Raw genomic sequence first — 122,332 nt, forward strand, 5'->3', positions numbered from 1 at the left:
GTGTTTTTGTAATAAATATCGTCAAATGTCTCATCAGCATTTAAGATGGCTTGAAGGTCATCATCGATGAACTCGTCAATGTTACCCCAACTCGGGTCTTGTTGACGCAGGCCTTCTAGGTGAATTAGAAGATGTCCACCCAAATATTCCTAAGGGCCGAGACACAATGTTTTATCTCGTATTTCTTCTGCTTTTCCCTTTCTGAATTAGGGCTTTGATATTTACTTTTGTTGTTGTCCCAAATCCTGTTGCAAATAGTCACCTCAAGATGCACACACAGGCTCTTGTCCCTCTTGTTGAATTCTATACTGTACTGTTTACATTTTTCACATGTCTGGAATAGATAATGTAACTAATTTACAAATAGTAAAACCACCTTATTTCGTGCGTTATTCAAGCTTTGTTTGGCTCTGGTGTTATGATTGAACTTACCTGGTCAGGTATGCTAATCTATTTAAGTAAATACTGATTCACAAGGCAAGGCATAATAAAATCCGAATGTTTTGCAGGAAGACAAAGCAAAATCCGTAAGTGAATACAAACTTTAGATCTTTGATTATTTCACAGATATCTGATGTACACAATGATGAAAAATAGCAATGTATCACTGAGAGGAAATATAGGTAACACATCTTCCTACTCCTATGTGGTTTAATACTATGTGAAATAACCCAGCTTTGGACGTTCTAAATAATGTTATGAGGATGTGTTTTTGTTAATTATAATGTCACGTTATTTAATGTTTAGTTATTATGGGTCACAAAAGTTTAAAGCACGGAATGTGGATTTGAACTTGTTGATCTTGGGCTATATGTGTTCACCTGTTCAGAATATGCTGAGGAATTACTTCCCTTTGTGATTTGCTTCTGGCGTCTTCGGTTGTATTCAGGAAGCTCTGAGGAGACGGTGGTGTGGCATAGCTTTTGTTAGAACAATCTAATGTTTCATAAGAGATGGCAGCTCATATGCTTAGTGTTCCCAGAAATGCCAGCGTTGCTTGGTAACCAAAAGACGACGATATCGTATTGGACAGTAGCAAGATCATTATATAATTCAATAATTTCAATTAAAAGAGGATGTTTGCAAGAAAGATTTTTTAATAGCCTGGAGGCAAGAAAGAAAGTATGAAAAGATGAATTATTGTTTGTATTTAGGGTGTGTTTGAATATATTTTAATGCTGTTAATGTGGCGTTTGCTTCGGCTGTGAAAATTGAGTTGTGATCTAATAATCCAGAAGATTTTGTTCTAGGTCCAATGACAGTGGCACAAGCCACTGCACCAGCATCCTTTGTCCCATCTGTACACATGGATTTGTATATGTGTCATATTTACTTTCAAATTGATTAAATTCATGTTTATAATGTAATTTATTAGTTTCTGATTTTCTATTAGCGCATGGTCAGAGTGCTTCAGCCAATCAGATGGCTAGTTTTCGCCAACACCAAATGCCATGGTGTGATTTGTTTCATGGCAAACTACGTGATTGGTATTGGGTGAACTAGCCATCTGATTGGCCGAATCATTCTGACGCAGTTTGTTTACACTGAGAAGTTACCACGTGGTTAAAGAAACACACAAACCATGCTATAAATTAACATGTGTTATTCAGCAATTTTACAGTGACAGCTGGATTGTCTGCCCAGTTTTTTCAATAACAACGACATTTACAGAACTAGGAACTAAGTGAATATTCTCACCTCTGTTCTGCAAAGAGTCTGTTTCTTTTTCTTTCTCACTGTCGGTCGGTGAAGTTGTTAGGGAGGGGCACGATTTCCCACAGTTCGGGGGTTGCAGAGCATTAGAGATATCCTGCAGTTGCCGCTCAGACGGTCGCTTATAATCTCTCACTGCGGTGCTGTGATGGCCGCTTCTGGCCATGACTTGCTGCCCCTCAAATCCCTGCTGATACATTGATAAACAAGAGAACACCCTGGCGGAATGATTCGTGACCTGTCTGTCCCATATATCCATGCCTTGAAGGTAAATACTTAGCAAAAGTGTTCACACCGATCGGTTTATGAGAATATTTCGGCGGTAGAGAGCGCCTGCAGTAGGAATAAATTTAAAGTAGGTTTCAAACAGGTTAACAACATCACGAAAGTTAAAAGCGTCACTATACTGCACTACACGTGTCGGCTCTACATTTCGACAGAAAGGTTCAGGAAGCCCACATTCTTCGCTAGATAGGGCTGAATACCCATCACAATGGTGTACAGTGTTCGAGGCGGGTAATCACTCCCATCCTTGCGACGAACTTCCATAACAAAACGTGTCAGCCAGTAGCAGATATATTTTTCCTTAGTTTTCGCCAAATCAGTTGCAACAGGATAATATTCCCGGAAAAAGATTTGCGCCTTTTGATTCCGGTAGTTTGCCCCCACGCCAAAAGTGTTCATTGCAAATTTGTTGTTGGCGCGTTTTCTTAGGTATCCGATCGTTTTGGCGTTCTGTCAATTCGTCGCTCAAAATTGCTGGACCGAAAAGATCACTATTATCTTTGTCATAGAGCAGATCTTCTCTCTTAAACACCAAAGCTTGAGTAGGGATATCCAAAATATCTGTGGCATCAAGATCATAGGTTATTATTTTTCTCAGATCGTCTTGAGCGGCTTCTATTTCAGCTGCGAACTGTCAACACGTCGTCACGCTAGTAAAGCTCCGATTTGAATGAAATTTACATCACGTCACAGTATGACGGTAGGATTTCATAATGCGCATGCGCTAAATTAGATGGTTCACAGGTTCTCGCTTCCTGTCTCGAACCCGTGAACCATCCATTACAACTTTATCAATGTTAAGTCAATTTGTGGCCTCACTATTTGTCAATGTGGAGGAGAAAGAAGGCGGGAGGGAGCAATATTTTGTAGCTCAATGAAAGCATGAGAAAGGAAAGGTTTTATTCTTATTTCCTAGAGGCGGAATAAGAGAAGACTTCTTGCTGTAAAGATCCTCATAAAGAGGATTAAAAACACAGTTAATTGCAAGGTTAGACTTGTTAAAGTATAGTTTTGTAATATACTATAACGGTAATTTTATACGCCGTTTGTTAAAAGAAGATTCATCGGCCTCGACATAGAGACTGTCAAAAGGATACGTTCTGAAAGATCTAAGACAAAGTCTTAGGCCTTGGTGGTGCACGAATCAAGTAGTCTTAAGTTGCTTTTGCAGGCTCCACCATAACCGATGGAGCCATAATCAAGTTTCGATCGCATCAATGATCTACATAAGTGAAGGAGGGTAGTTTGATCCCCTCCCCACTTCGGATTTAGCTTTAGGGGATTTAATATGTAGCAGAATGTGTAGAATGGTTAAATGAGAATCAAAAATAAGACCCAAGAACATTACCCCCTTGAAAACTTTTATGGGGGTGTTATTTACATATGTGCTAAGCAGCAAAAGAAACGTCAGTGTGGAATTATCCTTTGCAGAAACGGATAACTGTAAACTCATTTAATGTTTTGATTGTATATTCTTGACAACATGTTCAACTTTACCTGAGCAAAGACATTCTTTCCCAAACTCAGAATTGAACCCAGGAAATAGTCTCAAAAACGCAACCTGATCTCGGAGATGGTACGGTGTTCTCCATATTTTTCATGCAACCCATGCAGCACGTGCTGTTTACAAGGACTAGCCTTATATAATGCACCCCCAAACCTGGTTGAAACATTCACATTACAACGTCAGCAGGATGTCGCGAGTCACGACAGCTCAGAGGAACCAGGCGCTAGGAAGACTTGAAGCTGACCACACTGCACAAGCCGTTGCCAGTCACTTCCAGGTCAACGTTCGGACCATCTACATGCCGCAGCAACGTTTCCGGGCCACCAACACCACAAAAGATCACCCCCGTACTGGCAGACCAAGGGTGACGACAAGACTGCCATGTTGTGCGACAGCATGTACAGAATCCTTTCATGCAGGCATCCGAAACAGCACGCCAGACAGTGGGAACACATGGAAGACCAATCAGTACTGACACTGTACACCGACGTCTTAACAGCGGAAACCTTCAAATTCAAATCATTTTCAAATTATTGGAACATTAAGTTACATTTTGATCAATCTTGCTACCAACTATTACAGTACGTTTTATCATCATTCCTTCAAAACTACGTAGCAGTTGACAGATCGGGATATATCACACGCTTACTCACAAAATGGTATTTTTATACAAGAAACACATTATCATTTTCAAAGTATTGGAACATTGTAGATAACAGAATTTTTATCCTTCCTTTAAAAATACGTACCATCATTTATAGATCAGGATAGAAATGCATCTCACATTGACTTTATGCATCTAAAATACTCCAAATGATGGATACACATAGTATGTTTGTTTCAATGAGATCTTTGCAAGCAAAAACCTAATTGTTGTAGATTGTAAATCTGAACATATTTTCAATCAATAGATACACACCTTTAACACATCAACAGTAATTGGAGAATAATTGAATACAAAAAACAACTGGATATTATTGAGTGATAAACAAATTGGGAAAGAAAACAGAACAGACATTAGCCTGTAAACACATGATAACCTTTTGTCAGTTTGATGTTTGAATTTCAGTGACCTACCTCATGGTCAAGGTTCATCTTCCACCATACTGCATGTATACCATTGCTAAGGTCATACCACTAGAGTCGGTTTCCTTCAGGCGGGTATTGACACAATGTGGTGCTATTATTACTGCAGAACTAACATAGGGCGTACATGTGTGGAGCAAATATGATGGTATCTTTCTTTGTGGCTATTTCAGTAATGGTAGGGACTGTAATCGTTTAAAGTAGTACAGTGCACCATCCACTACAGTCCGTTTGAGTCAGAAACGGACCGATGAATTGCAAAATTTATCATTGTACAAAATTGCCACATGAATATTAATAGTACACATGTTTCTCATTTACTAATTCCTAACAGCTTTCTTATATTTGAATTTTTTCGGACTCCGCCAAAAAGGTTCTTTAAGAAACTATCATTAAAATTTTGACACAGTTCACTATTTGTTTACGAGGGAGGAGTGCCGAGAAAGGGACAGCCAGGTGTGCGGGAAAGGGTGGAGACGGCACAGCACAGGCTAATGAAGCAATAACTTGGTGGGCACTTGTGCACGTGCTTCTCTAACACCTGGCTGTCCCTTTCTCTGCACTCCTCCCCTTCTCTAGTAATCTCTACCAAAATGTCTTGTGACTGTGAGCTGTGGTATGAGCTTGCTACCCAGGTAATGGCTGCTTTTTGCTCACAAAATGCCTGATATGAAGGATCGAAATACGTATCATGACCTCAGTATAGAGATATGCATCGTATCCTGACCCCAGTATCGAGATACGCATCGCATCGTGACCCCAGTATAGAGATACGTATCGCATCGTGACCCCAGTATCGAGATACGTATCGTATCGTGACCTCAGTATCGACATATATATTCTGCCGTGACCTCAGTATCGAGATATCTATCGTATCGTGACCTCAGTGTCGAGATACTATCGTATCGTGACCCCAGTATCAAGATACGTATCGTATCGTGATCCCAGTGTCGAGATACGTATCGTATCGTGACCTCAGTATCGACATATGTATTCTGCCGTGACCTCAGTATTGACTTATGTATTCTGCCATGACCTCAGCATCGAGATATCTATCGTATCGTGACCCAAGTATCAAAATACGTATCGTGTCGTGACCCCAGTATCAAGATACGTATCGTATCGTGATCCCAGTGTCGAGATACGTATCGTATCGTGACCCCTGTATAGAGATATGTATCGTATCCTAGCCTCAGTATCGAGATATGTATCGTATCGTGACCTCAGTACCGAGATATGTATCGTATCGTGACCCCAGTATCGAGATATGTATCGTATCGTTACTTCAGTATCGAGATATGTATCGTATCGCGATCCCAGTATCGAGATACGGATCCTATCGTGACCGCAATATCGATATATGTAACTTCTCCTGACCCCAGTATCGAAATAGGTATCGTATAGTGACCTCAATATCGAGATACGTATTGCATCGTTACCTCAGTATCAAGATAGTGATGGAATTACTTCGTTTTCATGTTAAAAGATTACAGGCACCATGTGATATTTCAATGGATACAGAATCTATTTTTCCATTATCGTCTATTTTAGCCGTATTATCCGGGTAGGCTAATACAATAAAATGGAATTATTCGGAGTAACACTTAAACATAGATTTGGGCTTTAATATTTAATGTGCCAAAATGTGACTAACAATGACATCCATGCAAGGCCAGTATGACAAATAACACAGCACCCAATCCGATCATGGGTAGAATCACAGCACTCTTCGTCACTTGCACCAAATATGGGGAAATGCGTTTCAGGAATAGCAAAATATAAACAATTCAATACGATGTGGAAATACCCTAACATAGAATAAAGCATGCATCGTTGTTTTCACAGACGAATATTGATCTATTGCATACAGCGCTTAAGCTTATAACCCCAGCACTTAATCTCAGTTCTACAACGCACCACCGTGTGTGAACACATGTACAACAATGCAGTTGGTGGAAGATGAGTCTGGACACTGAGGTACGTTATAAAACGGTTAAATGATAAAGATTTATTTTTCAGAAATTCAAACTCTCCACTGTTTTAGTCTATGTTCGAGTATTATTGTTTTGGTTTTAGTTTGTTGTTAAATATTCAGCAGTGGTCCCTTATATGACGGCGGAAAATTCTGAAAATAATGAGGTGAGGTGGGGTGAAATTGGGTTTTACGTCGTGCTTGAGAATCTTTCGCTCATATGACGACGTGCATGCGTGTGTATGTGTGGCTGCTTGTACTAGCCGACGACAACGAAATTAAATGTTTAACGGCGGCTTCTGACGTAAGCCAATTTCGCCGACGGGGTAGGTGGGAGCTAATGTAATAAGTAATAAATGTTAATAAGTGATAAACCACCTTACCCAAAAAAATATAAATGCTTGGGTGTTAAACCTAAGTTGAATTTGGAATAAAAAACGTTTATAAACATAAATAGAGATAAAAATAATAAAAAGACAAGTTAAAAAAAGGAGAAAGGAGGGATAAATAGGAGTAGTGATTGGTAATAAGTAAGAGATAGAGTTGAAATAAACGATAGATGACATAGAAGGGGGAGCAAGGGAGGTGCAATGAGGCAAAGGCCGGGTTGAGGGACAAGCGGTGGTAATGAGCTGGCTTGCGAGTGACCTTGACCTTGGCAGTATGGGCTTGTGACGGGTTGTTTACATTAGCGAGAGGGGAGAGCGAGCGTGGCGTGTGCAGAGTATGGACAATTGAAATTGAGAGCCGTGTCTAAAGTTGTAGGGGGGCAGAATGGATAACTGAGGTTTGAACGGCTGGGCTGAATGTTGCAGTGAGTGGGAGGTGAGAGAGGTGGCTGTAGCTTATTTAATGAGTTCTAGATTCTTTTTAGAAGGTTTGAGTTTTGTAGAAATAATGTTAGGGCGTTGAAGATACTTGTTGGGTTGTATGAGTTGAGGAGTAGTGGGATGTTTTGTGATATTTAGAGGGAATGCTTTTGTTAGTTGCTGTAATGTTTGTCTTTTGTAGCTGGCAGTGTATGAGTATGTGATTTATGTCTTCTTGGGCATTACAGTGTGTGTAGTATAGTCCATCTGCATGTCTATTTTGTTTGTAAAAGTGTGTCGTTGAGGGTTTGTGATGCCTGTGATGAGTCTGTTTATGGCCGTGTCAATATTTTTAATGTTTGAGAATGTAGGGATTTTCCTTAAGGGTGATTTTATAATGGAAGTAACCCATGTTGATTTGTTGTTGTTTATGTTGTGTTGAAAGTCAGTATGAAGAATATTTGATTTAATGAGTTGTTTAGTTTCTGTTTTGGATGTATGAAAGTTTATATTTGGTGATTTGTGTGTTGTTGCTAATTTGGCTGCTGTATCTGCTGTGTCGCTTCCTAATATGTTCGAATGGCCTGGTATCCTGGTATGTTGGACATGTATGCCTGTACCAGTTGTTTTGTTTGGGTTGATTGAGGCGTCTGTATATATATGGGTGTGTGTTGGGTAGCTATTGTTGATATAGTTGTTAGTGATGTTTGTTATGGTGGGTTTGTTGGTGTTTTTTGGTAACTGCTGGAGAATGTTGTCTAGGGTGGTGTCTGTGGTGGGTGGGGGTATGTCGTGAATGTAGCTTATAATGGGAGGTGTATGTTGTATGTCTTTTAGCTGTTGTGCCTGTAGTAGTTTATGGAGGTGGGTGAGGCATGGAGCTTTTAGGGGATTTTATTTGAATTTCTTGAGTGTTGATTTTTTTATGTTGCTGTATTTAGGTGTGACGAGTTTAAATAGTGGGTTATGTTGGGCCCCAGCCCAGTAAGTGAGTGTTGTTTGGTTGATTCTTTGTGTGAATGAAGTGGTGCCTGAGAGTAGAAAATGTGTTTAGGGAGGCACCAGTCCTCGTGCCTAGGGCTAGTTTTAGGGCTTTATATTGGATGGAGTTTAATTTTTGGAGGTTACAGGAGGAGAGGGAGTGGAGAATCGGGGTGGCATAGTCCAGTTTAGGCAGTAAGAGCGTTTTGTATATGTTAATAAGTGTGTTTGTTGGCGCCCCAGTTTGTGCCGCTGATGACTCTCATTAAGTTGAAATCTTTTTGACAAGAATTGACCAGGTTATGAAAGTGGGGTGTCCATGAGGTTACTCCTAGGAATTTTGCTTCCTTTTTTAATTCAATTTTTTGGTTATTTAGGTGCAGTTTGGGTGTAAAATTTTGCATTCTTTGTGTTTTGAAGAGTATGCCCACGGTTTTTTTAACATTAATGAGGAACCCCCACAGTTAGGCCCAAGTTTGAATATGGTTAAGCATTTTTTGGCATTTTGTAGAGACTTGTTTGCCAGAAGTGGAAGAAGTCCAGAAGGAAATATCGTCGGCAAATTTGGCTTTTGAAATTTCAGGCCATTTATCTGGGAATATGTCGTTGATCATGAAATTAAAAAGTGTTGGTGATAATATGCTGCCCTGGGGGGTCCCATGTTCTAGGGGGATGGGGGTCCGAGAAGGTGTTGTGAGATTTGAGGATTATCTGTCTAATAAAGGAAAGAGTGGATAAAATTTAGAATTCTGCGGTTAATGGCATATTTTTGTAGTTTTTGTATGAGGCCGTTTTGCCAAACCATATCAAATGCTTTACTGAAGTCGATGAAAATGGCCATTATGTATTGTTTTTGTGCATGGGCTACCTTGATGTCTTGTTCTAAATGTAAACTATGGTCTAAAGTTTGCCTGTTTGGAGTAAAGCCGCTCTGGTGCTCCTTAATTAGATTTTTTGTGTATATGAGGTGTTTGAGCCTGTTGTTAATAATGCTTTCTAAAGTTTTACATAGATGAGAGGTGAGGGAGATAGGGTGATAAGAATCAGGCTCATTTCTAGGTTTCCCTGGTTAACTTAAAGGTGGAACAGAATTGTTTCCAGTGGTCATTTTTTGCTGCCTCGATTAATTTCTTAGTTGTTTTGCCAAGTGTAATTTCGAATGGTCCCTCTTGGATTGATTTAGGGCCTTTTTTCTTGCCTTTCTGGCTTTGATGATTTCTGTGCTCCACCAGGGGACTGTTTTTTGTGCAGGGTTATATCGAAAAGTTGGAATGCATTTTTCTGAGATGTCTAGTATGGTATTAGTCAGATTTGTGTTGAAAGTGTTTATGTTTGTGTTGAAAATGGCTGTGGTGTCTATTTGTTTACAAAGTGTTGAGAATTTGTTCCAATTTGCTTTTTTAATGTTGAACCTTAGTTCAGTGGGTGGTTTTGATGGGGTGGTGGTGGGTGTGGTGTAGGTGGGTATGTGTGATGTGATTGTGATTTTGATGGGGCAGTGGTCACTGCCCCAGGTGACATCGTGGACCTCCCATATACAGGCTTGTGTAATTTTGGGTGTGGTGAGAGTGATTTCGATGGCTGTGGGTGAGTGTAGATGGGAGAGGGGGTAGCGGGTGGGTTGATTGTCGTTGAGTGAGTTAAGGTTGTGTGTGCTTAGACAGTCGGTAAGGCAGGTGCCATTTGAATCAGTATAGGGTCTTGTGCCCCACAGTGGGTGGTGTGCATTAAAGTCACCGAGGATAATGGTTTGGGGACTTATAAATTTTGCCAGAATGTCCAAATCTTGGGTGGTAATTTTGAAATTTGGTCTTTATTGACATTAATGATGGTTAAGTCTTTGTTATTCGTTTTAGTTGATATTGCCAGGACTTCGAGATCTTGTACAGGAATTTGCGATATGTTATAGTTTAGTTCCTCTGCAATGAAAATCCCCAGTCCCCCTGCAGGGGGGCCGGGACAGTTAGTTGGCCGTGGTCTGTCTTTACAAATAAAATTGTAGCCTGGTAATTTGAAGGCGGTTTTGGGGGATAATTTTGCTTCTTGCAGAGCTATGATGTCGGGTGAAATTTTGTTATGGGCAATGAGTGCCTTGAGCTCATGCCCATGAGCTCGGAGACTGTTGCAGTTCCACTGTATAAGTGCCATGATTACTGCAATTAGGAATATGGGTTTTATAAATGTCATGGCGTGGGGCATGAATTTTGAAAAATGAAGATTTGGTGCTAGAGTAACTTAGAGGTTTGTTGTTTAGAAGGGTTTTTTGAGGGCGATGAGTAGACTGGCCAAGCTTTTGTGGAAGAGTTTGGATTTATGTGCAAGGGTGTATAGTTTTTTGACTGTTGGTTTTTCCAATGTTGTGGCTGCCATGATGAGTTCTACTATTTTGTTAAGGTTTTGGTTTAATTTATGAGGTGTGAGGGTTAGTGAGGGTTTGAGGGCAGGTGCTGGGTGTTTTTTAGGTGGGAGGGCTTGAGTTTTAATTGTGGGTAGGGGGGTTTGTGGTTTGTGTTGGGAGTGTTGGAGGTGGGGTGGGGTTTACGGGTTTGGAGGGGGTTGCCGTTTTGGGACGTGATTGTTTAGGTGGTGCAGTTTGGGGTGGGTGTGGGGAGGAGGGGTTGTTTAGGGGTGCCGGTTTGTGGCGGTTTTAGGAGTATGGTGGGGGTTATGTTTGGGTGGGTGGGTCGGGCAGGTAGGTTTGGTGGTTGGTTGGGGTGGCCGTTGTTTTGTGGGTTTTGGTGGTGGTGGGGGCGAGCAGAGTAATGAGTTGGGGGGTGAGGAAATATAGGGGGAGGATGAGCTGGTTGAGAGGATGGAGTGATATGAAAGTAGTGTGCGTGCTGGTTTTGGCAGGTCTTTTTGGCAGGTGTTTTTGATGTGTTTGTTTAGCCTGAGGATGTGTTTTTGCTTGATGGGGCATGTATTTTGTGTAGCGGTGTGGCTGGATGTGTTGCAGTGAATGCAGTATAGTAGTATATAGAATGGGGATTCTGTGACAGGCCGACTAAGAGCGTCATTATATACCAATTCCGCTTCCAGTCCCCAGTATAAATTAACGATTTCGAGCAGAGACACCATTCGATGCACATCCCAGACCCCTATAGGAGCCTTAAAATCTGTAGGGTACCATGAGTTTCGGCAACCCCGGGCGGGAACGAGGACTACAATACGTCCCAGCAGACGGCGCCAGATGCTAAGCAGCCACCAGTTCCCCGGTCATAGAATGGGGATTCTGTGACAGGCCGACTAAGAGCGTCATTATATACCAATCCCCCTCACAAGTATAAATCAACGATTTCGAGCAGAGACATTCGATGCACAGCCCAGGCCCCCGACATGCACCTCTACGATTTCAAGCGGAGACACCATTCGATGTTCAACCCAGACCCCCGGCATGCACCTCTACTATTTCGAGCAGAGACATGATTCGGTGTACAGCCCATACACCTCTACGATTTCGAGCAGAGACATCGTTCAATGTACACCACACGAGCCAACATCACCGCAGTTTTCTCCACACAAGCCTCCCCAAGCAGTCGTAGAAGTCCTGGACGGGGAGCACAGTCAGCTCTGCAGCAGGCAATACGCTCTCGCTAGGGGGCAATACGCTGCCGGCAGACGCCTCTCTAGTGGCTGCGTCTGTGCTGGGGTCGACGCTTTCTCTCCAGGGGCTGTATTCCATATTTTACACAGTTGATTGGAACCGATGCCGTATCGTTGTCTCGTTTCTTGTGCTGGGACTTTTCCACGCATCTTGCGAATCTCCTCCACTTGGTCTTGCGATAGTTGTCGTTTTGGAGGCATTTGGTTGTACTATATATCTACAGTCACAAAAAATTGTCTATATGGGAAACTAGCGCACACTAGGTGCAGACTAGGCAAACTAGGTCACACTAGACAAACTGGGGCACACAAGACAGAACCTAGAGGTTTGCTAAGCATTGCTAAGCATTTGCTAAGCATTGCTAGGAGTTTCCTGGGAGAGGATTGGGATTCCTGGGAGAGGATTGGGATTTCCATATAGGCATATAGGAAGTATGGGTATATATATGCCTAGGAAAAAACAACCATGCCACCAAAAAGAGATTTACCTTCAGATAAGATCCAAGAAATACGCTCCCTTCGAGGGGTGCTCCCAGCAAATGAGGTTAAAAAGTGCTTCGGTATTGGGTCCACAAGACTCTATGACATATGGAGAGATCGGATTGAGGAAACCATACCACCAATCGAAGAACCAGAAGTATCGTTGCCAGTCGACGACCCAAAAGTATCGTTGCCGGTCGACGAACCACAAAAGGTGACTCGGGATAGATTGAAAGTAACAATACCTGGTAGTACGTTACCAACCATCCAGGACTTCTACGATCGCCTGGGGAGTCTCGAGACTCGTGTGGAGCAAACCGCGAATACATCGTCGACTACCACGAATTTGTTGGTTGACATCCTGTCGAGGTTGGACGAGGATGATGACAATGACGAAGTCCTGGAGTAAATAGATGAGGAACAAGAACACACCCGTATGGGTATCCAGAAGGTGCGGGAGATAGTAGAATCAGCCCAAATGTTAACCTATGTTTCGATAGCTGCCGTATTACTCTGGAAGGTCATCCACAAGACCTGGAAGCATAGCAAACCAGTTTCCCCAGCCGACAAGCCAGCAACACCCAAGCCCCAAACCACGGACACCTTTCACATGTAGTAACATTCATTTAGACATTTGATTTCGCATAAGGTATACAACATGTGGCCCGTGGGAACTCATTATTGCAAATGGGTATTGCTCGGCAAGCCAGCAACCTGCGGCAAACGCTGTATGACTGAATATTGCCACTCACATGCCCACTGTGTGAGAAAGGGTCATGTCAATTACGTATGCAAAGTATGCGGTATAGGGGTCAAAGGACATTATGGGCTGTGCAAAGACCATGGGAGGGACGTAGTTCAAAACCAACTTATTTATGATAAGAAGAAAGACTACCTCAACGAACGTAACCGGCTGCTCAGGAGGAAAGTTTAGGGGGCGCTTCATTTTTTGAAGGCTGACAGGTTTATCTGCACATTGAAAACACCCTATTAAACATTTGGCTCCGCATAAGGTATACACCATGACTACCGTCAGTGAACTCAAAGCTCTGGCCAAAAGTCGTGGACTGAGGGGTTATTCCCGCCTTAGGAAACCCCAACTGCTCACCTTGCTCTATATTAAATATACCAAACCCCCTACCGTGCGAGACCTCAAACTCCGAGCTAAAGAACGGGGATTGAACGGTTATTCCCGCATGAGAAGAGCCGTGCTGATCACCTTGCTGGAAGACACCAGGCCAGTCGAGTTGAGATTCGTGCACGCCATGGGTAAGTATCTCCGGGGTTGGATAATGACGGTTGATTCCAACATCGATACTGGTACAGTCAAACCCCCCATCGCTAGTAAACTCCGCGAAGAACTAGGCGACTTGAAAAGCATCAAGTATCAACTATGAACGATGAAAATGGAGCTCCAAAAACAGAATACTGACGGATGGCAGTACTGATTACGTTGTACCTTATTTCAGAGGCAAACAGGAAGCCCTAACCCAACCAGAATTGATTGAATCCTCCATCGACGCATCGTTGCAGAAAATACAAGAGTCGTTGGAGAGATATACCCATATGGGCTCTGGATGGGTGGTAGACAAAATCAACACCGTTTATCTCAACATAGCGAACTACATGCCGCTCAAAGGTGGTCGCACATACCCGGTCTTAAGCATTTCAAGGCCAAAAGGCCCTCGTTAACCCCAAAACCCAAGGCGACGATGTTAGCGATTACTGTGCGGTGGTGGCGGTCATGGCTACTACGCATGAACCATCGAGGGTAATCTGGGCAGGCGTTCAGCTATCCATTGATCGAAGAATCCGGGTTGGACTTCACGGGTGTAGAGCGGCAACACCACCATCTCCTACTGAAGCAATTGAAAAGTAGAACAAGGTGGCCGTCAGACGCGTTGTTAGGCCCGAAGGCGACAAAACCATCGTGCATAGGATAAGCCTGTTAGTGAGAACCAATATATTCCTCATCGAAAAGGCGGCCGTAAGTATCACTACTGCGGCAATAAAAATCTGAGCTGGCTGTTGCCACGATCAATCGATGCACAGAGAAAAGAAACACGCTGCGAGCGATGTCTGCGGTTTTATGCGAGCCGATCTGCTGCAAGCACACCAGGATTGCCTAAGTGTAGGAGAAGGCGGCGATCCGAATTGACCATACCTAAGGAAGGCGACAACATCTTGAAATTCACCAACCACAAACATCAGATGCCTGTGCCTTACATGATCTCGCGAGACTTCGAAGCCCTCATCAAACGGGTCGACCATGACGTGCCCAACACTGAGCAAAGTTCACGTGCAAGACCCAAGAACACACCAAGCCTGGGGTTCGAGTGCGTGGTCGTCCGATCGTTGGACAGACGAACGCTCCAGTCATCTACCGAGGTCCTAGCGCGGCCAAACGATTCCTGATGTGTTTGCAACAGGAAGAGAAAATCATTAGGAAAAGGCTGTACACCGCTGCCCCCATGCGCATGATGCCGAAGGACCAAGTCGCCCACAAGCGTGCTGAGAATTGCCACATATGTTGTGAGAGATCACTGCCACATCACCGGCCGGTACCGAGGTGCCGGCCATAACACGTGCAATCTCCAGCTTAGAATCAACCCTAAAACAATCAACATCCCCGTGGTCTTCCACAATCTGAGAGGGTACGATGCCCACCTGATCCTGCAGGCCATCTCGAAGGTTGACGGTGATATCAAGTGCATCCTCAACAACATGGAAAAATACATCTCGTTCTCGCTCAACGGTCTGAAATTCATTGACAGTGCTCAGTTCCTCCTGTCATCGCTCGATAGTTTGGTCAAAGCCAGTGACACCTTCCCCATCACCGATCGATACACCAACGCTGAGACTCGGCCCCTGATGATGAGGAAGGGTGTGTACCCAAACGAGTACATGGATGATTGGTCTAAGTTCAACGAGACCCGATTACCTCCCATCGGTCGATTTTACAGCAGCCTGACCGAATCCCATATCTCCCAAGACGATTACGACCACGCGCAGAACATTTGGGAGAAGCTGGGATGTAAGAATCTGGGTGACTACCACGACCTGTACTTGAGAACGGACGTGCTGCTGCTAGCCAATGTGTTCGAGATGTTTAGGAGGACGTGTTTGAAACAGTATCAACTCGACCCTGCATGGTACTACACCAGCCCAGGTCTATCGTGGGATGCGCTGCTGAAGAAAACCGGAGTTAAGCTGGAATTGCTCACGGATTACGACATGCACCTGTTCATCGAGAAAGGCTTACGAGGTGGGATTTCCATGGCCGCCAAACAGTACGCAAGAGCCAACAAGAAGTACGTGGAAGGCTACGACTCTAGCAAGCCCACCAATCATCTCCTCTATCTCGATGCCAACAACCTGTACGGCTGGGCTATGAGTCAGTCTCGGCCTTAGGGTGGGTTTGAGTGGTTGGACGATGAGATCGATATCATGAGCATCGCGCCAGATTTGGGGAAGGGTTACATTCTCGAAGTGGATCTGGAGTATCCCGAGGCATTGCACACTGCTCACAACAGCTACCCGCTGGTCCCCGAACAGTTGATGGTCTGCCGAGACTGGATGTCCGACTATCAGCGGGACTTGTTGGGTGAGAACACCCTGGCTCGGGTGGAAAAACTCGTCCCGAACTTGATGAACAAGACCAAGTATGTGGTGCACTATCGCAACCTGCAGCTGTACCTATCGTTGGGAATGAAACTGACCAAAATTTTATAGGGTGCTGAAGTTTGACCAAAGTCCTTGGATGGAGCCCTACATCAGAATGAACACGGACCTACGAAAGCTGGCCACCAGTGACTTCGAGAAGAACTTGTATAAGCTCATGAACAACTCAGTGTTTGGTAAGACGATGGAGAACCTGAGAAAACGGGTGATGGTCAAACTCGTGCGATCACACCAGGAGGAAAAACTCAGGAAACTGATCGCTAGCCCGGCCTTCAACTGAAGCAAGCTATTCGATAACGACTTGGCGGCGCTGCACATGAACAAAAGTCACATCAAGCTCAACCGACCCGTCTACGTGGGGATGAGCATTCTCGACCTGTCCAAACATCTCATGTATGATTTCTACTACAACCGGCTCAAGAAGCAATACGGTGATCGATGTGGGCTGCTGTACACGGACACAGATTCCTTGTTGCTAGATATACACACCGAGGACGTGTACGAGGACATGGCAAAACACATACACCTGTATGACACCAGCGATTACCCCAAGGACCATGCCCTACACAACACGATCAACAAAAAGGTCCTTGGCAAGATGAAGGACGAATGCGCGGGCACACCCATCGCCGAACACGTCGGCTTGAGGCCTAAGATGTACTCCATCTTGAAAGCTGACAAGGGTGAGATCCGAAAGGCAAAAGGGGTCAAGAAATACGTGGTGAAACAACACATCAAGCACGTCCTCTTCAAACAAGCTCTGTTCAAGAATAAGACGTTCAAACACCGAATGAATGTGTTGAGAAGCGACAAACACAACATCTACGGCATCACCCTCAACAAGACGTCACTGTCGCCCATGGACACCAAACGGTGGATCGCCGCCGACGGCGTCACGACTTACGCGTACGGGTACACGCTCATAAACCACTGAGTGGTGAAATTAGTGCTCTTAGTTGGCCTGGGCTGTGCATCGAATGGTGTCTCTGCTCGAAGCGGAATTGGTATATAATGACACTCTTAGTCGGCCTGTCACAGAATCCCCATTCTATGACCGGGGAACTGGTGGCTGCTTAGCATCCAGCACCGTCTGCGGCTTGGGGACGTATTGCAGTCCTCGTTCCCGCCCGGGGTTGCCGAAACTCATGGTACCCTACAGATTTTAAGGCTCCTATAGGGGTCTGGGATGTGCATCGAATGGTGTCTCTGCTCGAAATACTGGGGACTGGAAGCGGAATTGGTATATAATGACGCTCTTAGTCGGCCTGTCACAGAATCCCCATTCTATATACTACTCAGTATTTCTGTTGGCGACATTCATCGAGAGTGTGTGTATCCGACCCGCATTTTGGGAATAACATTGAGAGCTTGCATGAATCTGAGATGTTTGAGTATGAAAAACAGTATTTGCGTTGTTGTGGGTTTTGCGTGTTGGATGTACTTTGTAGGTAAGGGCGCCAAATGTAATGTGGGTGGGGGGAGTAGTGGTGTCAAATGTGAGGAAGGTTGTTTGTGTCTTGGGGTTGTAGGTAGTGGGTTGTCTGTTGTTGATAGTTCTATAGTTGGGGATTTTTGGTTGGTTGGGGATGGTGTTTGCGATGCTGATGTAGTGTTTGATATCTGATTCAGTTTCTCTTGTGTCTATGTATATAACGCCTTGGATGGATGTCTGCCAATGTGGATACTGCCAACTTATCTGTTTGCTGTCGATGAGCGAGGTTTTTTTTAAGGTGTTGTTTAGTGCTTGTTGGTCTGTGAATGTGATTTTGAAGCCTCGTCCGCAATTATTTATGTATTTGTATTGTATGTTGTGTTGTTTGAGGCAAAGGGCAAATTTGTTTATTGAGTAAGTGTGGTTGAGTGGCGTGTGGGTGTTTGTAGCAAAGACAAGGAGGATAAGTTTGTTTTCTTGGGGTTGAGGTGGGGTAGCTTTGTCACATTGTTTTTTGCTAGATTGGTTTTCGGTGGGTGAAATGTGTGGGCGTTTGGTGGATTTAGTTTTGTTGCTTGGGGGTTGTGAGGGAAGGGGTGGTTGTTTGGTTGTTTGTTGGGGTGGGCCCAGACTTAAGCTGGTTTTATAGTGCTAGCCCACTGAGACACCATGCCGCAGTGAAGCATGAATACCCCACTCAGACACATTATACTGACTCCGAGCCGACCAGTCCTTGTTGTACCCATTAATGCCGAGCGCCAGGCAGGGACCAACAAGTACCATATTATAACGTCTTTTGGTATGACGCGGTCGGGGATCGAACCCGCGACCTTCCGCTCTGTGGGCAGACGCTCTAACCACTACACCACGGAGGCGGTCCTGAAAATAATGAACCAGACAAAGCAAGTAGTCAACATTATGAGCATCGATCAGTGACACTAACCTATAGCATCGTAGTGTGCCAGAATTGAAAAAACAGTTTTGTGTAGTTGCCATTTTGTGTACTCAACTGGTCCAACTCATTGAAATGGGATTATATACCTTTGTAGCTTATACAATTGTCGCTCATAGGTAAAACATTTCATAGTACAGTAGAACATCCAACCATATCTTACCTGCTAATAATCTAACAATACGCAGGGTAAAATACAATTTAAAATGATGTTTATAGAATTGTATAAACATAATAAGCATCTATAAATAATTGTCGCCTAAAATCATGTTCCTTATCATAAGGGCACTACCTTTGATGCACCTGCAATTCTTTTCAGATGACGGTTTAATGAATATATCTTTATACTATGAAGAATTGTAATAAGTTAAAACAATGTTGAATCTGAGGTCCTAATATGAATTCTACAATGAATCAAGAAAATACTAGATTCTGATTGGTTGTTCAGAAAAATCAATTGTGGATTGACACTCATCTGATTGTAAGGCCGCTTCACCGCGCATTGACAAATCTTATTGTGAGAACTACTTCCGTTTGACCACAATGATGGCGGATCATAACAACAACTCCATGGATTTTGACGCTGACTTTCGAATATTCCACATAGGCAATTGGAAGTTTTTGGATTAAAAATGCGTTTGATTTCCCCCCACACACACACACACACACACAATTATGAGGGAACCTCACTATCATATTACCTTCTATTATAAAAATATTCAAACTCAGTTACAATACACAGCCCCAAACATAAACAAAACAATATCTAACATATAAATCAGAAAGCCTTGTAAAAATACATCCGTAAAATATGCAGCAAAACATTAGTAAACATTTACCTACCTGGTAAATGGTATATTTAATTTCGTTTAGAATGGGAAATTTGCAAGTTAGATCTAACGGTCTGGTGAAACACCACATTTATGCCACTCACAGTCATACTCCATCATATCCCGTTGCATCGTTCACAAATAATTCTGCTCTCTGCCAGCAAGGTTGTCACTGATATGTTCATCTACTTTGAACAAATTATTATTTGTGGGATTAAAAGTCACAAGTCACAAGTCACATGATTGTTTGTTTAACTAGCTTTGAGCTTGACGATATCACACCGATTAATGAACTCATGGGATTATCAGTTAATGCTTTTACTCAAATGGCTTCCTTCTAGCAGCTAATATAAGACACGCTGGCAGTAAGAATGTGATCCAAACTCTTCACGACACTGGCTGGAACATTCAGTTAAATAAAATGTGCTAGGACAACTGACTGATGTAGTGCTGTTGCAGATGAAAGTGTTATGATGATAGTGCATTTTCTGATGTCATGTATTTTACTTGAATGATTACATTAATTTTATAAGTTAGGTTCAAATGTGGTAGTGCTGTTGATGATAATATTGTTATGACTTGTTAAATAAATACATTATCAATACTGACCTTTTTTGAGTTTATGACTTTTTTCCTAAGACTTTTTTAGTACCCAAATCTATGACATTTTTCCATGACTTTTTTTCTACAACCGAACAAATTACAATGTATGCCGGGTGCACGGTTGTGCACTGCTTGGGTGGTGTTGTACAAATCATCAGGCAGAATAAATCATTTATATCCCGCCCCATGGAAAAAAACCGGTAGCTTCCCATAAGATAGGTCCCAAAAGACAGACCGCTTTAAACAGCACATTTTATGGTTGGTTGCATAAGGCTTAATGAAGCTGTACCCTTGATAATATGCATCCACAGCAGTCACTGAACCGTGAAGCAGCGGTTCAAATCGACTAGTCAGTACTATTAAGAAAGTAAGAAAGTTTATGGATAACAACTTCTTTATTATATGGGAACTGATGACCAAGTCAGCGAGCCTGACCACCCGATCCCGTTAGTCGCCTCTTACGATAAGCATGGGCTACTGAAGGCCAATTCTAACCCGGACCTTCACGGGTTTCACAGTTTTGTCTTCTTAAGAGGGTACGTAAGACTCAAAACATTTGAAGTAAATTTAGATATACCAGGATTATAATAGTAGGATACTTCTGCTTTTAAGTGATGGCTAAATTTGTGCACAATCGCCAACCTATGAAGGGACCATGTAAGTCCTCCTAGGGTGAGTGGGCTGAAGGGGTGGTATGGGAGCATTGAGGGGGGCAAGGCAGGCTGAGCGAGTGTAGTAACTGAGGGGCTATGGGCGGCCTTGACCGTGGAGTTTGTTATGGTTGGTGCTTGAGAGGCGGCGGGGGTCGGTGGTGGCTGGAGGCGCGCGGACCTCGGAGGAGACAGTAGTTGTTGGGAGGTAGAGTTGGCGTGATATAATGAAGGAATAGAGAGGCGCGTGGACCTCTGAGAAGACAGGTGGTTGGAGCGAGAGGTGAAGTTATAGATGGCTTGATAGTGAGCAGAAAGTGGATGAAGATTGCTAGGTTGAGAGGTGGGCGCGGACGTCGGAGAGGACAGTCGCGCACATATGGTGAATTTGGAGTGACTACATAACTATCCGTGAAACAATTAAGTAAAGAAACAATAAGCGAGAGGTTTCAATACAACTGATAGCTGATAGGTAATTAATGACAGATGGTCGGATTGGGGTGTGCTGACATTTATAGCCCGGGAAAGCCACTTTTAAGAGAACGAGTTGGAAATGGTTTGGCTCAACCGGCAATGGGTATGGTTGAGTGATCGTGTGAATGTGGGTCTCCCGGCAGTGCGCTATTAGCTAATCCATGTTACCGTAAATAATGCAGATTTTTTAATATCGCTCTAAATTAGCCCAATTAAGTCAAAATGAATTGAAATTTGTTTCATGATGTTTATAAACATACGCTGATTCATTTACAACCTTCAAAACATGGAAAAACATGTATTTTGAGTAAAAGTAAATATTCTCGCCCATGGGCCAACATATTTTTCGCCCATGGGCGAGATTTTTTAAAATCGCTCTAAGTTAGTGGAATTAAGTCCAAATGAGTTGAAATTTGTGTCATGATGCTTATAGACATACACTCTTTCATTTACAACCTCCAAGACATGAATTCTGATCGCAATTAAACATTCTCGCCCATGGGCCAACATATTTTTCGCCCATGGGCGAGATTTTTTAATATCCCCCTTTGTTAGTCGAATTAAGTCTAAATGAGTTGAATTTGTTTCACGATACCTATAAGTATATACTCATTCATTTACAACCTCCAAAACATGGAAAAAACATGTATTTTGAGTAAAAGTAAATATTCTCGCCCATGGGCCAACAATCAAATTCGAATATTTCACGAAGTCATGGTAGAATAGTAATTTGGAGTTATTGTAATTTCCTTATATACCTCTGATTTCCCAACATAGTACGTCTATCTCCATTCTACCATAACCGCGTTATTAAAATTCTAAAAACGAACTATTTCCCTTTGCGACGGTGCGGCTGTGCTAATCGGTTCCGAGATATATAACGTGATTATATACCTCAGAATGATTTTAATTAACCAATCCCAATACAGTATTTACTGGAGTAGAACTACCACATCTATACAATTGCCCCAAAAAACCTGACACACAAGCATGATAGATAGCAATCCGTCTAAAGTGGCAACTTTCCTTTTTAAGTGCCTGGGCAAAATTTCTAGTGCCTATGGTGGCGCTGTCGAGATATTACCCCGCATTTTGCTTAAAAGAAAAACATACAATGACAATGTCCCTTTGCTTATTAGGCCAAATCAAGACCAACCAAAATTAGTTTACTCAGGTCATAATTCAACGTCTTGACACTAATAATGAAGAGCCAGAGAGTTTGTCAAAATATTTTCGTGGAGTCGAATTGTCTTTTCTACTGATCATGCAGCAAGTGTCTTTTAATTTCCCCGGATTATGCTATCGCCGACTGAGTATTCAATATCAAGTTGTCATTTTTATTTATCAAAGTCTATATTTCATTTCTCTAGTCACAATCCGGCCACTGCTGGTTTCCGCTATTGAGACGAATGACACGGACAGACCACAAGACGTATGGTTTGTAATAAGGTGTCCCACAGAAGTCCATGTCTGCGTGTAATTCATATTAAGACCTCAGATTCAACATTGTTTTAACTTATTACAATTCTTCATAGTATAAAGATATATTCATTAAATCGTCATCTGAAAAGAATTGCAGGTGCATCAAAAGGTAGTGCCCTTATGATAAGGAACATGATTTTAGGCGACAATTATTTATAGATGCTTATTATGTTTATACAATTCTATAAACATCATTTTACATTGTATTTTACCCTACGTATTGTTAGATTATTAGCAGGTAAGATATGGTTGGATGTTCTACTGTACTATGAAATGTTTTACCTATGAGTGACAATTGTATAAGCTACAAAGGTTTATAATCCCATTTCAATGAGTTGGACCAGTTGAGTACACAAAATGGCAACTACGCAAAACTGTTTTTTCAATTCTGGCACACTACGATGCTATAGGTTAGTGTCACTTTACTCTATATTGCGGGAATGTCCGTTGCCGTGAAGAGTAAATGTAAAAAGCTCTAAGTACCCCAAATGTGCAGATCGATGCTCATAATGTTGACTACTTGCTTTGTCTGGTTCATTATTTTCAGGACCGCCTCCGTGGTGTAGTGGTTAGAGCGTCTGCCCACAGAGCGGAAGGTCGCGGGTTTGATCCCCGACCGCGTCATACCAAAAGACGTTAAAATATAGTACTTGTTGGTCCCTGCCTGGCGCTCGGCATTTATGGGTACAACAAGGACTGGTCGGCTCGGAAGTCAGTATAATGTGTTTGAGTGGGGTATTCATGCTTCACTGCGGCATGGTGTCTCAGTGGGCTAGCACTATAAAACCAGCTTAAGTCTGGGCCCACCCCAACAAACAACCAAACAACCACCCCCTCCCTCACAACCCCCAAGCAACAAAACTACATCCACCAAACGCCCACACATTTCACCCACCGAAAACCAATCTAGCAAAAAACAATGTGACAAAGCTACCCCACCTCAACCCCAAGAAAACAAACTTATCCTCCTTGCCTTTGCTACAAACACCCACACGCCACTCAACCACACTTACTCAATAAACAAATTTGCCCTTTGCCTCAAACAACACAACATACAATACAAATACATAAATAATTGCGGACGAGGCTTCAAAATCACATTCACAGACCAACAAGCACTAAACAACACCTTTAAAAAATCCTCACTCATCGACGGCAAACAGATAAGTTGGCAGTATCCACGTTGGCAGACATCCATCCTAGGCGTTATATACATAGACACAAGAGATACTGAATCAGATATCAAACACTACATCAGCATCGCAAACACCATCCCCAACCAACCAAAAATCACCAACTATAGAACTATCAACAACAGACAACCCACCACCTACAACCCCAAGACACAAACAACCTTCCTCACATTTGACACCACTACACCCCCACCCACATTACATTTGGCGCCCTTACCTACAAAGTACATCCAACACGCAAAAACCCACAACAACGCAAATACTGTTTTTCATACTCACACATCTCAGATTCATGCAAGCTCCCAGTGTTATGCCCAAAATGCGGGTCGGACACACACACTCTCGATGAATGTCGCAACAGAAATACTGCATTCACTGCAACACATCCGACCACACCGCTACACAAAATACATGCCCCATCAAGCAAAAACACATCCTCAGGCTAAACAAACACATCAAAAACACTAACCTGCCAAAACCAGCACGCAAAAACAAAACAAAAAACAAAAAACAGTCCCCTGGTGGAGCACAGAAATCATCAAAGGCAGAAAGGCAAGAAAAAAGGCCCTAAATCAATCCAAGAGGGACCGTTCGAAATTACATTTGGCAAAACAACTAAGAAATAAAACTAAGAAATTAATCGAGGCAGCAAAAAATGACCACTGGAAACAATGTTGTTCCACCCTTAAGCTAACAGATCGAAACTCTAGAACTATGTGGAAAAAATTTAATGCCATTAAGGGCATTTCCAAAAAAACTATTTATCCAAACCTTCCGGACCTAGACACAAACAAAGACAGAGCTAATGCAGTTGCTGCCCACCTCTCGACCGTCAGTAGCTCCACCAACTACCCACCTTCTTTTCAAAACACCATGAAAAAGCAGCCCCCATACACCCCACAACCACCACACACAGATCTACCTATAAACAAAATAATAAATATACACGAACTCCAGTCTGCACTCAGAAACAAACAGACAGCCTCAGCCCCGGGTCCAGATACCATTACATACACTATACTCAACAAATTAACACCTAACATGCAAAACTTAACACTTACCCTCTTTAATCATATCTGGACCTCAGGTACTATCCCAAACTCATGGAAAACAGCCAAGGTGTTGCCAGTTCTCAAACCAGGGAAACCTACAAATGAGCCTGATTCTTATCACCCTATCTCCCTCACCTCTCATCTATGTAAAACTTTAGAAAGCATTATTAACAACAGGCTCAAACACCTCATATACACAAAAAATCTAATTAAGGAGCACCAGAGCGGCTTTACTCCAAACAGGCAAACTTTAGACCATAGTTTACATTTGGAACAAGACATCAAGGTAACCCATGCTCAAAAACAATACACTATGGCCATTTTCATCGACTTCAGTAAAGCATTTGATATGGTTTGGCAAAACGGCCTCATACAAAAACTCCAAAAATATGCCATTAACGGCAGAATTCTAAATTTCATCCACTCTTTCCTTAATAATAGACAGATGATCCTCAAATCTCACATACACAATAAGTGTGATTCACGCTTCGACACAAACATTAAGCAAGTTACAACATTCAAAGGCACGGCCACCAGCGTGACATGGGCGGGACCTACTATAAACGTCTGTCATGGATGACACAATTACATTGAAGAAGGCAAATAAGCATAACTTACCTTGAAGTCATCCTTGAAATATCACACTATATATAATTTGCAGGCCACACGTTGATAATGTTTATGCAAGACGTTCAATGTATCCGTCTATGATAAATATATATGCAGCAAACAATTTAATCATAAATTCTCGGTGAAGTGCAGAGCCCATTGGACGATTTCGATTTGGGCAAGTCAATAGCTGACTTGATCAACATCTTGAACATATGGTACAAGTCAGAGTAGGGCGTCATTAAGGTCACCAGTGTGTCAAAATCCACACTTACTCAACGTGTCTTTCATAAAACAGTGAAGGAATCTTTGAGGTTGTCAAAAGCTTGACTATATAAGTATCCTTTGAAATGTTTAACATGCGTGGGTATTTAACTTTAAAAACACCGGGGTTTGTCCTCTGAAATGATCCAACATGCGCTTCTAATATGTCACACAACACTAAATAACTCAACGTACGGGCTCCATTGTGCATTATACCTATACAATACATTAGGTCTGAAACTATTTATATTGCTTGCGTGTTGTAATATGACCCTGCAGCCGCACCTAAGTTGTATGTACTTCAATAAACTTTCCTTCAAACGAAGGGTACACAATGACGTTCAATAAAGACTGTTGATTGGTAATCGATAAATGCACGGAAAGTTATTTGTGTGCACTTAGAGTATGAATATTCATTATCTTACTGAACCAAGCGTGGTGTGCCTACCATCCAAAGTAATGAACGTCATTTATGAACGTTAACCTGCAAATAAAGGACACACTTATCATAGGGTTTTCTATCTCTCAGAGGTGATGTGAAATTGGGTTTAAAGTCGTGCTTGAGAATATTTCACTCATATGACGACGTGCATGCGTGTGTATGTGTAAGTGTGGCTGCTTGTACTAGCCCAGACTGAAGCTGGTTTTATAGTGCTAGCCCACTGAGATACCATGCCGCAGTGAAGCATGAATACTACATTCAGACACATTATATTGACTCCGAGCCGACCAGTCCTTGTTGTACCATTAATGCCGAGCGCCAGGCAGGGACCAACAAGTACCATATGTTAACGTCTTTTGGTATGACGCGGTCGGGGATCGAACCCGCGACCTTCCGCACTCCGGGCGGACGCTCTAACCACTACACCACGAAGGCGGTCATTATCTCAGAAGGATAAGGGGAAATATATACAACGAAACTTCCCTCACTGCAGGGGCCATTGCATATACGTGGAGATATCGAACTAGAATTTCTCCCTCTATTCAGACTCTTTATTCCTTCCATATTTACCTTATCATAAATACGACCTCTTTAAAAGCAGGCTAAGGTCAATGTTTTAAAATAACTATGGATATTGGAGAACAAATGAGCAGGAAACGAATGAGGTTAGGTGAAATGTGATTTAAAATAGAGTTCAATACTTGTTCGATTTTAAAGTGACGTCCGTCATGCGACACGGTTGCATTTTTTTTAAATGGCTGATAAAAATTTATGGATGAACAACTTTTTTATTACAATGAGAGCACTGTTCATCCAGGTATTGCCATCCTCCCCTTACTGCTCCAACTTCTAAATAACTCTCAAAAGAATTGCTTGTTTTTATGGCTGTGCATGCGTGTGTATGTGTGTGCGTGCGTGCGAACATCTGTGTGTCTACTGATACTTCGTCTGTTATGTAGTACCAGTGAAGATCTGGTATAGAATTGGTCTCCAGCAACCGATGCTTGTCGTAAAAGGCGACTAACGGGATCGGGTGGACAGGCTCACTGACTAAACTGACCCATGTCATCGCATCCCGGTTGCGTAGGTGGATGGTCAGGCTGTTGATCACTGGATTGTCTGGTTCAGAGCCGATTATTTACAGACATACACCAGGCTAAATTGTCTATATAGCTGGAAGAATTATTAATAAGACAACTTATAGTCATGTAAGAATAGCTTTGTTAAAAGATTGTATACGTAGTTGTCATCATAAAACAAATGTTTAAAGGTCACATGCAACGTAAAACACAACTTTGCAGATTCTGATACCTTTCGGTATGGACTTACCGAAACAAATCGTCAAAAATGCAAACTTATAAAGTTAAAAAATAACGCGATGAAAAAAAACGCGCGAAATCGGAGTTCAAACGTTTCACTAATTTTCCCCAGACTTTTCTGGGGAAAACGGGTTTCAACAGCTGGGCTGTGCTCATAGCACGTGCGCAGTGAAATAGGTTCGCGTAGCTTGGAAGCGGGTTGTCGGGTGAATACTCGGTGAAGGCTTTGGTGTGAGCTATTTTTCTAATGTTTTGTTGATATCTCACAGGCGCGAGCTTTTTATATGTTATGACAGTAAATTAACTGTTTATATAATTTCATTTGTCTATTTCACCACACGTTCTTCTTACCGAGTCACTTTCTCAGTTCGATACTTAAAAGCAATGTCATTATTTAGCGTTGTACAGAATTTCTAACTGTGATATAGATATGTCGTTGTCACAGACAAAACTCAATGTCTTGTTTTATTGACACCTGTGTGTCTGCCTGCCTGTCTGACAATATTCAATACACAACTGCTATCACTGACCACATGCAATTTGAACTTAACACCAATCAGGCTATACACCATAAACAAAATGCATTGATTTATGGCCCGAGTTCGGTCTCTGTCACATCATGTAATTACACAGACAGGCAGGTGTGATACTTGAACACATGACATGTTATGATGTCTGTTGATTGCAAAATGTTATACACAAAAAAATGAGCATGTATTTACAAAACCCAACATCTCTGTATGTACACACACAATGAGCCGTGAAGGCATCTGCAAATGAACCAGCCGTTACACTTGAGTGCACACCCACTCGCTCTGACTGGGTTCGGTATCCCGGCTGCTTCGTTTCTTGGGAAGTAAACCGAAGTACACAATTTTGCACTTTTGATTTGCGATTGTACGCTTATAATTTTGTTTATATGTTTTTTTCATTACCAGCAATGTATATTATATGTCATGAATAAGTGATAATTGTGTTTTATTTATGTTTGATTTTTTGGTTGCATGTGACCTTTAGGTAGCTGTAATCAAGTAATAATAATAATTATCATTAATATGAATCATTAAGTTACACTGACACTGGTTGTGTACAGGATTGATGCTTGTCGTAAGAGGCAATGCTTGCTTACTTGGTTGTAAGCAAGATGTAAACATGAGACGGATGGTCACTTTAAGTATTGCGATACATATTGCGATTGCGATACCCGTGCATCACACACGTGACACGGTGAGCCAATGAGGTCTGTGTATTGCTAGCGTGCCGTCCTTGCTGCATGTGTGCATCAGTCTCGTCTTGTGTTCTGTCCTGTCCAGTCGTCGTGAAGAAATGTTTTGTGTGCCGGCCGGCCGCCTTGATTGTTATCCCCTTACAGTTGACACATGTCCTCGTGCCCCAGTTACGTTGATCGATGCGTATAATGTTGATCACTGGATTTTCTGGTTCAGACGCAATTATTTACAGACCGCCGCCATATAGCTGGAATATTGCTGAGTGCGGCGTTAAACAAATATCAATTAATTGAAATACGAAAAAATAGATTTTATCACTAAGTGTCAACTACATGTATTTACAAAACCATACGTTTATCTGTTGCAATTCCAGGTGGCATCAGCCTTGGAGTTTAAAGATGAGGTGGAAAGCGCTTGCCTCCAGAAACTCCTGGTTAGCGACCCCGAAAGATACTGGATCGTTTTGTGTGACAGGAATCAGGATGATGCACGGATGGCACTCACATTGCCAGCCAACCTTCAGTATGAAAGTCAAGATGTAAGTGTTCGTGTTTGTATGCGTCATGCTTCACTTAGCAGAAGCATATTTCATATGCAAACTGATAGTGGCGGGTGCTGTCGGTATAGCAGGATCTGCTTCGCCTCTTTGCGAATACCTGCAGTCATCAGTGATCTTACGTTACCGATAATTAGTCTTTTATTGCGAGACCCGTGAAGGTCTAGGTTAGAATGAACCTTCAGTTACCCATGCTTGTCGTAAGGCAACTAACGGGATTGGGTTGTCAGGCTCGCTGGCTTGGTTGACACATGTAATCGGTTCCCAACAGCGCAGATCGATGCTCATGCTGTTGATCCCTAAACTGTCTGGTCCCAGACTCGTTATTTACAGACAGCAGCTATGTAGCTGAAATATTGCTGAGTGCGGCGTAAAACTAAACTAACTCACTCACTTTTATGACGAGTGGAATTAGCTGTGGCGGAGACTGAACTCTGACGTTGACATTACATATTTATATGAACTGGAGCGGTAGTGGGGTAGCCTAGTGGTTAAAGCGTTCGCTTTCACACTGAAGACCCGTGTTCGATCCCTTACCTGGACCAGTGGTTATACAATTTGAAGCCCATTCTGGTGTCCCCCGCGGTGATGTTGCTGAAATATTGCTAAGTGCGGCATAAATCTGTGGTCAGTCACCTATACTTAAAAAGGGTCATCTGCCATGGACAGTTGAAATCCACGTCCTAAAAGCAGTAACATGTACCAATTAATGCTGAGTCACCAACAAAGGAACTGTTTGGAGTGATCAAACATAAGTAAAATAAGTAAAAATTATCTCATCAAAAGAGGTTCTTTTGGAATAAAAGACAAAGAAAGGATAAATTTCAGGTAAACGGATCACTGAAAACCACTGCTTGCACCATGTATTTCTGCTGGTTGAATAAAGTCGTGTTTTGAACACTAAAAGCTCTGTAGCATTTATAAATTATGCTGAGTTAGCTGAACAAGGCTGAGCTGTAATTTATAATGCATTACGCAACAACCAACCAAAACATATGCTCCGTCTGACGTTCCTTTTAATGACAATCATCTTTTTATTCAGTTACCTAGGGATAGACAACAGATCTTCCGCATGTACATTGAGAATCGTGTGTCTTCAGGGATGAGCACCAGAACGGCATTGCACATGATAGAGGCAGCGGTGAATAGCTTCTTGAATCAGTTGTGAACATCAGGCATACAGGGAGTGTGCAATGATGAGTGGATCAAAAACATGTTAAGTAAACAGTTAGGGTCGAGTCTTGAATGAGTATGTGGATGTTGAGTTATTCAGCACAAAATTATTCTGCAAACTCACAACTGTATCTATAACAAAGAAGCGTGTATCTATCTCCAACAGACCGTTTGCAAGCCCTATCGATCACTTCGTTCTGGGACCAGTTTCTCCTCCGTAACTCTCCACATCTGGACAGTCTTCTCGTATCTCTCAGATCACCAATAGCAACAACAAACTTCAGATCAGCTGTAAAGACATCTCATCTTCAAGCATAAACAAAAACTGACTATCCTCTTGTGTTGTTGTCTTTACACCATATTCTTAACGGTATACAGAGCGAATGAGCACCTTACTGACGGATCTTAGGCGCTACAGAAATGCATGATTATTATTATAATATCTATTACTATTATCAATATGCTCCCCACTCTTTCAGTTCCCAGTGTATACTGACTGCCTCCGTGGTGTAGTGGTAAGAGCGTCCGCCCACAGAGCGGAAGGTCGCGGGTTCGATCCCCGACCGCGTCATACCAAAAGACGTTTACATATGGTACTTGTTGATTTCTGCCTGGCGCTCGGCATTAATGGTACAACAAGGACTGGTCGGCTCGGAGTCAGTATAATGTGTCTGAGTGGGGTATTCATGCTTCACTTCATGGTATCTCAGTGGGCTAGCACTATAAAACCAGCTTCAGTCTGGGCTAGTACAAGCAGCCGCACATACACGCATGCACGTCGTCATATATTCTCAAGCACGACGTTAAACCCAATTTCACCCATCCGCCAGTGTATACTCCAGTGTTCTATAATCATCGGTTTCGTCTGACATGGTCATACCGTTTATCTCATTGACTTCATCCTTACATGGCTATCTTTTTACATCCTATGTAATTTGCCTCGTCGTATGTTGTTAGCTTTGTACATTAACACACAACCTCCGCAACTCTTAGTTTTGTTACTGTAATACATTGTTATCTTTGTACCTTCTCCCACCTTGCGTTGTGTAAACATGTTTTATCTGATATATTCACTCTGTGCACTGACTCAGCATTCACATGATGAAGGAGCAAGAATGAGCTCTGAAACGTCGTACAAAGAATAAAAAGAAACGTGTCATGTCCTCATTAAAGGCATTATGTGTGTTCCTTTTAAATGTTCTTACAGGTAGTGACTTATTACAAATGCGTTGTCCCATTGACAGAAATATATCCTAAACAACTTTTGTTGTTTGACACAGTACTCGACACCATTCCAGGCACGTGACGGCGGACCAGACAATGCAGTGATTGACATCATGAGCATCGATCTACGCAGTCAGGATACAATGACATGTATCGACCAAATCAGCGAGTCTGACCACGGTATCCCGGATAGTATCTGTACAATTCATACCAGGTTGTACAAATACTTTAGGTGACAGGCATTCAAATGGTTATTGTTTGTGTCCATTACATCCTGAAGGTTAAAGATGGTTCCATCACTTGGCGAAGTTAAATAGGTATCTATACGTAGGGATCACAAGAATAGCCTTTTTAAAAGGCATCGTTGAAGGCACCTGAGTGAATTAAGAAATTTAGTAAGAAGGACGTTTGATATTTGCAGAGGTGAAGCTGATTTCAAGAGCATCACGATGACCATACCTCCGTCTAATAGAGGGCGGTTTCTATTAGAGATCAGTATTCGCATCGCATATCCTGTACTCTTATGTTCAGTATATGACATTTCATATCAAAGGTCTTTCTCATGTCTAACTATGTCTTAGCTAAGATACATAGCGCTCACATACACGAACACTGTGAAGCACCTCTATAGGCCGAAATGGAGGATATCCTTTGTCGCCCTTTCGCGCAAGAAAAACTTACATGAATGATTCTTTGTACTTATACCTACAAGTGCCCCGTATTTTCGTCATAAAAATATCTAGTGGTTAATATTTACAAGCCATCAAACATCTTAGTCGATCTTTCGCATGTCAGCGGCGTCATTTTGAATCACGAGATTGGTTAAAGCGTTCAGCTTCCCGTGAAGTTCCAGGTTAGAATATTGATCTTCAGTAACCCATGCTTGTCGTAAGAGGCGACTAACGGGAGCAGGTGGTCAGGTTCGCTGACTTGGTTGACACATGTCATCGGTACCCAATTGCGCTTATCGATGCTCATGCTGTTGATCACTGATTGTCTGGTCCAGACTCGAATATTTACAGACCGCCGCCATATAGCTGGAATATTGCTAAGTACGGCGTAAAACTAAACTCACTCACTCACTTAAAATTCAGCATTACCATAAACAAGCAACATGTTCTCTATCACGCAGGAATGTTATCACTTTATACCTGCACCGTTAGATCATACAAACAGGCATACTTACAACATTCACCCCAAACAATTCCCATTATCGCAAGTCAATTTGTCTGGAGCAGTCGGGCACTTCTTTCGTCTTCTTGTCAGGAGCGAGAAAGAATGGACTGTTCGGCATCTAGGATGGACGGTCGACACTGATAGTAATAACGCCACAACTTGTAGTCAAATGGCAACTCACAAAATCTCTGTTGTGCTGACAGCTTTTTTCTACAACCCGCCTATTCCATCAGAGCAGGTATTCATCAAGGTTTAGCGTGAAGCATGCAGTTCCGTCTTCGTACTTGACATAGCTCGAGGAACCTCCACTGAAGATGCCTTGTTTGACCTACTGGATTTTATGACAGTGACATATGCCTTTTTAAAGAAATAACACCTTCTTCATAGTAATCCACGTTCCACATTTTATAGAAAATAATTACATTGGTTGAGCAAAGTAGCTGTGGAAGCTGTAGGTGTCAAGCGTCGAAGAGAATTTAATTAAAGGTAATAAATTGCACGAATGCCTCTTGCTTTATGGAATTAAATATGCAGAGAAAGCAAGATGAACGTTATTATTACTTGATTAATAACTTAAATGATAACATTTTCAGTTATTTATGAGAGATTGTAAAGACACAGTCATAGAAAATCTCTTTTGGACAGCAACTAAAACTTTTAGTATTCTGAACATGAAACAAACATTCTTTAGAATGTATTTTTTCTTGGACAATTGGTTATCAGGTTTCGACTGTCAATCTGTATGGCTGGCATTTTAGAAGTTGATGAATGATAATTATATATAATTCTGTAAGTATATTATGATGCGACGTTTCGGTAAAGATTCTTATATCGTTCGTATGACTCTTGCGTGAGAACGGTATAAGAATCTATACCGAAACGTCGCATCAGAATATAATTAAAGAAGTTTTTGTACCTTTCTTATCATTCATCAACTTCTATAATGCCAATCAAACAGATTGACACCTTTCTTATGTTTCTGTTGTCCTTCGAATGAAACAACAAAAACCGCAAATAGAATAAATAGATAACACCATTCTCGAAAATGTTACAAGGTTACATAAGAAAGTACATACCTCCAGAGTCTTGTATTTATTTACACTTACTCTGACTATGTTTAAGAACGGGCGCTTGTTATGTACATTTTCGTTCTATTGAACGTTCCTTTAGACAAGTTGAACAAGCAATCAAGGGTGACCTTTGATTATTGCACGCAATCATTTCTACACATGACAAGAACCAGGTGTCAGTTTGCGTTGAAATTGTATTTTGTTCTTCTACTGTTGTAGATGCCAACTGAAAGGCAGAATTTCATTTCAATCATTGCAATTCGGACAATGCTTCGTATTAGCATTATCACGGAACATGGCCGTCAGGTATTGATAACCAATGTGAATCCCGTGGGTAAAGGGTAGCTCATGTTGAAACTGTTTGTTTCATGGCATGGCTTACATTGTGACTTACATTGCAAGGGGTGAACTAGAGGATATCTGGTTGTGGGTTTTCAGTTATTTCTTCCTTCATTATTTCTATGATGTTTGTAACATGGACAAGATGATCCTTCTATAATTAACGCATCGATTTAATAAAGACGCTGCACAAATAATACAACCACATAAACAAAAACATGTCGCTGATACAGCTGCATTGAAATACTACATATATAGTTTGAATAAAGAATCCTAAATTATTCAGTTAACGCGAGCCATTGTGATTCATTTGCCTTTATTCACTTAATGGTGGTATTGATTACGTAGTGGGTATTGCATTGCAACTGGTGATGAAGAAACAGGAATTGAAAGCATGTGGCAGAGCCTTGAATTTTGTCAATAAGCCTGTTTGAATCGTTGGATTATGAATATGACTGTAAACTGATATTTGTCCTGTATTAAAACAGGAATGAAAATCTAACATCAAGGTTTACAGGTGACATATCTACAGGTGACATACATGATATATGAAATCAATGTTCACACAACCGTAGAATCAGTCAATGGTTACTTGAGAGGATGTGCTTCTTCTCAAGACCAGAGAGGGGAGTTGAGTTCTCAAGTAACCACCTCACCTTCCTGATGATTGTTATATACAGTATAAATATGCAGCTCCTCCACTTCATGTATCACTCCTGCTTGACAACGGTACAAGAATCTGTATCGAAAAGTCGCACTTACGAAATAAAGAGGTTGTTATCCATAAAACTTGTTCTAAATTGAATTATTTAAGGATGATCAATTCGAATCACACACGTTCAAATCGTGTCTCTTTTTTGCAAAAGATCACGAGCTCACGATACATGCTCGCACGAAGACAGTTCTGTCCAACTGGTCTGTCCGTTTCACTTTGCACTTTGAGAGTTGTGCACAAACATTAACATCAAGTAGCATCAAAAAGCCATGGCTCAGAAGGAAATGAAATGGGGCGTTCCTTGCAGGAATATAAGGATACAACAGTATATCTTAGAATTGTTTGTTTGTTGTTTTACGCCAACTTAGCAATATTCCAGCTATATGGCGGCGGCCTGTAAGTAATCGAGTCCGGACCAGATAATCCAGTGATCGACAGCAAAAACATCAGTCTACCCAATTAGAACGCGATGATGTGTGTCAACCAAGTGAATGAGTGAATGAATCAGTTTAGTTTTACGCCGCACTCAGCAGTATTCCAACTATATGGCGGCGGTCTGTAAAAAATCGAGTCACACAACCATAGATTCTGTCAATGGTTACTTCCCTTTGACCATTTCTTTGCTTACATGAAACACATCGAGTCAGTGATCAACAGCATGAGCACCGATCTGCGCAATTGGGAACCGATGACATGTGTCAACCAAATCAGCCAGCCTGACCACCCGGTCCCTTCAGTCGCCTCTTACGACAAGCATGGGTTACTAAAGATCAAGTCTAACCCGGACCTTCACGGGTAGTGTCATCCAAGTCAACGAGCCAGCAGAATTTATCACTTCCCTTCAAAAAAAATCATTTTTGATCTATTTGGAATGACAAAAATGATAAAATAAAGAGGAGTGTATTAAATAATAACTATGAAGAAGGAGGATTGAGAATGATTGATAAAATAGATTTATAGACCTTTTGAAAGTATCTACTTTAAGACGGTATTTCAAAAGGTTTGATAACAATAACCCAAGCAATATACATTTCAAAGTTATATTTAACTTTGGAGCAAATTCTGAAAGTTACATTAACATTGAAAATCCTTTTTGGTATGGTGAGCTAGAAGCATGGTAATTATGTCACAAAAAAACACTATATTGACCAAAATAACATCATTGAAATTCTATCCAAACCGTTATGGTTTAATCGCAATTTTAAAAAATCATCAAACTATACAAAGAAGTGGGCTGATAAATGAACTATAAATATTAGGGATATTTGTGATGAAAGTGGATTATTATAAACTGGCTCGTTAAAAGATAAATTTGGCACCAAAGCCACTTCTTTAGATTATAAATATTTATAGCATGTTTTACTTAACGACTGTCATTCAGTACCAGTCAGGTATCTGGATGTTAACCAAAGCCAGATCTATTTAGTAAAAGCATCAAATGGCTGCAGGAATGTTTGTGATAAACTTATTTCCAATGATATACATCCAAACATTTGTGACAAATGGCAGCTTTTATTTTTTGAAACAGACCTTGACTAGAAAAATATACTTACAATATATGGAAAAGGATTGCAAGGTAAAAAACTCATACATTTTCAATATAGTCTTCTGCAAGATATTATTTACACGAAAAGAGAATTGGTTAGAACGAAAAACGTTGATACCAGTTTATGTTCTTTCTGCAATGATGTAAATGAGAGTGTTTGTCATGTGTGGGGCGGTGGGGTAGCCTAATGGTTAAAGCGTTGGCTCGTCACGCCGAAGACCCAGGTTCGAATCCCCCACATGGGTACAATGTGTGAAGCCCATTTCTGGTGTCCTCCGCCGTGATATTGCTGGAATATTGCTAAAAGCGGCGTAAAACCAAACTCAATCAGTCAGTCAGTTTGTCATGTGTACTGGGAATGTCAGGAGAGACATACGTTTCGCAAAAACCTGCAAATTCAGCTTAACAATTTGTACCCTCATCCGTTATACTGCTGTACGTTCTCTCCGATCAAATGACCAGTGTCTTTTGACAATTCCTGTGACTAGGACCAAAACATATGGTGACAGGTCACTTGAGATGGCTGGGCCTCATCTCTGGAACAATCTTCCATCTCACCTCAGAACACAACCAGATTTAGCTGTTTTTAAATCAAATCTGAAGACATGTCTCTTTGGTGAAGCATTTGAACTATATGTGATATCTTGACCATCTTAGAGCCAGAGCGCCTTTGAGCGGATTACGGATATTGGCGCTATATAAGTATTTGTATGTATGTATGTATGTATGTATGTATTACTATTACTAGTATCAAAACATATGGTTTGGTACTCTACATCCAAATAGATAACTAAATCATATCCTCATTGCTGCAAAAAGACATATTTACGAATAATGCAACCCAATATAACTTCATTTATAAAAAAACTATAAAATCCCTGAAAGAAATATTATTTGTGGAAAAATCATATATCCAAAAAGCAGATAAATAAATAAATACAATTTTTAAAAAATCAATGACAAATGGAGCCTTCTCTTCCCAGTACATATAAGACTTTCAAATGTACCCATATGTATCATCTTTCTCTTTTATTGATTTTAATTATGTCTTATGCTTAAATCAATATTGCATCATTTTCCTGTACTTAATGTATGTATCACAGTTTGGTATACATATGATATTGTAATCTTGGGAACCAATTAAAAAAAACAACAGAAGTCAACGAGCCTGACCCGATGACGTTAGTCGCCTCTTAAGACAAGCATGGGTTGTTGAAGACCAAATCTAACCCTGATCTTCAAGGGTCTAATATTAAACGCATTTGTTCACGATTTTGTTTACAAACAGGTGAACGAATCATGCACCACGCTGATCTGGAGGAACTTTGAGGCGTAGAATTCATGTACTTTTCTGACGATCCAGTTTCTGATTGAGTTTCATATTTACAATTGGCTTCTTTGATATTTTTAAAGCTCATTAACCTGTCATTAACCATTAACACAAGTTAACGGCAGTCAATTATTCTTATGTCGTCCACATTCAACAGTGATCATCATCATTAAAGGTCGTATTGAGTGTCCTACATGATGTATTCTAAATAACAGTGTGTAGCAATTTGATTGGGTAATAATTTTACACGTATTGCGGCAGGCACAGTGGACAGGCATTTAAAGAATGAAATAAACAAAAACAATGTAAATTTATATGTGGCACACAAAAGCAATGCTCCCCGTAAAGCACTGTTTTAATCACAAACCACCAACATTAAATCATACAGTTTCAAAGACGGCAGATCCAAATGAAATGGTTACACAAACATATTGGAGACAGAATGTTTAAAATGTAAATAATCAAAATGAGCAGGTGGAGTTATAAGGAACATCCAAAATAAAAGTAAATACCAAAACTATTTTGATAAAGCTAAGCGTTAGAGGAAATACGATTGATGTACCACGTGCATCAAATACTTAAGGTAAAGGTGACGGAGCTACTTTCATATAGAGTTATCGTTCTTGAAACTTGTCTCCCTTGCATCGTTGGCCAGATATGACGCAAACTGTAACACGATGAGTGACAACCGTTCACCTATTAATATTGATTATTTACCTGTTCTAAAGTTCGTTTATGAAGTTAGGGTGTTTTAATATATGTCTTGATCATAAGGTGTTTATGGGTGGTATTTCTTAAACTTTCGCTGTATCTCAATAGGAACAGGCCATCCACTTAGGAGACACTTGCAGCTTTCGGAAATATACCAAATATTATCTTCCAGATGTACACGGATAGAGAGTATCATTATAAAGTTACAGTTAATTGTGAATGTTTTCCAAAGTCCAGACTGGTTTAACCCGAATGCTTATGACAGACAACGGCATGTTTACCGTTGAAACTTGACCCATAGATCACTTTACATAAATCTGGCACACTGATGAAGCAAAATTCTACTTGAAAATCAAACATGAATTTGGTTTTCCTGGTTGGGAAAAGTCGTTGAATATACTGAAATGTGATAAAGCCTGCCCACTGTCTAAGCACAGATGGCGACGAGTTATGTGACTCATCTACCACTGTGATCTCCAAACCAATTAAAGTGAGGTAAAAATTATTGTATAAAAATATTGATCAGAAGAGGGAGGGTGATATGATGAACGAATTTTCTGACAAATGTGTGATAATAGATACCGCATGCTTCGATGCAGTGAGAAACTAAAATATAAAAAGGGTTTTGAAATCCATTAGGAAGAGCAATACATCCTATGGTGCTAACCTGAATACTTGAAAGACAATGTCATTTCTATGTTGTTGAAAAAAATATCTCGCACAATTATTAAACATATTCCTCAAAAGCAAAGTTCCACTTGTGCATCAAACACGAATCCGGATGATATGTCACAACCATTATTGAGATGTTGCGAAAATTATCCCTTTTTGATGGTTGGGAAATGTCGATAATTTTTTATAAATTCTGCTCATTATGTAAATTGTCAATGGCGATTATTTGTATTTTTGAATATATATCTTGTGCAAACTACAGATGTTTATTATATAGAAATACTGTAATTTATTACCCACGTGGTCAACGTATGGGTAGTTGCATACTGATCTCGTATGTCATACGAGTGTCGTATGGCGTTGACCTGTGTCGTAACGATTCTAATGATTTGATTGGATAACCGATGACCTCTCAATTACGTCACATATGCCGCCATTTTGGGTCCAGGGTGAGACAAACCGTTTCGCGTACTTGTCTAAGGTTTTATGTGGTATTACTACTTTCGTCAGCACTGAAAACACTGAACAGCGCTATGGTACGACTGAAGTCAATCCTGAGGTACTTGTAAGTGAACACTGATATATTTTAAAATGACAATGCATGCCTTGAGCCTCCACACATGTTCTGTCTGTTGTCGGTAGCACGTGTGTTCTCTACTGACCGTTACACGTGTGTCTTAATTGTACTGAACATGCTACTAGGTCATTCCTAATACAGCAAAATATAGTGGTCTGTTTCTGATTGTCTTACATATGTGATATCAGTCTATTTGTGGTCATGCAAACCACAATTTTTCCAAGGATGTCGGCAGCCATGACTGCATAGGTGACCAATGGCACAAACCGATATCACTGACAAGGAAGTTACAGTGAGAGTGGAATCTTTGTGATTTTTGCGACATAACTTTAATGATTTGTGACAGAGTCTTTGTGATTTTAGCAACTGCAAGGCGAGGGTAAGGTGCAATAAATGTCCTATAGACGTCCAAAATCATTTTTATAAGGGAATGTTTACCTCAATGCTGTGTTCCATTAGGAACGAATATAGTTTTAATACCTTAATAAAACCCTAAATAATCATGTAAAGTCATACATTGTTTAAATTTTCATATTTTTTAAATAATGAACTGATATATTTTATAAAATGATTGAATAAATTATTGTAACATAAAAAGTCAGCAGTTTAATTTGGTTTATCTCCCACAACAAAGAAGCATGTGTTGTTTTATCAGCGAAAAGAAAACACATATCTGTAACACTGAATTGGTCTAATTGATGTAACGGAAAATTCACTGGTGATCACACATAATTCACTATCACAAAAATAGAATTGACGGGACAGAATGTGTAAAATCGTGTTCATGAATCGGAATAAGACGTTTCTATTAATGTATTTGAGGTGTCTAAAAGTGAAGCTATATTCGAGGTGGTTTAAACAGAATAATAAATTTTCATTTTCATGTTCCATCTCTTAACTGTTCCAGGTTAGGACAATGTTGACTAGATCAACAAAAGTCATTCCACTATGAAGCGTGAGAATTTTGCGTGATTTACTTATAGTAGAATTGTGCAGAATCGGTCCACTCGAATCTCCAGGCATAACTATTGGTGTAAGGTGGACCTGCCCTACTTCCCCTTTTCGCATATCCTTAGATTTACTTCAGTTTTCCTGAAAGATGTAGTTCAGTAAAAACCAATCTAATTAATCTACTTATGGCATTAACATAACCATGAATCATTACTTGAAGAGGGGTGTAAAACTTCAGTCTATTCCTCAAGCCTGTAGAGTTGAGGAATACACGTTAGAGGAGACACCATTTTGATGTCTATTTATGATTGACAGATAGTCACCATTATATACAACAGTGTGTAGATCACAATCTTCATCAAAATTAAGCATTGTGAATGGAGCTTTGTACTATCTATTTGTGTGTGTTCCATTTTGAAAGGTAATGGTATTGGGACTTGCAGGTACTCATTAAAAATGTAATATAGACATGCTTTAATGATGTAAAAACTGTACACCAAATGTCCCTTGGGATAATAAAGAAAGCATTAAATCTCATGACTTGTTCATTTGGGCGACTTGAAATTGCATGATGCACACCATTATTGGCCAAAGAAATGTTTATATACAACAGAGCAATTTTATGTGGAAAGCTTGACATAATTCGTTGTGAATATTTTGTCCTTCGTGGGTCCTTCTTGATGTTATACTCATACTTATTATCAAAATAACTTTCATCGCAAAAGTATTATTTTTTATGCTATTGCTAGATTTATTAAAGTTGCAAGATGATATCATGTGGTGATAAAATTTCTGTCGCAAAAAAAGCACAAAGACTCCAGTCTCACTGTAACCAAGTTCCCTACCAGTGGATACGGAACAGGGCAGATAGGGACGAATACGACCCGTAAATAGCTAGTGTAGTCAGCCTTCGTGATTAAACAACAGTCAGTTAACACTATCTAATAGTTGTGAAACTGGGAGAGACTTAAAATCATGTAATGTAATGACAGTTTTTGAAAAGATAATGAGAACCTGTTTAATCTAGAAACGATGTGGAATGTCAATGTGAAGCTAATGCACTTCCACTTTGATTCGTATATCGGACGATTTCACTTGGATCGCAATCGTCCGGATTAACTAGGTTCTACTACAAATGCATAACAGTGATTAACCATTCAGATGTAAATGACACAAATCCCCTGCATTTGACCGTGAATAGGGAAGTAGCTTAGAGATGTGTTTTTGTAATGAAAAAAGGTTGAAATTCATATTATATTCTGTGCATGTACGAAAGAAACACAAATAAACGTAAACGTATCCTCACGTACAACGAGTATGTACATCCATTGAGAATGTCACAGATAAAGATGGTCCTAAATCCAAGGTAAAGCGTAATACACCACTTCGAAGGAAGATGATGTTTTATCACAGAAACAAATGAAAACTCTCCTGGTGAGTTGCAAATGCCAATGAAGATGATGTTTATCTCATAGAGAGAAAAGTAAAAAACTCCTTATCCTTTTTGGCGAATTGTGAATTCCAAGGAAGGTGCTGTTTTATCACAGATGGAAATGAAAACTTCTGTCCATGTCCTTTTCAATTCATTACTTGGCGTGTGGTGGTTTCTCCAGTCCAATAAAACATGTATGCACAAAAGCTAGAGAATACCTGATATTGAGTATCCGTGTTGCGCTTGGACGGGGTGGTCGACAGAAGAAGGGTAAGGTTGTACTAAGGGCAGCACCCGGCAGTCACACAATGTGCAAGAAAGTACACGAGAAAGTTAGTAAAGACTGGGCATTCTTCTGCACTGACGTTTTGTAGGTGCTTGCCTGTTTACGCTCATTATACTCCTACCTTGAGATGGCGGCCCTGGAAATATATTATTAAATATATATTTTTATAACCGGTGTTAATGTGTCCCAAACCAGTTCGGGTCTCTATCAACTATTTATATGGGAAAATACGAGTGGGACCGTTTGTAGAACGTATGTATATATACATGCGATAAAATTTACAGTCATTGGATGATATCAAACACGTTTGCCTACACACCTAAATGCATGAATATAAGTCAATACTTGAAACAGATGCTAGTTACAAAGATTTTGTTTGTTGTGTGACGCTGCACTCAGCAATATATGGTGGTGTAACAAAGGTAATATGCTGTAAGAATAAAATGCCAAGTACATTCTCCCTCAGTCACGATTTTTGCACTTTTATTTGCCACAATAGATCACAAGAGCTCTGCAGTATAAACAAAACATTGAAAGAAATGTCCTCCAAACAGCATTCTTGGAAAATGCAGAAAGAGTCAGGAATCATCTCTGCGACAGAAGTCAGCATTGTGCTCATATGGTGGAGCAAATGGGAGCTTATATTTCCCAAAATTACCAAAGTCAACATGTAAGTATCAATAATATAATACTATTTAGCGAAACTGCAGAATTTGTCGACCACTCATAAAATTAAGAAATGATAGTTATTAAAGATTTAGTCATGCTTTACTTTTGTGGTTTTGGTTATGGGGCTGGGGCTGGGCTTGGCTGGGGCTGGGGCTGGGCTTGGGGCTGGGCTTGGGCTGCTGGGCTGGGGCTGGGGCTGGGGCTGGGGCTGGGGCTGGGGCTGGGGCTGGGGCTGGGGCTGGGGGGTTGGGCTTGGGGCTGGAGCTGGGGCTGGGGCTGGGGCTGGGGCTGGAGCTGGGGCTGGGGCTGGGGCTGGGGCTGGGGCTGGGGCTGGGGCAGGGGGGCTGGAGCTGGGGCTGGGAGCTTGGGGCTTGGAGGCTGGGGAGCTGGGGCTGGGGCTGGGGCTTGGACTGGGGCTGGGGCTGGAGCTGGGGGCTTGGGCTGGGGCTGGGGCTGGAGCTTGGGGCTGGGGGGCTTGGGGGCTGGGAGCTGGGGGCTGAGCTGGGGCTGGGGCTGGAGCTTGGGCTGGGGCTGGGGCTGGGGCTGGGGCTGGGGCTGGGGCTGGGGCTGGGGCTGGGGCTGGGGCTGGGGCTGGGGCTGGGGCTGGGGCTGGGGCTGGGGCTGGGGCTGGGGCTGGGGCTGGGGCTGGGGCTGGGGCTGGGGCTGGGGTGTTAGCTGTCTGCTGAGTGAGAAAGAACCCCCAACAACAGTGGAGAACAGTAGACATTGATGAGACACCCTAGGTCACTAAATTTCACTTGGCTTGTGACAATTCCCCTTTCGTTTTTTTTCGTGGACTATAATAAGAATGGACATGAATTTTATGTGTCCCAAATGTGCAACGACTTTGAACATTCACAAAATATGATTATAGCCGTGATCATATTATGTTCACAGTGGACTTTGTTTACACGTGCTTTGCTATTTTTAGAATGTTTTGATGTTTGCCATCATGAGTAACATGTGCGATGTTGATGTATGTCTCTTTTGCTCTACATGAGATGGGTATGTTGAAATATATCAGCAGGTACGTATTGAGAGTGCTACTAAACTAGTGTCCAAAAGAAACGATACCATGTGTTTCAAGATCACTAAATTAAAACAAAACAACATAGACATTTCAAATTGATATCTTTTATTAGATAAATGATTTTACGGCATGTGTACAAAAAGTCATGGCAATCAAAGATTTACAATCATTAACACAGGGCTTTAAACGAAGTGTGGTGCCCAAAATTGAAATTTCATTTTAGCACAGTGGAGGAGGCTAGTGAGGGTAGTCTCTGAAAACAGTCTTAACGCCACTTTAGTACCGGGTATGTCCACCAGCAGCTGCGATACATGCCATGACACGCCTCCGAGCTGATGACGTCAAACGTCGGATGACGTTAGGGGTGATTCGCTGCCTCTCATCCTGGAGACAATGTTCCAATTGTTGGAGGTTGGCTGGGGGGGCAGGGCGATTTCTGATTTTCCGATTGAGGTGATCCTATATGTGCTCAATGGGATTCAAATCCTGTGAACACGCTTGCCATGGCAAAACCTGTATGTTGGCGTTGGCAAGGAAGTTCTGGGTCAATCTTGCCGTATGAGGCCTAGCGTTATCGTGTTGGAACACGATTCCTCCTGGATGCTGTTGGGCGAATGGCTGCACGACTGGTCGTAAAACCTCATCCTGGTAACGCTGTGCATTCAGGTTCCCCCGAATAATGACGAGCCTCGTTTTCACATCACCGCAGATACCCCCGCCTCCAAATGCATGGACTTGCTGGATGCAGTTCGGCGCCAAACGTTCACGAACTCTTCGGTATACGCGCTGCCGACCATCGTTCTTGTAAAGGCAAAACCGGCTTTCGTCCGAAAACAAGACACGTGCCCAGTTTCGACGTTGCCACCGCCGAACACACCTGGCCCATATCAATCGGTTGACTCTGTTTTGACGTGGCAGGTAGACTCCGCGGTAGGGGCGACGCGCACGGATACCATGTGCCTGCAGTCTCCTGTAGACGGTTTGTCGACTGATCCCGGTGTCCCAGTCCCGTCGCCGCCGTTAACGTCGCAGGAACGAAGCGGTTACGTAGGTGAAGTAACCAGATGTGGTTGTCTTGAATAGGGGTGGTCACCCGGGGTCTCCCGCTTCTCGGCCTGTCTGTTGTTCGGCCTGTTTGACGCAACCGTCGCATTAACCTGGTAACGTTTATGCGCGCGCATCCAAACGTTCTTCCTACAGCGGCCTGTGATGCTCCCTGTCGGACCATTCCAACGGCTCTTTCTCTCTCGATCACTGTCAAACGTGCCATTTCTTTTGTGTGCTTTTTTACTGCCGTGGGCACAACGTGTCGGACCAGCGGTTTTATACAGTTCATCTGCACGTGCATTTCGTGCTACACGACTTAACATCATTTTGAGTATTCGTGCGATTGCTTCTTAAGTGATAAATGTTACCGTTTTTTTCAATCGAATACGTTTGGTTAGGAACGTGGGATACACAGAAATATTTATTTTCTCCAAAATGTATCATTAATTTCAAAATATTGACAACAATATTTGGTATCGTTTCTTTTGGACATGAGTTTATGTTGCAGATGTGTATTTGCATTGCAAAGACTTTGACAGAGTGTGAACTTTATTCACTGAAGCCTGCTAGCTTGTTCTACCGTCAGTACCGAGTACCGTGTACCTACTGTATATAACACTTATCTCCACCACGAGTGATATTGATTGCCAGTACACATCTATTTTCGACATTTGGGATGATTTATTTATATCTGGAGTATTCAGTCAAAGGGCATGCCCCGGTTTTTCTTTTGTTTTATATTTTTCATGTTTCTTTTTTTATTTATTTCATTTCCTCAGTTGTTAACTAAAACTGGTTCCCATCAGGTTCAAATTACATTGTTCTTCAAATTTCCCCAGCTACTGAATGTATATCATGGATTCTCATATTGTATTCATTCTCAATTCAATTGTTTTAATTTCAGCTTGAGTGATAACAAAAGCCTATTAACTTCTGCAAATGTATACTTTGAGCATACTCTCATTTTAGAAAATCAACCAAAACACTGCCTTGCCCTCCCAGTTTATACTTTGATTTACTTCATGTCTAATTATATACTTTTCTGAGATGTCTACAGATAATATAAAAAAGATAACAATGATTTCAGCAAACTGTAGAGGACTAGGTGATAAAAACAAAAGGAGGGAAGTTATGAATTTTTATAGAAAAAAGTGTTACTCAATTATCTGTTTACAATATATCCATTTAGCCAAAGATGACATCAATATTATGAGAAATGAATGGGGACTTCAAAGCACCATAGCACCTTTTAGATCTAGCGCCAGGGGAGAGGCAATACTCATTAATAATGATGTAGATCTTACTATCCACAGAACCATCAAAGATGAAAATGGCAATTTCATTATTGTATACATTATTGTTAAAGACAAAAGATTTACATTAACAAACTTATATGGTCCAAACAATGACGATCCTAACTTCTATATCAAGCTATTTGAAAATATACTTTCTCTTGACAATGATTCATTAGTAATTATTGGAGATTGGAATCTTGTTTTTGACCCTTCACTTGATTTAGAAAATTACAGACATTTAAATAATCCTAAATCAAGGGATATTGTCATAGAAAACTTTCAAAATTATGACCTTTTTGATGTTTGGAGGGAATTGAACACAAATACAAGAAAATATACATGTTTGAAAAAGGATCCAAGGAAACAAGCTAGACTTGATTTTTTCCTGTTTTCTCATGATATGTTTGATATAACTTTGGATTCTGCTATTTTACCAGGTTATAAAACCGACCATTCAGCTATGTCATTAACCCTCTCAAACACTGTTAATCAGAAAGAGGCAAGGGCTATTGGAAATTTAATACGTTGTTATTGCTTCATCCCGAATACAGTAATTTGGTTAAGAAAATTCTAAAAGAAACAATTGAAGAATATTCTGAAAATGATACATCTGAGATTAACAATATTGATCAGAACTGTGATAACTTAAAATAAGTGATAGTTTATTCATTGAAACTTTTCTTATGAAAGTAAGAGGCAAAACTATCTTTTTTTTGAAAAAGAAAAAAAATAATAAGACTGCTGAATTGGAAATGAAAATAAAAGACTGTGAAGACAATATAAGGAAAGATTTCCAAAATATAGATGAGGCCATGCTGTCAGAACTTTCTAATAATAAGATGGAATTAAAACAAATAAAGGAAGGAGAACTAAAACGTATTCAGATTAGAAATAGAATGTTATGGTATGAAGAAGGAGAAAAACCAACCAAATACTTTTGTAATCTAGAAAAAAGAACTTTTGTCAGCAAATCTATAAATGAAATTGTTACTGACAATAACGAGGAGATTACAGATAGCATCTCAATCTTAAAGCAGTTGAGAACATTTTATAAGACTCTCTATTCATCAAAAAAACAACTTGGAAGAAAATGTTATTTTACAGAATGTTGAAACACCTACTCTGAATGATGAAGTAAAAGAATAACTCGAAAAAGATATTGATATGGATGAAATCACCTTTGCAGTGAAAAATATGAAAAACAATAAAAGGCCTGGTATTGACTGATTCCCTGTCGATTTCTTTAAATTTGGGAATTGCCCTAAAATATGGACTTTCCGAGTTTTTAATGATGTTTCTGTTAAGAATGAATTATCTTTGACAATGAAGAGAGGGGTTATAACATGCATACCCAAAGCATATAAAGATAGAACTCAATTAAAAAATGGAGATCAATCACTCTTTTAAATGCCCTGTATAAAATACCAACCGTGTAAAAAAGTCTTTAGATTTACTTATACATGAAAACCAAACAGGTTTTATTCCAGGTAGAACTATTAGTGAAAATACAAGATTATTGTATGACATCATGTTTGAAACAAAAAAAAGAAATATGCCAGGATTACTTATTCTAATTGATTTTGAAAAAGCGTTTGACACAGTTTCAAAAGATTTCATCAATTCAGTCCTTAAGAAATTTGGGTTTGGTCCAAATAATACGCTGGATTAATCTACTAACATATCACACAACTTCTTGCGTGATACAAAATGGCCACTTATCTGACTTCTTTGAAAATGAAAGGGGTTGTAAACAAGGACTTCCCTTATCACCATATTTATTCCTCTTTGCAGCTGAAATCTTCGGATGTATGATAAGAAATAATGATAAAATTAAAGGCATTGTTATTGATGATAAAGAATACAAGTTAGGCCAATATGCTGATGATACCAAATTATTTCTTGATGGTATAGATGACAGACTATATACAGCTATTGAAACAATCAATATTTTTATAAGATGTCAGGTCTGAAAATAAATATAGATAAGACTTAAGCCATCTGGATTGGCTCAAAGGCAGGCAGTGAAGAAATATTATGTAAAAGTTTGAAAATTGAATGGCATAATTCTGGGAATCAAATTTACCCCAAACCTTGCTGATCTATGGGTGATTAATACAAGAAAAAGACTGGAAGAAATAAACAGATTATTAGCAGTATGGAGAAAAAGACATTTGACATTGCTAGGAAAAATCACTGTCATAAAAACATTAGCCCTTTCAAAATTAGTACATATTTTCAGTTCATTGCCAAATCCTTCAGATCACTTTATTAAATCCCTTGAAAAGATATTTTTCAAATTCATTTGGAATGATACAATAAAAAGAATCACAATGAAAAGATTAAAGACTGAAGGGGGGCTGGGTATGGTAGATATAAAAATATTTATTGAAACTCTTAAATTATCCACTCTTAGGCTCTACTGTAAAAAATCATCCGACAATAATCCTTGTAATATACCTAATAATGATATCTTCAAGTATGGAGCAAATATTGACAAAATACTCAACATTGAAAACCCTTATTGGAAAGATGTTTTAAAAGCATGGATCAATTATTGCAAAAAGTTCAATGCTGATTCTGACAATATTGATTACATTCTTGCAGAACCATTATGGCTCAATCATAATTATAAAAAACCCTTGCCATGTTATTCATATTCCCTTGCCATGTTGTACTATATTCAATGATTGTGAGTTTGATTAGTACCAAACAAATAACTTTTATAGATATGGATTGAAATACAGATTTTTGCAAAGAGTTATTTATACTAAAAAAGAATTACTGAAAATGAACCTGATTGACAATGATTTGTGTAGTTTTTGCAATGATGTTTCTGAGAGCATTTGTCATGTTTATTGGGAATGCTGTGAAAGCATGAAATTCTGGAATGATCTAGAACTCTGGATTAATAACTATTTACCACGAAAAATATACATAACAAAATATTTGATTTGGTTTGGTACATTGCATAATGATGTATTACTAAATCAAATCATTATCTCTGCCAAAAAACATATCAATTTATGTAATATAAAAAATTCAATTCCAAAACTCAGTAATTATAAAAATGTATTAAAAGAGATATTTATTAAAAGAAAACTTTATTTCAAAGAGAAGCAATGAAACTGAAAAAATCAATTTTAAATGGAATTCGCTCATCCCAATATTCAGCAACTAATTATTATTACATCTCTACAGCAATGTATCTTCACCTTTTCTGTGCTTGTTGCTACCATAAACCCTTGTCATTGACTTTGTAACCATGGGAACAAATGAAAAAAAACAACTAAAATAAACCCCACTTTTACCTTGACTTACGAAAGTGAGGGTCCAGAGGAACCGCATAAATGTTTTTTCGTAATATGTGGACCCTGTCAACTACTGGAATGGTGTTTTTTACTGTATATTAAGATAATGACTTCAGAGCCTGGAATGAATCGGTGGCCTTGTGGACAGTGGTCATGACTAATAGACTAATGGGTGAAGTAACAGACACAGACAATTACTCTTTATGTGCTAAATATTTTTGTGCGTATCTGCGGACGCGGTATTTGTGATTTTCGGTATCCATTCTTCACATTTGTGCGAACTGGACACACATTTGTGTTGGGAAGAACGATACCGTGTGTCAACTTAAGGTGTGTCATATGCGTGTGAAAATTGAGTTGTGATCTAATAATCCAGAAGATTTTGTTCTAGATCCAATGACAGTGGCACAAGCCACTGCACCACCATCCTTGGCCCCATCTCTACACAGGGATTTGTATGTGTCATATTTACTTTCAAATTGATAAAATTCATGCTTATAATGTAATTTATTAGTTTCTGATTTTTTATTAGCGCACGGCCGGAGTGCTTCGGCCAATCAGATGGCTAGTTTTCGCCAACACCAAATGCCATAGTGTGATTTGGTTCATGGCAAACTACGTGATTGGTATTGGGTGAAAACTAGCCATCTGATTGGCCGAATCATTCTGACGCAGTTTGTTCACACTGAGGAGTTACGTCGTGGTTAAAGAAAAACTCAAGCCATGCTATAAATTAACACGTGTTATTCAGCAATTTTACAGTGACAGTTGGATTTTCTGCCCATCTTTTTCAACAACAACGACATTTACAGAACTAGGAACTTGGATAGTACGACTATTCTCACTTCTGTTCTGCAAAGAGTCCGTTTCTTTTTCTTTCCCACTGTCGGTCGGTGAAGTTGTTAGGGAGGGGCACGATTTCCCACAGTTCGGGGGTTGCAGAGCATTAGAGATATCCTGCAGTTGCCGCTCAGACGGTCGCTTATAATCTCTCACTGCGGTGCTGCGATGGCCGCTTCTGGCCATGACTTGCTGCCTGTCCCTGCTGATACATTGATGAACAAGAGAACACCCTGGCGGATTGATTCGTGACCTGTCTGTCCCATATATCCATGCCTAGAAGTTAAACACTTAGCAAAAGTGTTCACACTTATCGGTTGATGAGAATATTTCAGCGTAGAGAGGGCCCGCTGTAGGAATGAATTTAACGTAGGTTTCAAACAGGTTAACAACATCACGAGGGTTAAAAGCGTCACTATACTGCACTACACGTGTCGGCTCTACTTTCCGACAGAAAGTTGAGGACACGCCCACATTCTTCACTAGATAGGGCTGAATACCCATCACAATGCACAATGTACAGTGTTCGGGGCGGGTAATCACTCCCATCCTTGCGACGAACTTCCACAACAAAACGTGTCAGCCAGTAGCAGATATATTTTTCATCAGTTTTCGCCAAATCAGTTGCAACAGGATAATAATCCTTGAAAAAGACTTACGTTTTTTGATTCCGGGAGTTTGCCCACATGCCAAAAGTGTTCATTGCAAATTGTTGTTGGCGCGCGTTTTCTTAGGTATCCGATCTATTTTGCGTTCTGTCAATTCGTCGCTCAAAATTGCTGGACCGAAAAGATCACTATTATCTTTGTCATAGAGTAGATCTTCTCTCTTAAACACCAAAGATTGAGTAGGGATATCCAAAATATCTGCGGCATCAAGATCATAGGTTATTATTTTGCTCAGATCGTCTTGAGCGGCTTTTATTTCAGCTGCGAACTGTCAACACGTCGTCACGCTAGTAAAGCTCCGATTTGAATGAAATTTGCATGACGTCACAGTTTGACAGTTTGCTGTCTCGAACCCATGAACCATCCATAACAACTTTATCAATGTTAAGTCAACTTGTGGCCTCACTATTTGCCAAGGGGGAGGAGAAAGAAGGAGGGAGGGAGAAATATTTTGTAGCTCAATGAAAGCATCAGAAAGGAAAGGTGTTATTCTTATTCCTAGAGGCGGAACAAGAGAAGAGTTCTTGCTGTAAAGATCCTCATAAAGAGTTAATGGCAGGGTTAGACTCGTTAAAGTATAGTTTTGTAATATGCTGTAACGGTAATTTTATACGCCGTTTGTTGAGAGAAGGTTGATCGGCCTCGACATAGAGACTGTCAATAGGATAAGTTCTGAAGGATCCAAGACAAAGTCTTAGGCCTTGGTGGTGCACAGAATCAAGTAGTTTTAAGTTGCTTTTGCAGGCTGCACCATAACCAATGGAGCCATAATCAAGTTTCAATCGCAGCAATGATCTACATAAGTGAAGGAGGGTAGTTGATCCCCTTCCCACTTCGGATTTAGCTTTAAGAGATTTAATATGTAGCAGAATGTGCAGAATGGTTAAATGAGAATAAAAAATAAGACCCAGGAACATTGACCCCTTGAAACCTTTTATGGGGGTGTTATTTACATATGTACTAAGCAGCAAAAGAAACGTCTGTGGCATTTTCCTTCGCAGAAACGGATAACTGTAAACTCATTTAATCTTTTGATTGAATATTCTTGACAACATCTCCAACTTTACCTGAGCAAAGACATTCTTTCCCAGGAAATGGTCTCAAAAACGCAACCTGATCTCGGAGATGGTACGCTGTTCTCCATATTTTTCATGCAACCCATGCTGCACGTGCTGTTTACAAGGACCAGCCTTATAAAATGCACCCCCCAAACCTGGTTGAAACATTCACATTACAACGTCAGCAGGATGTCGCGAGACACGACTGCTCAGAGGAACCAGGCGATAGGAAGACTTTAGGCTGACCACACTGCACAAGCCGTTGCCAATCACTTCCAGGTCAACGTTCGGACCATCTACAGGCCGCAGCAACGTTTTCGGGCCACCAACACCACAAAAGATCACCCCCGTACTGGCAGACCAAGGGTAACGACAAGACTGCCATGTTGTGCATGTATAGAATCCTTTCATGCATGCATCCGAAACAGCACGCCAGACAGTGGGAACACATGGAAGACTAATCAGTACTGACACAGTACGCCGACGTCTTAACAGCGGGAACCTCCATTGCCGTAGATCTTACCGTGGACCTATCCTCACCCTTCGTCATCGGCGTGAACGTCTACATTTTGCCCTACAACACCAAAACTGGCGATACAGACAATGAAGAACTGTTCTGCTCACAGATGAGAATCGGTACTGCGTATCAACTGCAGATGGGATGGAATAGGCCTGAACCAGAGAGTGGGTTCTGTGGTGTTCCAGAACCTTGGTCCAGGGACAGGAGGTGGCATCACAGCGGTGCGCTACATCGACCAAGCTCTCAGACCCCACGTCATACCACATTTCGCACGTCACCGGAACAACATTTTCCAGCTTGATAACGCCCGGGCACAAAGTGCCAGAGCTACACGGACTTCCTACAGCAGAACGGTGTCAATATTATGCAGTGGCCAATCCCTAGTCCTGATTTAAACCCAACTGAACACCTTTGGGATGAAATTCAGAGGAGACTGAATAATGTCATACCAAGGCCAAACACAGCCGATTTATTGTGCCAGGCCTTTCTCGGAGTGTGGTTCCAGGTGCCATTGGCCTTCATCAATCGATTGGTGCACTCCATGCATATACGCTGTGCTGCAGTTATTGCCGCTCGTGGTGGTCACACTACATACTGAAGTCAAGAGTCTGAATGGACTGCAAACGTTCACGTAATGTCTTGAAATTATGCTGAGTTATCCATTGATGTGTCATGATATTGTACACAAAAATGTTTTTGATCCGCTTATTATGTCCATTTCTGTAGTGATTTGATTACTGTGCCTATCTGATTTTGAATTCGTACTGACGGTTTTTTTCGCTGCTGAGTATAGTTCAGGATCTTTATGCGGTTTGTATTTACGTCAGAAATGTATGCAATCAGTTTTCGATGTAGGTAATTTAAAGCCGTTTTCAAGACACCATTTATTTATTTTGTTTAAACACAATTGCCGTTGCCGTTCAATAGTATGCATATTTTTACCGTGACGAGAAATATTAAGATCATCCTGAAAAAGTGATCCATCGATTGAATCATGTAAAACCTTTAATAAAATATTGATCTTAATACTAAACAATGTGACAGACAACATACTGCCTTTTGGGACACCCTGATCCTAAATTTAATGATCAGACAGGGTTGAACCCACTCGAACTTGAAATTGCCTGTATGTTACTGTGATATAAAAGGAGGTATACGACCCCTCAAACGAAAATCATGTAAATCCTTTAAAATTCCATGCTTCCAGGTGGTATCGTATGTTTTCTCGAGATCAAACAATATCGATACTGCATGTTGTTTATTTGCTAAAGCATATTTAACAGATGATGCTAAACGTACCAAATGATCAATGGTACTACGATTTTTCCTGAAACCTCATTGAATATTTGTTATAAGGTTACTGGTTTCAAGATACCAAGTCAATCTATTGTTTACCATTCGTTCCATGGTTTTACAGGCACAACTCGTTAAAGAGATTGGTCTGTAATTAGATGGATCGGTATGATCCCGGCCAGGCGTTGGAATAGAGACAACAATGGCATTACGCCACAAAGTTTGGAAATTCCCTGGTCCATATCATATCAAATATATTTAGCAGCGTTTCCTGTCATTATTCGGACAAATGCTTCAGGAGCTGATAGAGGATATCATCAGCCACTGTTGCCGTATCATGAGTTTGCTCAAAGGCGGCATATAGTTTATGTAATGAAAATAACTCATCATAGTCTTCGCCATTATCCGAGTTAAAATCGAATCTTTTCTTCCCCTGTTGTTTCTGGTGTTGTTGAAATTCAGGCACGTAATTTGACGAATGTTTGGCCAAGTTTCACCAAGCTTATTGTCAATGTCAGCCTTATCCGTCAATAAATTGTCACCAACCTTCAGATGGTGAACGGTAGACTTAGATGCTTTAACCTTCATTCTTTGTATCATATTCCACACCTTCGAAATACGTGTGTGGGAATTTATCTTGGAAACATAGTTTCGCCAAGACTGACGCTTGTTCTGCTTAAATGCGCTCGAGTCTTGGCATTTAAAACTTTTTTCAAATTATGCACAGTAGGATGTTGTCGAAAATACTGTTCGGCTTTCTGCCTACACTTTCAGGTGTGTTTATATTCATTATTGAACCATAGTTTACGTGAGTGAGTGAGTTAAAATTTAACGTCACATCGGCAATTTTTCAGCCATATCGTGACGAGAACAATTAATTTTATGCATAGTAAACAATGGTAAACTATAAAAAACCTGTCAACAAAGGACAGTAAAATAACTAGATTATCACATATTCGAATTTGAAACTAGCAAATCAGATCTATACCAGTGTAACTATAGGACAATACAAGGTAAAAAACAGGCTATATATTGCCAACAACTGAAGGTAGATCACCATACTAGGGACCATGGGGACTTATAGTACATTTGGTTCCTGCATGGACCCTAGCTGGATTTACACCATCCCCTCAGCTATTAGCAATGTTAGATAATCTAGCCATAAAATAAACGAACATATATTCTACGATTAAAATGGTAGTAGGTTTAAATTTACTTTGAATGTTTTGGGACTCACGTACCCTTCTCAGGAGGACAATAATTTTACGCTACTTCAACCCCCTTTGAGGGTACAGCCACTAACAATCTAAGCTACTAATCAAATCTACCTATAATTTAAATACATATATGTACAGAACATATTATTCAAAATTCATTCATTAAATCAATTTATTTTAAAAAGCCAAGAATTAAATGAAAATTAACAGTGTTAAAAAGATCCTTAAGTGTTTTCACATTGAAGTATTTATCCCTTATGATAGAGAATTCAACACAGTCAAGCAGAACATGCTTGACCGTGGTTTTTTCATCACAAGGGATACAAAACGGAGGAATCTCACCTTTCAATAGGTATGCATGAGTGTATCTAGTGTGGCCAACCATAGTTTATGAATATGTGGAACTGCAGAGGACTTGGTCAGCAATGTTATTAGGTAAATCTGAAAACAACTGTATAGGATTTTCGCTGTTCACAAACACATCATGATTTAATTGGTCAGAACATAGCTAGTAGTCCTGGCGAAGTTCCTTCTTGAGAAAGGTGGATCGTCACCAGGGTTGATTGTTTTGAGAATGGCGGGGAAGTGACAACTTCCACACAGGCCATCATGGACCATCCATTCAAATTCATTATAAAAATGGAATCAGCAAGTGACTAAAGAGAAGAATATGTTTCCGTAGCTGGATGTAAATAAGTGGCTGAATCGTCATTGAAAATACATAAATGTATTGTCGGAGATGAATTCCTCAAGGATTTTACCTTTTAGTATAGGCACGTCTCCAAAGGGGGGCTGTGTCCGTTAAGATCGCCCATAATGAGACATGGCTTCGGAAGTTGATCATACAGATTTTGAAGGTCTGATTGTTGAATATTAGTAGAGGGAAGGATATACAAGCTGCACAATATCAGCGCAATGTGCAGAGTCAGACTATCAGCAACAGTTTGAAGATCCGTGTTTAGAGACAGGACTGTGAATGACACTCTGGTGTACCAAAGTAGACGTGCTTCCAGTAGATTTTTAGCCTGGAGGGGAAAAGGAATGATTATCACTGTAACGTCAAGTCAAATGTATCAGTAAAAATAAGACAAGTCTCCTAAGACTCAATGCTGACGCTTGAAAATCTTGAATGAGTAATCGTATTTTATTGAAGTTATTCTTCACTCCTCTGCAATTCCATTGAATTATATCGGCCAACTGAGCCATAGTGGATTAATTGGAGCGAGCCTACGTGAATGTGAGGAGAAACATTTATAACTGGTTTATAAACAGACGTTTCAAATTGTTTCTCATGGTGAATTTCTGTTTGAGAAGCAGACGTAGATTGTGTGACTTTCGGAGTAATCTGAAGGGCTGAAGCTGAAGTAATAAGTTTGTCTGATTTTACGCATGTCAAGTCGGTCTGACATGAAATTAGTTTAGACAGGCTTGCGATCCATACCGGAAATGTTGACATTTATTACAACGTAGTAGACTGGGGACAGGGGACATACACCCACTACGATGTTGAAATAACTCCGATGTTGAAGAGGAACGGTCAAAAGTCAATAGATACGTTTTGGTTTTCACGATGATTCACTCCCCTGTGAAACGTTTCACTGCTGAACCACCTTGATCCACTAGCTCTGAAGCAATGTCCTTCTCCGACATATCAGCCAGACAACGGGCTCTGTCTCGGATGATGCAACTACAAGAGTTTAGCGTCCTGTGCACAGACACAGCAACCTCTATATTTGCAAATGTGTTGATCGACAACAGATTCAGAGATTGCTGTCTCCTTGCACTCTTCACAAGAAGCGAGCCACTACGGAGGCTGGAAACATTTGTAACTTCTCCGCAAATTCCAGAGATAACCTTTGAAATTGCAAATGGATTACGTTTAAGTGGAAGAAAGTCTGAAGCCTCAGTAACAAGAAATCAAGCCCAAGAGTCACTGTTAGAAGACATATGTCTACTTGTGAGATCTAAATCCTCTTAACGTCTCTTGTTTTTCATTTCTAGATGGACCAAGTGCCATGATAAAAGGAAAGGATTCAGCACCCCTGCTCCCCACCCACCACGGAATGTCAACAAGGACAGTGTCAAATAGCACCGGGTATCCGAGATGCTGACACCAGTTATACAGGGGTGTTATACTTCAGAGAAAAATAGCTGCATTTGCCTAGCAATTTAATGTCTGGCTGGTGCGGCCCATGACAAGAAACCGGAGACATGCATCATTTGGAGGTTATTATCACCACCGACCTCTGGCAAAGGACTCTTGGCAGTTAAATATATTGTTAATGTATGAATTAGAAATATAATGGTCAAGACCCCAAAATGAGTAAAATGTGAAAAATATTCACGATGCATAGGGCTCTGTGTGACCAGGCGATTGATAGAACCGGGCCCATTCTACACTACTGCCTAAAAGTTCATTCCCCTTGCATGCGTGTTCAACGCGTGACGCGTTGGTCACTCATGTGGAACCCGTTGGCCGCGCGTTGCACATGGATGTGAGTTGCGTTGGTCACTCGTGTGCAACCTTTGACACACGCATTTCGGAGGTAACAAACTTTTGACCAAATGAGGACCCATGTTAGTCTAAAATTGGAGGTTGTAACAGAGAGATCGATGTTAAGTTATCTGAGAAAGTCTTTTCAGATGTGATCTTGCAGGTAAACAAGAGTGATGTGATCAATGATACCCATCTTATGTACATTCCCTTTTGTTTCTACATGTTTTGACATCATGTTCTTGTCATTCAAAGGTTTATGTAAATTCTCATTAAACAAATTCCGCATGAGTTTTTGCATGATGTGTATTGTTTTATTTGATCTTAATTACTTTATGATGGCTTGTTTCAGTTTGTCTCAGCTCCGTGGCCATGACACTGGGAACAGCAGCATTTAATTAATGAGAGTCGGTTACTGCAGAAGGAAACACATGAGGGGAGGGTTTTGATAATTGCCGTACCACAGGTAGAGACCATTACACGTGAGCGGGGATTCGCGTGTAAGACGACCATGGCATTATGACCGCCAGAAGAGGGCAAAATTGGGCATTGACTGAGGAAGTTAAAACTGAGCAATGTTGTTTTGGTTGATGTTGAATACACTGCCGGCGCACTGGTTTGATTATCAGAAGAAGATTGTCCTTACATAACATCTTCTGACTAGGTATGTAAATGTTAGGATAATCTGCAGGAACGAATAAAACATGGTACACAAACGTTTTAGATTTCACACCATCTGGTCACTATTACTTCATTTTATCGAGACGCATCTCCTGCCAGGCGCGTAGCAAGCCAATTTTTTTCGTGTAAGCCTGATACGTTGCAAAGCTTTATATTTAGATAGTATTGAGAGCTGATCCAACTTTATTAGCAACAATCATGTGTAAGCCCGGGCTTTTTTTATGATGTTAGCTACGCCCCTACTTGGAAAAAACACACACTGAAGATTCAGTTATAAACATTCGCCGCCTACAACAGTTTTATACATACCGAGCTATATATTAACCAATATGAGTGAACCGACTGACAGACGACTTTATGAGTGACAACTTCTTATTCATTGCATAAACCTTATGGCCAGGAATAGAGATTCACAATTAGCATCTAATCAGCAAGTTTACAATTTAATCCTTTCTGTATATTTGCTTCACGACTTGTGTGTGTGTTACCCGTTATCTATTATACAATTATTGACTTCTAGTGAGGTTGATCCAATGACTTATCGACCTAGCTATGACATGTGATATTCACCGAGACGAATATCACATGACCAAGGTCGATAAATCATTGGATCAACCGAACTGAAGTCAATAATTGTTTTATATTATGACAAAAGTACTGAATACCTGTTCTTCTGCCACATAGCATACTACCGATGGCACCGCACATTAGGTGCAGCCATTTTGATACAGATGGAACGTAACTCTAAACCAACACAGTCACAGGGACGAAGCGATGCCTATCGCTTCCTTATCTAGCGTGACGCACGTAGTGCGGAGTTCACAGCTGGAATATCCCAAATCTATTTTTAGCCACGGGAGGTTCTTGGATTGTGATATCAACCTCTCGCGCCGTTTCGAGGTTGACAAAGCTCAAAGCTGTTGACAAAGGTTGACAACGTCAAAGCTGCCATGTGACCAAGTGGGCCAATCAGCAGGGCGGAAATCTACCCGTCATATAATAAAACTTATTGTTGTTACATGTAGTGCAGTACTGCTTGTCACTACATACCTCTCATTGCCTGGTTGTAGTCACATTAATCGCAATTTAGCTCTATGGATTAACAAGACCTTGTCGTATGTCTCGTCCTATCTAACGATCAGTTTTGCTGCAAGCGATATAATGATATCTTAAGATCAAATGCTATATCAGATATCATGATACCTTAAGATCAATTGTTCATATATAGTTCATGTCTTTGTATACAAAAGATGACCTACATGATATGGTATATATAGTAAAACGGTGTCTATATATTTGTTCTTTTGGGTTGTTAATAGTAACAATTATCATTTTTCTTCTCTTATTATAACAAAGAGACAAAAGTATGCATTGTAATCAATGTAATTAAACCACAACAGCTGATCTTACTTACGTGAAATAGTGTGCTCCTGTTATGTCCTTTCAATGAAGAGGTTTGGTAATATTAGTCGACAATGTCTCTATTTGAGGTAAAAGATTTTATACTATTCTTAGATAAATTCCATGGAGCACCATGGGTGCAGATATATTGATAACACAATCATTCAATCAACACGCGAGTCCGCTGTCATCACATGCGAACATTACGTGACTTAACGTTATTTGTACCCAAGAAATCCCTCATCATTTTCAAATTATTGGAACATTAAGTTACATTTTGATCAATCTTGCTACCAACTATTACAGTACGTTTTATCATTCCTTCAAAACTACGCAGCAGTTGACAGATCGAGATATATCACATGTTTACTCACAAAATGGTATTTTTATACAAGAAACACATTATCATTTTCAAACTATTGGAACATTGTAGATAACTTTTATAACAAAATTTTTATCCTTCCTTTAAAAATACGTATCATCATTTATAGATCAGGATAGAAATGCATCTCACATTGACTTTATGCATCTAAAATACTCCAAATTATGGATACACATAGTATGTTTGTTTCAATGAGATCTTTGCAAGCAAAAACCTAATTGCTGTAGATTGTTGATGCGATACGACTTAATTCCCTTCCTTCAAAACCTACTAAACCTAACCAACCGCATAATTGTTTAATAATTATTTCTATCAATCGCAACACTACTCAACTGTAGTAGTTGATTGGTTGATGTTACAGGCCACACACAGCATTATTCCAGCTACATTGTATATGGTGGCGGTCTGTAAATAATCGAGTCTGGACCAGATAATCCAGTGATTAACAACTTGAGCATCGATCTACGCAATTGTGATACGATGACATGTGTCAACCAAGTCAGCGATCCAGATCATCTGATCCCGTTAGTCGTATGGGTTTGCTGGAGCCCAATTCTAATCCGGATCTTCACTGGTGATAACTGTTATGAAAATCCAATTAGGTCCTTAATTCCTGCATAGTAATGCGGAAAATCTGAGCACATTTTCAAACCGTTTAATCCATATATACACATCTTTAACACATCAACAGTAATCAGGGAATAATTGAATACAAAAAACAGCAACTGGATATTATTGTGTGATACACAAATTGGGAAAGAAAACAGAACAGACACTAGCATATAAACACATGATAATCTTTAGTCAGTTTGATGTTTGAATTTCAGTGACTTACCTCGTGGTCAAGGTTCATCTTAAACCATACTGCATGTATACCATTGCTAAGGTCATACCACTAGAGTCGGTTTCCTTCAGGCGGGTATTGACACAATGTGGTGCTATTATTACTGCAGAACTAACATAGGGCGTACATGTGTGGAGCAAATATGATGGTATCTTTCTTTGTGGCTATTTCAGTAATGGTAGGGACTGTAACCGTTTAAAGTAGTACAGTGCACCATCCACTGCAGTCCGTTTGAGTCAGAAACGGACCGATGAATTGCAAATTTTATCATTGTACAAAATTGCTACATGAATATAAATAGTACACATGTTTATCATTTACTAATACCCAAAAGCTTTCTTATATTTGATACTTATCGTATCGTGACCCCAGTATCGAGATATGTATCGTATCGTGACCCCAGTATAGAGATAGGTATCGTATCGTGACCTGCGTATCGACATATGTATTCTGCCGTGACCTCAGTATCGAGATATATATCGTATCGTGACCTCAGTGTCGAGATACTATCGTATCGTGACCCCAGTATAGAGATAGGTATCGTATCGTTACTTCGGTATCGAAATATGTATCGTATCCTAGCCTCAGTACCGAGATATGTATCGTATCGTGACCCCAGTATCGAGATACGTATTGTATCGTTACCTCCGTATCAAGATAGTGATGGGGTTACTTCGTTTTCATGTTAAAAGATTACATGCACCATGTGATATTTCAATGGATACAAAATCTATTTTTCCATTATCGTCTATTTTAGCCGTATTATCCCGGTAGGCTAATACAATAAAATAGAATTATTCGGGAGTAACACTTAAACATAGATTTGGGCTTTAATATTTAATGTGCCAAAATGTGGCTAACAATGAAATCCATGCAAGGACAGTATGACAAATAACTTAGTACCCAATCCGATCATGGGTAGAATCACAGCACTCTTCGTCACTTGCACCAACTATGGGGAAATGCGTTTCAGGAATAGCAAAAATAAAATAAAAATAAATAACAAGCATACAAAATATAAAAAATACAATGCCGATTTTCTATCAGATTTAGTGGTAGATGATAAGTGTTCTTTGATTCTGATATTTATGGGCCGGGAGGTTTCGCCTACATAGGCCTCGCCACAGTCACAGTTGATTTTATAGACAACACCTTTGGGTTGATGTTGTCGTTTAGAGGTGTTCCTGCCATTAGCTTTCAGTAGGGTTTTTAGTGGTGTAGAGCTGGTAAAATAGGTTTCGATGCCTGCTTCTTGCTTCAGGAGACGGCTGATGTGGTGAGAGGTCTTCCCTATGAAGGGGAGGGAGATACGAATAGGTGCTGGTTCAGGTTTGTTGGGGGCCGGTTTTCTTGTTGGGTGGAGTGTGGTGCTGATAATTTCATAGACTAGTTTTGACGGGTAGTGATTGAACTTGGTGAAAACATGGCGGAGGTGCTGTATTTCTGTAGTGGGACTGGTGGAGAAAGGTTGATGGCTCGTCTGGTGAGGGTGGAGATAATGCCAGTTTTGGTTCTCAAGGGGTGGTTGGAGTCAAAATGAATGTATTGGTCGGAGTGGGTTGGCTTTCTATAGACACTGGTTCAGATCTTGTTGGCTGGGGTTCTGGTTACAAGGACATCTAGAAAGGGAAGCTGACCACTGGATTCTGTTTCTAAGGTGAATTGGACCCGGGGGTGCTGTTGGTTGAGGTGTTGCAGGAGGGCTGCTTGGTCTTGGTCTTGCCGAAGGATGACAAACGTGTCATCGACCTTCCTATACCAGCAGGTTGGTTTGATGGTTGAGGTGCTGAGTGCTTGCTGTTCGAAGGAGGTCATGTAGATTTCTGTGAGTATTGGGAACAGAGGGAGCCCATGGGCAGGCCGTGGAATTGTTCATAGTAGTCGTCTCCCCAGGTGAAGTAAGTGGAGGTGATGCAGGCAGAGGTGAGGGCAATGATGGAGTCAGTGGTGAGGTTGGTGTCAAGGGGGGTTTGGAGAGTTTCTTCTATGGGGACACTTGTGAAGAGGTCCACAACATCGTAACGCAGGATCTGGTCTGCTTCAGTTATTTTGAGGAGTTTGTTACAGAAATCCGTTGAGTCAGAGATGAAGGAGTCCGCTGTTTTACCGAGTGGGGCAAGGATTTCCGTTAGGTGCTGGGCGGTACTGTAGAACACAGTGTCTCTAGAGCACACAAGCAGTCTGGCCTTGGGTGGGGTCTTGTGGATTTTTTATCGTGGCTCTGGCATACGGTGGCTGTGGGTTGGATGTGGCTAGTTTGTAATATAGTTGCTGGCTGATTGCGTACTTCTCTTTCAGTTGTTTGAGGCTGGCTTTATGTTGGCGGTTGAGTTAGGCAGTGGGGTCTTTCTTGATCTAATCTTATGTGTACCTGCGACGCATCCGTTTTCTCACAGACGAATATTGATCTATTGCATGCAGCGCTTAAGATTATTTCCACAGCATTTAATTTCAGTTCTACTACGCACCACCGTTTGTAAACACATGTACAACAATGCTGTTGGTGGAAGATGAGTCTGGACACTGAGGTACGTTACTGAGTATAAAACGTTAAATGATAAAGATTTATTTTTCAGAAATTCAAACTCTCCGCTGTTTTAGTCTATGTTCGAGTATTAATGTTTTGGTTTAAGTTTGTTGTTTAATATTCAGCAGTGTTCCCTTATATGACGGCGGAAAATTCTGAAAATAATAAACCAGACAAAGCAAGTAGTCAACATTATGAGCATCGATCTACACAATTGGGTACTTAGAGCTTTTTACATTTACTCTTCACGGCAACGGACATTCCCGCAATATAGGGTAAAGTGACACTAACCTATAGCATCGTAGTGTGCCAGAATTGAAAAACCAGTTTTGCGTAGTTGCCATTTTGTGTACTCATAGTACAGTAGAACATCCAACCATATCTTACCTGCTGATAATCTAACAATACGCAGGATCAAATACAATGTAAAATGATGTTTATAGAATTGTATAAACATAATAAGCATCTATAAATAATTGTCGCCTAAAATCATGCTCCTTATGATAAGGGCACTACCTTTGATGCACCTGCAATTCTTTTCAGATGACTGTTTAATGAATATATCTTTATGCTATGATAGTCCAGTCAATTTATGCGCCAACGTGCAATAAAACTTGGACAAAGTACTGTGACTGTGTGTCTTAGTCCACCCAGTTGTTAATGGGTACCTCGGTAGAATGGGAAAACAACATTAAGTCGGCGTGCCTAGTGATCCCCAGGGAGTTGAGATTGAAAATACGATGTGCCGTTGAGATTGACATCCAATGGTCAAGGGAAAAACAACTTCGGTAGCGCCTCGGAGTAATCTAGAAGTAGTTCAAATAGGGCACTATAGAAATGTCGAATATAATAATAATATAATGATATTATTCTATATCAACACATTTTCATCAGATGCAATGATGAAAAACAAGTCATTTAATGATTGAAAGTTATGTAAGAGAGTTCTCTATTACTCAACTTCATAAATGGTATTTCATTATGAATTACCTGAGTTCATTAGCTAATCTTCTTTGACTGACATGGCAATGCCCTTTTTTCAATTTACTTTACAATTCATTAGTTACACTTCCTTGACAGAATGGCAATGTCCTTTTCCAGTTTACTTTACAACAGTTCTCTGATTGCATCATCCATCGCTGATCTGTTCTGCTGTTATTGATTCAATGGGCTAGTTGAATAATTTCCCTGAAACATAGAACGTCCTGAAAACTTTTCATGGCAACAAGCTTTTCCAATTCCATGGATTCTTGATGTCGTATCACAGCCAAAGACAGCATGTATGAACAAGTTCTGACAAGCGTCTTCTCCATGCTTCTTCTTGGTTTCGCTGATATTCCAAACTGGAATTCTTTTCAAAGAACCTTTCTTGGGGGTTGACAGCACGAAGATATCATGCGATTCCAGTAGATCCCTTTGACAACTGTTGATGTCGTGCCAATGAAGCTGCTGTTTGAACTATCACAACATCAGCATCACCAGTGGCCTGAACTGTGCCACATCCTTCAGCTTGGTGATAGGAACACATCATGACGAACTGTTCTTGTTCTGAACAGTGGCGAGGATGACTCTTTCTTTGGTTGTAAGATCAGACTGTAATGAAATTTAACTGTTGGTCTGACAAGTCCACCAGTCCGCCTCATATGTGTTGTATATTTTCTCGATGAACTTGAGTATCCATCGAACACAACAATAGCTCTGTCATTGTGTATTTTGACATATGTGCAGTACATGATGCACAACTCAGCATAGGATTCTCCACGTGGTCAAGGTAGAGTATGAAGCAAAGCCCTTCCATCGAGAACATAAACAGCATCAGAAGCTGGACCAGGGGAAAAACCACCATCCAATGTTGATATGAATGAAACCAGGGCAGGTTTGTTTGTTTCCTAGCGGCAATCAGAAACAGTTGAAACACTAAAACTGGACCAGATTTCTTCTTATTTCTTATTCATTTGTACAACTTGATCTTCCTTTTTGAGACACATGAAGGTTTCGAGTTAGAATATTGATTTTCAGTAACCCATGCTTGTCGAAAGAGGCTTGTAACGGGATCGGGTGGTCAGGCTCGCTGACTTGGTTGACACATGTCATCGGTTCCCAATTGTGCAGATCGATGATCATGCTGCTGATCACTGGATTGTCTGGTCCAGACTCGACTATTTACAGACCGCCGCTTTATAGCTGAAATATTGCTGAGTGCGGCGTAAAAGTAAACTCACTCACTCCTTTTTGAATTTGAAATTGCCAGTGGTTGTGTTTGTCATAGAGTCCAAAATAGAGCTACCAACACAACATGCATCATCTGCATTCACAGTTGCACTCTATATGCAGTGTTTCTTGAAGGAAATGGAATAGTTTCATGCCAACATTTTGGTCTCTCTCCTGTCTTGCATTGGACATGTCTTTGTGTAGTTCAGAGGTGTTTTCTACTACTTGTAAGATCAGTCATGGCATTGCTGACTTCCATGCATGATGGCATTGACATAAGCCTTTGCGTTTCAGACATGCCTGTCCCCCTTGTAATTCCTCCGTTTGTCTTAATGCTCCGCATGAGCACCTGTTCAATCACAAGATCTGTTTAAGGTCCTCCCCAATAGCGATCGGAACGGCATAAAACATGATGATGTGAGTTGAAAGGTCTTGGGATGTGTTCCTTGCAGGGAAGTCATCAACTGAACGTACAACTGAACTGATTTGGTATACAAGTTATGACAATAGACTTTAGGTGCATCTTCCCATTTCCTAATGTTTCAGCTTTAATGAAATTCCGCAAGATATCTACCATGTTCATATACTGGATCCAAAGTTTCGCTGTCCTCATATTGCTCAGTGCATCTTTTTCTTGGTTTAACTGATGGTGAATGTTCTTTATGTGTTTGAAGAAGATACTTCACCAACAGTCAAGGATTCACTCACCAGCTCATTGTACAGCACTGCCGCCATGTTGAGATCGTCACCATCGCTGTTTTGAAGGGGAGTGGCAAGGTCAGCTTCATCAGAAGGCTTACAAAACCTAGGAAGGTTCACGTTAAAAGCTCTTGATACCAACAGTGCACTGAGAGCTGTGGCTACAAGAAAGTGAGCTCGAATTGCTCTGGCAACAGCTTTCCCTGTTAGTATGTAACTAATTGTGTAACTGGCATATATCACTACCAGAAGTTCAAATAGACCCTATCCAGACATGATATTTCGAATCCATCCCAAAAGGCGACGTTCTTCAAATCCCTTGATGAAGGCTCACTGGAAATTTTCATTCAAGCTTTCCGCCAGAGAGGCTAATCAAAAGTGACGATTGGTGTTACATTGTTTTCCATGGCTTGTGTGGTGACAAGTCACTTGGGCTCATGTCAATCAATGTTAGTGAATTAAAATTTATAGCACCTCAGCTGCATTTCTAAATGTTTGTTTTTATTTTTTTAAATATAAAAGTACAATGTTTTAAAATTAATAAAACATTGTTTTTAGCAGATATTTATTTTTACATAATCGTAGCATACACATACATGTGGATGTCTGAAACGATTTTCATATTTTTCAGAACGTTTTTTTAAAATAAAACAAATATGATGAGGCTAATACCTATTAAATCATATATCTTTGAAAAGCCTGTAAACAGAGCTTTTATTTGATATATAACATGACACAATTGAGTAGATTACAAAAAAGTTTGCATTTCCATCTAAGATTTCGAAAGCGAAGATGACCCCTATGACCTTGAGGGTCGAATTTGACCTTGTTCCACCACTGAGATTTTCCTAGACTTTTTATATGTTATAAAGGAATGGTTCAGGGTCTTAAAACAGTTGAAATCATTTCTGTTGCAATTTGTGGTGGGTTAGGTCAGAATCTTACCAGGATGACTGGACTAGCCCTGAATCATCACCAAATCACTTCTCCTACGGCAGGTGATCGCTCCCCACATCGTAACACTATCCCGGCCGAATCTGTGCACCTGGGGAACGCAAGCGTCGGCGAAACGATCACGTCGACGTCTGTACACCCGCATTCTTCCATCGCGTTGTTCCAGTAGAAATCATGATTCATCACTGAACCAGATTCTACGCCAAATCGGTAAGTTCCAGGCCTGAACGTTGGTGCACCATTGAACTCGATGTCGACGATGTTGTTGTCGAAGCACAGGGCCAAAATAAGGTCTTCTGGCACGTAAACCAGCCTCTCTCAACCTGTTCCTGACGGTCTGTGCAAAAAGCCTCCTCAATCCGGGTATTTGTCGAGCGGTACTGGTCGCCGTAGCTGTTCGATGACGCAGGTGATGTACCCGGATGTAGCCGATCCTGCGCCGCAGTGGTCGCTCGAGGTCGCCCGCTACGAGGGGCATCTGCTACCGAAATTCTGCCGACGATTTCTCCCAAAGCAGTGAAATGGTGTTTTGGTGAAGATTCATGCGTCTGGCAACTGCACGTTGAGACTGGCCAGCTTCAAGAAAACCAATGGCGATATGATTGTTGGCTTCACAGAGGTGGCATTTTGCGTTCGTCGACAATATTCCAAATACAGTGAATAATCGACAGACAGCGATCAACCTTTCATACCCATCATTGAGACTATCTGATCCCCAACTTTCACGTGCATTGCATGTGAATTGTGTATTCTGTGACACTACACGCCGAAATTGAAAATCATACTGTTAAATACGGGTATTTTACGGATGGTGCGTTTTGTTGTGATGTTTCAAAATATAAACACCATAGGACTCATAAACAGAGCAAAACCTTTTATAAAATGAATCACGTTTTAATTCATTGCTACATGAAATTGCTATTTTCATGATGCGGGTGTTTTTGGGAGAGTATATTTTGACAAACTCTCTAGTTTTGGCTTGTCTTGGTTTGGCCTAATAAGCTAGCGGACATTGTCAGGGTATGTTTTTCTATTAAGCAAAATGCGGTGTAATCTCTCAAAAGCGCCACCACAGACACGAGAAATTTGTGGCCGTGCACTTAAAAGGATTATTATAGTTGTAGGATGTTCCTGTATCACGATTGCTTAAAATTACCGTCAAGTGATTGTCTACAAAACCCGATATTGAACTGAGTTTTGTGATAAATTACGATATTGACTCGCAAGCTCGGTCGATATTGTTTTACTCAGGTCAATAAAAACCGATATCGACCTCTACAAGAGTCTATAATTGTATAATGTATCTATCATGGTATCTAGTGGTATCTATCATGCTTGTGTATCAGTGTTTTTCGGGCAGTTGTATAGTTGTGGTAGTTGTATGTTATTCTGACTTCTGAGGTGTATAATTACGTTATAGGAAGGCGTTTCCTATTCTCCCGGTACTTACGGATATCGGCTGAAAAAATAACACAAACAATTGTTATCCTGTTCATGCTTGTTGTTTTTAAATGAAGGGCCTTCTCGTCTAACATCTACATCTATCAGCTGCCAGATCCTTCAGGTGAATTACCACTCGTGAGCCCGGTGATAAACAATGCCATCCGTCATTGACGAAACGAGGCTTCTCCCATTCTCGCGGTATTACCAGGAATTAACGTTCTTGAGTGTATGTAAGAGCAATCCTGCCGGAAAGAGCGGAAAAAAGTAATGATATGTCCAAGTTGGTATAAACTCCCCAATATTCGTGACACTGCAAGATTATGATCACTCACAGACTTGGGCCACTTCCTAGTTACCAGTCGGTGATGTAAACAAGTGTCGCGCATCTGCGATTTCGGCAGAAAACGTGTTTACCGCGAGAATAGGAAACCCGCGAGAATAGGAGACTGACCTATATACCTCTGAACCGATTAGCGCAGCGGCACCGTCGCGACGGTAAATAGTTCGTTTTTAAAATCTTAATAACGCGGTTATGTTAGACTGGAGATAACATACAGTGTTGGAAAATCAGAGGTATATCACGAAGTTATAATAACTCCAACTTTTTATTTAAAGCTATTATAATTTCGTTATATACTTCTGATTTCGAACACATTATGTAAATAATCTAAGTATAATGTAGTTATAGGCTGTCATTATGTGTGATTGGGGTTTGGTATGTAATATACACATGGAAAAGACTATCACAACACTTATGACTTTTATCCTACATACAGCCATTTGTATCCATATCATACTTATATCACTTAGTTTGTATGATTATTTGTACGCACCACACATTGATTTTAGACATGCACGTGCGAGCATCACTCGTGCCCGTCATAAAGCAACTGTCAAGTTTCAATGAACTGTTCCTACAGGTCGGTAAGTTGTTGATAAGTAAATGTTGTGCCTCTTCAGCTGGCAACTGACGGCAGGTTATTGATGTGCAGAATGCTGGCATATCATCGTGGGTTATTTCAAGCGATTTTGGTTGTCATCTATAGACAATCAACCGATTGGCCAGAAACCGTTAGCAAACTTAAGAACAGTCAGAGTTCGACTACGAGTGACAGCTCCAAGGCATGATACAACTCTTCCCAGAATCACATGAAATATTTCGTCTACCGCGTGAAGATCCAGGGTAGAATTTGTTGTCAGCAACCCATGCTAGTCGTTAGAGGCGACTAACGGCGGAAGGTTCGCTCGCGTTTTTGACACATGTCATTGTATCCCAATTGACCAGCCACTGGGCTCGTGTTTGGCACCGCATAACAACCTGTGTATGCACAACTCTACCGTGGTCCGTCAGGAGTCAATCCCTTAGAATATATTTGAGACACTGTGTGTTGCAGAACACGCGCAAGAATTTATCCAGTACAAACTCTTACTGTATTGAAACCAAGCCCTCTATCAAGCATGGAATGCAGCACTTCATCGTCAAACCTAACGTCTAATAGTCAGTAAGAAGGAGGGTCAGGGATGTTATAGCAGTTGGTGGAGTTTACACCAGATATTGACATGCTTTCTTGAGGATTGTATGAGCATCTTGAAAATGCCCGTACGTATCACCGCTACAAAAAGTGTTCTCTGAATAAACTATAGTTTGTCGTTCTTTCTACAGGTATATTTGCCATTTAATTATACGTTTCCTTGCTCATTGTATCACGTTGATCCCATTAAGAATGTGGAGTTTTGCGATACTATTTTCATATGTATATAATCACGTTACGGGAAAACTTACGTCAGAGGAATTGTTAGTTGCTGCTTGCTTATTGGCAACAATTGTGACTAAATAAAGTCGTTAGTGGTTCAATAATTCATGCTTTTCATGGGCTTGGATGATCAAACTTGGATGCGGTGCGTGATTACCTTGAATTGTTTGTAAATGATTGATTCATAATAAGGATTCTGATTCGACAGATCATTCTCTGGGATATTTTACCAGAGTATCAATAATATTAGAACAGTGCATGAACCAGGCAAACTGTTATCAAACGCAGTCGCCGTGACGATAGCGATCCGCTTTAAAATTGATTTTCGGCAACCAATGCTTGTCGTATTTCAACTGTGTAGATCGATAACAATATATCAATAACTGAAATGTCTGGGCATTCCCTGAGAATGAGACAAAGGTTGTGAAACCTTTCGTTTAATAGCGCTTTAAACGGTTGAACATGACCGTCCCTGGAGATCTTTACAGTGTCAAATAATTTATTGAAAGGTCGTGGTGGGAGCTGGAAACGCTGCTGGGTCTCTAATTCATTACTTCCTTGTGTGAATTCTGTTGTCTAGCAAGATGTTTTATTGAAGACCATGTGTTTACATTTGACGCCCCAGTGGCAACTCCTTTAATTGACTTGTACTATGTGTTCTCAGTTCAACCAGATACCTTTCGCGAAATTCTCAAATCACTACCACATAAAAGGAATTCTTAAGTACATGCTTAGGACATGTAAATTACATAAATCCATAAGTGAATACACGTATTCCTGATATTGGTTGTTTGAAATCAACTTCTACAAACAACAGAGATAGCAGTAAGTAGTAACAACCGTGGTAGTTCTGCACCATGCCCTCATTAAGTCTTATGTTTGATTAGGGCTACCAAATTCTAGGCTTCAATAAAAACCATATAATAAACCTTACCCGTGTTGCTGGGAGGAAAGCTTGTGCTATACCTGTTCAAAGGGGCTTCCATATGTAGCAGACCTACAGTTTCGCAAACTAGAATGTGTTGTCTTTTCCAGGATATGGACATTTCAATCAACACCAAAAAGAAACTTGGCAGACAATTTGAAGCTTGATCGCGAAAAAACAACAAAACATAAATGATCAACATGAAGAGTTTTGTTAACATCAATATGGGCTAATGTGTGCATAAAACGGATTTTCAATACATGTCCAAATGGTGAGCTTGGCATAACATGACCATAGGTGGTGTTATGTGTCACCCACGTAGAGCGTGTGGCCGGAATGGCTTGAATGTAGGCAAACACTCTGCTACGCACTGAATTCGTTAGTCACCTGACGGAATGGATCGCTATTCTTCATGGAGGGCCACAATGAGTTCATCCTGGGTAATTGGAGGTTGTCGCTGTCTGTCCATGATATCCCAAAGATACTCTATGTGATTAAGGTCTCGAGAACGAGCTGCCCAGAGAAACACATGAAAAAGAACATACTTGCAAAATGCTGCAGTCATTACATGGATTCGTATTCTGCAGGGTTTGAGGATTGGATTTGGCTTTGTTACGTTTATCTAAAAGTGTCTGTCATTCAACAATTTAATGTTTTTAGTTGCCAAGTTTCTTTTGGGTGTTAGTTTCAATCCCCAATAAGCCTAATAGCAGATCTGAAATGTATATAATGGGAAAATAATTTTTCCAGTGAGCACTAATGTAGATTCCCAACAGTCTGCAAGTAGAGGCCTCACAGACAAGTGAATTGTTCACCTGAAGAAAACACTCTAGGAACATATGGTGGAGGGTGAAGGGTTGCCTCTGACATCTTTTTGGCCGAGACCATAAGTGGAGCATGAATATATTTGCAATGTCAAAGGAGAGATATACCATGAAGTATTAAACTACAGTGAAGTATTATGCTTATTTATATTTCTTCTCTTTGATATATTGCTATAATAGTTTCATCTTTGTGTACATTGGATAACTGTGAAGACATTTCACACGTCAATATTCAAAGGTCTACAAATTTGTTATCTTGTACGGATTTAGTTAGTCATGATGCAAAACATTTTCGGGTTTGTGACTCAGTAATCATTTAACTAGAATAATATACCTGACCAGGTAAGTTCAATCATAACACCAGAGCCTTACACAGCTTGTATAACGCATGAACTAAGATTAGGTGTTACTACTTGTAAATCAGTTACTTTATCTATTCCAGGCATGTGACAAATGTAAACAGTACAGTATAGAATCCAACAAAAGGTACAGGATCCTGTGTGTGCATCTTGAGGTGACTATTTTCAAGAGGAGTTGGCACAACAACAAAATTCAATACCTCAGTTCAACACAGAAACAGCATAAGAAAAACGAGATAAAAAGCTCTGTCTCGGCCCTTAGAAATTCGGGGGGACATCTTCTAATTCACTTAGATGGCCGGAGTCCACAAGACCTGAGTTTGGAACACCTTGACGACTTCATCGATGATGACCTTCAAGCCATCATCAATGCTGATGAAACATTTGATGATGTTTATTACAAAACCACATTCCAGGATGATCGTGAATTTGTGATAATTGACATTCAGCCTTCACCAACAATTATTATAACGGATCCTAAGACTAAATTTATCATCGACAAAGGGTTCATACCAGATAGTCCACAAGCACTGCAAGTCTTTTTGAAACGAGTATCAGAGCAGCAAAATGATTCAAAAGTTCATTTAGAGCAAAGAGTACCAGTCTTGAGTCACATGACATTAGAAACCATAACGGAAAAAAGAGATATTCAGCTGTAAGGATTTGTTTTTCAACCAAGTCGGCACGAGAAGAAGGAAACAATTTTGAGAGACCCAAACCAGTTTGTTGACTACTTGCGGAGCCTGCATCTTCCTCTCTATGTCAGTGCTTTTGCAAAACTCAAGAAAGGAGGGTCTTTTATCCTTGGCACAGAAGAGAAAGAAAAGAAAGTTGATACCAACATCAAAGGGAGGGAAGTCCAGTATTTGTGTAAACAATTTGAAGTTCGTGGAATTAAACTGGCTTCAGACAAACATACTGAGCTCAAGCAATTAATAGAGAGGTGTTTGAAAGATGACATGTGTCTCATTGACTACAAGGGAGACAAATTAGATTGGCCTGACAGACACATCAGTGTTGACTTTTACAAAGCCAATGTAAAAGACCATACATTGCTTGAGGTTGTCGTGAATCCAATCACAGGAGTATTGTTTTATGATAACAGTGGTCCAGAAGCATACGAGGTCGTACACGGAGAACCATTTCTTAAGTATACTCGATGTGAGCTCAAGAAAATAATCGCATCAATAAGGAGACATTAGAAAGGTATGGTTGTCTCAACTTTTCAGTACTTTTGAGAAAAAGTTATTATTCATTTGGGGGCGCAAAACAACCTAATTAGCGTGAATGAAAGTGTTTGGTTCAACATCACATTGAACCGTATTTGCCAGAGAATACGTAGATATCATTATCTTAAGCTTAGGTCAAGCTGTTGTATCTTAAAATATCGTATTTGGGTAGTAAACTGTCTTTTGTTTACATATATATACTTCAGTGGGATTTCAAAAGGTTTTACGGTGGACATGTGGAGGACATTTCGAAATTTCATGTATCATTGACAAAAATGATGTCCAATTTCCCTATTTTGACCTGTATCATACGTTCCGGAATTATTTCAGGTGGACAATAGTGTAGACATTGCATATGTTTATGACGGATGCCACCGGTTGGGCATGATACGCTAACCTTTTCGCGAACACCTGATTCATAAACACATGCTCTGTCATAGTATCGCATGGTGAAAATCACTGGATTGTCTGGTCCAAACTGGATTGGTTTACAAGCATCATCGTAAGCTGTAACACTTCTGAAACAAATATGTACTCATGATATAGTCATAATTGTACAATCGACTCTGCTTTTAGCACATATTTCTTATGGATGTGGAAAGGGTTTTGTCGCTTCTATTTGTTTGTTTTTTATTTGGAACAGGAATATCTACAGATATGTCAGGAAAGATGTTACCAAATCAAGCAGTTTTACGCGATGCGAGTAAAGAAAATTTCTTTTCTGAAGTCCCGATAGCCACAAGTAATCCTTTCCGCCCTGCAGTATATGCAACTGGATACTTTTGGAAGAAGATGTCTGAACGACTTGAAAATGGTTTGAGTTGGTTCATTTATCTTTAGATTGCTAAACTGGTGACATTTTGGGAGAAGCCGTCCGAGAGATTTCATAAATGCATTGGTTCATTTATGTTTCGATTGCTGACATGAGACACCTGACGATATATCAGATTTGGACGAGATCTTCCTCGGAAAGCTTACGTGTGTTAATGTGTTGACAGCTTTGTAGGCTGTGCCAGGACAGATCTGATGTACTTGTATGATTTAGACTGATAGTTAATGAAAATATGCTTCAGACCCCTGTGGATCTAGACATCTCTTTGAATAGACATGCTCTGAACATGGTCTCGATTGTAGCCCTTTTTACTCCTCTTGCAATAGAGTTAATATATGGCATTATCCAGATATTATACTATTAGCATATTTTACATATATTCTAGATATCAACCTGCTCCCCGAGGGTACAGGCGAAAGGTGGAAGACGGAAATGCAAATCCTTCTTGGTACCTCAAAGATGGGATTGATATACATGGGAACATCGCTTGCAGAGATGCTAAATTTGCAGCTGACGGACACCAGCGTGGAAGGAGTTGCTTTTGATGCCTGTGTAATCGCATCGGATCAACCAGTTCAAATTCTCTCCTTTGTAAGAAACGACGTAAAAAACACAGACCGTACCCTCATTCAAAGAAATGACGAATTGGCCAAGGGTGTCCTGTATTCATTAATGGAATTTACTGATGAAAAGATTAACATTGCAAATGGGGTACTTGATATAGATGATCTGGGGAACAGAGTAGATTTTGAAGACAAAAGGAACGCTCTAATAGAGAAGTCATGTCGTTATGTCAATCCCAGGTCACTTGAAATGAATCCCAGGAATGCAAGAATTTATGCAGGGCCTTCTTCGTGGCCTCAGGTGTAGAGCACACGTCCACCCGGACATCTTCAGACCCAATAGTCCTGCTAAAGTGGGATGTCTATATGAACAAATACCTCCATGAACCAAAGGTACATGAGAATCATGCAGCCAGCGAAACAGGGAAAGAGTTTATCAAAAGGTTGTCAAACTCAGGCACAACAATACGTGACGTGAAAATACCAAAGTGAGTGCAATAACATATATTTGGCTAGTTAAATGTTTACTCCTTATGTGACCTGGCTGAAATGCTGCTTCTTGAAGGTCCAGGTTGGAATAGATGTTAATCAATCCACGCTTGTCAAAAAAGACGACAAATGGGATCTTGGTTAATGTACGACACCATCTCCCAATTGCACAGATCGATGTTAATGATTTTATTTGCTGTGTTGTTTGGAACCGTCTGACAGACCGGTTTAGTGTGATTAACATAGAATGTTGCTAACCGCTGTGAGCAACACTAAACTACGAACGAAACTGCACATAGGCCTTCAGGCAGGCTACCTTTGACCATGACCAGCCCTGACAATGTATTTTAACATGAATGCATTTTGGCATTATGACTATTAATGAAAGTCATATACAAATTAGTCCGAAAAACAGATAGAGTTACTGCAATAAAACACAATAATAAATCTGTAGGGATAAAATGTTTCTATCTGAAAATCTCGCTGAAGTGAAGAAAAATGCCAAAAATGTCAGGAAGTAGGTATGTCATAAATGGATAATTTGACTTGTTTGACCAAAGATGCAGACTGTAACCATAGGTATAACATATATAAAGTAATAGGTGATAATCATGAAAATGAGTTCCTCAGGCCAAAACAGTTGAATTTTATTCACTTTTCAGAAAAGACACCACCCCACGCAATCCTGACTTCCTTGAACATGATACCCACTCGGAGATTTACATGGATGGTGAAGAAGTATCTCAGAATGATGGTGACTAAAACTCTTTTATATGTAAAATGAGTTTTAAATATATATCCCCAAAGAATACAGTCCGGCCCTGCATAATTGTGGGAAGTGAGAAAACCTACAGAGACCAAGTTTGTAGGTTTATAAATGTGAAACTGAAACACAGCACAAATGACCTATTGATTCAAAAATTCCAATATCCTGAACACGTACACGAAATCTTGTGTTACCATTGACGTTTTTCTTTCAGGAAAACCTTCTACCGGACATGTTCCATTTTTAGAAGATTCTGGTCGTCAACAAATGTGGAATGAATCCTTGAGGGTTGAAGTTCCATTGACGGGACTGCAGAGCGTACCGGGTGTGTTTGCCTGAAATAACATACATGTATGCCATTGGGAGCCACGACATTTCTCAAACATATTAAAAGATCCAAAAATGACTTTGTTCTACAGAGAACGTCATTCAGTAACTAATTATTACTCAAGATCCCACTCCCCTCGCGTCTCTGTGCACATGAATCAGATTTGGGCACATTCTAAACCAAGCTAACCCGAACTGAGCCTTTAAAATATATTTTCAACAACAATGCGACCATTTTTACAGTGAAACTCTGACCCTGAGAAGTCTGACCACGACCTTCAAGCATACGTAAACAAATCAAAACACAAAAAAGAATCATATGGATTCTACAAAATAACTAACATTTTCCAGACGCATTTGACCCATCCAGGCCATAGACCAAGCTGCTATACATAATTTCCTAGCCACTAAAATTTTTAAATCATCATTTATCACATATCCTGAATCAGTTTGAGCAATAACAACACTAAATACCAGAAGCAAACCTCTCCAAAGAAGCCTGAAAATCCCCCGCCCACAATCCCATACTATTTCATCTCACCCTTTCCCTACCCCATAAAACCTTTTTTTTTAATGGTCGTCGCCCCTTTTGTACATCCCCTGGGTCTTTTTCTTTCAAGTATCCCTATCTCTCAGGTTAAGACTGACAGAGCTGGTACCCTTCCAGGTTAGTACCCTCGCTGTCAGGGATTTAGATCCGTCAGCGTGATCTACGTGATACCCAGTGATTCCTGGAACTATGTTCACCTTGAATATCTTTATGATTGTGTGACTATTTTCCTGTGTAAATGTTTTTTTCATGTATTCTTCACAAAATTTCTCCATGTATCTTTTTGTTGTCGTTTGTCGCCGACCTCCATGTTTACTTTATTTGCTATTGTGTCCTTGCTCTTAGGAGTTTTATCAAGTATTAAATTGATCTAGGTAGAATAGTGGAAGTTAATTAAGCACCCAAAAACATATTTGATCCATGTCAATGATGTCATTGTTTGTTCACTTTGAAAGGGTTTGCCAAAACGCAGCCGACATGTATGTGAAACGTGCTACCCTCTCTTATCATGAAAAGCAGTATCTCTGCCTAGTTGCCGTTCAAGGCTATAGAATTTAGGAATATGCCATCCGTTCCATCCACACACGTCAACATGCCGAGGAGCAGACTTTCATTGCGACTGAGACAGACAGTGGGTATGCATGCAGCTGGCATGTCATTCAAGGCCATGGGCGTCAGCTTGGGTACTGCCTCTCATCAGTCGACCTATTCGGACACACCAACAAACAGGTGCCGTCAATATCGACCAAGACCAACCCAGGAAGGCCATTCCAGCGGAAGGTCACAATATGGCCCGTTACGCAAGGCGTCACCAGGCGTCTCACTCTGACTCATGAACAGAAAAGGCAACGTCAGCAGTGGTGTTTTGCCCGATGGCGATGGAATCCTCGGACCTGGAGATGAATCCATTAGTCATATGAAAACAGGTTCCTGCTTTATGTTACAGATGGCTGTCTTAGAGTTTGGTAGCGCACTAACATTGCTCATTGACACTCCACATTCATTCTAGCGTTCCCTTTGGTGGGGGCTCAGTTATAGTGTGGGGATGTGTCTCCCATGACTGTAACTTGACATTGGTGACTTACGGAGAAATCTTGGTGACCACCACTACATTCCGTAAATTCTGGATCAAGCTGCTTTGCGTCATTTTGATAACCCATTAGCTACCCGCCCCATATATATAACACTGGGCCACATCGTTTCCGTGCTGTGGGAGAGCTATTAAGACTCTCCCTTGACCTGCAAGGAGACCTGATCTGAACCCCACCGAGCACAAATGGGACATTCTTGGTTGACCTTTGCAGGCAAAGAACCCTCATGTAACTAATTCGGGTGCACTGGAGGCAGCATTGCCTGAAGAGTGGCGTGGATTGCCCGGGGGACATATTCGTAGACTCACTGGTGGTATGTGGAGGATGTTATCCAGGCACGAGACGGATACACAAGATACTGGTGTCAGACTCCTCGTTAGAATATAAAGGGCCTACACAGTAGCGAAATCCAGCACTAACCCATGTCTCATGCCAGGACAATACGTATTCAATGAATTGCTTTTCCACAAAATCAAGAGTGTTGTCCTTTCTCACATACAGAGCATACAAATTAACATATTGCGTACATTTTGTTGTTTTTATGCGGTCAGTTATTCAATCTCCTTCTAGAAGTATGGAAGTTCTGATATCTTCTGTTCATATTACTGTTCTAAAACAGGGGAGTGCTTAATTAAGTTTCATGTGTATTTATATGCTACCTTATTCATGTATTGAACATGTTTTTTGTAACTTTGTGTAACTACTTATTGGTGGAATTGTACACATGAAAAAATGTATTGCAACACCCCGGATCTTTCATAGTATCAATATTTTGCCATTAACCATCATCCAAACCCAAATTTAACACGCTATCTGGATTTATTGACCATCTATGAATAACTAAATGGCAAAACTAAATGCAAGAGAACGAAAAACTGTTGTTCAGTAAGAAGCAAACAATATTCATTTAGAGTGCTTATTACTAAGGTCGTATGGTGTTAACAAGTGCGGTCATTTTCAATCCTCAAGAAATCCCAGAAGTATGAATAAAAGCAGACAATGTCTATATCTGGTGTAATCTCCACCAACTGCAATAACATCCCTGACTCTCGTCCTCACTGACACGTTGTATGCATTAGCGGATCCAGAGAGAGAGAAGGGGGGTGGGGGGTGTCAGGGGGTTCGACCCCCCTTTTGAAAATGACCTAAGACCACATTGACGATTTTTTTGGCGTTGGCTGAGCCAAATTGGGGGTTCAGGGGTCCTGACACACACACACACACACACACCCCCCCTCCTCCCCTTTGTTTTCAGAATTCCTGGATCCGCCCATGGTATGGTATGGGACGTTGTATGAGACTTTGGATTTGACATTGAGGTACACATTTCATCCTTGATAATGGACTTGTTCAAATACATCAAGACTTTGTTCAAGGGGATCTCTCTGGCGTATTCTGCGATCCATAACCTGCCAAACATGCTCTATGGGATTGCGATCCGGACTCCTGGCGGGCCAAGGTAGAGTTGCTACTGCCTCTTGACGCAAGAAATCCAAAACGTCACGTGCACCATATACCAAGCATTGTCGTCCATGACGAATTGCCTTGTATTAAGGGGATTGGCATCCAAATATGATGCAACAACCTCGTCTAAGGTCTCAGTGATGCACCGTTGTCCATTCAGATTTTGTCTAATCGTCACAAGGTCATGTTTAGAGGAATGTGAGAGGCACCCAGCGTTTCTACCGCGCCAAACACGTGCTCGGCCATCAGTCATAAACAAAAAAGAAATCGACTTTCGTCCGACCGGTCAACCCTTATCCATGACTTGAAATCCCAGTGATGTTGAGCTTGACACCAAGTTAATGGTTCTGATTTGTGTTCTGATAACAGGATAACAAGACAGGTCTAGGATAACGTCTGATGGGTGTTGCGATACTTTTCACGTGCTTTTATTTTCATGTTTGTTTTCTAAAACATTACACATATTTATGCGTAAATATTTACTTGCACAGTTGTGTAACCTGTGCTATATTTAGATATTTACATCTTCTATATTGATTTTGTAGTTATTGTGCCCTTCGGATTTTCACTTACTGAATCGGAGTTTCTCTTTGTAAAGAAAGTTTTGCCTCAGGTTGCAGCCTTACCTTGGTGTCCAATCTGGGTTGTCTCCTATGTCGTCCGCGCCTTCGTTTAAAAGACTTGGAGGATTCGGAGCCTCTAACACCACTCGGGTGCGTCACATCTCTGGATGGTCACTCGAAACTGTCTGTAATTAGTTTAGGAGGCATTTTCGCCTTAAGGTAATTTCTTTGACTGGTTTACTGAGCTGAACTGTTAGCTAGCTTTTGTTGAATTCCGTCTTTTCTAAATTCCCGTGGTTGTCTAGATCAGGTTAAGTACCTATTTGCTGCTGAGAGTTACTCATTTAACCTGGCAACTTTCTTAATGTTTGTGTGTATAATTTGAACCCATGTCGTATTTTGTTGGGAAATTTAGTTTCAGTCAAAGGAACTGATGTTTTGGTGTTTTCAGACGTTTCTCAGTTACTTGATTGTCCAGGCATCTGTGTCTGTTTCTCGCTAGCTAACCCAATCCATCAGCCTTTAGGTATAAACTGGTTTCTATCTATTTTATTGGTTGTCTACGCATCCAGTCATTACCTTGTCAAAGTGTTGCTTTGGATGTCATTGTTTATTAGTCTACCGTAACTTGGCTCACACATTTATCCTGACAATCAATAATCCTTATCAAGGTGAATTGAGCGTTTTGTAATGTTTCTTAATACCATTAGCTGATAATAACAAAACATATACGACTTTGTTTTAATAATGTCTTTATATTTGTTTCATAACACTCAGTTTGTAGTGTGCACGACACCGTGACCTACGTCTTTTGTTGTCGACTGCCATAGTCGAGTGGTGGTGGTGTCTTTTGTTTTCAATATATTTACATATTTTTTTAGAGATTATACTTAAAGTTTTTAAATTATGTAATCATATCATGTGTTTGTAAGTTTTAACACAAATATTGTTGATAGAATATATTCACAGCTTTTTAATAATATCATTATACATGTGAGTATGTTTTCACAAGAATGTTGTTGATGGTATGTATTATCATTGTTTAAAATAATGTACTTTCTTAATCGCAATAGAAACTGTGCATCTCTGAGGTTATGTGACCAAAATATTATTACAAAATTGATCATAACGTTACTTGACCGCCCTGTTGTGAAATCGACATTGGTATGGAGGTTTAACATGACCAGTCATACTTGTATCAAGTACCTCACGTACATCACGTACATCACCATTGGATAACCATTTCTTCCTGGCTCCACTGAAAATGGACGTATGCTTTCTTTTACCATGCAGTCTACACATGTATTTATGTCAGTTTCAACATGAATATACTGTGCATAAAATTAGCTTGAGAATGTATTTTTGTATCTGTGCATTGTGATCGCATATTACTATCGGTGATGGCGATGAGAAAGCAAAATAGCACCGACTGTACCACTGAGCGTTGGAGAGTTGTTTCCCTTTTATTGAGGGTAGGATATGGTATATCCTCCGCCATCTGTTTGCAGTTGATCCGTTGCATTGACCTTTGTGATTGTAAATTTAAAACGTCATGTTGGATTTTTTGGTGAATTAATTTTGTGTTTGGTAGTTGGAACTCACCAATCTAGAACATCTCAGATTTATCCAATTATCCCATATGCACTTTTATATTCCCACATAGATACGGCAAACTACTGTTGCAACTTATGTCTTATGGGTTGGTTTTATTTCATTGCTCTTTTGTACGGTTTATCAAATAATGATTTTTTTGTAGTTTTGCTTATGGTATTTATTGTTTTGTTTTTGTGTGCTTTGTTGCTGTGATTTTTTCTTCTCTTTTCAATTGTATGTATAATGACACCCTGTATCAATCTGTGTCAATAAACTTTACAGCCCACAGATTAATTTCGTGTTATATTTCATCATTATTTCCTTAAAATGTACAGTAATCTACCGTTAGATCGAACTTAAAGGTACCATGAAGTTCAGTTAGTCAAAATCCGTTGTACGCATTTCGACTAATATAAAAGTGACCGTGACTAAAAGCTAAGTTTGGTACATCCGTCAGTTCGTAATAAGCATGTTCGGGATAAACGTAGTTTACTATAGCAGGATCTGGATGTTCGTATAGGCAAGGATTTGGTGTAGTGTCCTGGTCGAAAGTGACATAATCATCTCTGTGGCTTGCAGTGTCAACAAGTGATACACGTTCATATGAAACAGGGTCGGTGAGGTAGCCTAGTGGTTAAAGCTACCTCACCGTGATACGTATACCGATGGCCCGGGTTCGATACATGGGTACAATATGAAGCCCATTTTTGGTGTCTTCCGCATGATATTGCTGGCATATTGCTGAAAAACTAAACTCACTTACTCTGTTTGTGTTGTAAACGTAAGCCTCATTCGCTGTACACTGATAAGTAGACAATGGTAAATACAGGTTAACCATTGGTACACATGCACCCTTGCTTGATAGTGTCCGATAAGAGTTTACCAGAAGGGAATCTCCAGAATATCATAGGACATGAAGTGTAGTACACATTAATAATAATGCTTCTACTGTACCAGGCTGGGCGCCGGTGAAGCTGTATACAGCGGAACCTTGTTAATATGGACAAGGAGTGAAATCGCGTTCCGCACAAACTCCCATTAACGTTGTTGCTATGGACTTTTCCCAGTTTGGAAACAATCCGAAATGATGACTGCATAAGAAATTTCCAGGGACCAAACTTTTACTTCGAGACAGACCCGTGAAGATCCGGGGTAGAATAGGTCTTCAGCATCCCATGCTTGCCACAAAAGGGGACTATGCTTGTCGTAAGAGGCGTCTAACGGGATCGAGTGGTCAGGCTCGCTGACTTGGTTGACACATGTCATCGGTTCCCGATTGTGCACATCGATGCTCATGCTGTTGATCACTGGATTGTCTGGTCCAGACTCGATTATTTACAGACCGCCGCCATATAGCTGAAATATTGCTGAGTGCGGCGTAAAAAGTCATTCACTCACCTCGAGACAACCGTTATTTCGACATACATGTATTAAAGTTCGACACAGCCGTGACATTTTCAGATTAGCGTGATTCTTCCCAACTAATGGTCTCCGCTATTGATAAAGCGCTCGTAAAATATTTCATTGTGGCATACGCAAACCACATGCCATCCACAGACGATGAGATGACAATGTTGCACTAATACGGTAAAGTTCAATTAAAAAAAATACCAAATAAAAACAATTGTTCTTGGGTGTTGTAATCGCTCCAAATTACGAAATGCGGGTTTTATCTCGCCTTTTATACTCAGTTCACACGCAACAACGAATACAAATCCCTTATAAATCGTTCAGCTGTGACTCATAATTGCGTACGTATTTCGATACGTGACAATGCCGTAACGATAGAATAGTTTTGTCATCCAGTGAATGTATGTCTCACTGTTAGTGATCGATGCGGTTGATCAGCTGTCCATGAAGAGGAATTCCTCCCTTCCTGAACATATGCCACAAACAGGATACTACATACACATAGTGCCCTAGCCGCCCGTCATCTCGTTTAATGCACACACAATGACACAATGCACACACAAACATACACACACACAGAAATTGGAGAGAGAGAGAGAGAGAGAGAGAGAGAGAGAGAGAGAGAGAGAGAGAGAGAGGGGGAGGAGAGAGAAGAGGAGAGGGAGGGAGGGAGAGAGAGGGAGAGAGAGAAAGAGAGAGAAAACAAACACACGCAACATATACAAAGACACACACAAAAACACAAACACGGACATACACACAACCACACAGAGTGAGAAACACACACACATACCATTGTGATACCACAGATATGCATAAAGAATCTCACACAGGAGTCTAATGATATAAATTAGTTACACATATACGAGGCTTATGCCCCTGGCCCGTGAAGATCCGGCTTAGAATTGGCCTCGTAAGCGGCGGCTTACAGGATCGGGGATCCGACTCGCTGACTTGGTTGACACATCGTAACCCAACTGCATAGATCGATGCTGATGATGTTGATCACTGGATTGTTTGGTCCAGGTTCAATTATTTACAGACCGCCGCCACATAGGTTGAGTATTGCTGCTAAACAACATACACGCCAAGAACACACTCTGAATACAACGCGAGCCTAATATCCTCCTTTATGTCAGTCTCCCGTTTCATTGTTCATGGTTAGTTCATATCGTTACTCAATTCCCACGTATTGTCTTTCAAACGCTTATCCCTGCTATTCCCGTGCGGAAGAATGCAGTTTGATCCCGATCACGGAAAACATTCCTTCCGCCCACCATTTCGTAGAATGTTTTAACAGATCCACTGAAACGAATTACCTGGATAAAGCACGAAGGAATTGTGAAATAAAATCATGAATTTGTTCACCCTTATAATCGTTACCCCTTTCTGTATACCTCCAAGAAGACTCCTCCGCCTGCTTCTTATATGCGAAAATACGACAAACCAAGAAGAACGCGCGTAATGATTGCGGTGCTTTGATAAAAATAATCCCGAGTACTTAAATCGTTTATGACATTATGTGATTGTTTTAAAAAATCATGAAAAATACAGATCGTCATAGTGAAGAGACAAAGAACATAGCCAACAAAACTGTGTTGCCTCATGTGAAGTTTTTAATAAGAATCATGTGATTGACGATGAAGGATTCGAATACACGCACGTGCGTTTGTTTACATAACGGCACTCATGGGTCCATTGGAGTGTACTTCTGGTGATCTTGCGGGCTTGTTTTGGATATTGTACGTCCGCTTTCCAACATTTACAGGAAATGTCATTGTAAATCGTTCGAGTTTAAAAAAACAACAAAACAAAACAACAACAACAACAAAACACACACACACAACAACAATAATATATCTTTTACATTGAGATTATATTTCACGTCTCTGGGGACGAGTCTTCATTGATGTTACGGAAAGGGGCGAGTGGTGACGAATGTCTTCTTTTAGAAAACACAGTTTGTGTATTTTTCGCTTCAATGACGAAATGCCTAAAACAAGCGTGAACATTTTGTTTACATCGGACATGTTAGTGATCTCTCACGTAACCCCAATGTTCAAAGTGAGTGAATACGCTTTTTAAACCCGGGAGGTATTTAGGTAGGTATGAGGTAAGCAGAAGTCCTGATGACGTCACTCATGTATTAATGCACCATTACAATAACAGCAACAAAGTACGCATTGATTCGCTGTTAGGGTGTGTAAACAGATTGTTATTCACGTATCTGTCAGATAGCACTTATCACACAACTCCTGAAGTAATCTTTGTCTTAACATATCTAGCTTTAGCTCGTCAGACACATTTTGAGGAACATTTCGTGACAATAATCCCCTTCCATTGTTCACCCGTACAGAGAGAAAGAGAGTATGGTTTCACGAAATCGGCTTGGGGAAACGAACTTGCGTCGTCGCCACAACAACGCAACACACCACAACACACTAACAAACACCACTTCACACCACACCACTGCAACCCACATCCCAGTGTGTCCCCTTCCCCTTACTTAACACAAAAAGTGCAGCTACTCCGCTCAACACAACACCCCAAACGAAGCACCACACCACATCACACCAAACCATAACACCACTCTACACCATACCACACCACCCACACCACTCACTCACCAGCCCAGACCACACACCACCACACCACTCACCAGCCCAGACCACATACCACCACACCACACCACTCACCAGCCCAGACCACACAAAACCACACCACTCACCAGCCCAGACCACAAACCCACCACACCACTCACCAGCCCAGACCACACACCACCACACCACACCACTCACCCCCCAGACCACACACCACCCACACCACCACCACCCTCCAGACACACACCACCACACCACACCACACCACTCACCCCCACCACACACACCACCCACCAGACCACACACCACCACACCACAACACTCACCCCCCAGACCATACACCACCACACCACACACTCACCAGCCCAGACCATACACCACCACACCACACAATTCACCCCCAGACCACACACCACCACACCACTCACCAGCCCAGACCACACACCACCACACCACACAACTCACCAGCCCAGACCACACACCACCACCCCACACCACTCACCCCCAGACCACACACCACCACACCACACCACTCATTCCCAGACCACACCACACCACACCACACCACTCACCAGCCAAGACCACACACCACCACACCACACCACTCACCCCCAGACCACACACCACCACACCACACCACTCACCCAGTCCAGACCACACACCACCACACTCAAACACCTCTCTGTCGTCCTTTGACGTCATAGAAGAAAATCCATTTTGACATTTATTGCGAGTCATTTTTAATGTTGAGCGTATAATAGCGTTAATGCATAAACAAATAAACCCATTTCATGTATACTTATGTCGTTCAGATATCAGGCTGTAATTTATTCGCTCACACTTTCTGTAAAGATGCCAAATTAAAAAATCGTAGCACAGTGCTTTCACCGGTGCACGATCAAAGTGGAGAAATTTACTGTTTTTAAATGCATAGCAAAATTTTGGACATCATTTAGCAGTGCTTATTTCTCAAACCGCCGAGGTATTTGCATTTATACTTATACCAACGGATGGGAAATTTAATATTCCACGTTTCTGTGTAATTTTATAGCTGTACACGCAGATCCAGGACCACGCGAGGCGCAAATCTCGCACAACATTCACTTTTCAAACCTTATGAAATTGTGCGCCTGAAAAAACCCTCAGCATCAAAAGGACTTAAGACTGGTAGGTAGCAGTTTCAGGATGTAAGACAAAAATGATCTCAGTCTTAACTTTTTAGAGACTAAAAATGTACGTGATCCCCGATTTAAGACAATTTTTGGACTTAAGATCAAAATGACAGACTTAAGCAAATTTTAGACTTAAGTCACTTTCATGACCCAGGGGCCTGATGAATTAGTAAGCATATCCTTCACCTGATGAAGGGTAAGTATATTCTTCACCTGATGAAGGGTAAGTATATTCTTCACCCGATGAAGGGAGTAAGTATATTCTTCCCCTGATGAAGGAGTAAATTATATTCTTCCCTGATGAAGGAGTAAGTATATTCTTCACCCGATGAAGGAGTAAGTATATTCTTCACCTGATGAAGGAGTAAAGTATATTCTTCACCTGATGAAGGAGTAAGAATGTATCCTAAAACGTCCTGATTCACTTATTGCAGAAATTGACCGCTGACATGTTTAGGGGATTATTGTTATACACGGTATTACACATCAAACTGTACTGTACACGTCATATTTATTGGTTGCCATCATGCATCTGTGTTTAATTAATGTTCCGTGAATCCGCCTCTTTACTCAAGACAATCGCGCATTAGACGAAGCATACTCCCAATCAAACGTTTGATGTGTACTTGGTTTATTGTAGCCCATTCTTTTTACAAGACTGCCCTAAGTTCGTTGAGAGCGGTCGGTACTGAGTAATAATACGAGCCCAGTGTGCCCCTGTCATTCGGGAACACAACACTACGTACAAAGAGTGTCTCCAGGATGTTTGCCACGGTAGTACTGTCCATTGACACGTCCGTGAAGAACAAATATGTTCTGCCACACCATTACTGAACCAACCACAAACTGATCGTTCTTTCAGACGTTAATGGCATGAAAACACCCATTACCTGCACGTTAACCCTGTCAAGGGAAGTCCAAATTAATCTTTGATTCATCCGAAAACACACCGAGGCCATCGGGCATGCAGGTGGTTCTGTGTAGCCAAATACAAATCATATGTCCACTCACTCCAGACGCCTATGCTCTGTGAAGCCCATCTCCATACTGAGAGGCGCTTTGACTACTTGTAGCCTTTAGTCGACCAGATTAATATTTAACATCAGCCTTATTTCTCTGTCGTGATTGCAGTCTGATAAATTATTGAGAGCTAAGGCCACAATGCTTTGTCCAGTTCCAACTTCTTAGGTGTTTATTGCGTGGAGCAGTTCCCGACATGGTGGATATCGCAGGTCAAAACGTTTAACTGAGTTTAAAACCAAATCAGAAAAACTTCAGTCTGGTTTAATCAGTGAAATATACAGAATAACACTGACACGTTTCACTATAAATTTCGGAAATTTACCCCAAACATCCTTCACCTGCAAATTAGGGAAAATGCTTGAACAGAATTGGTTCTTTTAAACAAAGCGAATAGGACTGTGCATGTGATTAGGTACGTGTGTATTGGTGTAACTGTATACATGTTTATCTGTTTAACTGACAAATGATGTTGAACTGTAGAGGTTTCGGATTCATTCTCGTTGTAGAGTAAAATGCAACACATCCCATCTCTATGCAACAAGTCACAAATTAACTAAATGACAAAACGATAATATGTGGATTGATTTATCATATATCTGTTGCAATGTATACAGTCACTTCTGACAAGATTTCAGTCTACTCAATCAGTTGATTCCACAAAGAATCCTGGTGTGGTGAGAGTAGCCCAGTGGTTAAAACGTTCACTCGTCTCGCCGAAGACCGGGTTCGATTCCTCACATGGGTACAATGTGCTTGCCTTCTTAGGACAAGCATAGTGTTTTGAAGTGTGTGTTTTTGTAATCTGTAATAACATTGGTTAGTTGGTTGTGGGTCACATTTCGCGTCATATATGTTCAATGGCAACAGTATTTTAGCGGCACGCCTTTATGATAGCGCTCCAGAGTTACCTCCCTTGACCGGATGTTTATGTGTTGACATCGTCGTGTCGTATGTTCAACACGTTTCGAGAAAGATCTAAGTGGTTAATGATACAGCCATGCTTTGCTGGAAAGTTCGAGAATCTGTGTCAGTATATATAAAGGCTGGCTGTTGTGTGGTGCGAGGGAAGGACTGACACAAGGACTAACACACGGAATTACACGGGACTTTCGATATCACTGGAGTTGCCCATCGTTGTTTGCCTTCGTCACAACGCCGTCGTCTGACCCTGACACTTCGTGCCTGACTGCTTTCATTTGTAAACAAGCTCCATTTAACTGGTTCAAAGGGGATTCTTAAACCTTTTGTCACGGCAATTATTTAACCATAACAATAGGTTGCTGAAAACCAATTCTATCCCATGATGTTCGTGGGTAGTTTCACAACAGTGGTAAACGTCTGAGACCTCCCTCAATTCGGGCTTTCAGGCCGTGCTCTACTGGTAACTGAAACAATGTTAAAAACCTCAATAAACCCAATACACTCACTCACATGTAACACAATTCAACGTCTCTGAAGAAACCATATGACCAACGGAAAGATCGCATGGACGATCCTCATACAGACCCGTGCCAGTAAGATTCGGACACTTGACGTAATTTCGATAGACTTAAATGTTAATTTAGTGTAGCATAAATACTTTTCATGAGTTTAGTTTTTGTAAGAAGCAAGTCAAATTTTGGACATTTGTGGGGAATCATCTTACACACAATCACATACTTTCAGTATAATTTTCCGTTGCTTATTTATCGAATGGCAACAAGTTAATCAACATATACTGTAAAGTAAAAGATACGCAAGTCTGGATTTTTGTCACGTTTTTAGACAGAAGACAAACACAATTGTATTTAATCACTTATTCTATAGACAATACTGTCAATGTAACAGCTGAAGGTGCTGTTGACCGTTAACATTGCATTGCAATAAGTTCCAATTGATCACAGTCCGTCAAATGGAGTACCCTGAACGCAAAAGTGACAATCTCTTTAGTAACGTGTACGGCAACCTTGAGCCTCATTGGTATGCTAGAGTCTGAAAGAGGCACGGCTCCTCTCGAACACTAATCTCGGTTCATACTGTGCAAGTGTGAGTTGCTGTCTACCTGCAGCAATCCAGTGTCCAATTTCGTCCCAGACATGTTCAATGGGAGCCCTATCCTGGGAAGAGAAGGCCACAACGTTACTGTTGTTCTGAGCTTCATAATCCATCGACACCCTTGCTGTGTGGCGACGTGCGTTGTCCTGTTTAGAGAAAAACTGTAATTGAGGATGTACATCAAACTTGGGAACAACATGAGGCTGAAGAGCATGATCCCTGTACACAACAGCAGTTAAACGTGGCCGGAAGACATGAAGCTGGGACCTGTGGTTGTAACAGAAAGCTCCCCAGACCATCACACTTCCACCACCCCATCTGTTAGCCTGTCTGACACAAACAATCAGCGTAACGCTCATTAAGCCGACGCCAAAACGTAAACGACCGTCAGCATGTGAAGATGATATCGAGACTAGCCTGAACTTGACGCCACTGCACGTCGCCAAAGTTAAAACGTTGATTTTGCTGAGCCCACTGTAAACGTCGCTGACGGTGTTAACGATGTCAAAACTGGCCCCGCACATGGCCGTCGGCAGTGGATTCCAGCAGCCCAAAGACGACGCCTAATCTCTGGACACTGCTCCCCTTGACCCATGAACTAAGGCTGCTGTGACTGTTGCTTTTTGAGTTCGGTTCCTTAGATGAGTGGTGACCCTGATGAACAGACCAAATTTCCGTTTATGCTCATGTCACATATCTTATCCTCTACCTGTGTAGACCTATCCGTGAAGATCTGGGTTAGAATGGGTCTTCAGCAACCCATGCTTTTCGTAAGAGGCGACTAACAGGATCGGGTGGTCAGGCTCACTGACTTGGTTGACACACGTAATCGTATCCCAATTGCGTAAATCGATGTTCATGCTGTTGATCATTGGATTGTCTAGAATATTGCTGAGTGCGGCGTAAAACTTAACTCACTCACTTATTCCTGTGTAAACCTGGGCAGTCGGGTAGTGTGCCCAAGTCAGACAGTCGGGTAGTGTGCCCGTGCCGGACCGTCGGGTATTGGTGAAAGATCAGGTGCCTGGTGTTCCCCGACATAGTATGGCTGGAATAGTGCTTGACCGACGTCAAACAATACTCCTTGATTCAAATCAAAACTTGTCTATGTTAATTCCCCTGCGTCGGGAAGTGGTTGTCTAATACATGTGGAAATGTTTACCATTGTAGCGGATATATTTCTGTAGTTGCACCTTGGACAATTCAGTAAATCTGTATTCTTGTTCATATTTCTGACCAAATAATACACACTGACAACACATATCTCGTCTTAACTTACACATGGCGTTTAGGCATACCCTCTAAAGTAAATTGGTCTAAAGAGAAGTGGCCTTTTCTAGCCTACAAAGTGAAATGGTCTGTCCTACCCTCTAAAGAGAAGTGATCTGCCCAACCCTCTGAAGTGAAATGATCTGCCCTACCTTCCAAAGTGAAATGATCTTCATTACCTTCTATTTATTTAAAGTGGAATGGTCTGTCCTACCCTCGAAAGTGAAATGGTTTGTCCTATCCTCTAAAGTGGAATGGTCTACCCTACCCTCTAAAATGAAATGATCTTTCCTACCCCCTAGTGTGAAATGGTGTGTCCTACCCTCTAAAGTGAAATGGTCTGTCCTTCCCTCGAAAGTGAAATGGTCTGTCCTTCCCTCGAAAAGTGAGATGATCTGCCCTACCCTTGAAAGTTAAATGGTCTGTCCCTACCCTCTAAAGAAAATGGTCTTTCCTACCCAGTAAATACTCTATAATGTTTATATTGTCTCTGAGTTGCGTTGATCAAGAACTGTTCAGCGTTATCGTGTGATACATGCGCTGAGTGATAAATTTATCGGTGTTTACTCTGTTGTGGAAACCGGCACATACTGAAAACGATACTTTTCATTACATAACTTACTACATTGTACATGATCCGTGGTCGCTCATCATGCATGGCAGTCATGTCAGCACCATCTCCTCAACGCAATTCGACTTGGAAAGGAGCAGACAATACAGGGCTCCGATCCACGAAGTACTCGTAACATTACGAACTGTCGTAACTCCAGATCTAACCTTTGAAGATCCAGGTTAGAATTGGTCTTCAGCAGATCAAGCTTGTCGTCAGAGGCGACCATAGGAATTAGTTGGTCAGGCCTGTTGACTAGGGTGACACAAGCCATCGTATCCCGGTGGCATAGGTCGATGCTCATTATGTCGATCACTATTCAGTCCAGATATTTTTTATAGACCGCTGTCATATAGCTGGAACATTGCTCAGCAAGACAACAAACAAACATTATCCACCTTAACATGTGATTAGGTTTCAACAACAAAAACTCGAATAGGATAGACCTACCTCGGAGTTCATAAACAGAACAGACGGACAGCAACCCACCAGTTGTTCATTTCTCATGCCAGTGTATATGATGTTACAAGCCTTTGTTGTCTGTGCCGTGTTAGTGGCTGGTGAGTATAGCACCTACCTGTACCTCTCTATATATTGATGTTATGAACATTGCCAACTATAACACCAGGTGCCTCCGGTTATAAACAGTAATGACAGCATGTAAATGTATCATTGTCCTCTAAACAGTGTTAATGGACCTGTCACCTTGATCCAGCTAAACAAAACATCGAATCATGATTTTCATATAATCGGAATATTGTTGAGTGGTGTACAGTTGATCGTCTATCAGCCTTACCTTGACAACCAGGTTTAGCGGCTTAGTTCGAGCATGTTTGTTACGGTTAAAATTAGATATGTGCTTTTATATCATTTGACCTAACTATACTGACCAGCAAAGAAACGCAAAGTCAAAGAAATCAAAACGATTGTGCTATTTTTCTATTTTAAAATATCAAATCCAAACTCATGCTGAAGAAGTATATTTTTCATGAATTCTGAGTTGCGTTTTTATTGCTGGTCAAAATCATTTGTAGAGTTTGTCATCCTAAATTAAATATTTTTTCTTTCCTTGTTATCATTTTCGCTCACAGTGATCTAACTAGCAAATGATAAATGAGCGAGTCACAGTTTTATCATATTGTGCCAGGTTAAAGCAGAAAGAAATTGTATCGGGAGGTGGGAAAGCCTAGCGGTTAAAGCCTTCTTTCGTTACGCCAATTCAATTCCACACACGGATACAATCCATTGTTTTGATATTGTTTGAATATTGCTAAAAGCTAAATCACCAACTTAATTGTATTAAACACAGATTTTACAAGGTGCGTCATCATACTGCTTTGAAACCTGAAGCTAGTTTATAGTCCTGTCAAAACGTGGGTCAGGTCGAAATTTGGATTCGAACATATGATCATCGCATCTGGTAAGGAGGAAATCCTGCATGCTTTTCTGTGCTCCACAAGCCTTGGAGATACCAATACACCTGTGTCACGCTCGGTCTGAGACAATATACTGAAATTATTTAGCAGACTTTAATATCAACTGTAATGATCTCATTCTGTTATTTTTACAGCGGAGGGCACGTCCGACATTCGTGACTGTGCGAGTGTGTTCAGCCAGCTACTCACCGGTCTGCGCATCTAACAGAGTGACGTATTCCAACCCTTGTGAAATGGGCGTCAGTCTCTGCTTGTAAGTTTCAATTACAGAATATATATATGGGTCGGGATAAGATAGTGATAACCCACATAAACCTATTTTCGCTTTTGAAAGTTTGGTGGTGTTCAAAAAGGACTCAGTATGTTTTATTAACAGGAAATTGTGTTTTTATGTGCTCGAAGATACCTGCTGTGAATATTTTGTGTTGGTTATCACTTTTATGCCCAAACGACTTTGTCATACTCTTGCTCAAAGACCGATGTTTGTATTTGTGTGTTATCCCACATCAGTTTCACAGTAATAAAGGAAAACAAATAAACTGAATATCATTGAAAACGCACCACTTATAAAAGTTCAGATTATTAAAAGCTCGTGTAAGGAATTGATAGTTTTTGAGTGGATAATAACAGATGGAGAACTGACAAAAACAACAACACAGAAAAGACGCTCATTCATTGAAATGTTCCACAGTCAGAAAGGATCAAACACACGTGGGGTCAAATCGATAAGTCAATATCGCGTGTGACCGCCATTTGCATTGACACATGCAGTTCAACGTCTCCTCATTGAGTCAATAAGCGTCCGAATAGAGTTCTTGAGGATGGCATTCCACTTCTGCAGTAGTGCAGCCTCAAGTTCCCGGATGTTTCGCATCTGTTGTCGCCGCAAAAGACTTTGACCAATTTCGTCCCACAAGTGCTCCAAGGGGGATACATCTGACGACCGTACTGGCCAATGAATAAACTGGAGTGTTGCTGGGCCAGATACTGCATGGAAAGTCTTGTTGTGTGTGCCCGTGCGTTGTCCTGTTGAAAGTATGGTGGTGATTGAAGACAGATACGATGTGATTCTGAAGAATCTGCTCATGGTAATAAAGGGCATTAACTCTCCTTGACAGACATGAAGAAGCAGTCCTGTGATTGTAATTTATTCCACCCAGACCATGACACTCCCACCACCCAAAGGTCTGTCTGAACCACACACCCATCAGCAAGCGTTCACCACTTCTACACCAAACAAGTAATCACGTAGATGAAGACGTGACTCGTCAGTGACTACACCACACCATGTCATTGTTGTAACCTTTACTGAAAATGCCTGCTAGCCCATTGTATACGCTCATTACGGTGTCTGTGAGTCAGAATTTGATCCAACGTAAGGACGTCGAGCATTGAGCCTTGTAGAGGGTAGACGGCGTTGCATGGAGTCAGCGCTGATTGACCCCCACGTCAACCTTGAACTAGTGCAACAGTCCTAGCAGTCGACAGTGTTCAATCACTACTGATATGGACAAGGTCAATATGGCGATCCTGATGGACCGTCGTAACAGGTTGTTGCAAAGGTCATTGAAGGTCACAGGTGCTGCCTGTCTACTGATGTCGTCTATGAAGCCTAACGATGGTGGAGTGTCCCAGTCAGGATTGTCGAGCAATATCCCTGCTGCTGGTGCAAACCTGAATCATGCCTAGTGCACTTTCTCTCTTTCGTGAGGTGTTTAACCTCGGCATCTCTGTCCTCGTTTCACAATCGTTAGAGAAGCAATGAGAATCGGTTCTCATACACCTGCTTTTAATGTCACCCAGTCAGTATGATTTCAGAATGAATTCGAGCTTTTCATGGCGTGGCTGCATGTTGAGGCATTTGGAATTAAGAAGTCATACTGTGGACAGGAATTTGTTTCTAAAGCATTTTTTTCAACTGGACATGCCCTTCGACTTCATATTTAGTTATATTCATTGATCATTGCCATGCTGAAATCCATCTTGATGAACATATGGACAATTTTAGACTGGTGCGTTTTTCAATAATGTTCAGTATATTATGTGGTAAAACATAACTTTATTCCCCAATCAGAAAACCCATAACAGAAGAAGATGACTGTCATCCTTGGTCATCTTCAGATTGGTACCTAAGTATACATATATTTGTTTTCATTGTTGATGCAATATATGGCCTTGTATTTTGTTTTCGTGAGAGAACAAACTGGTAACTATAAACCATTGCTATTGGCTTCTCTTCATTTCAGGGCGGTGGGGTAGCCTAGTGGTTAAAGCGTTGGCTCGTCACGTCGAAGACCCGGGTTCGATTCCCCACATGGGTACAATGTGTGAAGCCCATTTCTGGTGCCCCCGCCGTGATGTTGCTGGAATATTGCTTAAAGCGGCGTAAAACCAAACTCAGTCAGTCAGTCAGTTTTTTCATTTCGAACAATGATTCTACGACATGGAAATTAGAAGTCATATTTACAAGTGAAATTGTTTCTAAGTCGTCGGTGTCAGTGGGGATAGCCGTGTCGTTAAAGCGTTCGCTCATCACGCTGAACACCCAGGTTCGATTCCCCGCATGGGTACAATCTGTAAAGCCTGTTTCTGATGTCCCCCACCGTGATGATGTTCCTTGAATATTGCTAAAAGCGGCGTAAACCTAAACGGGATATAAAAGCCGGATATTTAGGTTCTGAAGATAAACTATTATGTGGATTTATTCTGTACTGTTCACAGGATTGATCGGGGTGTTACTTCCTGCTTGGAGAGTTTGAAGAATTATGGGTTTAACCAGTTAGTCAGCTTTATCAGAAAAGGGTGTATATCCTCGCTCACTCTAAGTCACAACTACAGAATATAACTACAAACTAACGACTAGTCCACATCATCATCATCATCATTACCATCATCATCATCATCATCATCGTCATCATCGTACCATCAATCATCATCATCGTCGTCGTCGTCGTCATCATCATCATCATCACCATCATCATCATCATCATCGTCGTCGTCGTCATCATCATTACCATCATCATCAAGAACAACGTTTTCCCTAGTTTTGTGAATGAAGCTACTCGGGGTTATTTTCGTCGACTTGAAACAAAATGTCTGCTTTAAACAAAGTACATATTTCCAATGTGTATTTACAGGTCTGGACAGCTCGCTACGGTCACAGTTATTGACATGGGTGCTTGCTAGCTTGACACTAGAGCGTAATAAAACATTGTATCGGTGTATTAGCAGTCATGTCCTTGAGCCAGTGAGGGGACCGGTTTTAATTTACGGTTGGGGGCGTGATGACGATTTTACGGTGTGTGTGTGTGCGTGCGTGCGTGCGCGCGCGCGTGGTAATAATGACCCATTTTCTTCAAGGGAGGTAGGGTCAACAATTCTGTACACATATACTAGGGTTCAGCAATTTTGCACATAAATATTAACAAATTATGCTTAAAACTATGAAAGGGAGTCATTTATGTTGTACAAAGAGTGAGCGAGTGAGTTTAGTTTTACGCCGCACTCAAGCAGTATTCCAGCTATATGGCGGCGGTCTGTAGAAATAGACCAGTCAGTCTAGTGATCAACTGCATGAGCTTCGATCTACGCAACTGGGATACGATGGCATGTGTCAACCAAGTCAAAGCGAGCGTGACAACCCGATCCCGTTAGTCGCCTCTTACGACAAGCATGGGTTTACTGAAGACCAATTCTAACCGGAATTTCACGGTTTGTACATAACATAGGGAGGCACTTACTTCCCTATCCATCGCCGTCATGGACGGTCCATAATGCTTACAGCGTAGAATTATCATCCTTGAAAATGCTGGTTAAACTTTAACTGAATGCTCCTCTGGTGACAATGATATCGTGTATCTGGTATATAGAATCCCGCTGAGCTGGTAGGCATGCTGCCCAGTCGTCCAACTCGCTGCGCAGAGGAATTTCCCTTGGGCAGGCTTGCGATCCGTTTGTTAACTTCTTTCCGACCTCCCAGTTCACTCACTCCAAGAGAGAGGTGAAATGTTTGTAAAATATTAGCATGTGAGGTCAAAGAAACCTTTCCAAACCACCAACAGGGCAGATCCGCTCACCACATGACTGAGACTGGCGGCCTTGATGCTGGTGGCCACAAATTTAAGCATCATCATTAGGACAAGCCAGTGATCGGACCAAAGAGACAAGCGCAAAATGACACGGCAAGGGCACTTGTCTATAGATCTAGATGTGGTTGGTCAAGGTTACACAACATCAAATGTTTCCCATAGAGACTTATATAGTGACGTTATATTTTTTCTAGATAACATCCAGGCTACCAACAGCCATTCCTTGTACACATGGGTACAGTCAGGCCTTTAAACTACAATAAAAACACAATTTCCAAACACACAGGTAGCTCCAGTTCCGCACCAAATGTCACCTACCTGAAAATATCTGTACACACAAATTAAGCATAGAAGTCATTGTGTTAAAATGACAGCATTAAATATTTCAAATTCTGGTAAGTTTTAATTACTGGACGGAGTTGTGCTTTTTAAACAAACCCTTAACAATCTTACACTATTTCATCAATCACAGATGTCACATGTCTCTATCTCTTCAGATGCTTTCATATGCTACTCGCTCAGGGGAGCATGTGATTCTGATTTATAATACGTCAAACTAACTTTTGGAACACGGTTGTTTTGTAGAAGTTACGTTTAAACAACAAAAGGTACCCAACTTTATTCGCTCAGTTGATAATGATATCTGACGACTAATTGGTCGACTCCTGGCATTGAAGTCTGAATCTGAATGAACATTGATATGTTCTCAAAATAGCGGCAATTCTTCACTTCTCACCTTTGCTTAATATTAAAATGTTTGATAATCATACTTATTTCTTGCCTTTACCTTTCAATACAAATGAATGATTAACAAAAAATTTGTCTAAAATGAAAAAGGTTTGGCGATACGGGCCCTTCTCAACATGTCCATACACAATCCACGATGTTACCCAACCTGCGTGCCACACACATTTGCGACATTGTTGATAGCTATTCCAGTACCGCGCTTGGTACTATTGTGAAATCATTGTTGTCCCAAACTTTATATGATAGTTTCTTAAGTAAAATCTTTAATAGTTGATATAAATTTTAGCAATTCAACACCCAATTGGGTCGTCAGATATCATTATCAACTGAGAATAATAAAGTTGGATACCTTTTGTTGTTTAAACGTAAGCTTGCAAAAAACCGTGTTCAAAAAGTTAGGTTGACGGACTCAGCAGCTATATGCAGTGGAGGTGAGGGTGAAATTGGGTTTAACGTCGTCTTGAGAATATTTCGCTCATATGACGACGTGCATGCGTGTTAATATGTGTATGTGCGGCTGGCTTGTACTATAGCAGGCAGAAGCTGGTTCTATACTGCTAGCCCACTGAGATACCAATGCCACAGTGAAGCATGAATACCCACTCAGGCACATTATACTGACTCTGAGCCGACCAGTCATTGTTGTACCCATTAATGCCGAACGCCAGGGCAGGGTTAACAAGGCACCATATTTTAACGTCTTTTGGTATGACGCGGTCGGGGATGGAACTCGCGCGCCTTCCGCTCTCGGGCGGATACTCTCTTTGACCACGGAGGCGGTCTAGTGCAGTGGACCTCTCTAAACCGTATAGTATGCCGAACACTCATTACACGCACAACACTGGACAGTCTGGTCTGGTTGATGATTATTATAGGACAACGTGCGATGTGCTCAGGATTACGTGCCACCTGTCATGGCTTTCTTCATTGTCATAGTTGTAAGTTACAAAAATAGATAAGATATAAAAAGTCATGTTGCTGCGCTGATTACGAGACGCTTGCAATCGATCCAAAGATACCGCCGTAACGAATCTCATCGCTTTATGGGGATGCTACCGACTGGCCAACATGGTCTTATCAGGACGAGACTAGGATTCGAGGGGCGGTGGTGGGGTAGCCTAGTGGTTAAGCGTTCGCTCGTCATGCCGTAGACCCTGGTTCGATTTCCACATGGGTACAAAGTGTGAAGCCCAATTTCTGGTGTCCCCGCCGTGATATTGCTGGAATATTATTGCTGAAATGGCGTAAACTAAACTCACTCACTGCACTAGGATTCGAACCCACACTGGACGTCTAAGACACAGAAACTGATTTAATAATAATTGATCAGGAAATACCAAGGTAACACAATGCCCGGTAATATTTACACCCATGTGATATGGTTTTATGTTCCGTGTTGGACACCGAGCTTGTGTCAAACACGAGTTCAACCACTTTAGATTGGGATCTTGGTGGTACATGTAAATTACAGTTGATTTGTCAGTGTTTCTCAACATATTATAGGTGTGGTGGGTAGCGTAGGGGTGAAAGCGTTCGCTTGCTAAAGCCGAGGAACCAGGTTCGGATTTCCACGTGGATACAATGCGTGAAGCCAATTTTCTGCAATCGACCCGTGAAGATCCGGGATAGAATGGGTCTTCAGCAGCCCTATGCTTGCCATAAAAGGCGACTATGCTTGTCGTAAGGGCGACTAACGCGGGATCAGGAGAGTCAGGTTTCGCTGACTTGGTTGACACATGTCATCGGTTCCCACAATTGCGCAGATCGATACCCATGCTGTTGATCACTGGATTGTACATCTGGTCAGACTCGATTATTTACAGACCGCCGCCATATAGCTGGGATATTGCTGGAGTGCGGCGTAAAATAAACTCACTCACCTCCCAATTCTCTGTCGTGGTACTAATGGAATACATCTAAAGCAGCATAAAACTAAACTCACACACTCACTCAAAGTATTTGGTCATTACGGCACCACCATTCCACGGTGTTACTAATGCGTTGTTATGAACTAGCGGATGAGTTAGCCATAATAATGTGGGGATTAGTTATTTACGGCATGTTGAGTCGCGCCTTACAACTAACAAATAAGTTTGGGTAACCCGACCGACCTCCGACTGCGGGCGTGTGGAGATGCCTTCTAATGTAAACTTGACAAACATTTTGAGAGGTGAGGTGAGGTGAATTAGATTTATCGCAGCACTTAAGAATATTTCGCTCATATGGCGACGTACATGCTTGTGTATGTGTGGCTGCTTGTACTAGCCCAGACTTAAGCTGGGTTTTACTGCTTATAGCTCCACTGAGATACCATTCCGCTGTTAAACCATGAATACCCTATTCAGACATTATACTGACACCGAGCTGACCAGTTCTTGTTGTACCCATCGATGCCGAGCGCCAGGCAGGGACCAACAAGTACCACATTTAAACGTCTATTGGCGGACGCTCTTACCACTACACCATGGAGACGGTCCATGTTGAGAGTACAAAACACGATGTTAATGTAATGTATCGACAGACAGACAGACGGTGGGTTAGAAGGCTGACTTTAGTGGGTGGGTGCCTGACTCTCAAATTTTGGGTTCAATCCGGATGGGATTCAAACAAAAGTACTAGAATCTGTGCTTTACTGAGCAATGTTATCCCAAGTACACATATGTTACATGTGACCACTTTCTAAATGGCATTGTGTATTCATGATGAAATGATTTATCATCACACGCCAATAATCAGCTTTATCAAAGCGTTAAAAGACATATTCTTGACAAATGATAAAATACTCACCAATCATGTGAACAATCTATCACTTACTCGAAAAATCAGCGTTCATAGAAAAACCTTACAACTGTTTCTGTCTTTGAACCTCTCACCATTAATGTCTGAATATTTCAGAAACATCCCCATTAAATTGTAGCGTACCACGACAGCCTTCACACTTGAGTATAACTGACGATCTGTTTCGATCGTTAAACCACTGATTATTAATTTTCTAAATAATTGCAGAGAAAATCTCTCATTATATTGTAGCGGTACCACAACAGCCTTCACACTTGATATAACAGACAATCTGTTTCAATTGTTAAAGCCACTCACTATTAATGTCAGAATATTTGAAAAAGAACTCCCATTATATCGTAGCGTACCACGACAGCCTTCGCGTTACTTGATTGATGATCTGTTTCGATCGTTAAGCCACTCACTATTAATGTCTAAGCATTTGCAGAAAAATCTCTCTCATTATATCGTAGCTTTCCACGACAGCCCTTCCACACTTCATATAGCTGACAATCTCTTTCAATTGTTAAAACCACTCATTATTAATGTCTGAATATTTCAGAAAAGATCTCTATTTAATTGTAAACAAACATTTTATACATCGTGTAGCCTTACATTTGTTACACTCAAAATGAGATGAGAGGTGAGGTGAAATTGGGTTTAACGTCGTGCTTGAGAATATTTCGCTCATATGACGGCGATGCATGCGTGTGTATGTGTATGTGCGGCTGCTTGTACTAGCCCAGACTGAAGCTGGTTTTATAGTGCTAGCCCACTGAGATACCATGCCGCAGTGAAGCATGAATACCCACTCAGACACATTATACTGACTCCGAGCCGACCAGTCCATGTTGTACCCATTAATGCCGAGCGCCACTAAAGGGACCAATAAAGTACCATATTTTAACGTCTTTTGGTATGACGCGGTCGGGGATCGAACCCGACCTTCCGCTCTCCGGGCGGACGCTCTATGCTCCTACACCACGGAGGCGATCACATCCAAAATGAATGCGGTGGAGATCGGTGTGGTGAGATAAACATTCTCTTTGATCATAATTTATGTACATGTAATGTTTTACACAAAGCTCCGATTGAGCAAACACTTGTCAAACGGGAAGAATTTGCCTATATTTGTTCAAAGAGAATCCTAGTCTCGCTGACTCGTGTTATGTCGCCGCACTGTTTGAGGGAAATAAATAAATTCGATAAATACTTCTATCGAAGTTACTTGCACAAAGTAGTTTAATTTAAGTTTATTTATTTTTAAGTTTATTTATCCTAAAGAGTATCCTGACCTCGACGTGGAGGGTTGCTCATGCTTTTAATCATTGGTTTTTCTCATTCCATTAGTTAAAGGACGTAAAATTGCTAGAATATCGCTAAATGTAGGTTGAAAGCAATATTCAGTGGAGACAGCACAAACCCTCCATCCTTACTGGCTGACGACTGAGTTTGGTTTTACGCCGCTTTTAGCAATATTCAACAATATCACGGCGGGGACACCAGAAATGGGCTTCACACATTGTGCCCGTAATGGGGAATCAGACCCGGGTCTTCGGCGTGACGAGCCAACGCTTTAACCATTAGGCTACCCCACCGCCCTCCTCCATCCTTAACTGATGACGCGGTAAAGCTCAAATCAAGATGCTTAACTTCCCCTTTAAATTCCCTCTAAAAAATCATTTTGGTGATTCTCAAAAGATAAAGCTTAATATAAGTGAAGCCTGCTACAAAACATTAAGGAACGCCTTTAAATAAAATTTAATGGGTGATTAACTCATAACAAGGGTTGTTATCAAAATAAACAATATGGCTACACGTTAGAAACAGAAAATAGATATGGAATTTCACTGGGGTATGACGGTATTTCTTTCTGGTGATTCCCCAAAATTAGCAAGGTATTTTTTCAAACGCTTTACTTAAAATCTGCTTTTACTTAAAATCTCCAGAGAATAATATCACTGCATTTCTTACTAGTGGTTTTAAACTGGGCATTATCGTTTTTTGCACCTTTGTAGTGAGTGAGTGAGTGAGTTGGGTCTTTTGCAATATTCCAGTAATATCACGGCAGGGGACACTGAAATGGGCTTCACACATTGTACCCGTAATGGGGAATCGAACCCGGGCCTTCGGTTGTGACGACCAAACACTTTAACCCACCGCCCTTTCACCTTTGTAACACGAGTAACGGACATTGGATTTCAAAGGCAGATATGTGACTAACTGTGTTCCCTCCAGCAATTTCATCAGTAATAGTAATTTCTGTTTTGGAATATGAATAAGTGAATAACTGCCTCATCCGGGTCATCCTTCCACACAACCTCCAAATACTGCCTCATCCCTCCACACACCAGTTCCAAATACTGCCTCATCACAATACTAGGCACATAAAGAAACTGTGCATACAAAATTTAAAATCTAAATTTATCAAACCTGTGTAGACACATGGGATTTAAACTCAGAGATTAGTGACATGTATCACGTCAACATGCATGCACGTGCACGTTCCGTGACGTCAGTGGGTTCGTCCTTGAGACGTGCAATACGTTGTTGCACGTGCATTCCGGGAAAGAGAAACAAAGCAAACGAATGTCACACAATACTGTCACTTTGGAAGCTCAACCCTGCCCTTGCGATCGTTCAAAATTAAACGGCTATTGAAACGCATAGCATGCTTAAGGCTCACGTCTGCACAACGTCAGCGAGGCCATTGGGATGGTCCGTGGGGAATGTCTCAACGACAAGTGGCTGCACGTTTCCACTGCCACCGGAACACCATTTTCTGCACTGGTGAGACGCTACCAGAACACAAATGACGTCATCGATCGGCCACGTTCTGGACGTCCACGTGTAACAACGCCAAGACAGGACAGATGGATAAAGGGTGACCCATCTTCGCCACAGGTTTCAGACTGCGTAGTGATGACTGCCCGAACCATCCCAGGACTTCGCCGTATCCACCCCAACACAGTTCGACAACGTTTACGTCATCACGGGATCAGACCACGACGTCCCGCCATACGGCCTAACCTGACACAACGTCATCGACAAGCTCGCCGAATGTAGTTGCCGAAATCATGTCCGCAGACCCTTTGTTTTGGTGGAAAAATGTTGTTTTACAGATGAGTGCAGGTTTAACATTTCCCATAGTGATGGACGTCAACGTGCCTATAGACGCGAGGGAGAACGTTATGCACAGGCCTGTGTCTTGGAGAGGAATCGCTTTGGTGGTGGTTCCGTGATGATTTGGGGTGGGATAACAGCACGCCAAAGAACTTGCTTTGGATTGTTCAGGAACAACTTAACTGGCTACAGGGCTACAGGGATCAGATTTTTCGACCTGTGGCAATTCCTTTTCTGCAACGTCATGGCCCTGGGTTAACATTCCAACAGGACAATGCCCGCCCTCATACGGCAAAGGGTTGCTATGGATTTCTTGCAACACCACAACGTTGACTTACTGCCGGCCTGCCGCAAATGCACCGGATCTCTCCCCGATAGAGCATGTTTGGGACGAGATGGATCGACGTCTACGCCGTCTTCCTCATCCGCCAGATAACGTCCTTGACCTTGCAACAGAACTTGAGAGAATCTGGCGTGACATCCCACAAGCCTTCCTTGCACGTTTGATAGGCTCTATGCGTCGTCGATGCACTGCTGTTCTCAATGCCGATGGTGGACATACCCGTTATTGAGCTTGTGTGACATGGTCGTTTGACCCCTGTCCGCTTGTGGACTCGTGACGTCATTGTGATTGACTTTTCAATTGAAATTCTCCCGACTTGTTATGATCTCACTGATCCCTCCATTAAAGTTTATATACCTTTGACATTGTTATCGTACTTATCAACTGGGATAATATTTTGACAATGCACCAGTTTCTTTATGTGGCTAGTATACTTCCTGCATCCCTCAATTTACAACCTCAGATACTGCTTCATCCCTCTACACCACCTCAAATACTGCCTCATCAATCTTCACAATCTCAAAATACTTCCTCTTCGCACGAACAACCCCAGATACTGCCTTATTGCCTTCAAATAACCTCCCCACTGATCTACTGGAGTCTAATATTATTATGATTCTTATTATTGTTCAGTAACCTCCAGATACTACTTCTTTACCTCCTCACAACCTCCAAATACTGCCGTATTGCCTTCAGAAAATCTCCGGAGCGGTTGGGTAGCCCAAAATGGATAAAGCGTTGGCTCGTCACGCCGAAGACCAGGTTCGAATCCCACATGGGTAAAGATAATGTGAAGCCATTTTCTGGTGTCTTACCCCGTCGTGATGTTGCTGGAATATTGCTAAAGCTGCGCAAACCCAAACTCAGTCAGTCAGAAAAATCTCCACAAATAATCTGCTGTGTCTAAATTTATGATTCTTTTTATTGTTTGGCTAATGTATTTTCAATAGAATAGCTTCAGTTATACATGAATTAAAATTGTTTGTTTTCAGTTTACAAAACAACAACAACAACAACAACAACAACAACGTGAACTTTCTCTTTTGAGTCAGCATACGCTCTAGTCCATCGACCACTTCATTTGTCAGGTAAGAAACAGCTTACACTTTTATAATTTATATTATTTTCACAGCTGTTTTGCCTTAACGTTCCATTAGACGGGCAGTTCTGAACACTGGTTATCAATTCCACTGACGTTTTATATGCACACTGTTTACAAATCTAAGGAATAGAATCGGAAAGAGTAAATAGGAATGGAATTTCTAAAGTACCTCTGACCTCTTCTTGTTGTCTTCAATATAAGTGACTGAACGCTTTCCATGTGAAATATCTGCTAAAGCAGATGGGATTCTACAATCCGAGTATTCTTTCCTGAAAGTGGGCTTGTTTGTTTTGCTTGTTGGCTTGTTTGTTTAGCGGAACGAAAAGGACAGCTGTATGACGTAGTCCTGTAAATAATCGGACCGAACAACCCAGTGATTGACATCAAAAGAAACGATGACAGAATATGTGTTTATGAATCACTATCAAAATAAATGGTGATGATACCAAGTGTTCGCGGAAAGATTAGCGTATCCTGCCACATCTTTGGCACCCGTCACAAATACATGCAAAGGCTAGGTCATCTGAAATTGCTTTTGTTACAAGTCAAAATAGGTAATTGCATCGGACATAATTTTGTTATGAAATTTTAAAATGTCATCAACAAGTCCATAGGAACATTTTGAAAGTTTTACTGATGTTGTGACCTTGCTTGCACAACTTCTGTACAAGAGTCGTGTGAAGTTGTTTGAAATCTTGACATAAAGTGTATGGTCGATTGTATCTCACACGTTGTGAAATGTAAACACCAAATTCTGGCGCTATTGGAATTTCTCTTTTCGAAAGAGGCGCTAACGAAGACTCGATTATTTTACAGACTGCCATTGACGACCCAGGAATAGATTGCTGGAGTCAGGCGGTAAACAGCAAGCAAGCACTTTCACTCACTCACTCTCGCTGCCCATGTGTTCGTATCACCGCTCCAATTTGCATATTCTTCTTTGTCAGCGTCCTACCTACGTTCAGTGGTTTCAACAAAGCGATAAAACCATTACAAATTCCTGTACATGCGAGCTTTCCTTCAAATTTGCTGATTTACTTATGTCTGAATCGATGTCAAAGCCACACAGTCTCGCCTTTACACATCACTTTTCAGAACTTCAATCAGCCCTTTCCAAGACAATAAAGAAAAATATGTTAGAACAGTTCCAGTTCATAGCCAAATCGTCTCAATGTTAATGTGGATGCTGACGTCATCAACGTTGGTTGCCGTTATAAAAGAAGGAAGGACTGTGCCCTGAGATGTGTCTGTTATCGGTCAGAGATTAAGTTTAGACATAAGCATATTGTAACAATGCACTGCAAAAACTTGGACTTCGAGACAAGGACCCTTTACCATTACCTCCAACAGAGTCAAAGGAGAACGCCCACAGCCTTGTATTTGGAGAATGGCACTTTCCCGATGTCCTAAACACTACTCTATCTGTGTATTCTCCATATAGAATCGTTACTCTTAGTCTGAGACGGAACGCCATCGAACACGTCGCCAAGGGCGCCTTTGCTAATTTGGGTGATTTGGAAACGCTTGACCTCTCAGAAAACTTCATGAAATGAAGCCATTTTAAGAGGAATCGTTCTGTGGAATGGCCACAGAGACTCCAATGACGACATTGAATATCAGTTCCATGAGTCTTCAAAATGTTTCTGATGACTTTTTAAACATTTCGAAAATATTTCTGATTTCAAACTTATTTTTCGTGACAATACTAAATCGGTCCCGAAAACTGCACTTATGCGACTGAATCTCATGACCTCGCTTGATTTTGGGGAAACAATTTAACATATATAAATCTTCACAACACTAGTTTTACATATTTGACATATCTAAATCTTGATAACAATCGCTTTTATCGCTTTCCGATTTCTGTTTCCAAGAAAGCAGGAGTTCACGTTTCCTTAGAACCTTAAAATCCTAAAAATTCAGTGGAATGATATGAGACATATATACACCAAACTCATTACAACTGTCTTACTACTCCAAAATTTCTACTTAAATGGTAACCTGTTACCAGAACTAAGATCCAGTTTTCGATGCTTCCAAACATTTACAAGAGATCACTTACTTTCCTACGTAGGATGCGCAATGCATACTATTGAACGAAACCGTGTTCAATAATTCGGCATTGAAACAAATATATTTTCGGAGTAATCATAAATGGTTTCATAACTAGGGAGAGATATCTAAAGAAACTGACTTGCGTCTATTTGAAGGGTGTTCATCCTTAGAATTATTGAATCTTAATGATAATATTTTCCGAATCACACCACAGAAGATGATTTCAATATATTGCTTGGAGGTCTTACTTCTCTGAAGGTTTAGTCATGGGAGGTAATTATCTACCAATATATACCCCGTGTTATAACTGAAAAATTAACCAAAATTGAAAGTCTTGCTCTGTATGGAAATATCATATCAGATTTAAAGCCATTACAAAAATATGACAAGTTTGAAAAGGTTGTTCATGGGAAGCAATGAAATAGCAACCATAGATGAATCAACTTTTCCAACCCTTAAGAAGGAATTTAACGGAAATTTATCTCCGATGAATCCGTTTTTTGTACATGCAACATATATTGGTTGGATTGAATGGATGCGCAATGAACCAAAAATTTGGTTTCATAAAATTATCAGAATCTAGCAGTAACTACACCTATTTCAAGCCCATCGAACCAGAAAGGACGAAACTTGCTTGATTTGGAAATATCGGAAATTACGTGTTTATTGGATATGGGGTGAAAATTACGAAAATACCCCTCACCTTGAGTATTCTGCTCATGGTGTTTTAGTAATCGAGGCAGTGATATATCGTTACCGTTGGCACATCCGATACTTCATCTACATACATTCAGAATGCAGTCAACGTCAGGAGGTGGACACCAAATCGACTACGGAATACGACGCATTTGTGTAGCCTACTCTGCACCTGATCGACCCTGGGTAATTACTACTCTCCTTCCAGTTCTTGAAGGCAAGGAGAGCCTGAACTTTTGTGTTCACGATAGAGACTTCGAGGTTGGTAAAATTAATCGTGGATAACATTGTGGATTCAATTCAAAGAAAGCCGCAAAATTTTCATTGTCCTGTCGAATGAGTTTGCCCAGAGTGGAGTGGTGCCAGTTTGAGCTCAATCTCATCCAGCGACACATTGCTGGAGAATGGACAGCGCCTCCTGGTGGTGGTGGTCATGCTGGAGAGATAGACACACGTCACGTGACCAAAGCTATGAGAGCCATGTTGCAGACAACAACCTACCTGATGTGGGGAGAGGAAGATTATGCTAGGAAAGCCTTCTTCAACAGACTGAGGGATGTTACTTCATAGAAGTGACCAAACGTAGACGAGCAAGGACATTGTCAGTCTAGTCTACATGTTTCTAAATATCATTCAATCACCCTTTAAATGTACAATGCCCGAAACCTCACAAAGTTTTTTGAAGGCATTTAGAAGTTGGACGAACATGAATACATGATACGTTTTATGGATAGCAACTTGTTTTATTCATTATACATTTTTCCCACCTTGTGATGGGTAAACATGTTTTATCTCTAAATATTCACTATATTGCAATGATTCTGCATGCACCTGATGAAGGAGGATAAATTAGCTCTGAAACGTGGTATGAGCTATAAAGAAGTTGTTTTCCATAAAACGAGTCATGTTCATGGAACCTCACCATGTCCTTTTGGTGTTCAAACACCGAGGGCTGTAATACATAAAATATACTTGAGAGGAACAGTCCATGATCATTAATTATAAACCTGTGTACATTTCAAACATCGTGATATAAAGATGGGCCTAATTATTAATGGCTAGTATTAATTTATTATTATTTATTAATTATTAATTAATAGCTATTATCATTTTGCCAACAGTGCGGGGATCGGGTATGCGCTGTACAGTGGTGGGAAGTTTGCGGTGGCTGAAGCGGGTTAGGCGGCTGACTTTGTGTGCTGGCGATTAGGTGCCTGACTTTGAGGGTGTGGGTTCAAATCCGGATGGGACTCAAGCCACAAAGAAAGTACTAGGAATCTGCATATTTTATAATGCTGTAACGATGTATCGAACTATCGATGGATTGCAATTGTTGAGTCTCCGATAGCAATTAATCGATGGCAGAAACGAAAAACTATCGATGCATCGTTTGTATGTGTGGTTATCGATAGTTTAGTAATTGACGTCCGTTGATAAATGCACAGCAAAAAAATACAGGAAGTACCAGATTCGTTCACTTTGATTTAGAGTTATCCGCCCATGTTACCTCTTAAACATGGAGACAAACCACGGCATGCGACTCTGAGTTTGAAACTGTGAATAACAATAAGTTTATGTTTTAACTGTTTTACTTGATCTGGGTTTCAAGTTTCTTGCCAGTTATTAAAGAGGCCGAAACTACTGCAACTTATTTTATTTCATATAAACTATACCTTTATTTCTCGTTATTTTACAATATTTACATACTATTTTCGAAATTCAAGTTGTTCTCGTTACTTTAAATATATACTGAACAACATTAGAAACGCACCACACTAAAATGCACCGACGATGCTCAGATATCATGGGTACATTTGACGGTGATATTTCGTATTATATATGGGTGGTGCGTTTCTAACGTTGTTCAGTATTTGCCTTTTTCGAAATGTCGTTGATCTATTTCCATGAGGTTTATTTTCGATTCTGTTCGTTGCTTTTATACCTCCACTATTTCAGGAGATATTTTCTTGTTACTTCAATATTTGTGTCCAGAAATGGAAAGTTTTTACCCGTTACCTCAATCATTTTATCGCGCTTTGTTCTAAACGTACATGCTTTACTGATATGTTTCATAACAACTGGTCGAGTTGTTGTAACTGACGTGCGCGAGTATTAGGGATATATTTGACAGAGTAGAATTGTAACATGTCAAATGCAAATGTATATCAAATTACTCGAATGAATTCAGATGAAATGATACCCATATACTCTAAACTAGGGGAACTTCATGACTTTATTTACGACTGGAAAACTAGGATACATATCAGAGTTGATATGATAATAATGAATGCTTTGAGAGTGCTTCATCACTTGCACTTCCTTATGACCATAGGTGTTTGTACAGTAATCGCTCTTGAATGATAAATGGTGTATGACGTGAAATTTGCGTAGAGTACGACAAAGAAACAAACACTAACAACTGTGTGATGCAAGATGATTGTAAAATTAATAATACCTACAGTGATTTATCGAACTTCTTGAAAACCGGCAAAATCCAGAATGACACCCCATGCACGCGTATGGGGCTACCGTCGTGGCGTACGCGTGCATCTCATGCGTGGTGTTTAGCGTGGGGATAAAGAGAAATAGATATCTGTCTTTGCTTGTTAACGCTTATACTTCCTATCAAATTGAAAGTTCAGGTTCCCCTACTTTTTTAAAGAGTATGCTTCTTTTATTTGTATTATATTTTTATTTCTATTTTACATTTTCAGAATTGACATGATTAAAACGAAACTCCCACCTATTTGGATGAATACGAAGACAATTCTGAATGTTTTAGAACATTCATTACCGACATAGGTTACGAGAGGCTATCAGAAGGTTTTGGGACTAAAATACTTCTGATATGTGCATGATAAAATATCTGTAGGATATTGAAGAATGGTTTATATCATTCCACATAAACATAATATTGACATCTGCATGTCGCTAGTTTCCAGTCACATGACATCTAATCACATGTACCCCTATTGAGAAACGACAAAAAATGATAAGCCCGAATAATAAATTCATAAAGGCTTTGGTCCTCGAGGGGCCAAACCCGGCGAAGCACATTGAAGAGCGATTGACAGCAGGAGGTACAGTGTAGTGAGCCCACACTGAGTACTATTATTACAGAGCATATATTTCTTCATACATTTTTTATATTTTTCACAAATTATTCATAACACATAGAATCTCTATAGGTGCAAGTCGCTGTGCATAGTCTGTCTTGTTTATAGCCCCGCCTTAATAAGCGCAGTAGTAGGCAATTAGCAAACGGTGTCCACGCCAACCTTAAACTAATTAAGCAAAGATGGGGAGTTATTGAGGCTGTGTCGGCTCCGGCCTTTCTTCTCGGGTACATCCCTTGGTCAAGCACAGATAAGTAGTCCCATCCCAGCAGGAGCAGGTCTACCACCAACCAAGTCGTAATCAAAAATCAACTTTTGTTGAACAAGATCGAGATTACCATCATGCTATCCTCTTTATCCTGTTGTAAATGCCATGGTCAAGCGCTGACAGATATTTTGTTAAGCGGCTGGCGCAAGCTGACTGTGGCTACACCATCAATAAAAAATCAAACCTTGTTAGTTAATTATCTTCTTACCCACCTACTCGTGTAGTATGCTTTGTCAGTATAGGGTAGATAACGCATATGGAAACTTCAACTTTATAGAGAACTTGATAATGACAAACGAGGTAGAGCTGTGGGTATAAAATCCTGGTACTGCCATTCCATCTGCTTATGATGCACTCATCCACCAAGCCCAATCTACTGTATAAACTCTGCTGTATAAACATCTCATTATTATTTGTACATCATGGCTTCCACGCCTGTCCTTTGTGTCAACTCTCTGGCTTCATCAACTTCTGCCTAGCCAATTATGTTAATTATGTTGTTTTCTTTGTTACATTGTTACATCCAGTATATATGCACTTCCCCTTCTTCATGTTCCATTATGCTTGACAACGGTACAAGAATCTGTATCGAAACGTCGCACTCACGAATAAAAGAATTTGTTATCCATAAAAGTTTGTTCTATATTCTATATAAAAATCCTGGGTTCTTCCATCTCAGGCACACTTGCTTGAATAAACCCAGGAACTCACAACTCTGCCTCCTTTCTTGTTTCCAAGGTAAGAAACATTTAAACTTTATTCTTGTTTTATGTTTAACTTGTTATTTTTTGTAATTATCGTCTAGAAAAGGTTAGAGTTAGGTTAGAAACATTCCTACAACATTGAAGCACTTTTTCATTGCAAATGCTAGTTCTAGATAACCGATTAATTCTTAGGCACTATCCAGGGATATGTATTTATGCACATTGCGTCTTGGGCTCCTCAAGTTTTATGTCTTTCGTGTACAAACAAATATTTCTTTTCTATGTCTCGACACACACATGTGTAGATCCCCAGTCTTTTCTTTGTTTCATTCATGTTTGCGTGTTAGATCTGTATATGCAGGTTAGATTCCCGTTCAGTAGCCTAGATTCTAGTAACTTAGTCACAAAAACAGTTCCGAGAGTTTATACAATCATTTCCAGCAAAGACGAAGTTTTATGTATTTTACGATAGTCCGCCGATCAAAATGATATTCGTGTAGATTTACCCTCAGATACGCGCTCACATGATAGGTAACATTTGTGTTTTGATATTTCACCAACACTATAAGTATTTGAATAATGATGTATTAAACGTTCCGTTCCGCGTGCAGTTGTATACCGTACAGAACAGTTTATACGCGAATCACATTACCGTAATCAGTAGAAATGTTATTGTCTACTCTTCATATTACCAGAAAATATACATTCAAATCCGTGTAGTTTTGCAAGTACAGTCTTCATTTATTTAGCTCCGTAATTTAAGAAATACGCGTAGCCAATGACAACAGCGCCGTACTAGTACATTATAACATATTCATTTAACTGGCAAGTTACTGTCTTGTTTTGTAACGCACAAAAATGTAGCACTACTGGCATTACATATATTATAGGTCATGGCTTAACTCCGTATATGTCGACATTGCACGTTGCCAATAGCAACACCACCGTCTAAATACACTTACCGTAGTCAAATTCAAATAATTCATGATAAAACAAGCTTAGAAGTAGTAGTACTCTTACTAAAACTAGGGCCTACTGTCCCCGTATTTACAACACTTTTATATCTCTCTAATATCACTCTTACCGTATCTACTGAAATTATTGTATTGAGAAAAATAAATGTTAACATTACAGTTAGAACGCGTACAGTCAATACCGGAGTTAAATAGTATATGTCAAATCTGAGGCACTTCGCGCCGTCTACCGTATTTGCTCAAGGCATGTATGTTGATAACGGACATTTACTTACACTAGTCATAAATCATTACCGTAGTTAATGCATTGCGCGACATACCGTAATAGTCGTGAAATTCCTACCAAATAGTCAATACACATTAAGCGCAACATACCGTAATAATCATAAATTCCTACCGTAGTTAACGCAATAGGCACTACATACCGTAATAGTCATTAATCTGCACAACAGTTAATAAACTAGGCACTACATGCTGTAATTAAACTGTTGGGGCTCCACTAGTAATTTGTTCTTTGCAATTGTTGTTGATGATTAATTTATCCGTCAGGTTATGTTATTTATCAGTACCGTAGTTACTCAAAGGAAATGTTGTATTATTTGTATTATGTTTCTTTAAGCAGTAACCGTACATACCCTGTTGTACCACACACTGCTTGTATTACCTGACTTAGATATAAACTGTATTAGGATATCATTGATTATCATTTCTATTATTGTACGTCATTATTATGTATGGAATTGATGTAATTTGAATGTCATGCAAGACAATACTTTGAATATTTGAATAAACCCAGGAACTCACAGCTCTGCCTCCCTTTCTTGTTTCAAGGCTCGCTCCTATAGCTAATTCCCCAAATCGAGGGCTTGACAGCACCTTTAGCACACCTAGCGCTAAAGATCGACCTAACGGACACAAAGCAAAAGCTGTCTTACTAGGAACATGGAAACCGAACACGAGCAACATGTGTCAATATTGCGTTTTGTGAATCATATATAGAGATCAGTTAACCGAGTGTGTTTCCGTATGCGAGCCTATGGCGATCATAATACATATTTTTTATTCCTAAATATGATATTGATGATACGGGAACACACGAGGTTAATGAAGAGAATTCGCGTAAGAATGCTTAGCGGTACACCAAGGTGAAGGTCGTTCATGACGGCGGCATATGGTTGTGACTAGTCGCTAATACAGTGCAAACATAGCTCATGCCTAAAATAAGATCTTTCTTTCTAAAAAGAACAACAAAATCAGGCAGGTTTTGGTAGTGTTTCTATGTTCATTGCAGGTAATCACCTCATCAATATCAGTTTCTGATACCTGACAGAATCGATTCGTCGTCTTCTTTGTTGTGATCGATAGATCTAAATCCTTGGTTGGTACATTTTTTAGACGATAGCCGGTCACTCGTGCCTCATAATCCGTACTTTCAATTTGAACGAAATTCTCCGTTTCATGTTTTCCAAAGTCAATTACTGCAGTAACGACTCCAGAACCTCTGTCATCAATTCTTACTGAATCACCATTTTGATAATGGGGGCAGCCATGTATGCTTACAAACTCGTCCACGCAATGTAAGGGGCGGTGGGCTAGCCTTAGTGGTTAAAGCGTTCGCTTGTCGCACCGAAGACCCGGGTTCGATTCCCCACATAGGGTACAATGTGAAGCCCATTTCTGGTGTCCTTCACCCGTGATATTGCTTACCCAATATTGCTAAAAGCGGCGTAAAACTAAACTCACTCACGCACTAACTCAACGCAATGTAACTCGGGACGAGGTCATCAATTAAATGTTTAACGTTTTAGTTTTGAGAAAGTAGTTCCTGGATTGACGTAATTTGCATCATTATCAGATTTGGATACCACGTTTATCAGATTGCTTTATTGCAGCGATAAGCACTCCCCATTAGATGATAAAAACATTCTTTAATATCATAGTTATTTATATTTTGCAAATATCAGAAGTATTTTAGACTCGAAACCTTTTGATAATCCTCCTCGTATGTCGAATTCAAACCACAACTTTAGAACCAACTTAATAATAATAATAGGCCATTTACCATGCACACTGCTCCATGCACAATGCATGCTCGAAGTGCCCAAACAATCTGATTATTATTATCCCGGGTAACTCGGGCCGCTGCCTGTTAGCCGCCAGAAGGTTATAGTTACATGACTGTATCCCACCGGGGACCCATTTTCTGCTGGGTGAACAGGAGGCAATTTTGAACAAAGTTCGAAACATACGGTTTTTACTATATTTTGAGTAAGTTCTACTACATGTCAGACAATTAGTCAATCAATTTCTGTCACACATAATTTCCTAAACGTCACGAAGAAGAATGAAATTGTATCCAACTTTCCCGTTCTCTCACTGATAATATTTTACAGGAAATAAATTTAGATTTTCCGTGTATGACCTCCTTATGTCATCCCTTTCTGTGCGTGATGTATAAATCATGAATTGCAGTTTATGTTCCCTTACGTAAGAATTGAGTTTCGGTGTTAGTGTGCTCACTGGATTACAAAGCCTTTATCAAAAGAGGGACAATGTAAGACCATTATGCTTGGAAGTTTCTCGAACTTAAGTGAAAGTCTATTGTTATAGATTTCTCTACCACCATGACGGAAGTATAAAATAATTACATTTAGTAAAGGGTCGGTGGGGTAGCCCAGTGGTTAAAGCGTTCGCTCGTCACGCCGAACACCCTGGTTTGATTCCCCACATGGGTACAATATGTGAAGCCCATTTCCGGTGTCCCCGCCGTGATATTGCTGGAATATTGTTAAAAGCGGCTTCAAACCAGACTCGCTCACTCACATTTAGTACAGGCGACAACCAACATTAACGGGCAATAAAATGGTTCACCAACAGGAGGCTACGTATGACCAACTTGTCCTACATGCACATCTTTGCTGAATGCATTTGCATGAATTTCCAGGGATTTCAACATTATTCACATACCTCTTTTCATGAACTTCCAATACCGTCACGATCTCGGATACCAGAGGTTGATAGTATGATTGTAGCAATATTCCAACAATATCACGAAAGGGATACCGGATATGAACTTCACACATTGTACCCATGTGGGGAATCGAACCCGGATCTTCGGCGTGACGAGAGAACGCTTTAACCAGTAGGCTACCCCACCGCCCCTCCTGTCTGAGGATCATTAGGATGATGGCCATATTTGATTGCAATAAACACACATGGTCAGACCTTGTGTTGGGCATTAACTACGATTATGGGACAATATGACGTATCGGTTACTCTTTGTTCACTGTCAGCAGCCGAAGACTTGTGGATACGTGTGTGCTGATTTTAGGATACGTATATATTCACTCCAGCATACGTATGTAATGAGTGAGTGAGCGAGTTAAGTTTTACGCCGCACTCAGCAATATTCCAGCTATATGGCAGCGGTCTGTAAATAATCGAGTCTGGACCAGACAATCCGGTAATCAACAGCATGAGCATCGATCAATTGGGAACCGATGACGTAGTATGTCAACCAAGTCAGCGAGCCTGACCACCTGATCCCGTTAGTCGCCTCTTACGACAAGCATGGGTTACTGAAAGTTCATTCTAACCCGAACCTTCAAGGGTACGTATGTATAATGTCTTTAGGATACGTACTTACTCTAGGATACGTATACACTTACTTTGGGATGGTAATGTACTTACTTTTAGGATACGTATTTTACTTACTTTTAGGATACGTATTTACTTATTCTGGGGTACGTAAGGATACGTATGTAGTTACTTTACGACTGGTACGGACTTTTCAATGTCCCTAAGATGCACGTCTTTTCGACAATATATATTTGAGGAAAATATTCGCATTGTTCAAACTGAAACAGGCATTTTTTCATTTACTTTGTGTTTACTTTCTCCTAAGTACTATCATATTTAAGCCACACGAAAAACGGAAATTTCCGCATTCACTGATGCAGAGAGACTGCGGCTGTAAGTCAAGCGTAGACAGTCGACTTCACGTCATCGCAGTCGTGCAAGAGTTACGTCCCTTATTTCGTTGAGAACACTACCACACCGAGGGAGTATGATTTTACGCCGCCTCCTTTAGCAATATTCCACCAATATCACAACGGGGAACATCAGAAATTGGCTTCACACATTGTACTCATGTGGGGAATCGAACCCTGGTCTTCGTCGACACGAGTAAAGGCATCAAACACTACAACAGTGCATTTAGTCCATCATTTATTGAAACATGTCATCGCAGGCGTATTGATCGATACTCATGGTGTTGATCACTGGACTGTCTGGTCCAGACTCGATCAATAGCAGATTACCGCCATGAAACTGAGATATTGCTCTGTGCGGAATTAATAGACAAACATACAAAACAAATACAACATAATACAATACAATGCAAAAACAATACCAGCGAGTTAATCGTCTTCGACCTGTAACTCACCTCTCACAAACGTCCTCGCTCTATGACAGAAATTATGCCGCTTCGACCTACAATTTTAACTCACTCACTCGCAAACGTCCAAAAGATAACTCGTCAGGATCGCTGTGAAAATGTCAGTCGTGCACAGGTTTCAGGACATTCCAAACCTGGTTCAGATAATTTTAATTCATCTAATCTTGGTTCCAACAACAACAAAATGGCTCTGATAAAGCCTGTCTCAATGAGGATAAACAGGCTGAAACACATAAAGCTTAAAGAACGGTGGAATTCGACAGTTGTGCATTACAGACACAAGTGTACACCATGTTGCGAGCCTTCGTCTTTGTGTCCTGCTTCTGGCTGGTGAGTAAAAACTAGGGCTTGGTATTGCAGAGAATTTTCATATTGCAATATATTGCGATGCGAAAGCATATATTGCGATATGTATTGCAATATTTGCAAGAAGTTCTTTTAAACAAAAACTACTTATAATCGAGTAAATGCTTGATTTATAAAGCAAACACACAACAAAATCACCATGCTTGATTAAGCTTTAATAAAACTTTCAATCATGACAATATAAAATGTAAATAATATTTGTCACAAATAAAAAAGGAAAGGAACAATTTATAAAACGGAAATATCCGAAGATTTCCGAGTGTTACGCAGAAGTCTTTTCGAATGCCTGTCAAAATACCGGTTTTCAATCAGCGTATCGCAATACGTATCGTTTTCATGTCTGAACCGGTATATACCGGTAAACCGGTTATATTGCGCAGCCCTAGTAAAAACCGCTGATTTGTATAATATAGGGATTATATTCTGGAGACCACTTCAAGTGAACCCTACCAGTATCGCATGTAGATGTAAACAACAATCACGACATCTGTAGTTGATAAACTGTGCTCTGTGTCATATAGAACAAACTTTATGGATAACAACTTCTTTTGTTCATGGGTGCGACGTTCCGATACAGATTCTTGTATCGTTTCTGCTTGACAAAGGTACAAGAATCTGTATCAGGAAACGTCGTACTCACGAATAAAAGAAGTTGTTATCCATAAATTTTCTTCCATATTGTACTTCCCAACTTCTAGAATGCCACTCAAAGTAGTTTATGTGCTGGGTGTGTCTGAGCGTATTGGTATGTGCGTGAGTATGTGTGTTTGAGTGTGTGTATATGTGAGTATTTGTGTATACATTATGTGTTTGAGAGTGTGTTAGTAAACTAGTGCCCAAAAGAAAGCATGTACAAATGAACATCTATTGGGCAAAATGTGTGAAGCCCATTTCTGGTGTCCCCGCCGTGATATTGGTGGAATATTGGTAGACGCGTCGTAAAACTAAACTCACTCACTCATACTCCTAGAAAGGATGGGTCTGTACATATAGGACATGGCTCGGTATGGTTTTATAGCTTTATTTTCATTCTTGTGAAGTTTTATGTAATATTTTGCGTTGTAGAGTTTCTTTTGGGCACTAGTTTATGTGTTTGTGCCTAAATTTATGCATGTTTCTTTTGTTTGTGCATGCCTGTGTGTGCGTGCTTGCGTGCGTGGACCGCGTTAACTATAGGTTTGCAAGGCCGAAGGCAATATATCGATCACGCAAATTGTTTTAGACTTTGGCATAATTTTAGAGAACTTTTTTCAGTTACATTAACAGTGGTTGGTGCGGCCGACCCTCGTCTATGTCTGAGAGCATGTCCACAGAACTACGCACCTGTCTGTGGATCTGACGGAATTGACATATATGAATTCTTGTGAAATGGGGTCGATACTTTGCATGTAAGTCACAACTCCAGAGTTTAAGTCTACACTCACATGATCGGAGAACAAAGCCATACTGAGCAACCAAGATCAACAACAAACAACAATTACAAATACAACAAACAACAATTAAAAATAATGGTCACAACAACAAACAACAATAAAAAACAACAACAGCAATTATATAAAAACAGCAACACCTTTAACAACCAAAACCAAAGGTTTCTTAACTAGGTCGCCCTGTTTAGTCTCGTTGATTTGAAATAGTTGTCCCAAAAGATTATAATCCGAGGTGGAACCCACTTCCATTATATCGTACTGTTTATTTTGACTGTAGAAAAAGAGAAATATTACCCTGGTCAGTGTACCAGCGTTCATTTTCAGCTCCTTAAGGAGTATATAACCCAATATGCATGTGTAGTGCAGTATTCAAATCCTACCGGGTACCCATTCACAGCATGGTGCACATACAATACGCCTCTTACAATAAAGTCTTGCGGCCTAGGAGGCAGCACGTGTAACATGTGGGTCAGGGTGGGGACGGAATTTCTTCTCAGTCTATATGCCATCTAGACCTTTTGGGTTCACTTTGTCAAAAGTTCGATCTAGTTGTTGTACAAAGCAATTCTTCACGCATTAGTGTTTTCAAGTCACGGACGTTATGGTTGAAGTATTATTTGTTTGTTTGTTTTAACGCCGCAGTCAGCAATATTCCAGCCATGCAGCGGCGGTAGAACACAATCAAGCCTTGACCAGACAATCAACTGGTCCTGACTGTCTATCTTCGCAATTGGCATACGATAACATGCATCAAACAAGTCAGCGAGCCTGACCCACAGGCGGAGTGAGGGATTGAGAGAGTTTAGTGTTACGCCACACTCAGCAATATTCCAGCTATATTTGCGGCGGTCTGTAAATAATCGAGTCTGGACCAAACAATCCAGTGATCAACATCATGTGCATCGATCTGCGCAACTGGGCACCGATGACACGTGTGTCAACCAAACCAGCCAGCCTGACCACCCGATCCCGTTAGTTTGCCTCTTTACGACAAGCATGGGTTATTGAAGGTTCATTCTACCCCGGACCTTCAGGGTTGATTTCGTCCAGAAGTACATGTGGATAATAATTGTATGACCAAAGCGTCAGATTCGGAAATGTCCTCCACAAGTCTAAAATACTTTTGAAAGCTTTACTGAGGCCTTGAATACTGTGCAGCTTTATCAAATAACTGTTCGGCAAAAGTCGTCGTGGTAGCTTGGTACAGTTACATCGCATCTTATCCATCATACCACACTACCGCAAGAATAGAGATGAAGGAAGCTTCATAAAATATCATTGTCAATCTCGGAAATGGAGCTCCTGATCCTGGGTGAATTTAACAGAGTGAGTGAGTGAGTGTGGTTTGACGCCGCTTTAGCAATATTCCAGCATTATCAAGGCGAGGGACACCAGAAATGGGCTTCACAACATTGTACCCATGTGGGTAATCGAACCCGGGTCCTCGGCGTGACGAGCCAACGCTTTAACCACTCAGGCTACCCCGCAGCCCCGAATTTACAATAAAAGATCCATGTCAGGTCATCTCTCAGATTAATCCTCGACCGTCATTATTCCTCGTCCATGGCGTAGAAATATGACGCCGGGTCCTTCCGCATACAGTGCATATAACCAGAGAGTCTGTATAAGTTTGAACACGGCTTGGAATATCAGAAAAGCAGGATTCCAACTAAATGTTATTCTTTACCTCCCAGAAATTATGTGAGTGATTGAGTTTAGTTTTACGCCGCTTAAGCAATATTCCAGCAATATCACGGCGGGGACACCAGAAATAGGCTTCACACATAGTACCCATGTGGGGATTCGAACCTGGGTCTTCGTTTGTATACAATGCAACATCATACAATACAAAAAGAATAGACCCGTGAAAGATCAGGATTAGAATTGGTCTTCTGCAACTCATGCTTGTTGTAAGGAGGCGACTACTAACGGGATCGGGTGGCCAGGTTCGCTTTACCAGGTTGACACATGTCACAACTGTGGAGATCGATGCTCAATTTGTTGATCACTGGATTGTCAGGTCCAGGACTCAGATTATTTACAGACCGCCGTAATATAGCTTTGTAAACACAAGAAAGAAAACATCTTTTGAAAATGCCACATAGATTGATGCTCTTGTTGTTGATCACTGGACAGTTTGTCCAGACTCGGATATTTACAGACTGCCGCTACATAGCTGGGATATTGCTGTGTGGGTAAGGCAGCAATCATGCGGG

The 122,332-nt window shown here is 40.7% G+C and overlaps 3 long non-coding RNA genes across 4 annotated transcripts; 2 read left to right on the forward strand and 1 right to left on the reverse strand.

Annotated features, from left to right (window-relative positions):
- The first annotated feature begins 6,484 nt into the window (after positions 1 to 6,484).
- LOC124270058 lies at positions 6,485 to 79,904 on the forward strand. Of its 2 annotated transcripts, none has more exons than XR_006896667.1 (6): positions 6,485 to 6,568; positions 72,933 to 74,055; positions 74,722 to 74,892; positions 75,296 to 75,961; positions 76,625 to 76,716; positions 76,943 to 79,904. It is a non-coding gene; the product is annotated as an uncharacterized LOC124270058 (long non-coding RNA). The 2 variants fall into 2 exon arrangements; XR_006896666.1 differs by lacking the exon at positions 6,485 to 6,568 and adding an exon at positions 63,597 to 63,681.
- A 789-nt stretch (positions 79,905 to 80,693) lies between these two features.
- On the reverse strand, positions 80,694 to 82,597 carry LOC124270059. Its single transcript, XR_006896668.1, has 2 exons — positions 81,530 to 82,597; positions 80,694 to 81,495 (listed from the first exon to the last, which is right to left on the reverse strand). It is a non-coding gene; the product is annotated as an uncharacterized LOC124270059 (long non-coding RNA).
- Positions 82,598 to 92,885: 10,288 nt separating this feature from the next.
- On the forward strand, positions 92,886 to 97,092 carry LOC124270055. The gene is made up of 3 exons (XR_006896665.1): positions 92,886 to 92,994; positions 94,005 to 94,123; positions 97,008 to 97,092. It is a non-coding gene; the product is annotated as an uncharacterized LOC124270055 (long non-coding RNA).
- The last annotated feature ends 25,240 nt before the right edge of the window (positions 97,093 to 122,332 follow it).

The sequence above is a fragment of the Haliotis rubra genome, unplaced genomic scaffold, assembly GCF_003918875.1.
Source record: "Haliotis rubra isolate DU_JTF1 unplaced genomic scaffold, ASM391887v1 Scf1494, whole genome shotgun sequence".
Lineage (NCBI taxonomy): Eukaryota > Metazoa > Mollusca > Gastropoda > Lepetellida > Haliotidae > Haliotis > Haliotis rubra.